The sequence below is a fragment of the Atractosteus spatula genome, chromosome 15 (genome assembly GCF_055471065.1).
Source record: "Atractosteus spatula isolate fAtrSpa1 chromosome 15, fAtrSpa1.hap1, whole genome shotgun sequence".
Taxonomy (NCBI): domain Eukaryota; kingdom Metazoa; phylum Chordata; class Actinopteri; order Semionotiformes; family Lepisosteidae; genus Atractosteus; species Atractosteus spatula.
The window spans coordinates 4,781,738-4,923,308 of NC_142720.1; the positions used below are offsets into that span (position 1 = coordinate 4,781,738).

The 141,571-nt window shown below is 45.0% G+C and overlaps 7 protein-coding genes across 7 annotated transcripts; 5 read left to right on the top strand and 2 right to left on the bottom strand.

Annotated features, from left to right (window-relative positions):
- Positions 1-12,953: 12,953 nt before the first annotated feature.
- On the bottom strand, positions 12,954-30,670 carry urb2 (URB2 ribosome biogenesis homolog). Its single transcript, XM_088933556.1, has 11 exons — positions 30,621-30,670; positions 30,027-30,122; positions 29,354-29,544; positions 28,120-28,296; positions 24,402-27,750; positions 23,488-23,648; positions 22,063-22,173; positions 19,144-19,386; positions 16,804-16,900; positions 14,156-14,295; positions 12,954-13,283 (listed from the first exon to the last, which is right to left on the bottom strand). Exons 3-11 carry the CDS (start codon positions 29,477-29,479, stop codon positions 13,086-13,088), a joined length of 4,602 nt encoding a protein of 1,533 aa, XP_088789682.1. The 5' UTR covers positions 29,480-29,544; positions 30,027-30,122; positions 30,621-30,670; the 3' UTR covers positions 12,954-13,085.
- An 82-nt stretch (positions 30,671-30,752) lies between these two features.
- taf5l (TAF5-like RNA polymerase II, p300/CBP-associated factor (PCAF)-associated factor) lies at positions 30,753-36,102 on the top strand. Its single transcript, XM_088934088.1, has 5 exons — positions 30,753-30,885; positions 31,966-32,107; positions 32,802-32,906; positions 33,944-34,677; positions 35,129-36,102. The coding sequence occupies exons 2-5, from the start codon at positions 31,969-31,971 to the stop codon at positions 35,924-35,926; spliced, it is 1,776 nt and encodes a 591-aa protein (XP_088790214.1). The 5' UTR covers positions 30,753-30,885; positions 31,966-31,968; the 3' UTR covers positions 35,927-36,102.
- A 6,157-nt stretch (positions 36,103-42,259) lies between these two features.
- Positions 42,260-69,362, top strand: abcb10 (ATP binding cassette subfamily B member 10). The gene is made up of 27 exons (XM_088934181.1): positions 42,260-43,162; positions 43,775-43,975; positions 45,296-45,498; positions 46,320-46,454; positions 47,783-47,929; positions 48,356-48,491; positions 49,003-49,098; positions 49,951-50,160; positions 50,809-50,888; positions 51,853-52,033; positions 52,719-52,762; positions 53,188-53,222; positions 53,719-53,964; positions 55,519-55,531; positions 57,158-57,659; positions 60,145-60,345; positions 60,843-61,045; positions 62,661-62,795; positions 63,859-64,005; positions 64,302-64,437; positions 65,354-65,449; positions 66,523-66,732; positions 66,836-66,915; positions 67,665-67,845; positions 68,404-68,447; positions 68,592-68,626; positions 68,927-69,362. Exons 1-27 carry the CDS (start codon positions 42,649-42,651, stop codon positions 69,180-69,182), a joined length of 4,467 nt encoding a protein of 1,488 aa, XP_088790307.1. The 5' UTR covers positions 42,260-42,648; the 3' UTR covers positions 69,183-69,362.
- Positions 69,363-71,237: 1,875 nt separating this feature from the next.
- On the top strand, positions 71,238-94,519 carry nup133 (nucleoporin 133). Its single transcript, XM_088934148.1, has 26 exons — positions 71,238-71,510; positions 72,595-72,704; positions 73,138-73,241; positions 73,930-74,034; positions 74,130-74,261; positions 75,549-75,719; positions 77,058-77,213; positions 78,660-78,730; positions 79,566-79,713; positions 80,132-80,282; positions 81,418-81,575; positions 82,800-82,891; positions 84,824-84,987; positions 85,542-85,636; positions 86,075-86,299; positions 86,419-86,541; positions 87,018-87,117; positions 87,773-88,024; positions 88,176-88,309; positions 88,763-88,921; positions 90,165-90,300; positions 91,417-91,535; positions 91,933-92,013; positions 92,835-92,899; positions 93,394-93,482; positions 94,080-94,519. Exons 1-26 carry the CDS (start codon positions 71,383-71,385, stop codon positions 94,214-94,216), a joined length of 3,405 nt encoding a protein of 1,134 aa, XP_088790274.1. The 5' UTR covers positions 71,238-71,382; the 3' UTR covers positions 94,217-94,519.
- Positions 94,520-97,821: 3,302 nt separating this feature from the next.
- Positions 97,822-102,589, top strand: LOC148819886 (actin, alpha cardiac muscle). The gene is made up of 7 exons (XM_088934149.1): positions 97,822-98,063; positions 99,443-99,582; positions 99,910-100,234; positions 100,664-100,825; positions 101,276-101,467; positions 101,572-101,753; positions 102,057-102,589. Exons 2-7 carry the CDS (start codon positions 99,454-99,456, stop codon positions 102,198-102,200), a joined length of 1,134 nt encoding a protein of 377 aa, XP_088790275.1. The 5' UTR covers positions 97,822-98,063; positions 99,443-99,453; the 3' UTR covers positions 102,201-102,589.
- A 2,793-nt stretch (positions 102,590-105,382) lies between these two features.
- ccsapb (centriole, cilia and spindle associated protein b) lies at positions 105,383-112,113 on the top strand. Its single transcript, XM_088934150.1, has 4 exons — positions 105,383-105,430; positions 106,166-106,602; positions 107,449-107,744; positions 108,485-112,113. Exons 2-4 carry the CDS (start codon positions 106,221-106,223, stop codon positions 108,662-108,664), a joined length of 858 nt encoding a protein of 285 aa, XP_088790276.1. The 5' UTR covers positions 105,383-105,430; positions 106,166-106,220; the 3' UTR covers positions 108,665-112,113.
- Positions 112,114-116,137: 4,024 nt separating this feature from the next.
- Positions 116,138-126,315, bottom strand: rab4a (RAB4a, member RAS oncogene family). Its single transcript, XM_088934151.1, has 8 exons — positions 125,880-126,315; positions 123,961-124,041; positions 123,426-123,540; positions 122,172-122,234; positions 121,481-121,635; positions 120,497-120,592; positions 118,499-118,643; positions 116,138-116,729 (listed from the first exon to the last, which is right to left on the bottom strand). Exons 1-7 carry the CDS (start codon positions 125,893-125,895, stop codon positions 118,528-118,530), a joined length of 642 nt encoding a protein of 213 aa, XP_088790277.1. The 5' UTR covers positions 125,896-126,315; the 3' UTR covers positions 116,138-116,729; positions 118,499-118,527.
- Between the last annotated feature and the right edge of the window lie 15,256 nt (positions 126,316-141,571).

A 141,571-nucleotide genomic window follows, 5' to 3' on the forward strand; every position in this document is an offset into this window, starting at 1 on the left:
CTTCAAGGCGTCTGTTAATCTATAAAGTGTGCCGAGGCTATTGTTTGAGACAGTAACAGACAAACGTTATGTAGCGAGAGAAAAATATAGCTTTATTGTTTCTTATTATAGCCTTTGGATCTTGACTGGTTGATGTTGTGAATCGCTTCGGATAAAAGCTTCTGCCAAATGAATAGATGTAATCACAAAATCGAAAGCGTCGTGTTTAGTGAAATATTGCATCTACTCTAGCCTTGCAGGTTTATAGTACGTTTAAAAACTGACATACTTAATAGGCTGGCTATTTCACGGTGGGGTATTTGTTTGCATAATGTAGGACCTCTACAACATGGTATGCTAATTGCTTGATTTGTCTACCGGAGGTTTCCTCCAGTTCTTCTGATGAAGGGATATTTTACCAGGAGCTGTCACTGCGTGCATTTGTCAGCTTAATGTTGTTCTGTATATCAGTCATTTATTTTAGGCTTTAAATGGTTAAAGGTCTCTTTCTGTTCTGTTCTTACTATATTTGGGGTCTTCCTTGCTGTTTTTTTTTCTAAATTCTGCTTCACATTAAGAAAAAACAAACAATGAAGAGTGATCCCAAATAAAACATTTATTGGCGCGCACGATGTCTGTAGGCCAGACTGCAGCAATGAAATGAGGCCGTACTTCAATACTGTACCCAAGCCAGAGCCTGGTTTCTCACTAATGGGCTTCAGAATATGGTGCAACACTGAACTAGTTCCCATCGATCTCCAGTCAGCTCTGGGATGTCCATAAATGTTTTGTTTTGGGTTTTGTTTCTGAAATGGGTGATTTATGTAGGAACATACACAAGACAGCAGAGAGAACCCTGCAGAAAACGCAAAGTATTATGGACATGTAAGAGATGAACCATAACACAGATAAACGTTATTAAACAAAATAGCTTTACAGTTGTGCCCTGTGCAACGGTCTGTTCCCCACATCATCGCTGTAGGCAAAGTCTCCACAGGCGAGTTAACTTCCCACTTAGTGAAGAACTGGTGTCATAGCTTTTTTAAAATACAGAAAGAAATTTTCAGTAAATAGCGTGGAACTCCTTTAATTATGTATGCCTTTATAAAAATAATTGTAAGAGTAAGCATGGTGTTGCTGACACTCAATAAAAATCTGTTCAGTTTTTCTTTTACCAAAATGAAAAAAACTCAGTTTCTGTTTATAAACATATTGGTGTTAAAAGCTAACAATTCAATAGATATATCATTTTAACTGGTGTGACTGAACTCAACTAGTAATTATGTCTGATACATCAACCTGAACTAATTTATTGTGCTTTAAGGGCTTCTCAGGAGCATCAGTAATATTGGGAAATGTGAAGAGTACAATGTGATAATGTGTGTATTACTGAATAACAAAATAACTGAGTATTACAAGAGACTCATTATTAACTTGTAAAGGATATGCATCAATGATACTTAAAAATATTATACAGAATGGTAACTGGCTTTTGTTTTTCTTGTTAATTAGGAACATTGAACTTCCACACTAATATGAGAGCACCAATTAATTATATTTAATTTGCAGATACATTGTCTTTGTGCACAGAGTATTGGACTGTAATGTTACCTGGGCATACAGAGGGAGTTCAAACAGATTTTATTTCTTGATCAGACAATCTTGACATAGTCTTCATACAATAACCTTGACAGAGTTCCATTGATTATGCTTTTAAAGTGTTGCTTTCAACTTCGGAAGCATCCCCGTATGTCCTTCTTCATTTACAAATGGGGCAGCTAAGGTGAATCCAGATCTGATTAGAACAGAAAACTGGGTACAAATTCATCACTGTTGATAAAAGCCGACGCTTGTGTCTTTTAATGGTTTTTGAAGAAACTCTTCAGCAGCCTTAGAACTCGGCACTGTGTGGCTGCTGTTCAGCCACACGTCCAGAGCAAGATCTCAGCCTTGGACTGTTGGGGATAATATATGACTGAATACATGTGTCACATACCTTGTGCTCATTCACTGGGATCCACTGGGCAGAAGGTCATGGGGAATAATTCGGTATGGCACCAAGCCCTTGTGCAGTCTTCTCTCAGACCCACACATTTCGGATCCAGTGTTAAAGACTGAAAGAGCTTGCAGATGTGCCCTCCATTCTGTATATTCAGCTCCAACTCTCCGTGAGCGCAGATGGCAGTCAGCTAATGAGCAGTGATTCCCTGCGAGGTTTCCCCCAGAGGGAACACCTCTAGAGCCAGGTGCATTATTATGGTGAGGCACTGTAGTGCCTCTTCGATTCATTCGTTCGTTCATTTCTCAATAGAAAATGACAAGCAAAAACCGATAGCGAGTAATCAGTGATATGTTTATTCTGCAGCAAGTGGAGTAGTTCATTGACAGGTAGCTGTTCAGGATTGCTCATGTAGTCCCACGTTTTTGGTTGAAATTGTTTGACCTCTGTGGTGGGGAGAATTCATTGCTGCTGTCTCCTCATTTGAAAATAAAGGCTCCCTTGCCTCCCCAGTGCAAGGCAGGGATCAAGAGACCAGGACTCTGCAGAGGGGTCTCTCACATGGTGATGTATGGGGGGTAAAATTACTCGCGTGTTTCCTGCTCATATTGACTCACGTTCTGATTTGAAAATGATCAGTGACTTTCCATCCCGGTTTTGACAGTTGTTCAATTCGAAGCCAGCATCAAAGCCAGCCTAAAAGGAGTGTAATTAACTATTAATGGAGATAAAAATGTAAATACATTTGCTCATGTTCATCATAAAAACTGAAATAAAATCACATAAGAAGTTAAAGGAGAGCAGCAGAACTAAAATAAATGACCCCGATAACATAATGGGTAAATATTTGAGAAATTGGCTTAAAAACTGGTCTTCTGTGACTTTGTTGTAAATATGCTTTATAAAGTATAATCTGACAATCTGTACAAAAGGAAAAAATGTAGCAGTTCTTAAATGTTTCTTTCTAGTGTTGTATAGAAAAATGAAAGGTTATAATGGTGATATAATGGTAATAATGGCAATTATGTTAATTCCATTGTAAGCAGAGGCACATCATAGACAATACAATCTGAAGACAATATTTTAAAAAGTATATCCCCGCAGGTAGCAGCAGCCTGCCTCCAAACTACTGCAGTCCAGATCTCAGCAGGAAAAGCTTCGCAAGCAGATTGTCTGATTTGAGTACATATTTGTCTTCATTTAACCCCAGAATGATGATTCTTCTCAGTAGGCTACCTCTCAAAGTATGCTATGTTGTGAAAAATATAGTGTACCACCAAAATAAAGAATCTTCTACCCTGCTGATTAAAACTATAAACAAATGGTCTGAAAACATGCACTAAATCATGATTATTAATAGTCCGCAAAATGTATGCTGTAGTACAGATCTCTCTGCTATTGCTTTTGAACAGTTTTATGTCTGTTTTAATAGCTTATTTTAGAAACTTGTCTGCCTTACTGTATTCCACACACACATTGCCAATCTGCGTATGTGAGGTGAAAGAACTGAGGGGTAATTTAGTAATTCTCGCTTCTTTCACGGTATAATAAAAAGATCAATGGTATTTTTATTGTCTTTCAAATGATCTTGTCAATTGAGCTTAGCATACATACTGCCTAATGAGTCCGGTAACTATGATACTGCTCAGTAATAGAGACCCTGGTGTCCAGTTTGGATGAAGGGAACTCTAGAAGGATCTAAAGAAGTCTGGATTATCCAAGGACAGGTTAAACAGAAGCCTACACCCTTTTGCAGGTGGTTATGATTGGCACTGGTACATGCAAACGAACCAAGTTTTTCCAGAATTTCTTTGCTGGTCTGTTTCTTGTGCTGTTAAATGGAGCCTGGTACTGACACCACCAGGATCCAGAGTTTGGCCACAGTCCAGACCCGTTAAGTAAGGCAGATGGACACCCACTTTATTCTCCAGCCCCAACAGGAGTGGTCCTGACCTTTACAAGGAGACCTGGCTTGGGGACAGCAGCCTGTGCGCCTTTAAAGCTCATCTTATAGTCAGGATTGTACCTTGTGACGATTAATCTATTTCAGTCTTTGGTCTGTTGTTTGCCATACTTAGTTTATGGCTTCGTTTTTGACTGTTGCTGTAGACTGAATTGACTGTTAATGTTGCTGTGACCTTAGCTGAAAACTATATATGTGCAAATACAAAAAGAAACACTTCAATCAACTGAATATGAATCAGTCGCCTGTTGGAATATTATCTTACTGTACCTAGAACCTTTCATAGCTGGCCACGGGATTCCTAGAGGGAAGAAAGAAATGATTAAAATATTTTCATTGTTGATCTGTCCAATTGTGATTCATGAGTACTCACATATACAGGACAGCATCAGTTCTTTATCAATGCCAAACTGAGCATGTTGCCTTTCTCTCAGTAATTATTGAAGGCGTACTGTTTGTACTTTCTACTAGCCTGTAGGATTATTTTATTTTCCATACCCTTTCCCATGACACTGTGTTGATTATCATTAATAGTAACAGGAGTAGCACTAGTAGTAATAGTAGTGATTATAATGTCGTTGGTTGTGCCTGTGAAATGTTTGTGATGAGGCACATGCACAAATTAACACTGGGTCACTGGGTGAGAAACCCCCCGCTAGGTCAGGAGAAATTCGGAGGCTGTTGATCTCCAGTGTTTCTGCTTCATTTCAGTCCTATGAACTACAGAGTTCTGCGTGATTAAAGGACTCATCACAGTTTGATGATTAAGTTGTCGCAGTAAATTGTTCCGACCAACTGCCCAGTTACTGACACCTTCACTGTAGCAACAGTAAAATGTTTCCCACAGAAGAGTAAAAATCGCTGACGCAGAAAATGCGATCAGCCTGACACAACCGAGCCGCACGCTCTTTCAAAACCACTGAAAGGCAAGACGATAAAAGGCTTTCTAAATCAACAACAACAGGGCCCTTCATCACCGAGACAAAAGAAAGAAATGAAATAAAACAGAGTGGGCTGTAATCTGTCAGTCTGGAAATGCGATATTTCCAGACCCCACAGAGAGAGGCAGACTGACAAATGAGAAGCGCTTACCTGCAGCCTCGCACTTCCAGATTCTACTGCAGTGTGTCATTTAAAAGGAAATTATGGTATATGCCTATCAGCAAACACCCAACAAACAGATCCTCTATTTATCACCCTGTAGACTTCATAACAGACATCACATTTGTCTTTGTTTAAGAACTGGTTTTGGAAATAATTTCAAACATGTCCGCAGCGTATTATGACAAGGTCTGTTTATGGATTGAAAAAGCACAAACCTGATTCCTACCTGACTTGGAAATAAGGGGCTACAAGTAAAGCGAAGAAGGCAGTGCCTTATTTTGAAAAAACACCTGTTTCATCCTGCTGTCACATACAGCATGAATTGAGAACATATTCCTGGCACAAAATCTGTATTCAAGAGACCCAGTGTGCTGTGATCACACTATATAGCTGAAGCTCAGATCTTCCCTATGTAGTGAGTTTTCTTTGCATCAAGTTTTATTCTTTTTTCCAGGGGTGCTTTCACAGGAGTCCATGGAGGTGAGCAGCACATGGACTGTGAGGTCATAGCTCTTTGAAGCTGCCGCCAGTCCTGTAGGTTCTGGGCATGAGCACTCTGCCTCAGCTTGGAAAGGCCTGAGCATCCGCAGGTCTTTCTCTGAGTAATCTCTCTCAAAGCACCCCAGGAAAACACACTCCTCACAGTCCTGCAATACAGATCCTGCTCCAGAAACAGGCTGCAATCCCACTGACCAGAAGTGCTTATTTTAACCTCACAAAGTATCAGAGCATGTCTGCTTTACTTAGGTCAAAGGCCTGAGCTGCCTAGTGTCAGCCTTGTCTGTTGAGTTGACAGGGGCACATGTACAGTGTGGTTCCAAAATTAACACCTGTTTTCAGACACGAGCTTTGATTTTGTTATGTTTCTCTCTCTATGTATAAAACATTTATTAACGTTAAGGGCATTAACAGAGGGTTTTTATTTTGATAAAAAAGGTTATTTAAACAAATATGTCTCTTGCAAAAGTGATTTTTTTGGCCATATAATGCATTTGTAGTAGCATTTGGCTTCTTTACACACTGAACTGCGTGTCACTGCTGTAGGGCATTAGAAATAATAATAATAATAAAAATAAAAATAAATAGTGATTTCTCATTCAGTTCCTGTGTGTGGATGACTGTTCATTAAAAGCACAATTGCTCCCAGTACAGCCCGTGTAGTGATTATGAGCCTGCATTATTCTGTGGGTTATTGCTTGGGAGCACATCAAATAGACTTCAGAGGGCTGGAGGAAATAATAGCAGGTCCGCAGCAAATTGTATCTGGGCTAATTAAATTTTCAATAAAAAAAATAATGAAGGTTTTTCCTGCTATCCTTCTAAATAGAGTGTTTAGAAATTTCCATTTGAGAAGTTGTTTTATTTTTTTATCAGATGTTAATAGATCTTGCTGGGTGGGGTCTGCATTAATGTGTGTTCCTGCAATTCTGTATTCCCTGCTTTTTCATTAGTTCTTAAAAATAATTACTAAATTAAAATTAATAAAAAATACTTAATACCGCTAGGATCCATTGCATGTGTTTCAACTACATGCACGTTTTTTGGATCCCTAAAATGTTAATTACCAACACGACGTTTTGTTATGGAGGTGTGCTGGTCTGCCTTACAAGACGTCATATCTCTCTGCATTTCCTGAAGATGTTGCTTTAAGCTCCGTTGTGTTACAGTATGTCATAGTGGAACATTCCTGTAAATGTATCATGTTGTTCTTCTCTCCACATATTCCATATGTATTTTGTATTGTGGTGATCCTGACTATACACAAGATTCACAACAATGTCCAATTTGTACACAGCATTCCTTACACGCAGATTTCACTGAATTAAAGCCAGGAGCTCTTATGTTGCTCTGACCAACCGCATAATCCACTGACTAACGGTGTTTTCACGGCTGTGATCATTAATACATTTAATTCCATTTCCATGTGGAAGAGTAGTAGTCCAGGGATGTGGCAGAGTGGCGGAAAGACTGTGGAAAACCACCCAGGAAGTATTTCAGTCAACAGCGAGAAAAGACCCCGTCCCCTGTCTAGGACACAGGAGGCACATTCCAGTTACTCCGTGTGAATCAGGAGTATCCAGAGCTTCCTGCTCCCTTAGTAAATGACATCTGACTGCAAGAACATAAGAAGGGTGGTAAATGAGAGGAGGCCATTCGCCCCATCTAGTTCATTTGGCTGCTAGTTGCTCATTGACCTTAGGATCTCATCTAGCCATTTGTTGAAAGGAACCAAGGTATCTTTTGCAACATCTGTTCCACACTCCCACCACCCTCAGGGTAAAGAAGTACCTTCAGCTCTCAGGTTTGAATGCACGTCTGTGTAGTTTCATTTATGTCCTCTGCTATGTGAAAAGCGGTTTATATTTTACAACTAACAGCTCCCTAAACCTGTCAACAGTTTTGACGGTGCCCAAGATACACCCTAATCTAGTCATTATTGTAACTGTAGGAATGCAAGAAGTAATAGTGGGGTTAAGTGCAGTTTTGAAATACGTTTATTATGGAGTTATTATGGTTCCTAGAGAGGTAAGGAGAGAGAGAGACACCAGCGAATCTTGCGTTTTATAAGCCAGGCACAGCCCAGGTCAACATCTTGTGCTACCATAAATGTCACATTTAGGACAAGGAGACACAGAATGTAAAAGTGCATAAATCGTCTAGGAATATTTTAAACACCGGCAGAGAATGTAAATTATGATGTTCAGTTTTTCAAGACACTTACTTTCTACTCAGCTAAATAGCACAGGTGGGGTGTTGTCTAGTCTCCACACAAGGGACAAATTCAAATCAGACAACACAGACCATCCATTCATTCATCTTCTCACTACTGTGTCCAATTCAGGGTCACAGGAGAGCTGGACATCACACACACAGGCGCAGAGAGGCATTGTGGGAACTTTTTTTCAGGTTAATTATCCAGGCCAGCGTGTCTCCAGAACGTGCCTGGAGTTATCAAAAGAAAAAGAAACCTTAACAGTATTCTTCTCAGCGTCTGCCTGGTTTAAAAAAATTAATGAATCCTGCCTCCAGCAGTGATTCTGACAAGTTGTAATAAAATAATGGCATGTACACTTTAATAATTATTGTAGCTTAGTGGCTGTATAATCCATTATATGAGCTCTGAATCATCCAGTCACTTTTTATTGTAAAGCACCATGGGAGGCCTTGCTCGCAGCTAAGGTATATAAGCCTGAGAGTATTGTTCAGCTTTGCAAGGAGCTTTCCCTCAATTGCTATTTTACTTCTGTATTAATTCTCTGTTTTTGTGGAGTTTAGCATGAACATGCTGCTCACTCAAGTGAAAGGCCTCCCTGATTCATCGCCCGTGTGTATCCTCTGCCGGATAAGACGCCCCTTAGTCAGACAGGTTAGAAGACTGGGAGCTGGGAAATAGAGCGAATGGGGAAGGTTCTGTGTAAATATGTGCAGACCTGCTGTGACACTGTGAATATTGACTGGACGAATGCACGCTGGAAACAGAACTGTTACCTACCCTGGGCAGGGCTCCTGTACTGCTTCACTCCCGTTTGGTCCCTGCTGCCCGCTAAGAGGACAGAGGACACGAGCTGACACTGCTGCTCACCTGCTCCGTCAACACCCACCCCAAAGGCCTTCAAGTTTCATCCGGTTCATCCTTCAGGGTGGTGGTTGAGCCAGAGCCTATCCTGGCAAGCAGTAGATGCAAGTCAGGATCCACCCTCGACTGGATTCCAGCTCATCGCATAAAGCGACTAATGTAACAATTATTTCTAGGAGCATTTTCTAAACTGCAAGTGTATAAAACGGCTGTATAGAGAAACAGGAAGAAGTGTGGTATACCAAACTGTGGGACACATACAATGCAATAAGGTACACAGTGAAGCACAAATGTAGTGCACAACAGTGATCTGGCAGACTCCCCTAAGAGGCGGCTCTGATAGTGATAGCAGTGATAGTGGGGTGGGGTTAGGATTCTTCAGCCTGAGCGCTTCCAGCTTTCCAGCCAACAGCAGACCCTGTTGCGGGAGCTGCAGGAGGCCTGCAGTTCCATCAGTCAGATGTGAGAGAGGTGCTACTCCTCTAATTGGTGCCGAGTATCCAGTTGTGGCGCCTCGCAGCTCGCAGAGCATTAGATAACGAACGTCTCTGGAGGTGGGCGTGTCTGCTGCCTCGAAGTGAGTGGGAATAGAACACAAAAAGTAACATTACTGGTAATTCTGGTACATGAGATGCAACACTACAATACAATCGAGAGCTCTCACTGGATTTGTTCACTTGCGTTACACACATGTAAGAGGATCTCTCACTGCTAAAACTAATCCATCCATTAACGGGAAGCGGCATATTCCTGGGAGGAGTCATGTCAGAGCCCACCCTGGCAGAACAGGGCTCATGGCAAGACTCCCAGACATGGACCAGGGCTGGGCTACCTCCCCGCCTAAGGCTAACCTATGCCTGATCTGCACAAAAGGAGCCACTGGAAAAGCTCCCATGAGTTTGAAAGATCCATATGGATGAGCACCAGTCCTGCCAGCGCTCCAGTGATTCGGAGACAGACTGGTGTGAGCCTCCTGAATTTATTCTTACCAACTGCACTCAAGTCATCAGAAAGGAGAAATTCAGCACCCACTCCCCAGTCTTACAGTGCTGGCTCAATGGCAGCATTACTCATAGTGTCACCCCAGCCTAAACAAACAGTCATCGCCACAAGCCTTTCCCATCAGTGTCAGCATTCTCTTCTGTGAGAATATTTCACTCAAGTGTATGGAAAATGGCTACATTTCACAGCTACAATTGCTTTAAAACTGATGACTTAAAGTACAGTACTACAGAAGCGCTGTTTTGACATATTTACGTGGAATCAGTATTAAATTAGTCATCACGGAATGAAGTGCTCAATATCACATTTAACATCCATTTTTATTGTGACAGAGCAAATGTTTCCAGAGAAAATAAACTACTCCTCTCACGAAGGCAGTTGTAGAGCCAAAACACACAGCAAGAAGAAATTAAGACAGACCTTTCATACTGATAGCCCGACTTATTTTTTCATTTGAATGACAGTTAGGATATGATGTATTGAGAAAGTCACTCCCAGGCGGTGACAGCTGAACAAAACAGCGCTGTAAAATTAAACAAAGCAAAGCTTGAACATAGTAAACATTACGAAACAATGAAAGGAACATTAAGAAATAACACTTGGCAGTCTGTCAGAACGAAACCAAGACTGAAAAATCATGAGATCAAAACAGCGGTCTAGATATTAAAAAAAGAGTTGAGTGTCTTACAGTGGAGCATTGAGACAAATATCGCATTTGCCAGTGCATTCCAGTGGGATATTCAACAGGGGGGAAAAAAGATGAACATTTTCAACAGCAATTTTTCTTCTTGGAGCTCTGAAGCAGGACATGTGAGCAGTTACTAAAATCACGCACCATGCAAAATTAAAAGAAAAAATCCATAAATCACAATGCTGTGAATACATCTACTGCACCTGTTTTGACATCACTTAAATAATTCATTGCCGCTATTTAAATATTGGCTGATTCTGCAAGATTTCCTATAAAGACTTAAATTAGCTTTACAAAAACTACATTGTACAAGACAATACTGACTGAACAGTGAGCAACAGCTAGGCAGTGTACATCAATACAACTTGTTTACTTCAGAGAATGATTTTAAAGATTTGTCTTGCATAAGCAGCCTCCATTTAATCACTGTCCTGATCTGCCGTAGGGTTTACAATACCCTGATGTTAATCAAAGTGCTGCTTCAGAATGTGTAACTCCCTGTGTCACTTCCATTAAACAAACATTTGCACACCCATTGCAGTAACAAAACAAACAAAAGATTGTCAACTTCTTAAAATAAATTGCAGACATTAATTCAATATTTAACAGGCAAGGCTTACAAACACACCTTTTTATTCATCCCAGCGGTGTGTTTCCAGCATTAAAATCTAAAGAACATGCCATATTAGTGTAAACATCATGTTACCGGCTCTTCCCTGGGATAAGCCACGAGATTTTGTCAAAGAAAATATATTTTAATAAATACTGCACATGATCATTTCACCCTCTGACAGAACAAGGTTTCATTATACCCTTATTTCCTACAGTATGACCATGGCAGATATAGGAGTACAAGCTAATTTGTAGTCTCTAAAGAAGCATCACATAAACTGTCTAAATAAATCTCCTTTTTTAGACATATAGAAACATTTTCTTTTTGGGGTCATTTTTATTATTGTTGTTATTATTTGTGCAAGTCTGCCTGTAACTGTTTTTTTTTGCTATGGCAAAAATATAGAATTCCTTGCATATGTCCATGTGAAGAGTTGTAAAAGGTATTACCATTGCTTGACATTTGAAAGGAAAGGAAAGATAACCACATTGACGACTGGATTTAAACCTTTCGAAGACTTGTATAATAGGAGTTTCACTGTCAACCTGGAATGAGGCACTAAGAGAACGCTGAAATGAAATGTTTTCGGAGAATTCTGATGTTGCTGCCAACTGGAGGGAAGTATCAGAACTTTTCTGTTAAAAAAGCAGTAAAAACTGACACTGTCTTGAGTTTGGGAGTGCATTTATTGTGCAGAGATATCTGAAGGTCTTCATCGGTATTCTTATTCAGTGTTGTTGCCATCCTAGGGTCAAAGAGGAATGCCAACTATAAATTAAACATTAGCCTAATGCACTCAAACCACAGAAACACACATTTGTTATTGCCCTGCCCATCAGCTCGGACTTTCCAGTTTTCAAAATCTGGCACCCTGAGAAATGGAAAATGGGAAAAAAAACAAATATTTACTTAAGTAAATCAACACTTCCAAAAATGATCTGTCAATGAAAACAGACCCGAAGGAGTCTTAGGCAACTATGTATTGACAAATTACATTACAGCTTTGTCATGTCTATTAGCTGGTTCCTCAGGAAAAATAGAGCCTCTTAGATGTAAACAGATCATATTTGGCATTTTCAGGTAGTATATCAAACTTTATGCCAACATCCTCAAACGAAATTAAAAAGGTAATGGCATCTTTTCATTGGCCAGAAGCAAGAGGCATCTGGCCCGAAAAATCCTCCATCCTAAGACCTGGATCTGGGGTTTGTACTGTAATAGAAGGACAAAGGCTTAGATATGATCAGGCCTGTCTTCTCGCGATTAATTCGCAATTAATCTTCTCAGGAGCATTACATAGCCAAACGTCTGAAAAATGTCTTCATGTCTTGGTTTCAGTAAAATTGACAGAAGCGACACATAATTCCCCAAATAATTTCAAAAGTACGCACCCGTCTTTGTACAGTTGTGCTGCATTTCTTGAGTCCTCCACACATTTTGTTCTGTTTTGATGATCAGAAAGTAAGGTCGCACATGAAAGTAATGTAATATTCACTGATGCATTAGACTTAAGCAGGGGACTCTTTCAGCTTTTCTTCACAGAAAAGAGACAGAGACAGAAGGCACCAACCTGGCAGTCACCCATGGGGACACATTTTGCCATCAGGAATGATTGGTCACTTCCATTTGCTAGACCTGGACACACCAGTATTCAAAGCATAGTGACAGATTGATAGGAGACCTAAGTATGACCTCGTCTGTATGAGCCTCACAGACTCCTGTGTTTTCATTAAAGCCTGGTGGCCACGACAGACCACTAACAGGGCGATCTCCAGTTTTTCACCGCAAAATCAACTCAGGATTCTTTGAACCATAAGAGAAAAATGCAAGAACAAAATGAGAAGATAAATATTTTTGTTTCTCCAAAATGTAAAGCTTTATATCCTGTACTGTGTCAAACCTTAACCTGATAGTTGCTGCGTTTGCCAGAACCCAAGGAAAAAGTGTTTTTTTTTCTTTGGAGTGTAAATGTTTTTCTTTCCAAAAATTGTACATTTTACCTCACAAACAAAAAACCAACCAAAATGGCTTTTTGCCGAAACACCTTTGGTAAAACACAGTTTAATTTCAGTATAAAAACCAAAGTTTAGTATGACTTTTCTGAGTGACACAGCAGCTGTAGAGGTCAGTCACGTCCTCGTGTGACAGGCGAGATCTTCAGGCGGTGTACTTCTCCTCCCCCTGTCTCTGCGTCTTGTGGTAGCGTGTGTAACTGCTATACAGCTCGTTCAGCACTTCCTTAACACCTGCTTGCAGGGCTGTGTTCAGGAACTTGATGTCCTGCTCGATGCACAAGTCCAGGATCTTGTACACCCCCTCTGTCAGGTGGCTCTTTATCTTGGGGTGCAGCGTCACCTTGGGGAGGAGTCAGAGATCTGAGGTCAGTGTGGGGAAATGTTGCTGCCACACAGCACAAACCACAGTGCCTTCACACTAAGCATGGGCTTCTTTCGCCCTTCTAATGGCACTGGACAACGATCTGGGTTTCGTTCTGCTGTGATAGAGGAGTTGTAAGCTCTTAAAAGGAGAAAAGAGTTGAAATCATTTACTTAAATGCTGGTGTAGGTTACGTCAGGACTATGGCACTGTAGTAAGAATCCCATTATCTCCAGTCAAGCTATAATATAATCCACATGTTCCAAGGATACCTCCAGGTGGGTAAATTAGAAATGAAAACACATGGGCTGTTATTTCTTCCATTTCCCTTCAAGTTATAAAACCGCAAGCTATTCAACTAGCAAGTATGAGATAGTCAAGTCAAGTCCAGTCAGTCCTGACAATTTCAGATATCTTTATTTTTCATATTTATTTTCATACCCACACCTCATTTGCACAGGTCTTGTGGTCTGCAATTCGCTTTAAAATCATTTTCAAGTTCAGATGTGTCGGCCTCAAGAACATACTACGTGTCGAGAGGCCGGCCTACTCAGTCATGTCCGCTCTGGCCCACAGCAGCCATTCTGCACCAGCAGCTCAGGGGGAGAAGCAAAACTCAAAGTGGAATAAACAACAGTGCCTTGGGATCTTCAATAATCAAGCGGTCAGGACCCCAGATTAACCTCACACTAAATGAGGACACCTCCTACAGCATGTGTCCCCAGAGAGGAAGTCCAGTTGGAAGAGCGCCACCTACTGGTCTACACCACCACTTCCCGCTCAAGACTGACCAGGTCCAGCCTTGCCTTGGCTTCTGATCTCAGACCTGGAGCGGGGCTTGCAGGGCTCACCTTTTGCAGCTCGCTGACATACTGAGCAATGATGAAAGAGCAGAGGACGGTGAACTGTTCCGCTACAGTGGCGATGTGCGAGCACATCCTCTCCACCAGCTGTGCGCACTTCAGCAGAAGTTCAAACTCCGCCTCAGAACCTGTGGGGCAACAGGAGAACCGCGGTAAATCCAGCCTCAGTCTCCAAAGACATTTGCTTTTGATTCTCTGCTACATTTTATGCGAGAAGAAAAAGAAAACTCAAATACAGCGCTGGTCCAGTGCATCTTGGAGACTGGGGCGGGGAGTTCTGGGACTGCAAAACAGGTCTTTTGTTGCTTTTCTGCCTTGAAAATAAGCAGATGTGTTTGTTTCCCTTTTTTGGAAAAAAGAAATGCTGGCATGGCAGCATAGCAAAATGGTTTCCTAAATACTTTTTTGATTATGAAGTCTCCAGGATTGGAAATCAACTCAGCCAGGGGAACACAGAACAAAACGCAGCACTGTGAGATTCAAGGAAGCCCAAACACCTTGGCTTCCAATCTCAGGACGTTCATCTCAACTCTCCTGCTAAAAAAACTGAAAAACAAATGAACAAATTCTGTTGGAGGCTAATTGTCATATTCCTAAATCGGTTTATTGTAGTTTATTTGATCTTCATTTCATCTAGAGATAAGGATTCATAAAGTCTGGAACCTTCATTATGTTTCATTTCATTCCAGAACCATTAACTGTATATTGAAAATGACTGAGAAAAAAAAGAACTTTTCCTCAGAAAAGTGGGACATGTTTTAGAGGGATTGGAGGATCAATCGCTTATTTGTTGCGCATTTTGATTTTTGTACTTCTGGTCACAAATTGAAAACAATACAAAGTAATTCAAAAGCTTAACTGAACAACAAGGAGGACTGAATTGCACAACGATACATTTGACATATAAATAAAGACCGAGACAGAGAACAGTGAACTGAAGAGGTCATATACACTAACCCAGCCAAGACAGTAGTGAAAGGAAACTTGTTGTCTGTTGATAGACAAGTATAAAAATGCCTCATCTGCCAAATGCTTTGTGAATTGGAAAATACACCAGTAAATCTTTGTGACACTGAAGCATCTTAATGTCGCATTTCTTTGCATCAAAGGGAAAACTACTATTACATTTACTTAAAAGCACCCTTTCTTCTTTAAAAGAGAATAAAATTCTTTATGGATGTAGCTGACTTAAAAGGTCTCCTCCCTTAGGGTTGAAACGACACAAGCTCATACTATTTCACAGGCAATTCTACATTTCCCGATTGGAATTTTTCTCATTATCCCTGCTTTTTTCCCCTGTTTGGGGAATCATTTGGGATTGATTATCCCTGGCACCGCAGTGCACACCCAGTTCTCTCCAAATGTCCATCCCTAAAGACGAGGAAGAAGAGGCGTCCTGATTGGACAGCTGCCGTGGGGGGCGGGAACAACAGCGGAACTGCAGCTAGGAGCTCCTCCTGGTTTCTGGAGCTCAACCCCAGCTCTGCCCTCTCATTTCACAGCCACAGAGAATCGGCAGGCTCCCCGACGCACCAACCCCGATACTTCTGCTCACTGGACAGAGAAAAAACTCTTCATCTGCATTTCGCTGTGGTCACTTCTGCACACAACCCTGTGGGGCAAGTCTTAGGAATGTACAGTACAAGAATTTGTTCCTTTGTGTGGGACATTCATACTCGACAAGAAAAAAGAACAGAAATGTTGATATTTCTGCATTTGGGCAAAATGGTGTCATGGAGTTTAGCGCTGCCGTCTCACGGTTCTTGGATTCACTTCTGGAGTGGAGTCCTTCTGACTTTTCCACCCACCTTCCTAAGACATGCAGGCTGAGCCATCTGGTGTCTCCTACGTGCTTTTCCACTGTGTAATCCTGGGATACGTTTTGGATTGCCAATGCATACCAAAAATAATTATTGATAATGGACGGATGAATTTTTGCTCTTTCTCCTAAGCATAGATTTCACAAGCCACTCAATAATGAGTTGGTCTGCTTACATTCACTCCTAGAAACAAACAGCACTCTGTTCCTTCCCCTAATGCTACATTCACATACTTAATAAAGAAGCTGCTTGATCCCTGCTTCAGCAAAGTGACCAGTGTGTCCACTACTCATGCCTCATGGAGACAGGTGACCCCACAGGGAAGGGTACTCTACACAGGGTTTTCTCCCCCCAGTCTGGGGGAATCCCAGGGTCAACACTGTTCTTGGCAGGGGACCAGCTGACACTATAACATCAACCTGTAAAACGCCAAATCCAAATCTACACGACGGGTGAATCACAACAGTCCTTGTTTTTCATTGATACTTTTAAATCATCACTGTCCACCCAATCTCCTGCTGTTCATGAACTCGATGACAAGGCTATGACCCCACGTGTGTGGAAAGGCACGCCCAGCTGTGAGAGCCCACTTGTGACATGCTGCACACTCCACAGGGCCCGGCAGGAGACTTACTGCCCACAGGAGGAGCCGTGTGTCTCTCAGTGACATCACTCCAGATAGCCCAGGAGTCACTGCTGCACACAGTCAGCAGAGATTGGAGGCAATCAGCCAGCTGTGTGCTGGAGCATGGGGGATCCCCTGCTTGAGCCAGCGAGCCTCACAGTTCCGCCCGCAACCCCTCTAACGAGCCCTACCCTTCTCGTCCTCAGCTTTCTGCCGGCCCTCGTGCATGATGGAGGCGATCAGGCGGAAGAAACAGTTCAGGAAGCAAGGGGTCGCCTTCAGCACCACCTGGGCAGGATTCACAAAAAGAAAGAAACAGCAGTAGAGCAGCAGGACAATTCTGCATCCAGGCCTTTTTTTCCCCCCAACAAACATTAACGCCTGGGTATATCTTAGAGCAATAGAAAAATAACTAAACCAAACACTAAGTCTGCAAGAAACTAGGTTTCGAATGAATTAACAGCTCCAGGTGCTATGTAGATACTTCCTTGCATCCCACAACTGTCTATATGAGGAAAACCTTCCGTCGTAAATTCATCTCAACTTCAATTCTGAATCTTAATGTGAATGGGGAGAAAAACAGCTCAACTGATCTGGCCTTGTTGGTAGAGCATGAGACTCTGTTCTCAGGGTAGTGGGTTCGTGTCCCACGTCGGGTGCCAGGTCCTCCATGTTGGAGGTACAAGGCACAAGGCTAACAACCCTGTCCCGTAAAAAACTAATGTTACAGTAATGGCAACAGGATGTTGCTGCCCCGACATGCTGGAAGGCATGACGGGCAAACATCCATCCATAATCTTGTACTCTACAACCAGGTACATTCCTGTCTAACCCTAGATTACCAATAGCTGAACTCTGTTGGGATGTCCCATGAGATGTTCTGTGACTTGTGGAAGGGTTTACCTAACAGATCCATTAATGGTTTCCATCTAACATCAAAATTGCAGACCACCCATCTGGGATATTATCTCATCCCAAGGAAAAAAAACTAGTGCATACTCAGCCAATTACAGTATTTTAAAAATGGGCTGCTGCACCACTTTTTTGACAGGTCTGATTCATTACTATTTAAAATTCAAGTGAAGAGCCAAACATAGGAATAGTGACAACACAGAATTTAACGGTGTAAGACTTTAGCTTTAAATTGCTTCCTTTTTTAGTGCTTTTTAATTGGAACAGGATTAAAAGCCTCATTATTTCTAATTACGCTTCATTAATTTTTAGAATCCATGGCACATGCAGTTTAATATCTGTGTTTCTCTCTATCATCTACAGTGGGTGCATGAACACTCTTTGAAGCCATAGTTTTTCTCTGAGAGAACCAGGAAGACTAATGACAACAGGCTTTGATATGATTTATTACTGATTCGTCTTAGTTTCATACAGATGTTTACATCTGTTTGAAGTTAGAGACGTGGCCTTCAATGTGTTGCTTTGCAAAGGCTGCTGATTATATTCAGTACTCCATTTTTTCCACTAACACAAGCTTTTACTATAGTACTGATTTTGGTGTCTTTCTCATGTAATACATGTTACAAAGTGTTTTGACATACATATACATAACAACCATACTATAGTTTACGGGTTACAAAATGATACTTTATAAATGGATAATAAGCCAGCTGTTACATTTATAAATGATTATAAATGGAATATGATACCTTCTGTTAATATACCAAACCAGGGGCTAGGTTAAGGGATTCACGCTATGATCCGAATTAGGATTTGTTTTGAAAATGTAACTGGTCCACAGCATTGGTGGTTATTATCACATTTGTCACATTACTGATGCTGCAATAATATATCCAGTTTGTAAAATATTCAGATATGACATTTGCAACATTTTATGTAAGATGATATCCAAATAGCTATACATAACTATGTATCGCTAACATATCTTCTAACAGGGCCAATTAAGGCACACGTGTACTGTATGATTAAAAGCTAAAATACACAGGAACAATGGATATTCTAGCCTGATCAGAAATGATACTACAAAATAGATGGGATAAAAATGTATCAAGAACTTATGTAAGACTTTGTTGCTTGAAGCTGATCACAGAATCCCAGTATTGATCTGCACCTTGTTCCTTGAAGAATCTCTAAGAATCAACTTGAAAACTATGGCTGTTGTTATTTTCAGACAGTCTTTGTATAAAGAAACACCTTCTGTTGTCCTTCATACATGCACGACCTGTTAATGTCTACTTGTGGCTGGAAGGTTGCCGGTTCAAATCCCGCAGCCGGCAGAGGAATCCTACTCCGTTGGGCTCCTGAGCAAGGCCCTTAACCCCAGCTGCTCCAGGGGCGCCATATAAATGGCTGACCCTGCACTCTGACCCCAAGCTTCTCTCCCTGTCTGTGTGTCTCATGGAGAGCAAGCTGGGGCATGCAAAAAAAGACAAATTCCTAATACAAGAAATGGTATATGGCTAATAAAGGGATCTTATATCTCTTATTTTTAGAGGAAGCAAGCAAAGTCAAGTCCCAGAAGGGAAAAGGTGCCCGGACACAGAGGAGAAAATTCTCACCTGGGGGTGACACTGTATAACAGTGAAGAGAACCTCATGAACGGCCAGGAACACAGCGTAGTAGTCTTCCACCGTGAGGTGGTCAAGCGGCACGGACTGCAGGGCACCGAACACAACCGTCACGTGATGGGGGTTGGTGATGAGCCCCTCCCCTTGGCGAAGCAGAGCTCTGACTGCCTCCAGGGCAGGCACAGCCAGCCCAGGGGTGAGTGCCACCTCTTTACTGGCCTCCTTCAGTACAGACTGAGAACCAGGGAAGACAGAAAAACAACTGAGCAGCGCAGTGAGAGCAAACTTCAGCAGCATTCTTTGTGGAAGAGGAGCATCAGAACATAAGAGAGGTGATGAATGAGAGGAGGCCAGACGGTCTATCTCTCCAGATCTCATCCAGGTGTTTCCTGAAGGAGGCCAGGGTATTGGCTTTAACTGCATGGGCAGCTTAATCCATATATCCACAATCCCTTGGGTAAACAAATGCCTCCTATTCTCTGGCTTAAATATGCAACCAGGCATCTCCACTTGTGTCCTCTGGTTCATGTTTCACCGCTCATTCTGAAGAAGTCCTCTGGGTTGACTTTGTTAGTCCCTTTGAGGATTCTGAGTACTTGAATCAGAACCCCTCGTAGTCTTCTCTGTTCAAGACTAAAAAGGTTTAGTTCCTTTAGCCTGTCAGTGGAGGATAATTTCCCTTAAACCCTGGAATGTATGGAGCTGTAAGAGAGCAGCACTGTTGAGAATGCAACCCAAACTGGCAGGGCTCAACATCAACAGCTCTTCATAGACCAAAGGGACCTCATGGAAGTCAGGGGCAAAGCAGAGAGAGAGCTGGAACGCAATTAGGTTTTGTTGACGACAGATAAGGTGTTTCTAATTTCAGAGCTCTTTCTATTCTAGCCTCAAGGCCCTCATTTGCAAAGAAAACATGTTGCTTTGCAACGTTTATACAACAGTGAAACGGATCCAAAGTAAACACACGAAGGGGTAGAAAACATATCCAAAAAGAGTGTGCGAGGGAATAGCAGATGCTGCTTTTAAAATTGAAAGCATTTTTTGCACACAAACGCCACGACTTCAAACCCTGTCGGTACGCCCCCCAAATCAGGAACAAATGATTCAAGGTAGGCCTGGAGGAATCTGTGCGCTCAGAAGGTACAATGTTCCCGCTAACAAAGCGTTCTGAATTAGATATTATTTTGAGAGGTAGACTTTGTTCAAAGTGGTGAATGCTGTAATTCTTTCTTCCCATAAAAAAACAATGAATGTCTTAAGAGAAAACAACTGAAAAGAACTGTTATTCCCTCCAGGGTGTCTGAAGAACCACAATGACAGCAGCACTGGTAGTATGGAAGACGGGCTACAAGGCACAAGCTGAAATACAACACTAAAACACTAAAATACGACCTGCTGTAATAAACATGTCCCTCAAGTGCTTTCATGTCTTTTCCAGAGGAAAGCCATCAAAACCACTGACATAGGTTCCTTCTTTAAAACAGACATGGTCTGTCTTTGACCCAACAAAAGACTTCCTTTGTTTTTAAACAAAAGCTTTCTCTGGAAAGCACATTTAAACAACCTGAAAATACCCAAAGCAAAATATGCCTTGACAAAAGTTGGTCATAGACTACATTTGCATACACAGTACTACATCCAGAACTTTTTTTTCTAAGCAAAGGTTTACAATGTTTTTTTATCCCGGAATAAATTTTAGTTAAATTGCCCAGACTGTGTTTAACTGACAAATGCTTTCATTTTACTGTTGAAAAAAATTCCATCCAACAAGTGCAAATTTACAAGCGGGCCTACAGAACAGTATACAAAGTCTCCTGAAGAAATTTCAACATCACCAAGATAACAGGTGACAAAACCCAAAGCAATCTCTGAAATATCCCACTCAATGCTTTTCTGTTAAATCTTCTTTCAATCAAGTGGCTGTAGAAATGCATTTATATCAAAAGCATCTCTCACTGCTGGTTAGGGTTCCAACAGTCAAAAGCAAAATTATTTACTTGCAGTTTTTACATCACTCATACCCTTGCCCAGTGTGAAGAGCAGCACAAATTAACACTCTGGTACTCTGGTCTATTAATACTTAATAATAAGCATGCACCGCTTGCCCAAAGAAACTCATACGCTTCATCGCAGCCCTCTCAGTCCTTTCAGTAGCACAGACACTTTTTTGCTGACAATAGCAACCCAAACTTTCCCCCTCCGTTTCAGAGAAGCTCAAACTGAAGAACCAGGTTGGCGCAGTGTGAGAGCGAAACGTTCACCTGTCACTTTTGGGGTCTCTCTGTCCACCTCTGCGACACGTGTGTTTGCCACTTTGGCCTGCGGGAGAGGGCACAATCACTAGCATGGACCGGAGGTGGACAGCGTGGACCACGGTCTGAAGACATGGGTGCTCGGGGCTTCAACAGAGCAGGACAGCAGCTCTGGTGATTTATACAAAACACAGCTCTGTCTGACTGCAGTTCCTGGAGCTGCCTGCACTCCACAATCCTAGACACACGGGCAGGCAGGCGGTTTGGGTTCAGCGCAGTATTACTCACTAGGTCGGAGGTGCAATCAGGCCCCCTTCTTTGTAAAAGGCTTGGGGGTTTGCCATAACACAGTCGTGCATCCAGAGGCTTCATATTGTATTTTATGCACTGCTTCACACTTCAAACACGCAAAATGTGTGGAGTTACGAGCTATTTATAGGGAGATGATTCACCACTGGCTCTTCCGTCATGAAAGTAGTTTTCAAATTCAAAATAAGCAAGAGGCAGTTTGAGTTCTGAGCTGAAACACAAAATTAACACTGATGATGGTGATTACGATCATCGATGTAAGTCAGTATAAGAGATACTACTTGGACCATACCTGCTGTTCGGCTGAAGATATTAAGTAGCAAGGACAAATGACCAACAAAATACTGACCACTAGGGTACTGATGAGCTGGGGAGCCAGGAACCAGAAGACCTTAGCACAATCTTCCTCCATAGGGCAGCTCACGAGTAATTTGGTTAACATCACTGATGAAAAGACTTCCTGAAAAAGACACAGCAAGCTTCAGTAAGTGGTTTGCAGACGCTGGCCTCCAAAGGTTTTAAGAAGGAATTTCAGGAATCTAAAAACCCCTACTGCACTTCTTCAACATCATAATTTTAATTTACAGGTACTTCAAAGGGATTTACTGCACATGTACAAAAGATTGGACTGTTCTGAAGTGCTATACAATATACACATGGAAAAAAGGGTGTTGGGTGGTGGCTCCTGATATTACAGATGGATTTTTAAACTCGATAACAACCTATTTTAATCACAGTTATATTAAATGCAACATCAATTTCTGTGAAAGCAAAGACAGGGTTTACCTAAAAATGCACACATTTTTAAAAGTTACTTCTCAGTCTTAGATGAACCTGGCAGGAATGACTCTAAGTAATATTATTAAAAGCCTTTTACAATTAAGGGTGTAATAGTACTCATAAATCACACTGTGACACATTCTGTGATATAGCGCTGGCAATACAATATGCATTTCAGCAGGGTCACTGCATGGCAAATCAGGGCACCTCAAGCACAGCACCGTCTCAGATTTTAATGAAACTTATTTCCTACGGTATGTTTTAATAGAAAACATCAAATCTGAACATTGCAACTCCACTGAACCAGCTGTCAGGAAATTAGTCTGTTTTAGGCTCTGAGCCGATGATCTGACATTCAGTTCTCTGCACCTCAAAAATGGTTTGTGATATTGACACGGCTTTAATTAATGTAAGTAAGCAAGAATAATTTATTCTATTTAACACTTCCACAGTGATTATACTTTAAAATAATGGCCTTGAGCTTAGACCTGGATCTCTAAGAAGCTCTGAATATCTTGTTGAAATTGAAATCGTACATGTACGGCACAAAATCGTACAAAATATGAGAATATGAGAAAATATGAGAAACATATGAGAAATGTACAAAAGAGAAAATGTGTTAAATCAATTTTGGAATGAAAGCCTCATTCAGATCAAACGTTCCTTAACAGTTTATCTTACCTACATAACCATTCTTTGCATGAGTCAAAAATATTAGTTTAATGAAATATTTGTATTATACAGGGTCCTGCCATGTTAAAAAGGAACAGCTTTAGTATCTACAACAGCTGTGACAAAACACCCAGCACAAAAAGGCAGAGCCACCAACACGTCAGTATCTGGCATCGTGACCTTTTGAATAAGACAGATCCGTATACAACCAGGAAGCAGGCACGCTCCCAGATGAACCGGGCTGCGTAGAGGGAGAACAGGGTAAGAGAATATTCCGGGAAGATGCCGGGCGCTGCAGTAGACAACGTCGACCGCGACTCACCCCAGTGCGGCCACTCCGAAGCCATGAAGCCCCCATTCCGTCTCTCAGCGCAAGCAGGGTGCAGCAGAACTGCTCCTGGGTGCTGCTGGACACCAGCTGCTCCAGAAGCTCCTGCAGGGGGGTTTCTAGTTTCCTGACCTCAGCCAGTGAAAGCCAGGGAGCTAAACAACAGTGAAAGACGATGTCATATCCATTCAATCCCATTCTAGAGAGGGACTGGCTAAGTCAGTTACTGCACGATGACTATTATATGACATAACATTTATAGAATACAAGATTTATTTTAATGTTAACCTTTATAGTGAACAGGTATTGCAATGTAATAATTGGGGCCAGTAATTACACAACTTAGTGCACTGATGCAGAATCACATGTTTCACACTGAATGTGCATGGAAGCTGTTAATAACACTTCTGCATATGCTACATTATCAGAAAACTGGTGAACAATTCACAGGCGTGCTCATTACCATGTTATCGAGATAATCCAGTCCTCCTGGATCACACCACAGAGGTGAAGCATTAGTAAGACTTCTTTCTTGGATTAACATAATCTTGAGCCATTTCAAATGCTTTCTAAAGCAGCTTCTTTTGCCAAACTGACTGTCACCAAGGCACAAAGCAGTTTAATTTTTGATTCTTCAAATTCAGCATCTTTTTGTGATCGCATAGATAAACATGCCATGCTTAATATTTTGACAAATGTAAATAATTATTTTCCCCATCATTGTTAAAGGCCTCTCTTTAGAGGAGGGATGAGGAACTCCAATCCTCAAGGTCACGTAGCATCCTGCAGTTTTCATTCCATCTCAGATATCAATATTCTTTCTGTTTTAGCTTGTACTCAGGAAGCCTGCAGCTTGCAGGACTGGAGTTGCCTATCCCTGCTTTACAGCTCCGGGTTAGGGTCATTACCTGTGAGCAGGTTTTTTAAGTTTTGCACAGTGGACATGTAAAAGCTGTCTAGTCCTGGCTCCTTGGTTCTCTCTGCTGCTGGACAGAAGGCTTTGAGGAACTGGAGTGCTGAGTTGAGGAAGTCGAGGGGCCTGGGAGAGGAAGACAGCTCCCGCAGGATCTGCTGGGCGAAGCCCCAGTAAAGTTCGGAATAGCGCAGACACTGCCTCTCCTGGCACTCTCCCTCTGGGGACTCTGACGAGCCACGGGCCAGCTCCGCCTCCAGGAGGACCGTCACCACGGCGACGGAGAAGGACTGCCCCAGCATGCTGCAGGACTGGCTCTTCAGGCAGGTCTGGATCACAGGTCCCAGAGTGTCCGTCACCCTCTCCAGAAGGCCTGACAGGGTTTCTTCCAGTGGCTTGCTCTTGTCAAGATGTGAAATCATGACCTTGCACAGAGTGGCCAGGGACGCCAACAGAAGTTGGACACAGCCAGGCCTGTGAGCTCCCACCTGCTGTTTGGACAAAATAGTGGTTGCCACGTCACCGCTGACGACAACAGACACAAACTTTTCCAGATTAAGACGGACACTCTTCCTTCTCTCTATTATTACCTCAATGAAGCACTGAAGGAAGTTCTGAATTATGTGAAGGAAGGCCACCCAGGCCGAATTCTCCACAGCTCCAAACAAGTCCTTCTTGCTCAATGAAAACAGGAAGACCATCACTGCTTCTAAAAAGTCACTGCCATGCACCACTCTTAGGATAGACCCCATATTTCTTCCAGACTGCAAAGAGGCCAGGAGAAGATAGACTTCCTGCAGCAACCCTACAGTTTTTGCACTCTCAGTGTCACACCTGGCGTAGATGTTCGTAGCCATGAAGAACAAAAGTAGAGCAAACTCTGTGTGGACTTCAGGAGACAGACCATCAGGGTTCAGGGTTCTGGCAACTTGAAGCAATTCCAGAAGGCTTTCTAGCTGTGATTCCGACAAAACGATCGGGTCACAAGTCTTGGAGGAGCGCAGGATCTCTTGGGCTGCAGTCTCTAGTCTTGTCCAAACAGCAGCAGGATCACGATTGTGGCTGATCGCTTCTGAGATAGTACCTCCTTTCTCATCTCCTGCCACAGAACTGTCCATTGTAGCTAACTGCTGGAGGCCTTCATTCTGGGGACCTTGTTCAGAAGCACAGAGGATTCTGATGATCTTTCGGGACACGCACCTGACAAAAGCTGAATACACAGATGGTAACTCAACAAGTATCATGCTGTTAAGCAAGTGCTTGGAAATGAGAGAAACGGAGAGCCAGGTTCCTTGTTCTTCTTCTCCACCTGACTCATCCCTGTGAAGGACAGAGCTCAGAAGAGCATTAGCTAGGTGAGAAAGATCTTCATCCGAAAGGTATGGAGTAATCAAAGCTAAGTTTGAAGTAACAAGAAACCAATGAGCCGCAGGATATGTGTTGCCATCTACACTGCTGATCTGACCATCCCACAGCTCTGAGTCCAGCTGGGTTAGGGAGCTGTTCCCTGAACGCAAAATAAACTCAGCAGACTTACAAAGCGAGTCCTGGATGTGGGGATCCGGTGCAAGATCCATCCTCAGGGAAAGTTTTTTAATTTTCTGGAGAGCCAGGAGCTCCAGCAGCAGCTGACTGACAGGACTACACTGATGATCCTTTGGTGCAAGCACGTTCCAGCCCTCTGTTGACGTACCAGGTAGAAGGGCTGTGCCCTCGTCCGTGACAAGGCTGTCGGATGGGTCAGCTAGGGAGACATACTTGCTACAGTGAATCTGACAGAGGGCGTCCACCTCCACCCAGGTGTAACTGAGAAGCAGAGCAGCTTCCCTCACCTTTTCAATCCACGGAGCTCCTGGCAAGTGCTCCTGGAGAAGCCGAATCAAAGGTCTTAAAATCCCAAGCATTTCACCCAGAAGACTTTGTGAGCGCTTCACAATGGGAGCTGGAGTACTATTATCCAGGCACTTTACATTGAAGAGCACGAAATGCAGAACCAAGCTCAGTGAGAACAGTTTCAAGGCCATGTCATCCTTCCCCTGCAGGTCGGGGAGCAGGTAAGTGTGGCACTTCTCAAGAATCATGCTACAGATCTCCAAGCTCTGGCCAGGAGGAACGTCCAAGAGACACTTGCTAAGGTTCCCACAGACGCCAGCAGACAAGACTGGCTGCCTCAGATCATCAGCAGCTGGGCGGCAGATTATGTCCAGGACCTCATCAAAGAGCCTGGGAAGCTGACGCAGTTTCGCATAGATCTGAAGCAAATCACCAAGCAAAGCTTCTCGGGCTTTTTGTACGCGTGGCTCACTGCAGTCAGCGTCGATCCAGGCTGAGGACACAAGTTCATCTAGATCGGGCTCCACTATCAAGTGGTTGAGCAACAGGAGAGCCTTCAGGCACCTGTACCAGGCTGGAATTGTGGGCTGCACATTGTGAAACAAAAACTGGGCCACTTTTCTGTAGAACAGAAACTGTGCCTCACCATGGTGGATTCGGTCCGCAGCTACGTTATACAGGTCTGCACTCAAGCTCAAATTCAGGAGGTTCTCCAAAGAAAGCAAAGCAACATTCCAGTTCCCAGCACTGGACAGCTCCTCCACTGACCTTTCTTCAAAAAGGCCCAAAGCAGCAACAAAGCGTGCAAGCAAGTGGAAGCCGACCAGCTGGTTCTGTCCTCCTTTGCAGAAGGCATCCAAGGAAAACTTAAAGAGCAAAGGAAGTGAATTCGCTCGAACGGTAAAACCCACAGAGGGATCACAAAATCCAGCATCGCCGAGCTTTTCGAGTATCATGCGAACCGGGGACAGCAGGCCCTTCGAGACGGCTGCCTTCTTGGCTCCGGCCGCTTCCTTTCCTCGAAGAAGTTCCTCCGAGTACGACGGGAGGTGATCCGGCAGGAAAAGAGCAGACTGCAGCACTGCTTCCAGTCTGCCGCGGGTGTCCCTGCCCAGGTGCTGCCGGACGGCGACGCCGTCCTCGGCCGTCCCCGTCCTGGACATCAGGAGGTGCCTCAGGAAGAGGAAGGGTGGGAGGAGGTGGCTCGTGACCTGGGCAAACACGCGGTTCGCGTTGCCCTGCTGCTTCTGCACCACCAGGTAGCTGCTCAAGGCCACGAGCAGAACTTCAAAGACCCGAGGTCTCAGTGGCTCCTCAGATGCCCGTGACTGCAGCAGGGAACAGGCGAGCGCACAGAGACGACTGAGCAGCTCGATCATCAGCTCGTATTTGGCGGTGTAAGTGACTGACAGCGCAGCGGAAGACAGAATGCCCTGGCAGCAGCTCAGCACCGGGGAGACATTCAAAGGTGACGTCAACCCTGCAGATTCCGAAATCCTCTCGTTTATGACCTGCAACGAGTACAAAGGACACAAGGTGCTCTGTGAACCAAACAACTGGCCTCGTGCATTTTTGGTAGAGCAATTCTGATACACATTTTAAACATCTGTCCTATGTTATATTCATAGACACCGAGCTCTGTTTTATTAATAAAAGTGGCATTCAGAGGCAGATCATTGTCATCAGGCATAATTAAGCTTCTCAGAGATGACAGCCATTAGGAGCTGTGCAAAGATCTGGCACTTACTGGTTTATGGATTACTGGCCTACGCAACATTACAAATTCATTATTTGTCTGAATAGCTTTATATAAAGCTTCCACTGCCTACTGGGCAAGATATTTCACACCAGAAAAAAAATAGTTGGAGTGATCCACTTACCTGCGCCATCGCAAAACGTAAGCTGATGGTTTTGCCTTTGTTGAGCAGACTCTGAAGCTTCTTGCTGTGCAGAATGTCATCCAGGTAGGCCCACAAACCATCCACTAAGTGTTGCTGCAATTCAAACTTCTTGCCATAATAGCCAATCAAAGCATGGCTCACCCAATCAAGTAATACCTAACAATCAATGAAGAAAAAGTAGATTAACATTAGAGGGGAGCTGCGCCGCTATTTTTATATTTTGGGGTTAGGAAGAATCAGAATTGATGAGTGCATTTCAAACCACAGTACATGTAAAATGTACACAGTAATTTGTAAAACCTCCGATTCACATCACAAAATAGACTATATTTCCAGGTATGCGCAGTGGCATATTTTGAAATTCAGAATGAACCAATAAAACAGGTGAAGTGACCCTATTACACTCTAAACAAGCAGTGTTTACAGCTCTTATAATCCAAAACAAATAATGCTCTTGATTTTGAGATGCTTTTGCAGCCTAATACTACTTACGTGCTAACTCTGCTTGCAGGTCACACTGGAACATTCCTGTGATGAAATGTCTGCTGCACAACCTGTACTTATTCACTCCTCATCACAGTACATTAGTCATTACAGTGACTAGTGAGCAGGAAGAGGTACCTCACGTCACAATTTTCACAAACTCTCTCTCTCGCCTGTGGTAAGACCAGCGGTTTGCGACAACATGGGAACTATACAGTACTTTCCCAAAGTCCACAATTTTGTGCTAAATTCAAAACTATTAACTACTTTTTTCAGCTCTTTTATGCTTGGACAGATTTAACATTTATCTCATGTTGAGTGGTGGAGCGGTGACTCTGTGGCTCAGGATCTGCGCCTGTGGCTGGAAGGTTCCCGGTTCAAATCCCGCGGCCGGCAAAGGAATCCTACTCCGATGGGCCCCTGAGCAAGGCCCTAAACACCAACTGCTCCAGGGACACTGTACAATGGCTGACCCTGCGCTCTGAGCCCAAGCTTCTCTCCCTGTCTGTGTGTACCGTGTATGTCCAGAGAGATCAGTGCGATTAACAATTCCAATGTACATGTACATATAGCAATAAACGCCTCTACTACTCTGCTCCTGCAGCTGACACAGCTGGTCCCTATAACCATTAATGCTGTGACTCTCCAGTGTGACCACAGACCTCGAGTGCAGTACAAGAGAGACGCTGTTGGGACTAGCTCACTGTGAGTGCGCCCGGGGAGACCTTGCCTGTTCTTTGTTGGGTAGGAAGCACTGTGGGGAGACCCAGGCGAAGCGGGCTAACTTCAGCTTGTCCTCCCAGGGGGTCCGGGGGCTTCTCAGCTTCAGGTGAACACCAGAGTAGATCGCAGCCATGGCGACGACCCCGAGCCGGGACAGGAAACCTTCGGCAACACTGGACACTACAGCACAACCGACCCCTTGTGAGAGAAGGGGCAAGAAGCATGGCATACTCAAGATCTCTTCCCAAAGGCCTGACGCCTCACTTTTCAAATAATATATCAGAAGTTACAATAAATTAAATGTCTGTACAGCTTATCCTGACTCTCTATTTTTCACAGTTCCTCATTCTATTTTCCTGCGGTGATATCGATCCTACAATGATGAAAGCATCTATTAGTCTTGGAGATTGTTGCACTGTAAGCATCTATAAATATTTTAATTAGTATTAATAGTATTGCTAGGAAAATCGAGGCAGGACTGTACTTTGAAATACCGGCAATTATTGAACTAAAGAATTCATTTCTATATTATGTCACTAGGGGGAGAAGAAGACACATCATTTGTCACGTTTTGCTGATCGGGTTTATTCATCTTATAAAAGTACATTAATTGTCCAATGATGTTGTCTGGGTTCAACAAATAAAAATGAATTTTAATTATTTTATCACAAACGTCATACCGTTTCACTAAAGGCGCTGCTGTTTTTCACATGGTCCTATTTCGCTCCCTTCTCCAGTGGTCATTCGTCTCCAGGAACAGACTCCGAGTACCAGATCTGATGAAGGACAGTGAGAATTTCAGCCGAGAACCGCTGGTCGTTACAGAATAAGGACCTAACTGATTTCCGTGGGCACTTACTATCATCTTTCATGTCACTGCAATACTGAAAGGCTGACGTTATATTGACAGGATTGGATATTGAGCGCCAACAAATTTCCAAGTGCAATTCTTGAACAGTTCATAAGTCAAAAAGAAGTAAAGGTTTAAAACAGTTTTTCATCGGTAATAAAACAATATGCAGACCTTATTACACATTCATAACTATAAACTAGTATAATAAATAAGAATACTTTCAGTAGATACCAATTACCTGTGTATAAATATATGACCATTTAATGTATTTTTACACATACAACAGAAACTGTATTTACAGATCGTCAAAACACAGCAATCTAACAATTCGAAAGAACGATTGACATTTCATCTATAAACAGTGCGTTTAAAAACAAAATAAATGTTAAAACTTATACATAAAAGACATTTTTTTTCGTACTCAGTTGCTGATTGCCTTCGCACGTGTTATACCAGTCTGTTGCTTGAAAATTGACCTTTCACATCTTGCCCTTCAACCCCAGACAGAACTAATCGACCGCGGGCGCTGATTGGCTAATCCGAGAGAAGAGGTCATATAATGGAGTCGGAGTGATGGAGTTGGCGATGAAGTGGGAGAGACGAATCGCAAAAAGCAACGTTTTTGGTTTGATCCTGCTTGTGTTTTGAACCCGATCTCACAGAGGAAGTAGACAGAACGATATGCAGTAAGTGGGGGAGGCCCAGAAATGTCCATTCGCGAGATTTAGGAAGAGGTACTGAAGGAAAAGATCAATGATGGATAGAGCGGCAAAAGCTCAAGATAGGCCGAGGGAGACATCAATTGAAAACGCCGGCGGTTTGGAATATGCTGAGAGTGTGTCCCTTCCACAGGCAATCTGCGTGAAGTGTTTTCATGCTTTGTAAAATTCTGACTATATTTAGGGAAGGGGTCAGGTATACTTTAGTTTAGAGATTGAGCAACGGTACAACGTAATACTAGTTGTGGAGGCTGATCGGACATACAAGTGTATAGATGCCCCCGCCCATTTCCCATCACACTCCAAGGAGAAATTAAAGTACCGCTAATGAATTAACATACCTATCCGCACATCCATTCGGTGGTTAAAGTCAATTATTCCACAATACGTCACACCGAGTGCGCACTCAGTGGTGCTTTCCGCGTGTTGTTAAAGCAAGTCTTGTCTGAACGACAAGTAAGTCATAGATGATGTGCATAACTTCTGTTCCTTTTCATTTCATCTGGGATATCCGATGTTTTGTGAATTACGCCTTTGAATCAATCTGTTTGTTTGTTTTGCTGTTCGGTTATTGAAAAGGCAAACGTTTATTAGCTATAGTTTACTATTTATTAACTATACTTTTTGGATTGTTTTCTGTGAAAGTTACTTCCTCAAGATCTTTTGACACAGAATTCTATAGAGGACACCGTATTTATCTCTTGCAAATGGAAACCAAGTTGCCCCATCGTATAATCTCATTTTTTCCCAGGCCTTCTCTCACTCAAATGTGATTTAGTGAACCAGTAGAGTAAAAAATGAATCCAAATCTATTCTGTGGCCATTCAGTGCGGCTGCTTCCAGGAATGATAAATCTGTTCCTGCTTTTCAATTTCTTTTCCTCCACTTTCATGCCAATTATGAGTCCCAGTTCCTTTTTGATATTCGGGGAATTGGTTTGGAGCTGAGCCCCAGCCCCCTTTCCCCCACACTCTGGTTACTTCTGAAAACCATCAGCCCATCTTAGACTGAGCCCTGCTTGCCCCTGACGGCCGTGGTCTTCCTCAGGTGATGAAGAGGGTGCGGGCGGAGCAGATCCAGTACACCGTGGCTCAGTACCTCAAGCGGCGGCAGTATGTGGATGTTGAAAGTTCCCTGAAGGGCGCCAAGCTCTCTCAGACTGCGGAGGAGATGGCAGCTAACCTCACAGGTAGATTGACTGAAGGAGGGGGGGCACGCTTGCCCTGGGGGGGGTCAAAGGTATTTTCTGTGTTGTTTTTTTCAGTCCTTGCCTTTTTTAAAAGCAGCCCCTTGCAAATGAAATTGTTTGACAGTTTGCAGGAATAGCATGTTTTTAGTTAGCAAATAAGTCGGTGTGGGAAAAGGGGTAAGGGTGCTGGACACTTAACTGGAAGGTTGAGGGGTCAAATCCCAGGTGGAACAGTGTTTTAGTCCACTTAAGTGAGGTATTGTACCCAGCTTCTTTTAAATTTACTAATGGATGAACATGTAAATCACTGTGGATAAAAGCATCAGTCAAATTTATGATAAGTATGAACTAACGGTGAGAATTGGTTCATTTGTAGCGATGATCTGGAGAGTGCTTTCATATACAGATTTGAACACTAGAGCCCTATTAACTCCAAACTGCTCAATATTGACCCAAGTCACAGTGATCATATACTGAAATATAAACCGTGATATTTTGTGCTTTTCAAATCAGATTTAATGTTGCATACTTTACAACACCAGACTGGTAAGAGTTGTGCTCTGGGGGGGTTATTAAATGTCTAATAAACTCAGTCTTCTCCAAGTCAAATATGGTATTTTATAGTATGGGTAGAGGTGTTATTAGGAATCAAAATGATTTCCTTTTCAAATCTTTCTTCTCTTCATCCCTGCAGTTCAGACAGAGTCTGGCTGTGCCAACGTTGTCTCGGCAGCTCCTTGTCAAGCTGACCCTCAGCAGTATGAGCTGCAGTTTGGTCAGCTACACAGCTTTCTCTCTGGTAAGTTGAGTGTCATCTCTGAGCTAGGTCCTCGTGCTGACTCACTGAAGGGCTCAGTCTCTTTATAACTGGTGTCAAAGAACTTGGCCGTTTTCTTTTCGACAGCTCCTGAAAGATGGTAAAAATAAATTGTCATCAAAGCCGATTAAAATATACTGATGGAAAAAAGAAACGCAACATTTTCTGGAATGCAGATACTATAGTTATAGCTTATGTACGTTCACAGAAAGTTGTCAATTTGTTTTAAGCCCTCTGACCAGCAATACAGCTGGTGCAGTGAGGCATTGCAACTTGCCAATCACACGAAAGCTCGTTAGGTGGACTTTGACCCAACAAGGTCCAGGTGGAACAATGCCTGATCAGGTCCCCTTTAAAAAGGCCTTAATTCAAAGCTTCTCTCACTGCAAGAACAAGGCCACGCTTAGTCCATTTTCTTTGCATTCCTTAATGCCTCGAATGACACCAGAAGCAAGGGAGAGGGCCATTGGCATGCTGCAGGCATGCCATGTGCCAGACACTATGGAGTAAGCTGCTCCACTGTGTCCCGACTGCAGAGAAGATTTCAGCAGACTGGCAGGATTCAGTTGCCCTCGAGTGACCACACCAGACTGGTCCATCTGAGAGACTGTTTCAGATCTGCCACCCATACTGCTGCTGAAACTGCTGGCAGACACAATGCCCGCATCAGTGACAGGACAGTGAGGCTCCATCCTGCTGGCCTTAGAGCAAGGCGACCTGTCAGAGGCCCTCTGCTCACACCTCCTAGACAGGAGCCACTCTTCAGCCTGTTCCACGCAGACGGGAGGGTCAGAGTGTGGAGGAGGAGGTGTTGTTTTTCTTTTTTCCATCAGTACATACAAATATAAATTTATAATCAATTCATTTGTATCAGTAAATGAAAGTGTGAGTGCAGTTTATAACACATCTCTTTTCCTATGTTCCCCAATTAACACTCATTCATAAGCTCCTGAAAATCTGCAGCTCCAGCTCCGTCTCTCCCGGGCCTGACCTAGATTCCCGCTGTTCTCTGTTCCCAGAAGCGGACGTGCCGTGGGGCCGGGAGGTGTCTGCCGTGCTGTACCCTCTCTTCGTCTACCTCCACCTGGACATGGTGCGCTGCGGGCTGAAGGGCGCGGTCGACAGCTTCTACAGCCGCTTCCACGGCCTGTTCCTGCAGGACGGGGAGCAGAAGGACATCGTGGAGCAGCTCCGCAACACCCTGGCCGTCCAGGACGTCTCCTCCAATCCCAAGCTCTGCGCCTTCCTGCACAACAAGTACGTCGTGCACCTGTCGGACGGCGCCTACGGCTACCTCCTGCGCTACCTGCAGAGCGCCGACCACGCGGCTCTGTGCAGGGCGCTCGGCTCCCACATCCAGGTGGAGGTCACGGCCGGCCTGCCCCTGGACTACCAGCTGCACGGCGGGGGCGCGGCGGGCGGGGGCGTGTCCCGGGCGGGCGAGGGGCTGGAGCCGGCCGACGTGCGGGCCGCCATCCTCCAAAACGAGGCGGCCCTGGAGTCGCTGCAGGACTGCATCAAGCGCGTGAAGGAGGGGCCCCCCTCGCTCACCACCGTCTGCTTCTACGCCTTCCACCACACCGAGCAGCTGCTCAACACGGCCGAGATCTCCGGCGACAGCAAGCTGCTGGCCGCCGGCTTCGACTCGTCCTGCGTGAAGCTGTGGAGCCTGCGGGCGCGCCGGCTGAAGGCCCAGCCCCACGTGGTGGACGTGTCCCGGGTGCACCTGGCCTGCGACGTCCTGGACGAGGAGGTGAGGCGCGGGCCGGCTCAGTATCGCAGACGTGGCAGCTGACAGATATTATTGACCCTCCACCTTATTTATTTACAGGCAAATGAAAGGACCTTGTACTTCTCTGACATCTGCTTGATTACTGCACTTATTACTGACATCACATTGAGCGACTTGTGGATGTCCTTCTGAAGAACTGGGTCTCCCTAGTGCCGTTGATAGTAATAGTTCTAGATCTTGTAACTCTAGGTCTCGTTCCACCCGAAAAATCTCTTTTCAGATGTTCCTCTAATAATCAGTCAATATTCAGGGCTTATAGGGCTGCAGCTGCAGAGCTAACTTCAGCAAGGCCTCTTGAGCCTCTTAAGCTCCTGAAAATCTGCAGCTCCAGCCCTGTCTCTCCTGGGCCCCGCTGATAAGATCTTCACACTGTAAGAGAAGGAGCCTACTGAGGTGTCTGTTGTGCCTGCAGGCCGATGACGAGGACAGCGCGGGCAGCGAGATGAAGATCCTGCGGGGCCACTGCGGCCCGGTGTACCGCACGGCCTTCCTGACCGACAGCTCCGGGCTCATCTCCTGCTCCGAAGACGCCACCATCCGCTACTGGGACCTGGGCAGCTTCACCAACACCGCCCTTTACCACGGGCACGCCTACCCCGTGTGGGACGTGGACATCAGCCCCTGCAGCCTGTACTTCGCCAGCAGCTCCCACGACCGGACTGCGCGGCTCTGGACGTTCGGCCGCACCTACCCGCTGCGCCTGTACGCCGGCCACCTGGCCGACGTGGACTGCGTCAAGTTCCACCCCAACTCCAGCTACCTGGCCACCGGCTCCACCGACAAGACGGTGCGGCTGTGGAGCCTGCAGCAGGGCAACTCGGTCCGCCTCTTCACCGGCCACCGCGGGCCCGTGCTGGCGCTGGCCTTTTCTCCCAACGGCAAGTACCTGGCCTCCGCCGGGGAGGACCAGCGGCTGAAGCTGTGGGACCTGGCGTCGGGCACCCTCTTCAAGGACCTGCGGGGCCACACCGACACCATCACCAGCCTGTCCTTCAGCCCCGACAGCAGCCTGGTGGCCTCCTCCTCCATGGACAACTCGGTCCGGGTCTGGGACATCCGCAACGCCTACTGCAGCGCGCCGGCCGACGGCTCCTCCAGCGAGCTGGTGGGCTTGTACACGGGCAACACCAGCAACGTGCTGAGCGTGCAGTTCATGGCCTGCAACCTGCTGCTGGTGACCGGCACGGCGCAGGAGAGCCAGGAGCATTAGCAGAGAGACCGCCCTGTGACTGCTCTGCGGAGCCTCGCTCCAGACCTCCTCCTTCAAACCCGGGAGGGCTGGCGGGGAAATTTCTTAGGGGTGCGCTCGTGCTCTGAGGGAGGCTGATCTGTGCCAAAATGTATTTGCTATTTTTTTAGCAGAAGAAGAATTAAATCTATTGACCCTAAAGGTTTTCGCTTTCCCTGCTGCTTCATTTCCTGCTTGGGGTGTGACTTGCGCTCGGGGCGGTTGTTCTCTTCCGGATGGAGGATTGTTTTGTGGGATGATTTAACGGCTCAGCGAGTACCCCAGGAATATCGGCAGATCGCGTCCATTCCTGTTGGACGTGTTCCTGTTTGTGTGGCTTCATTTATGTTGTGTAGACATTCGCGTACATGAGGTCATAGATCATCTAGGAGTGGAGATGAGATCAGGTCGCCCGTGATTTTGTAGCTTGGGTGCCATCATAGCTTCGTGTCCTAGCTAGTCTGCCACGTGACCCCCACGTGGGAGTGCAGTAATGGGCCAAGACAGCCTGTACCCATGTCATCACAGTGTCATGGCAACACACATTGAAGTTACAGTATCATCCTTGTGATTGTCATTCTGGTTCCTAAGTCACAGTGGAAATTGTGCATGGTTTTATTCTCCCTGTTTGATTAATGAGTAAAACCGCTTTAAGAAGCACGTAGTGTTCTTTTGGAGAATAACAGAGCATGGCAGGCACATGTCTGTTGGCGACATAATGGAGAGGGCACTCTGGGATGAATACAGTGAAAAATAACTTATTCTGAAGATTCCTCGAGCACTTTAGCCTGCATGTACAAAAAAAATGAACTATTTCTGATCCTACAGAAAAAACAAACCTCTTCTGACATTTTTGTCTAGGTACCTAATGCCATTCTGCACAGTCAAACTTCCATTCACTGTAAAACTCTCACTCCTGAGCAGTAAAACGTGTGAGATTGTTTAAAAGCCCTGTCAGGGCTGTGAGACATCAGGTTTTTCAGGAAGCAGGATCAAATCGGGCGCTTTAGGCCAGTTCGCAGTGTCTACATTCCTGTCTACATTTTAAAATAGCTTGAGGTCTCATACTTAATACTGTGCATACCTGACTGATTTTACAGGTAGTATATGAAGTCAGAACTTCTGCTTAAGTGTATTTGCCAGAATCATGAATGTGAACCTAAAATACACTTTCAGAAAGGTGTTTTGAGGAGCAGGTTATCCTCAAGATGTTTTATTGCTGTATTTCCTCTTTGGAAGATTAGTTTCTGGCTTTCTGATTTCCAGCGGTTCTTCAGTTGAACACGTGAGTTGAAATGCACTTAAGGTGAAAATCTCCTGTGTTTTACACCTAGAGTTAAGTTCTGACCTTAAAAAAGGAACATTCGGATGTTTTAAAAGAACACTTGGCCTTAACCGACATTAGAAGAGAATGATCTTACGTCAAGTGTAAGAGCCCAGCTGCAGATGTAACTGGATGCAGTCGGTTTCTAAACTGAACAGGGGACGTCAGATTGACTCTCAGAGCCCCCGGACATTTTACACTTTCAAAACTAGTTCGGTTTGGAGAATAAAAATGTCATCATTTGAAGTTCTTGGAATGATTTTTGTACAAGCCTTTTTTTGTAGTGATGTATCCTTTTAAAGGCTTAGGAAAGTGGGCAGCTTTATTTAAAAAAATGGCTCTGTCTGCTATGAAGAAGGACTGTACCTTCATGGCAGCTACACAGAAAGTCCCTTCAATTACACTTTTTAATAATAATAACATCACTTTATTAACCCTTTACAATTTCTTGCATTAGGAATTATCTTTTCGCATACCCCAGCTTGCTCTCCATGAGACACATTTCCTGCTAGGAGGTGTGCATTCTCTGTGCAAAGGAAGAGGATTAAAGTACATGAGAACTTTATTCAATCACTTGTGTAGAAATGTACCCAGATTGCCATTTTAGAAGAGGGAGGGTAGAAATGAATTTCCTCCCTGTCACAGGGGTTAATTGATATTAAATTTGCTTCACAAGATGGTCTGATGAAAACCCCCCATTGTGCCAGTGCCCTTGAAACCACTAGTAAGTCATGATGGCTCAGCACTGAGCTCTGAGGTGGGGTGTGTCTGCTTCAGGAAACGCTCACCCTCTGTGGGTGGAGATAAGTGTCCTTCTCGTCTCTGTGGTATGTAAGAACCTGTTCCAGGGTGCTGAGCCCAAGCCAGCCTGACTGGTTCAGTTTCTGGTTTGCTTCAGTCTTCATCACTGGGATACTTCAAGGGAAAGAGTTCCTTGTTCTTCCTGTCATCAGTCTGTGTAATTTATATTATGTCTGATCTGGGAATGAGAACAAAAACTAAACTTCTGCTCACGCAAGGAGGTTTCAGGTTGCCATCCACACAGTTTGAATTCTAGGTGTATCTTAGGTGTGTAAGAATAATTCTAGTTTCTTAACATGATTCCGTATGAAAACGGTTTAAAATTGCACTCTTATTGTCCCTATTAATATTTAATGGGTCATTACAAGTAATCAAAGACATGTAAATGTTGGTTTACTGATTCACATTTATATCCAGATGATTTACATTTGTTACATTCATGTAGTGTATGTCCAGACCAGTGAAGAGGTTGTTTCAATTACTCCAGAGGGCACAGTTAATTCCCAACATTGGAATTAACAGCAGGTTTTATAACTGAGCATCCATGAATTATTCAAGGTTGAAAGTATATAAGACTTTTGCAAAATGGGTATTTCTTGTTTGGAGTCAGTTGGGAGGAATTCTTTGTCTTCAGGAGGATCTTCATTGTTGGTCTGGGTGATCCTGTCTGCCCTAAAACTACAGGAAAGAGAAAAGAAAGTAATATCCCTTTGCACAATAAGTAAACTCTTACAGCAGCTTGCTGGCTTTCTAGTTATTAGAGTCAGTGGAGAAAGGGGGCAGGAGAGGAAGTAGCACTGCTGTGGTCTGACAAAGTCTGAACTCTTCCCTGATACAGCAGACCATGTTGAAGAACCACCCTGCTCATCTCTGTCATCAGCTGTACTTCTCAGTGTCTACAGCGCCGCTGGGTTACCAGGTGTCTGTACACCTGGGCAGAGAGCTACATGGGTCCAGTTGGTTGAATAGTGGGCTCATGGTGCCTTATGCTGAGTGCAGCCAGGAGCAGAACCAGCAGAGCTGAAGACCAGTGCTTGAGAGAAGAGGATTCTGAAGTGCAAACCGTCTTTATTGAATGCTGTTTGCAAAAATGATTTTGTCTCTCTCAGTGGAGAAAATACCGCATCATACATCCTAAACATTTCCCCAGCAGTCAAAGTTAGAACAACAGGAAATGGCCAGCTTCAAATGACAAATTTTCTTCTGTTTTTTATTCCCTCTTGCCATATTTGTAGCCCTTGCCTGCTGCCCTGCTGGCCTGTTTCCCCTAGGACAGAAAGGAAGGAGCCTCCAAACATAGTGGATTTGCTTCTTGTTTCTGTTTGGCTGTGCGTCCGGAAACCTTTTTCTGCCAGGAAATGTCTCAGTGTGTTTAGTGACTGTGTGTCTGAGCTCGAAGGCGAATTTAAACCATCACTATCATCCCTTTCCTTTTGCATGTCTCCTGAATTAAAAATAGCAGGGCTGTTTCTTCAATGAAGATGCAAACTTTCCATAACACTAAGGTGGTGAAAGGAGTGGAGCTCTCCGGGCTGTGCTTGGTGCTCTGCTTTATACCCAACGCCTGGGGGCTTCTTCACCTGCAGCAGGACTTGATAGAATAGAATAAAATCTAGAAATAGTCCTATTTAAAAGCTATTTTTTATGCATCTGACCAATTTGACAGATGGGCCTCAAATTTATGATCAGGAGATTAAATTCCCTCAGACAAGCTTTTTTAGTGTACTCTTTGAGATGATGATTACATATGAATCAAAATGGAAAGCCATAGGTCACTTGAGCTCAGAAATCCTGCACAAGGGTCAAAGGTTTGCTTGTTTTGTTTCCTTTGAAAACACGGAAGCATACATACAGGGAAGAAGCATATTAACACCTACTTTATATCTCCTATAGGAGGCGTTCTTGTTTTTGCTTAATAAGAATGTTCAAACCTTTCTCTTCCTGTACATATGATTTTATTGAACAGCAAAAGAAGAAAAATGCTCTCTTATTATAATAAGAGACTTTCTCGTAAGAAACATTTGAGGCGTCTCTGTGTTTTTTAAGATTACAGTTATGAATATCAGATACCTATTTATTGAGGTATTCCCATTATCAAAGGTAACTAACAAAGGATACAGTAATACATTAAGTGCTCAGTGCAAGAGAAAAGTGTTGTATGATTAAAACTGCCTTTTGTATGTCAATTTTAGGTAATGTCCTTGTTTTCTTTAACAAGTGGGAATCACATGATTTCACAAGGAATATCAAGGAATCGTTGAATTAGTTTTAAAGTGAAGATTTTTTTCACATTGTGCTTAAACCTTGAACTGTACATCCTAACTGGAATATTGGAAATCACACATGCAGTCAAAACCAATTTAAAAAACTTATTGGGATCATTTTGGCATTCTCATTTGTTTTCACTATGCCTTTGTTCCATAGCTTGTATTCTCATTCGACGTGGGCGCCAGACATCACTTTTAGTGTACAGAATAATGTTTTATTTGGAATTGTTTCAACTCTGTTTTCTGAAATGAAGTCAGTAAAGCTGGCCTGTAAATATTTTGGAAGCTCTACGTTGCAGAAAGTTTTGTTTTGTATCAGAATTTGTATTAAAATATCTTTTTTTTACAAGAAAACAGTATATGGCTTTGATTTGGGTAGGGGGTGGAGAATGTGGACACGGTCCATCTCAATGTTTATGTTACAGCACATGCATTGCTATAGTAGGATTCTAATTATTTGATTAATCTGAGTAATTAAATGTACCTTGTGCTATATGGTTACATGTTTATATCCCTTTCTCTAAAAGAGATGGTGACAGAAACATACAGTTGATATGTATGCAACATGGCTGTACCCTATGGCTGTAACTGTACAGTATATAGCTCAGATTAGTCTGTAGGCATGTCACATATCTGTGGGGGCTGAACAGGGTACATTGATCTTGCAGCTGACCTTTATGCAATAAATGTTACAAAATTCAAACTGACAAGGGAGATTCGGGGGGGTCAGAGGTGTTGTTGGTTAATCTGGTATTAGCCCACTTCCCTTTGAAAGGAGCACATTCCGTTGAATTTGTAATTCAGGGCAAATAATCCTTTTCCAAGCACAGTTAAAGAACTTGGTGAAAAGTCAAGGAATTGCTGTACTACAACGATGGGTGGGGGACTTTTCAAAGCTCAGCAGCAACTTTGAACGCTTGTGCTTTTGCTTTTAAAACCACACACACACACACATTTTTAGATTTACTACTGTAGATGCGCTGCAGTGTGTCTGACCTACTGATTTTTTCCCCATTTATCAAATAGCGTTGGCATGTTAGCTGTTGTTGGTCAAGGATGACAATGGTTTCTGTAGGTGTACTGTCGCCACACCAATGGTAGAATCCTCATCTTGGCCACCCACAGTGGTCTGTATTTTCGTCAAAGTCAGCCTGTTATATGTTATATGGGAGCACATGCTAGTCACAAACTACAAAAACCCATGAGGTTAAATGAATCAAGACTAGTTCACATTATGCATCATGCAAAAATGATGAGTGTGATTGCTTTGAAGCATTTTGTATGATATGTGTATACAATTTCCTATTTTTAATCCAATTATCAAATGTGGCTCTAGCTACATCTGCTGAAAGTTGGTCCAAAGCGTGATTATATTTCAGGCCTGATCATTTCTGTTTGAAACAAGATTGAGTGGAAGTGCTGATCGGTTTTATTTGTTTGCTCACCTCCAGAGAAGCTAAGTTGGATAAAATATTTGCCAGCTAAACTAATTTAAATGTTAATTTCAGATGTTTTAATGCCTCATTTTCAGTTACTGAACAATGAGTCTGAGGCAGACAGACTAATGTGAAGTTTTCAGGACAACGTGAGATAGTGGTCATTTTTCATCCTGTTTACTGTTTTTTTATCACTTGAACGTCAGGGTAGGTGTCCACCAGTTTATGCTGAAAATAACTGAATGTTTTTTTATAGTTATTCAGGCAGTCAGAAAAAAAGACATTGGATTAAGACCGTTCTCGACAAAAGTCTAACAAATATTGCATAAAGAAATCGCGCACCCCAAAATAAACTAAATGCGCTTGTGTGCGTTCATTTACGGTAACAATGGTGCGCCATCGATGTGTGGAGTTTGTTTGATCATGACTTTTTGTTATTTTTGTTTCGGCCAGTGGTAAGAAGTAGCGATCAAACGCCTCATGTATGCGAGAGGCAGTCAGGTGGTAGTAGGGGTGACCTTTAACTTTAAGAAGCTCTGTGTAAAGGCGTACTCTGTCGTAGGGAGGTATCGCCCCTTGTGCGCATCCATGTGTTTTAAGGCGATTGTAATGCAGACGCTGTCGATATCGAGGAGCACAGGACGGTGAGGCGAGGAGCTGCAGCGATCGTGATAAGAGTCGGGCTGTGACACCGCGACAGATAGGCGCTGGAGCAACTGACAAAAAGTTACAATGAAACGTAACTTCACAGCCGCGGAGAGAAGGGGGAACTGAAGCCAGGGCAATTTCTTTCTCGTAGCATGAAGGTGTGCCGTATGCGCGTTGGATGATCGCTGTTTTTAATGAAATCCATTCGCAGTCCGTAAAAAAATAAATATGAGCGCCCGGATTTTGACTCGGGGATATAAACGTGGTGTAATGGACCTGGCGATCAGAACCCGAGTGATGTTGCCAGGGACGAGGTACATCGCTGCCGCCCCATTTAGGTGTTCGGCTACCGACGGCACATGGCGGCTGGGCTGGTGTCAAGCCCGAGGAAGCGCAGGACATGCGGCCAGCGGACGCCTGGGCAGGCTCGTCGGCGGCGGATCAGCGCTCCCTGGACCCGCAGCCCGGCCGCTGTCCTCCCTGATCAGCCGCGCCGCCTCCCCTCCTCTGTGCGGTCACCTGTGGGGGGCCTCCCCCCGGAGCCCCTGGAGAAATCCCGGGAGGTCAAAGAGCTACAGCGGCTCGCCTGCTCCCAAGCCGGAGGCGGCTGCCCCCGTAGTGCACACGGACGGGAAGGCCGATGTGGCGGCCGCGGTGCCCGACGAGAAGCGCGACCGGCAGCTTGCAGAGGACGGGAGACGGCTGTTACAGCTGGCTTACCCAGAGCGATGGCGCCTGGCTGGTATGGGGGTCCTAGTGCCCGATTCGCCGTTGACCGTGTTGGGGTTAATCGCCGGGGTGCTTTAGCCCTACTTCCCATGTCCGCTGGGATACTGCCGTGAGCTGCGGTTCACCTAGCGTGGCGGACTTTTCAAATGAAGTGGTTGGTCAGCGTTCTGTACTGTATGTACAGTATGTGAATGAACTCGAGAGGGTATATTAGAAAACCCACTGCTGGGTGTTAATTCATCTAGGGAGCAGAAATGGATAAATGACGTCCCCGGGCGACGAGGTAAAAACGTCTCTAGACTAAATAGTCCTAGTCTCTGAAAATAATGACGTGACAAAAATGCCTTCACCTTATTTTTATAGAAAATGCAAAGGTTTTATTTTTTTTTCTTTTCCTGTCTCGACATTTCTCACAGAGGGGCGACCATAGTTTGCCCAGCAGGGAAGATAAGGCAGTAATGGGGGGCAGGGGAAGGGTTAACAATTGAATGGTAGTTAAAATAGTTAATAATGCCCCGGTGCTGTGAGATTACTTGGCTTGAGGTGCCCTGTCGGAACAGCTGGACAGGCAGCTGGAAGAGGGTTTGGAACCGTCCTGATAGTCTCTCTCTCTCCCCCCCTTCAGCGGCCATGGGGTTCCTGGCGGTTTCCAGCACGGTGACCATGTCGGCTCCCTTCTTCCTGGGCAGAGTGATCGACACGATCTACGCCAGCCCGGCCCAGGAGCTGGGCGCGTCTCTGACCGCCCTGTGCGCCGTGCTCTCCGGGGTGTTCCTCTGCGGGGCCGCGGCCAATGCGGCTCGGGTCTACCTCATGCAAACCTCAGGTACCGGCCCGGGCAGGGCGTTCCGCTCTGCACGTACCTCGATCCTGTCGGGGGTCTTGGTTTGTGAGCGTATTCCTAAACCTTTTTGTCGTGTTCATTCTTCTCCTCCCATTTTTTTTGGGAAGACACAAACCCCAAATGTTTTCTAACTCCAAATGTTACAAAATATATGAGTAAAAAAGAACACCTGTTTTTTTTTGCTAACCCTTAAATTTAAATCCTTGAAGACTGGTGTCAGTTCCCAACTTTTTGTGTTGATTTACTGTAATGCAGGAAAAGGTGTTAACTCTGGGTATGTCCCATTCTGGTTAAAAGAAGGTACTCAGAAGTACAGCAGATTGAGCTGGTATACAGAAAACATACAGATGACATTACACATCTGTTAAGAAAACCAATGTAGTGAGTTAATCTCAGTATAGCCTAAGGATTTTGAATAAATCCTCACATGAATTCTCTTTTGACTTTTGAAGGCTTTATTTCATGTGTAACCTACGTTCCCAGTAGAACAAAATAGAGCCTTTATTGCACACTGAGTCAAGATGTCTGCTAACAGTACAAGCTTCTTGCACATGGATGCCAAGTCCAATGTATTTATGTCTTAAGCCCAGAAATGTGAAGTTTTATGTTTTGGATCGGTCACTTCAGAAGCTTTTTTGGGCTGGGGGAGTTGCTTTGCAAAACTGATCAGCCCCAATCCTGCAGCTTTTATAAGTCATCTTGCGTGTCTAAATCACCCAACAAGTATGTAAACCTAATCACGTCTAAAGATTGGAAACGCTTCTAAGTTATTGATTAAGCAAGGAATTTGTTTGATTAAGAGCAGTGTAGGCCTGAAGGTTTGTCTTCCTAATGATCTGAAAATTGGTGTGTTAAATGAGTCTCCTGCAGTTTTTTCCATGCCTTTAAATCACTAATATTTACTCCCGGTCCTGGGAGAGATTTTCATGTCTAGAAGATCTCATTCCACTGTGGACACTTCATGACTGTTTTTGAATCAATTGCTCATTTAATTGGTTCACACTGCCATTGTCTTCAGATCTTTGTGAGTTATCTACAAAACCTGGAGGTGAAGATCGCTGCTTTAGATTAGAAAATGGTGACCAATTGTATAAAACATGCTGGACTGGGGCGATGGAGATGTCTAAATCTGCATTATCTCTTGCAGATTAGGGCTCTGCAACGATTTTCTGAACCATTTTGTGCAAATTTCTCTCTCACCCAGTTGTTGTTGTTGGGCTTTTGTTGCAATAAGTGTGTGTTTGCCCTTTGCAGTGACAAAAAGATGAAAGTGAAATATTTTGTCTGTGATAATTCTTTCAGGACAGCAGATTGTGAGAAATTTACGAGAATCCCTTTTTTCCTCAATTTTGAGGCAGGAGGTGGGCTTCTTCGACAAGACGCGCACCGGCGAGCTCATTAACCGCCTCTCTGCGGACACCGCCCTCATCGGGCGGGCCGTCACCGACAACCTCTCGGACGGCCTCCGCGCTGTGGCTCAGGCCACAGCCGGGGTCGGCATGATGGTAAAGTGCTGACCAGGCCTGCGTGATAGGCGGCTTTCTCTAAAACTGCTCGCCTGAGTGCAAGTCTCTGTTGGGGTGCAGACTCTAGATTTGAAAGTCAGTAATCTGCACGATTAGATGCAGACTCTAGATTTGAGAGTCAGTAATCTGCACGATTAGATGCAGACTCTAGATTTGAGAGTCAGTAATCTGCACGATTGCATGCAGACTCTAGATTTGAGAGTCGGTAAACTGCACGATTAGATGCAGACTCTAGATTTGATAGTCAGTAATCTGCACGATTAGATGCAGACTCTAGATTTGAGAGTCAGTAATCTGCACGATTAGATGCAGACTCTAGATTTGAGAGTCAGTAATCTGCACGATTGCATGCAGACTCTAGATTTAAGAGTCAGTAAACTGCACGATTATATGCAGTCTCTAGATCTGAGAGCCACTAATCTGCAAGATTACATACAGACTCAAAATCCGAGAGTCAGTAATCCACAAGATTGCAAGCAGACGTTAGATTTGAGAATCGGTAATCTGCAGAGGTCTTAACTCTGACTCAAAAGAGAGTTCATTTAATTCTCTAGGGAGTAAGTGTTGGAGGATCCTGTTCATGACCATGGATAATGCATGTCTGTTTGATATTTTACACCTCAGAGCATAATTGATCATTTCACATTTTTCAAAATTGTAATTATTTCACATGATTTCCAAATATACGAACATTTGATTACTGATGACTCTTGAAATGTAACGGTTTGTTTATATGCAGTAGTAATTTCTCACGGGCTGTTCTTCAATATTTTCTTTATTCTTTTTCTCTCCTGCATCAGTTCTTTGTGTCGCCCAGCCTGGCAGCATTTGTGCTGATGATCATACCCCCGCTGGCTGCGCTGGCCGTCGTCTACGGGCGGTACCTGCGCTCTCTGTCGCAGCGCACGCAGGACTCGCTTGCTGATGCCACTCAGGTAACGGCGGCACATTGGGTACATCTCACCCGCCTGATCGGGCTCTGTTCACAGCGTTGCACCAGTCCTGTGCTGTATTGTGAACCCCCTTGTTCAGGTAGAGGGAAGAAATCCACAGGCTGTTTTAACAGGCGAGATGAGTCTTTGGTCAATCCCCAGAGACACTGTGCATCTCCCAGCTACCCTGTCCTAACGGTCTGCTGTCCTCCTGCTCTGTGAGGCTAAGGAGGTCACAAGATGTGCATCAGTTGCACAGGCGTCGTTGTTTGGTCATTCTCTAGCTCATGAGAAAGGCTTTCCCTCTCCTCCCCAAGGAGTCCTGACCAGAGTACGGTATTGTGAGTTCAGGAGATGAGTAATGTTTCTCCAAGTCGGTAGCTCTTTGTGCCTGATTCTTGAATACCACCTTGGAAATCCAGAAATACTTTAATATCCTAGGGGAGGAAACTTTGTCTCAGTTCTCAGGCTTTCACTGGAGCTGTTTCAGTAGGGCCCTCGTGCCTTTGGACGAGCACACGTGCCAGGGGTCAGGGGAGGAAAACTGGCCTCCCAGCGCGTTGCCACGGCCCTTCGATCAGGATGAAATGCTTGAGGTTTTCAAGAACAGTATGAGCAGTGTTCCACGTTTTTGCGGTTTAACATCGATGTACTTCCCTTTAAAAGGCCATAAACACTTCTTGTTCCTGCACTACATCTCAATGTAGTGAATAATAATAATTGCTTATACTTATATAGCGGTTTTTATGGACACTCCACTCAAAGCGCTTTACAGGTAATGGGGATCCCCTCCACCACCACCAGTGTTGCAGCCCCACCTGGATGATGCGACGGCAGCCATAGTGCATCAGTACACTCCCTACACATCGGCTCTCAGTGGGGAGGAGAGCAGAGTGATGAAGCCAATTCATAGATGGGGATTATAAGGAGGCCATGACTGGAGAAGTGAAACTTACTGATTGCTCTCTGAGAGTGAAGATGTATTTGTATCATCATTAATGTGAATTATTTAAATAGCTCAGTTGTCGAACAGAACGCTGTCAGATAATTGTTTTTGAGGGACGAATGAGGTGAAACCTAGGTTGGGATGTTCAGTGAAAAGGTGCACAGGCCTTGTTTCCTAATGAGCCGCTTAAGCGTTTTTAACTGGGGGATAAAATCGGACAAACGCAGGTTTTAAAGGGACGTCATGAGACAAAAATAAACGCCAAAAACGCGTAGCACTGTGTATCTGTTGCAAGATCCATCTCCTGAATAACAGGAGAGTTGAAATGGCCGCTCTGGCGAGAGCCTGTTTTTCCAATAAACCCTTCGTCGCCCTGTCTCTGCAGCTCGCCGAAGAGCGGATCGGCAATTTAAGAACGGTGCGAGCGTTTGGGAAAGAGTTTGTGGAAGTGGACAAATACGTGGAAAAAATCAACTATGTCCTCCAGCTGGCCAGGAAGGAGGCCGTGGTCCGGGCTGGCTTCTTCGGGGCTGTGAGTATGAACGCCGGCGGCCGTGAGATGCTGATCCGAGAAGGAGGGCGTGCCCAGTCGGCTAAGCGTTGCCCGTTGCTCGCAGGAGAGTCAGTGTTGAGAATGAATTAATCCGAGCTGTGGCCAGGACTCGGGAGGGTGTCGTCTCTCACTCCGGGCCACTCGCTGTCTGTCTGATGTCACGTGCAGCTGCTGGAGAAATTCTGACTTGGCTCGCGTCGGGCTCTGGAGGAAGACTTTCCTCTAGCAGCTGTGAGTGGCATCTAGCAGGGAGCGGCCTCGGAGGCTTCTGTACAAATCACACTGACCTGCTGAGTGTCAGTGCTCTCGTCAGCCCCTGGTTGGCCTGTACCTCTATATCTTTCAAACCTCTCTCCAAAACGCCAACTTCACCGGAGATCTGAGTGCCGCTCGTGTTCCTTGCAGACGGGGCTGAGTGGGAACCTGATCGTGCTCTCTGTGCTCTACAAGGGGGGCTTGCTGATGGCCAGTGAGCACATGACTGTTGGAGAGCTCTCCTCCTTCCTCATGTATGCCTTCTGGGTAGGGGTGAGCATTTCAGGTAGGAGCCTTGGATTTGACTTGCCTGTACAGATTATCCCCTCCAGCGAATCAGAGTCCCATTCTCTGCTCGGTGATCATGTCCTTCCTATTTTAATCAGGACAAACAAAAAAACGTGACAGGTTGATGGTTTTGCGTCTTTGAGCCAAGCGTAGCAGGCCTTTCAAACTAAAGCCGACTGTGCACTTTTTGGTGTTTGCTGGCAGCCTCCACCCAAGTAGACACAGAAAACAAAGTCCCGAACCTCAGTGATGTTGTTAATGTGTCTTCTGCTTGGCAAATTTGTGAAGAGGATTTTCTGTTTGTCCCAGACAAAATTTCTCTCTTTTCCTTTTAACAGTCATTTTGCATAAATTGTCAAAATTATGTTGAAAGCTCTGAGCTTGTTGTGTGAAGCAGAACCTTAAACGTGCATTGCTATTGGGGGAGGTGGATCAAGCAGGGACATCTCGGGATGGATAACCAGCGACTGGCGCGGTTCGTCGCTGAAAGGATGCTCTTGGTTTCACAGGTCTAAGCTCCTTTTACTCCGAGCTGATGAAGGGCTTTGGAGCTGGGGTGCGACTGTGGGAGCTGTTGGACAGGAAGCCTGAGTTTCCTCTCAATGGTGAGCCCCCGAGTCTGTCAGGCACCTGTTCTTCATTCTTAATTGTGTAGCTCAATATAGAGAGCATCCCGTTCTGACATGAAGTCTAAAGAAAAGAATGACACATGCACACTTGGTTGGAAGGGTGTCGTCTGGGTGAGGTCCTTTCCATGTTGGGGAATTATTGCATGGCTGCTTTCAGCCCCTGACATCATTCGGTGGTTATCAGATATCGTAGTTCCGTCTTTTTGACTGGTTACCGACTCGTGATTCTCATGTATAGCCCTTCGGATGTAAATGTAAAGCCTCATATTGGACACAACAGCCCCTGTTCACTAAATTACCTCGGTTCACCTTCTTTTTAACCCACTGCTTTTCATTTCTGTGCCGAGTTCTCAATAATTAAAAAGAAAGAGTGCAACACGTTATGTTTCCAGCAGCCCTGGGATGGGAGACCTCCGAGGGAAACTGGGTCGCTGCTGCAAGTGGTGATGGTGAACCAATAGGGGGCGCTCTTCCCCTGGGCTATATTCCCAATCCACTGCATTAGTACAGTGACTGGAGATATGTGGTCCTTGAAGATCCCAGGGTGCTGTTGTAACATTAGAGGTGTTACCCCAGAGTCCTGGCTCTATTCAGATCTGGGTCTGGCCTTCCTGAGGTTCCCCTGTAAATCAGTTGGTGGCTCAGTCTGTCAGTTCTCTCCCTGATCGATCGGCTGTGCAGAGGGGCTGCTGTGTATCGCCCAGCTGGGTGCTGTACTTCGCTGCTGGGCGAAGCCATTCCCTTGATTTATGTAAAGCTATAATCCCTCGAGATTAAATTGTGTAAATTCAGGGAATTATGGGTTATTTCTTTCTTTTTCAACCGCAGAAGGAATGGCGCTGAGGCCGGAGCAGCTGAAGGGGGAGCTGGAGTTCCGCGACGTGACGTTCTCGTACCCGACCCGCAAGGACGCGCCCATCTTCCGCGGCCTCAGCCTGTCTGTGCCCGCCGGCTCGGTGATGGCGGTCGTGGGCCCCAGCGGCTCGGGGAAATCGACTCTGGTGTCGCTGCTGTTAAGACTCTACGATCCGGATTCCGGTGAGCCCTAGGCCCAGGAAATTGAGCAGGCCTCTTTCCTTCTTGGTTTTTTTTTAATTGGAATTATTATTTGGTGATTTTTGTCAGTGATCTGTTTGTTGTTTAATTTCACATACTCGTACCAACTCGTACCCAATCAGACAACATTGACGTGTGAATTGAAACCAAGTTTGGATGCATGCAGGGAGACATGGCATTGTGGCTGTTATTGCAACTGCCTCAAAGCCTCAGAGTCCTCGGTTCGATTCTGATCTCACACGCCTGTGTGTCTGGAGCCTCGTACACTCTTGTTTGCACGGGTTATCTCTGGGTCTGGATCTGCTCTGAACTGTCCCTTCCCCTGTCGACTGCTGACCCCTCCTGTCTGAGCATGGTCGCCTGCAATATCTCCCAGAGCTTCTATTCATCACGACCCTCGACTGGAGAAGTGGCGTCCTCACAACGGATGGACAAATTGCATATTCTTAATTGCAATTAAGAAAGTAGATTGAGTATTATGTCGTTCGCGAAATTCCAAAGCTGAAGAATTTAGAATTGGAATTCAATTTTTATCAAAAATGACTTGCTGCTGTACTGTACATGGAGCAGTATCGTTTTACCGTGCTCGCAGATCTGATAGGAAATCTGATGGATCCGTCTGTCCTACAGGTGTAATTGCTGTCGATGGTTATGATATTCGGGATCTGAATCCATACTGCCTACGGAGCAACATTGGGACTGTGAGCCAGGTGAGTCCCCAGTAAAGCATCAGCTACAGATCCATCTTTTTTTTTATTCCAAGGTTCTTTTTGTTGGTTGCATGAGCACGTTATTGTGATTACGCCATCTCCACCATGAAGATTGAAAGTAGCACTGCTAATAATAATAATAATTAATAATAATTGCTTACACTTATATAGCGCTTTTCTGGACACTCCACTCAAAGCGCTTTACAGGTAATGGGGACTCCCCTCCACCACCACCAATGTGCAGCCCCACCTGGGTGATGTGACGGCAGCCATAGTGCGCCAGTATACTCCCCACACACCAGCTATCAGTATGGAGGAGAGCAGAGTAATGAAGCCAGTTCAGAGATGGGGATTATTAGGAGGCCATGATTGGTAAGGGCCAAAGGGAAATTTGGCCAGGACACTGGGGTTACACCTCTACTCTTTTCGAGAAACGCCCTGGGATTTTTAATGACCACAGAGAGTCAGGACCTCGGTTTTACGTCTCATCTGAAGGACAGCGCCTGTTTACAGTATAGTGTCCCCGTTATTATACTGGGGCATCAGGACCCACATAGACCGCAGGGTGAGCGCCCCCTGCTGGCCCCACTAACACCTCTTCCAGCAGCAACCTTAGTTTTTCCCAGAAGGTCTCTCATCCAGGTACTGACCAGGCTCACACCTGCCGAGCTTCAGTGGGCTGCCACTTGTGAGTTGCAGGGTGATATGGCTGCTGGAAAGTAGCACTGTTACTTGCGATCAGCTGGCTGACAGTGGTGTGTGTGCTATGATAGACGTGTGGCCATCTTGACATGTCTCCTTCTGCTCCCCTTTCCTCACTGCTGTGCGTTATGTATACGCTGCTTCTCACACGTGGATCTTCTTAAAGACTCAGAAGGACTTTAGTCCCGTGTTGCGCCGGTGCCTTTGCTCTCTGGTTCGGGCTTCCTCGCGATCTTGTCCCGTGTGTCCTCCCTGTGTCCAGGAGCCCGTGCTCTTCTCCGGCTCCATCGCGGAGAACATCGCGTACGGAGCGCCGGACCCCTCCCGGGTCTCCGCCCAGGACATCCACAGGGCCGCCCAGATCGCCAACGCCCACGGCTTCGTGCAGCACTTCCCCAGGGGCTACGACACCGTGGTGGGGGAGAAGGGGGTCCTTCTGTCAGGTGAGGGTGGCCTCCAGGGAGAGCTTTTGTCAACAGAGAACGACGAGCAGCTTTCACACATATGTCCATTCGTGCCTCCCAAGCCTATTCAAGAACATCTGTTAATAACAGCAATAAAAGAAAAAGTACAGCAGAGTCCGGCCTTTTCTTTATAATGTTTATGCACTGAACACATTTGCTAGAGTGTCTGACCACATGAAAATCAGTGGCTGTTCTATATAATCTGTTTAAAAATCCAGTTCAATTCAAAATACTTTATTCATCCCCAGGGGGAGAGTTTAAGACAGATCTTTAAAAAGACCTGGGCTGTCACTTTTTTTTGAATCGCAAACAAAACGTAGCCACTAGGGGGAGGTTTGGCACAATTTTACTCTTTCGCTAGAGCTGAAGTGCAAAAAGTAGCCACCAGCGAGATTCATGCGTTTTAATTGGCCTCTACGAATAACGGTGTGACCCAAGACACGTCGGATAAGAATTGGCATCACCCTCACAAGTCTGTATTAATGTATGACTCTTAATCTTTGACTGTATTAAAAGACTGTATTCATCTTTGAAAGCTGCCTTCATATCCCATTTATCAGAGAGTGCTGATGTTCAGTGCAAATCAATTGAGAAAGCACAGGATCTGTTTGGGAAAGCATGTCATCAGATCTAATTGAATGTGTTTTTTTTTAACTTGAAACAGGTGGTCAGAAACAAAGAATTGCAATTGCCCGAGCTGTGCTCAAGGTATTGTTTTAATACTAAACTGTTTTGTTTTTCCATAACCATGAAGTCTCCAGTTTAGCGAGAGTGAATGTTACGTCCATAGTACCTTTCTCTGAATATGTTAATAACGTCTGATTTTTGTCGATTAGTTTTTATTATTTTGCACCTCACCATATGTCTAATTGCACAATAGCTCATATCACCAGCACGTTTACATAGAGATGAAATATATACTGTTTTGATAACATATTTTAGCTTCAGTATATATTTGGAGCTTTCCCTAAACTGCATATTGTCCTTCTTTTTATCCAGTTACCACAGAGAAAAAAGCAAAACTAGCCTATATATGGTGTCAGAGTTATTTAAAAAAATACAAAAATGATTGTTTTGTGAATAACTCTGGGAAGGGGCATCTCATTTATTTATCTAATTTTTTCATTCCCCAGAACCCCAAGATACTTCTACTTGATGAAGCCACCAGGTACGATTTTAAAGATTTGATTTGATTGTGCTATTTAATAAAAGATTTGTTTTCCTCGATGATATATTGCGATATATTGCAATGCGAGGTCTGTGAGCTCAGTTCCTTAGTCATTCTATACCTGTTTTATCTATAAGAAGAGGATTTCATTAATTTATTCATCTGACACTTCTGTAGAATGTACCTCGCTCAGGGGAAAAACAGCAGTGTTTTACCCTGGATTTGAGCCCACAACCTTCACATTACGAGACCTGAACCCTGCCCCTTGAAGAATTGAAGTTTTACAGTGTTTCTGTAATCAGTGTTTCAGTGATCTTTCAGAATGATCATTTAAGAGTCCCAGCGGGCACCGCAGACGATGCCCTGTGTGTTGTAGAAGTGCTGTAAAGAGTGTACAATCCTTAGTGAGTGGGGATCTTTGCCTGCCATTATCATGCTTCAAACCCTTGGCTGTACTGACTTTCCCGGTGTGCGCCCTGTATTCCTGTCCCCCCAGCGCTCTGGACGCAGAGAATGAGTTCCTCGTGCAGGAGGCCCTGGACCGGCTGATGCAGGGGCGCACGGTGCTGATCATCGCCCACAGGCTGTCCACCATCCAGAACGCCGACGCGGTGGCCGTCCTGGACCAGCAGCGCGTGGTGGAGTGCGGGAGGCACGAGGAGCTGCTGGCGAACAGGCAGGGCCTCTTCAGGAAGCTCGTGGAGAAGCAGGCGTTCCTGCAGAACAGCCAGAAGCACGTGCAGTGCGAGTAGTGCATTACCAGACTCAGGGCGCCCAGTGACCTGCGCCAGCAAAACTCACAGGGACTCTGGCTGGTGCCTTTGTCACTGTGGTTCACATTTTTAACTGCTCTGCTCTGCTCTTCTGTAAACTAAACCCCCATACCAGGTCAGCCATTCGTCCTGGACAGTTGAGAGATTAAAACCAACTTCACTATCTACAAAACTACTATCACTACAAAACTAGCCTTGGCAGAATGACAGAGCTCTCAAGACAGCACAGTGGTTACACCCTGTGACCAAACATTAACCTTATTCTGCCCTGGAGTGGGTGTCTGCTCCAGTGGACATCATTTGGTCTCTTATACCAAATTATTTTGGACTCGGGAAGATCATGCATTTTCACAAAATGTTGCAGGAATGTTTCACTTGTTGGGTGTCGTTTTATAGCAATGCCATCTTAAAATTGTGAGGTGCTTTTCAACAGAAACAGTCGTTTCAAAGAGCTAAATAATAAAGTGTGGGCGGCAACTTGGTGTGTATCAAGTCAAAATGTCAGCCAGCACAGGGGTGGTTTTCCGTTGGGTGGAATAACCAGTCCTCTTGCACCCAAAATGCCACCTTAAACTACTGGGATTGTAGTTTGTGATTGGGGGGGGGTAGATTTGAAGTTTTGATTTGTAACTTGACACGCTACTCAAAAGCAGGGGATTTTATCTGTAACAGCTTGGTCTTTTTTTTTACTTTCAATTTTGGGAAAATGTTGTGCAAAATATTTTTTTACACAAAGTGAATAATAATGACAATGCACTGTGTTTTATGTTCGTACAGTGGAGGCTTGTAATGCAGGATTTCAAAGTTAGGGATGGCCAGTAAGGTTAAAACTCTCAATCACAAAAGTCATGTAAAACAACAGTGATTATTTGTTTGTAAAGGTACACGTTTCCTGAGCATTGTTTTTTAAAGGTATTTTTGTAATGTTGTGGACGGAAATAATAGAGCAATCGCCTATACACTTGATATCTTATTATAATAATGTGAAAATAACTCTCAGAAAGCATAGAAACGAGATTTTAATACATTGTAGCTGGCTACCATCTAATTACAGTGCTGATAAATATGTTTTGGGCATAAAGTTCTTGAGTTGTGATATTACTGTACATGTACAGTATGTTCAAGTCCGTTGTTTTTACTGGAAAAAAAAAACAGGTAAGTGTATTTTGAAAACTGAAAAAGAGCCTCTCCAGGACCAGGAGGGTGGATCACTGGGTTAAAGAGACCCACGTTCGGGCACACATTTCTCACGGGGAAAAGTTTCTGTTTCTCATGTGGAGAAGCATTTCAAACCTTCCCTTAAGAGGCTGCAGGACTCCCTGGTGTGCTGTAGGAGTCATTTCCCAGCTGCTAGATAAAGGCAGATGGACCTAAAGGGTGTAAAGCAAGAAATGATGAAAAGGGAACGTGCACGGACGTCATTTGCTCAAGTCCGAAGCTGCTTTTGCGAAGGAGATGGCTTATAGCTGTTTCTATCGGGTGTTATAGCAGTTTAACTGTAACACTTGTTTACTCTTAAGCAGAGCCGAGGAGGACGTTGCACGTCATAAGCAGAGGCTGATGAGCTGATCTGTGCAGGGCTTGAGAGGTCTAAAATGTGTATACAGACATCGTCGAGCACTTGTCCGAGTTACATAAAAGCTTCTGGGAGTATGCAGCAAGCCACCCAGCCATGTTATTGAAGGCAAAACAGAGTCTTGTTTCCAGAAATGGCTGGATGAGTCAAATTCAATGTGTACAAAATATCCCTTCCTAGATGTTCTTTCTATCTACAGCATCACTATCATCCCAGTAACTTTCTTTCTGTAAACCATAGGGATTGCCTCTTAATTCTGTCCAGGGGTCTCGCTGTATTCTACTGAGGCAGACGGAGTCTCATTTGTTGTGCCTTTTTTGAATGTTGCAGACCGTGAATAGCATTTCTTTATCATTTTTCATCTAGAAAAATGTGAATTGTGTTTTAGACTTAAAATCTTAAATCTTTTTATTTTAATCATGGTAATTTGGATTTGTTGTCAGATCTTTCTTACTTTCATTTTTGGGTCCGTTACATCATAATTTAAAATATTGCGGAATCTCAACTGTGTAATTTCTGCTGTCTGACAGAAAGTTGTCTACCAGTCCTGTTATATGGAACCACTATGCTAAATCTCCCACCACATGTGTTTTTCTGTATTCTTCTGGGTATAAATGCAGCTATTATCTTTCATTTAATGTCACATAAGTACAGTGTACTGTACATTTGGAGAACATTTTGTTACCTGGATTAGTTTATCAAACGTATTTTATTTTAAAAATAACAGCAAAAGACTCTCCATGAGACAAGTAAAATCAAGCACCCGGGTAGCTCAACATAATAGCTTGCTGCCGGTGTGAAGCGCGTATCCCAGAAGTATTTCTTTCTGGGAAATGTCGCTTTTCCCCTGATTGTATAGAAGAAGGTCGATAGTGAGTGACGCACTGGAAATTGACAGGGCAGAGTACGAACACGGATAGAGATCAGTGATTTATGATGCAAGTGGGTACAGATCTTTGGAAGCCTAGGAGGTCCTCAGCGTGACCAATAGTACTGTACCATAGTAAAATTTGAGATAATTGAAGTTCTAACATAAGTACCGACTGGTGTTGAGTAATTTCGTGACATATATACCACGTCTTACGTAAAAATGTATGCTGTTATGTTTATACATCGTGTTCTTAATCGCACCCGGATATTTGAAATATATATATATATTTCCTACAATTTTCAATTTTGAAAGTCAATGGAATCGATCCATACTATATTTTACCAGGCTAGGGTACCTAATGAGGCGGTGTTCCGTCAGTATAACATAACCACTAAGAGACAAAAAAAAAACGATAATAAAAGTGTTGTTATGGTTTCATTTTTGACACTAGTGAGGGAGCGCGTAGCCGAGTGTGGACCACAAGGACACGCACTGAAAACTAGATACAGACAGCAGTGCAGGGGATTATCCGGGGTGGGGAAGGTTTGTAAATCTTACGATACTGTACTGGGTTTAGTCTTTAAAAATAAGTCTACAATGAGCTCAACAGCTGTCTTCATCCCTGTGAAAATCTAGATGCTCTCGGAGAACTCTCGCTTTCGGAATTTGGAGATTTTATCTTTGTGATCGTTTGAATTCATCTTTTTATTATTAGTCCCAGAGGTTCGTAACAATGAACTCCTGGATTCTTGCGTGCGGTTTCAGACCCAGGACGACAAGCCTGCCAGTGCAGGCGCTGCAGCGGACGAGGTGTCTGGGCGCTGGACAGAGTGCGACCTTGGAGAAGACTCGGGGATTGTCCCGGTTCGGAGGCCATGGGAGCAGAAGGCTAAGCGATGCGAAAACCTTTTTCCTTTTGAAGGCAATAAGACATAGACTCATGGCTCCCGTGGACCCACCGCCCTCAAAACGCTTCAATAGACCGAGCGCTTCTGTTGCATCCAGCAACGGGTCCTTCACCTCGCCGACAGCTCCGGGAAGAAATCCCCTCGCCTCCTCAGGCGGGTTTCACAGTTACAGCACTTCTCCTCCGAGGGAAGAAGCGAGTGAGCACGGCTTGGACAGCGAGGGAAAAGGGCACAAGTCCAGCCGGTATCTGTTTGATGACGCAAAAAGGCTTCTTCAGCTGGCTCACCCAGAGCGCTGGCGTCTGACAGGTGGGTCACCTGTCATTAATAGGATAGTGCTACAGAAACGTGTCCGGAAAGTGCTCTCTCTCACCTTAACTTTCATTAGGACCTTATTTAGGAAGAAAGAACTGTCCTGGGTTAAAGAGTTTAGGGGAGCCTTCACAATACACACCACAGAAAACACAGAATGTACTGTTTATGATATGTGTGTATTTGAGTCAACTTAGGAGGAGCGGTGTTAGCAAACAAGTGAAATTATGAGCTAGGAAAACACTTTTCCTAGATTTATCATTCTAAAAATGAGCCTGACAGTTATGATGTTTTTAGACCCCTGGTTTGTAGAAAAACGTTTTAGAAAGTGAAAACCCCCTAATGACGTCTAAATAAGGAAACACAACAGCGCTTCCCTTTTTTTCCTGACTAGTTGTTGTAAATAGAGCTCCAGCTGCTCTTTGTTTTACCGTTTCTGCTGTTTTGGCAAAATAATACTCTTCTTCAGTGTTTGTTTTCACATTGTATTACTCATCACACTCAGTCTGCTCATATGTGAAGCTGCATGAACCCCAGAAAGGACTGTTATTTCTACAAGTTGCCCTGCATTCATCTAAAATGTATTTCAGCTTTACAGCTCTCATCAGTCTCAGATACAGTGAGGCCAGATACAGGCTGTTTTTAAAGACCTGTTTCACAGCCTTGGTGAACCACATCTGAATCCTCCGGAAATGTTTTTTTCCACATCGCTTCTTGATATATTTTCTGGCAAAGCCCACAGCAATGTACCTGGATTATCTTCCATGGAGATGTACAGTTTGCTTTAGCCGCAGTTTGCAGCCAGGCTGGTATCACAGAAAGTATTAGATCTGGAGGGTTATGCCTCCTTGAGGGTGTGGGAGTGGCTGGCTTAACACTGAAAAGAGCAGCAAAGGATTTAGCCAAGGAAAAAATAATAATATAATAAACTTTATTTTATAAAGGTGGCTCTTAAAGGTGGCTTCTCAAAGCGCTTTACAGGATGACAACAACAATAAATAAAAAGAATACACAAGATAAAACACAATTACAATACACAGAGGAGACTGTGGATGGTGGTACTAAGTAAAATAGGAGCAGAGGGGTAAAGAATGGAATTAGTTCAGTAAAGGCTCTTCTAAAGAAGAGGGTTTTGAGTCTGGATGTGAAGGAGTTTAGAGAGGGTGACTCTCTGATATCCTTAGGGATAGAGTTCTAGAGCTTAGGGGCATAACAGGAGAAGGCCCTGCCACCCATACAATGTAGACGGACTTGAGGGAGAGTTAGGAGAGCAGAATTAGAAGAGCAAAGGTTGTGAGGAGGGGTGTAGGATGATAACAGTTCAGACAGCTACTGAGGTGTCAAGCCATGCAGAGCCTTATAGGTGAGCATGAGGATTTTAAAGTCCACATGGAAAAAAAGAAGCTTCTGCCGAAGGCTGAGGAGAAGAGATGGGAACTGGTGGCCAAAAACCCCTAATTAGAAAGAGGCCAGCTGCGGGGGTGGCAGGGAGATGTACTGGCGTACTGGGAGCGAATCATCGACGAATGGTGTTCCCCCTGCTGAAGACCCTGCAGCTGGTCTCCAGGCAGTGACGGAGGTGTGGCAGGCTGGATCCACGCAGGTTAACATCCACCTGTCTGGATGATGAACACTGAGGTCTGTTCGAATGTTTCAGAGCAGAAAGAGCTGTCATGAGCTCCAGGATGGGTTTAGCAGGGAACGTGGCTGTCGAGATCTGCAAAAACATGCTTTTGCTAAACCAAGCTGTTCCCCATCCATATGATCAGTTTTAACACCTGTTTTTAACACCTCTTCCCTTATAAACTGTGCCGTGGAAACTTAAGTGATCAAATCGTCCATTGGTTTTTATTTGTGATTGCAATAATAAAAATGTAATAAGCTTCAAAGGAGAACTGCAGTCCCAATTTCTCTAAAAAGTTTAGGTAGCAAAAGAAATTAATTGATGGCATCGCAAAATTTACTTGCATCCAGGGTGTTGTAGGTTTCAATTTCAATTATTTTATCCTAATAATTCTCTATTTGTTTTTCTCTTAAATTTTGTTGGTTGCAAGGTCACATTAAAGATGGAAAAATGTCTGACATGATTTACCTTGATTTCTGGCTTTACATCACAAAAACCTACAATTTCAATAAGGGTGTGTAGACGTTTTATATCCCCTGTAAGTATTAAAGAGATATATTCACAAGCCTGCTTGTTTACAATGCATTAGGGCCCTTTCACCTCACTGGAAGTTTTGTTGCCTCATTCTGAAGTGCAGATTATGACACTGCGCATACCTGGAAAGTTAATCTATTCTCTGATGTAAATTGGAGGTTTTACACCTTACTGTGTACATTTTACTTTCACCGTGGTTTGAAATACACCCATCAATGCTGATTCTTTCTAACCCCCGAAAAAATAAAAACAGCCTTGCAGTTCCCCTTTAAAAAGTCCTGGTTTGCCCTTCCGGAGTTGTAGATTGTATCCATCTCTCCTCAGCGGCCCTGGGCTTCCTGGTGATTTCCAGCACGGTGACCATGTCGGCTCCCTTCTTCCTGGGCAGAGTGGTTGACACCATCAATTCCAGTCCTGCTCAGGAGCTGGGCGCGTCTCTGACGGGTCTGTGCGCCGTGCTCTCAGGCGTGTTCCTCTGCGGCGCCGCGGCCAATACTGCCCGTCTCTACCTCATCGACCGCGCAGGTACGCTCTTTTCATGAGAGGCTGCAGAGTGCAACCGTTTTCCTGCTCTGTCTTTGGGTTGAGTGACCTTTAGCGATCCTTAAAAGTGGTGGAAATAACTGTCGTATGTAAGCTACTAATTCTAAATGATCATGTAGATAATAATTCATTGCATTTACATTTATATTCACCCTAAGGGATCCCAAAGTGCTTCATACACAGGAGGGACCCAATTCACATACAGTACCACTCTGCAGTACAGCCCCACCTATGTGACACACAGCAGCCATTCTGCACCTGCAGACCCCTTACACAGCAGATCAGACGGAGTAGAGAGGGCAGATTGTGCAAATGCAGAATTTAGTCTGGACACCAGGTTGAACATCCCTTTCTATATGAACTGTGCAGTGGAAACTGAAATGATCGAATAGCCCTAGGTTTAAAATTCGTCTCTCGCTGCTTTTTGTTTGCTGTTGCAATGATAAAAACTTGGAACTCTTTGGTCATAATTCTTTCAGGGCAACAGATTGTGCGAAACCTACGAGGATCCCTTTTTAACTCCATCCTGAGGCAGGAGGTGGGCTTCTTCGACAAGACGCGCACCGGCGAGCTCATCAACCGGCTCTCCGCGGACACCGTGGTCATCGGGCACTCGATCACAGACAACCTCTCGGACGGGCTCCGTGCTGTGGCTCAGGCCACAGCTGGAGTCGGGATGATGGTAAAGTGCTGACCAGGCCTGCTGTATGGCTATGCCTTTCTTTGAATCATCTATTGAAATGACCCATTGCTGCTTGTAAATCCATTTCAGTTGTTTCTCCTCTATACTTTGAATTAGCCTTTTAATGCCACGGACATATTACCCATGTTGCTTCAATACCGTTGTTAGTGCATTCTTGTTTTTCATCCTATACACCTTATCAAAGGGAATTCCTGAGGATGTTCTTTTTGACACAATGTCTGCATCCTTCACACCAAAAACTAAATCCTACAGTACAGGCGTTAAAGCAAACTACAGTAGGAAACTACAGTATAGAAGTGATTCCTAATTTTGGTTTTAGAGGAACCGATGAGCAGTTTTTCCTTCTGCACAGCTCCAGTTGGTTATGTTTCAGGAATGAGGGCCTGAAAGAAGGCCGTTCTAAAACTAAGAAATTTATAGAGAATTGATAACGATTACAAATCCCAATTCACCTTACAAGAGAATTTTACAAATATACTTCAAATAGCAAACTGAAGTCAATTAGTGATTGATGCTTAGCAAAAACCAGAAGACATTTTCCCTCCAAGTCTAGGGTGGGGATCTGCTGCTGCACGGTAAGTTAACTTTCACACGATGCGTATTTTCTTAGTCGTACTCTATTCAGCATGTTTTGGCTTCTAAATATTTTGCCCTTTCCTAATAGCTGATGCTCTAATTGCACTAAAAACAACAACTGTGGCCTCTCAGAATTAGGGACAGCCATTGTCAAGAGCGTTTTCATACAGTATCTGAAGCAGGAAATCAACTCAAATCTGACAAGGAGATTTTAGCTTTTAGTGATAATAGGTGACTGCGCAGAGGCAGACTAATGAAAGTCTCAACAGATCAGGAATGATATAATACATCTTATAAATATTTAAAAATATCTCAAACAAAAGCGTGTCGGGTATTTATTTTATTTAAGGAAGAAGGACAATCAAAGATCACGCACAAGGTGACCAAAACCAGCCTTGTTTCTGCTCTGCTGCCTCCCTGCCTTGTTTGTTTTGTAACATCTCCAGCACGAAAGTGAAAGAGCTTGACCAGGGGAAGTCTGGGGCATTCCCAAGGCTGCCCTATGGCGAGATTTTCTATTGTCTCACCAGAGTCCAAACGCACGTACTTTCAGGCATTTTGTTTTGTAGTTGTGCTGTGGCAATTGCATGTTGAGGAATTTACAGGTGTGGCTTACCTGATGCCACTTGAGAAGAAACAAAGCAAAGCACATTTAAACAGGAGAAGAGCAGGCGTTCCTTTACCCAAAGGAATGTGGGAGTATAGAAGAAGCTACCCAGCCATGCTGTTAAAGCTGTGACCTAAAGCTGTTCGGTTTCTTTCAAGAAACAGCTGAATAAGAACTTCTGATGGTTTAGCTACTAACTGCCAAACAAGCCCACTGGCCTCCACTGTTTGTAATCCTTCTTATATTTCTCCCTTATATTTCTTATCTTACACAACACGTAACATCATGTTCACGTTTCAATAGTGTACAGTACATGCAAATCAATGTGTAGTATATGCAGTATTTTTTTGTGATGGAGGGTTGTGCGGGTTGATGGTTGTTTTGTATCTTCTGTTTCCCTCTCCTCATTAGTTCTATATGTCACCGAAACTGGCAGCGTTTGTCTTAATGATTGTACCACCGCTGGCTGTCCTGGCTGTGGTCTATGGGCGGTACCTGCGCTCTCTGTCCAAGCGCACACAGGACGCACTGGCTGAGTCCACTCAGGTGACTGAGGCTCATCAGAATGTAGCACCGCTACTACTTCACTAGCGGCTTTGTTAAAAAAAAATAGTTGCATCTACAACTACAAACTGTCTTGTGAATTAATATTGTATTTATCAGAAATCAATAAGATTCTGATTTTATTTCAATAAATAAAAATTGATGAGTGATCTACAATGAAAGGTGAGATTGTGGAATAACCTGAAAGCTGCATACAGTAAGTAACTCGACCACTAGCTCAAGCCTTGCAACTCTAGTGTAAGAACCTGGCTATTCAGCTAGCAGCCATATCACCCTGCAACTCACAACTGGCAGCCCACTTCCCCCCATCCAGTACCTGGATGGGAGACCTCCTGGGAAAAACTAAGGTTGCTGCTGGAAGGGGTTAGTGGAGCCAGCAGGGGGCGCTCACCCTGCAGTCTATGTGGGTCCTAATGCCCCAGTATAGTGACGGGGACACTATACTGTAAAAAGGCGCTGTCCTTTGGATGAGATGTAAAACCGACGTCCTGACTCTCTGTGGTCATTAAAAATCCCAGGGTGTTTCTCGAAAAGAGTAGGGGTGTAACCCTGGTGTCCTGGCCAAATTTCCCATTGGCCCTTACCAATCATGGCCTCCTAATAATCCCCATCTCTGAACTGGCTTCATCACTCTGCTCTCCTCCCCACTGAGAGCTGGTGTGTGGGGAGCGTTCTGGCGCACTATGGCTGCCGTCGCATCATCCAGGTGGGGCTGCACACTGGTGGTGGTGGTGGGGATCCCTATTACCTGTAAAGCGCTTTGAGTGGAGTGTCAAGAAAAGCGCTATATAAGTGTAAGCAATTATTATAAATTATTATTATTATTAGCCCATAAAGTTCATACCTTTTGCCTCTTTGCTTCCAGGAATTGAAAAGAAGAGATCAATAGGTGCCCATGGCAACACTCCCACCCTGCTGGGGTGAGCTTTCAATCTGCAGAGAAGGCTTACATGTTCAAATATGAACCCAATGAATACTGACAGTATTAAAATGACTCATCTGAGTGCTCTCTTTGAAACAATCTCCCATTCTCTCTGGTCTGCAGCTGGCTGAAGAGCGGATTGGCAATGTCAGAACAGTGCGCGCATTTGGGAAAGAGTCGATGGAGGTGGAGAAATATGTGAAGAAAGTGGACTACATCCTCCAGCTGGCCAAGAGGGAGGCGTTGCTTGAAGCTGGCTTCTTTGGAACAGTGAGTTATTAAGTGCAGGGGAACCATGAACACATAATGTGCAGTGACAACAGAGAAAGCAGTTGGTCGATGCCCTGTTGCGGACACGATTTAGAGGCCTTGCAAACTGTCAGGAGTGGAGCAGGGCTTGGGTCATGTGCTTTGATGTTTATCTTTTCTGGGAAGTGGTTTCTTAAACCTCAAGCTCTCAAAAAGACTCCTCCTTCCTGCATGCGCTAGCGACATAGAATCGGACAGAAATGAAGGAAACAGGCTCAATGAGAAAGGCTGCTCAGTGCTGCCCTTCTTTCTTGCAGGTAGGCCTGAGCATGAATCTTTCCATGCTTGCTGTGCTCTACAAGGGCGGGTTGCTGATGGGCAGTGAGGACATGACCATTGGACAGATCTCGTCCTTCCTTCTGTACACCTTCTGGGTTGGTGTGAGCATCTCTGGTACGAGACCAAGGGATCATAAGACCGTGGAATTGCATCCTCAGGAAAAAGAGTCAGCCAGTTAGTTGGCAAAGAGCGTCCTCTCTTCTCTCAGGAGTCCCACTGGGGAATGACATTCTCTATGTACTTCATGGTGGGCACGTACATCTCCAGGTTTTGTAGATCGTCCTCTCTTTTCAAGGAGCTCTCTGCCCAGTGGCAACTGTTTTTGGGCCTGTGATGTCCTTCTGTGGATCCATGCCAACAACAAGTAATTCCTGCTTGTCCACGTAGATATCCAGTGCCCTGTTGTCTTTTGTCAGCTCTTGAATTCTTGACACTCTTTGAATTGTAGACAGGCACTCTTACCCAACAGAGAATGTCCTTCCATTTGGAACACTAAGGAGCACTTAGGATACGAACTGGATTCCCTGTCCTTTCAGACAACGCCTAGAATGTGTTCTGTGCTCCAAGGCCTTTTATGGTTCGGCCTCTATTCCTGCTCTCAAGATAATGTCTATGATTTGCAACGGTATCACAGAAGAAAATAGGGGAAGCAAGCAGGAGCCTGTTGTTGTCCTGTCTTGCACTTGTCAGGTCAGACTCCAGCTTGCTGTGGTGCTCTAAGGATAACCCAGTTACTGAAAGAGGATGGAACTGCTATTGTATGTAATAATATTAATACCATTAATTCAAAATGACTATTTTGAGTTTTATTCCAAAATTCTTTGAGCTTGTACAGCATGTGAAATAGTAATAGCTCGTAAGAGCTCAGTTTTATCTGTCATCTTTGACATATCATTTATTTACTTGCACGGCTTTCATCCAAGGCAGCTTACAAATGCAATACATTTCATTGCAGTACAGTTATGAAGGACCATTCTAACTTGTGGCTGAGTTATGCAGTACAGTAACTTGGTTTCCCCTGTTTGCACAGGTTTTAGCTCCTTTTACTCTGGCTTGATGAAGGGCTTTGGAGCTGGGGTGCGACTGTGGGAGCTGTTGGACAGGAAGCCTGAGTTTCCTCTCAGTGGTCAGTCTGGTTTTCTATTGACATTGATGCCCACTTTGTATGTAATTACATGCCTCTTCATAGGCAGACATTGTTGCGAAAGTAGTGCATTACAGCTGTAAGCTGCTTGTTTGAGGGATTACATTCTGAATGAACAAACTGGAGAAAACCTTTTAAAAAGGAATCACATACTGCCATCCACATTCTGCATATAATTACTATATGAAGTAAAACTTTACCTCTTAAAAGTATTTTCCCTAATTTCTTCTCATTACATGAGAAGAACCCCTTACATTAGAAATGTGTGCCCTTACTGTATAATAATAATTATTATTATTCCTTACACTTATATAGTGCTTTTCTGGACACTCCACTCAAAGTGCTTTACAGGTAAAGGGCAGCCCCACCTGGATGATGCTCCAGTATACTCCCCACACACCAGCTCTCAGTGGGGAGAAGAATAGAGTAATGAAGCCAGTTCAGAGATGGGGATTATTAGGAGGCCATGACTGGTAAAGGCCAGGGGGAAATTTGGCCAGGACGCCGGGGTTACACCCCTACTCTTTTCAAGAAACGCCCTGGGATTTTTAATGACCACAGAGAGTCAGGATCGGTTTTATGTCTCATCCGAAGGACGGCGCCTGTTTACAGTATAGTGTCCCCGTCACTATACTGGGGCATTAGGACCCACACGGACTGCAGGGTCAGCGCCTCCTGCTGGCCCCACTAACACCTCTTCCAGGAGCAACCTTAGTTTTTCACAGGTGTCTTCCATCCAGGTACTGACCGGGCTCACACCTGCTGAGCTTCAGTGTGTTCCCGGTTGTGAATTGCAGGGTGACATGGCTGCTTGCATTAGGTTTTAAAAGTAACATTGCCCATCAACATGTATAACTATATTGGAGAAGAGCACACTTTCTACAAAGTTTTCCCACCAGCTCTGAGCTGACCACATGTCAACCCAGAATCTGACCCACTCTGACACAGAGTCACTGCGCTGAGCTGTGCGGAAGGAGATACAGTGTTTCTGCCTTAAAAAAGCCCAAAATATTTTGTTTCTCTGTTCTGTTGCTGCCTCTTCCTGTGAACCGCAGAAGGAATGGCGCTGAGGCCGGAGCAGCTGAAGGGGGAGCTGGAGTTCCGCGACGTGACGTTCTCGTACCCGACCCGCAGGGACGCGCCCATCTTCCGCGGCCTCAGCCTGTCTGTGCCCGCCGGCTCGGTGATGGCGGTCGTGGGCCCCAGCGGCTCGGGGAAATCGACTCTGGTGTCGCTGCTGTTAAGACTCTACGATCCGGATTCCGGTGAGCCCTAGGCCCAGGAATAGTCCACCGTTTGGTTACCTTTGCTAGACAGCGACGGAAAGCAGGTTGATGCTTCATTTTAAGAGCCTTTCCCATGCTGCAGGTTCGCTTGCTGTGGATGGGTATGACTTACGTGACCTGAACCCCCAGTGGCTGAGGAGCTTTATTGGGACTGTCAGCCAGGTATGACAGCAGCATTCCCTGCACACCTTGGATTGGGTGCTTTCTTTATGAATTCTAGATTCAGATCAATCACAGGTCTGGAAAAGTATGCCTGTCGCAGGCATGCAAATGAACAGGCGAAGGTTTATTCTGTGCTGAAAGGAAAAGAAAACGAACACAACGTTTCGGCCGTGGAGTCTTCTTCAGGTCTTCTTCACATGAAAAAAATAATGAAAAACGTTTTCCAGGCGCTCTTCTCCTATTTTTAATTGTTATTAACATGGCCCCGAGTTGTATTTTGTACAACATAGCCTGATGCCGGTCTTGACGCGTCGGCGCCTTTGCTCTCTGGTTCGGGCTTCTGATCAGCTGACCAACCAGGAGGACGAACCCAGTGTGGTACCACAGTGGTCAGGAGTCACAGGGAGAGGACCCAGAAGCTTCCGATCCAGGAGAGGGCTAGGCGAGAGACGTGGTCAAGGGCGACTTCCGTAGTTCGTATCCAACAGGGCGCAGAAGATTTAGTCAAACCGGCGAGGTAGGAGCTCCAAGGGGGCGACCAATACAAAGATGCAGAGGGTTTAAATACTGTGAGAGCAGGAAGGTATGTGGATAGGTGGAGTGTCACGGTTTATTGATAGGAACGGTGTGAAGAAGAGCTCGGGGCTGGAGTGTAATTAGCATGAGTGTCCTTCTGTGTGGGGATCTGGTTGGGTGAGGGCGTGACAGCTTCCTCGCGATCTTGTCCTGTGTGTCCTCCCTGTGTCCAGGAGCCCGTGCTTTTCTCCGGCTCCATCGCGGAGAACATCGCGTACGGAGCGCCGGACCCCTCCCGGGTCTCCGCCCAGGACATCCGCAGGGCCGCTCAGATCGCCAACGCCCACGGCTTCGTGCAGCACTTCCCCAGGGGCTACGACACCATGGTGGGGGAGAAGGGGGTCCTTCTGTCAGGCAAGAGGGTCGAACTGATCCACCACAGCCTGGTCCTTCTTCTATAAGAACACTTTATTAGCCATATACAATTTTATTTAGGAATTTGTCTTTTCGCGTATCCCAGAGAGAAGCTTGCTCAGGGGCCCAAAGGAGTAGGATTCCTTTGCCGACTGCGGGATTTGAACCGGCAACCTTCCAGGCGCAGATCCTTAGCCACAGAGCCAGCGATTCACCCTAGTTAGTTTGCTTTAATTACACTGCTTCACATCTGGAACTCACACATCACTGGCAGTGATTGCAGGGGCAAAGGGACTGCAGTGCTCTCCTGGCTGCTGCTTTTAAGATGAATTTTGGAGGGCAACATCCGAGAAGTCTCTGAGTATTCAGCATCACTGCTTCATTAAAGGAGGGAAATATTTCATTAGTGTGATAACTCCTACATTTGAAATCTATGAAATGTAAGAAATAGAATCAAAATCTGCTTTCAGATTATGTTTATTAAACTGTAAATATTGGAACATAACAGACTCCATTCCAGAATAACATGCAAGTAATTTAATTTCTCTCTACCAACAGGTGGTCAGAAACAGAGAATTGCTATTGCACGGGCTCTGCTAAAGGTATCTAATAGCATATTATGCTTCAATATCCTTGTTCATGACTGCACAGACTTAGACAAAGTACATACTAAACCTTATGCATTAAAAATGTATTTAAACTGGAAAATATTTGTTTCAATAAATAACTTTGTTTTTATTCTCCAGAACCCAAAGATACTTCTTCTGGATGAAGCCACCAGGTACACAGTTTGATGCTGTTTCCTATTATTTTATATTTCATGATGCCCTATTAAGCATTTATCTGATGATAAATGCTTGAAATTAAAGCACTGGCATCATAAGTGTCACAAGAATCTTTCTGAAGGTGTTTAACTTTAAATCCCAGCAGGCACTGCAGACGATGCCCTGTGTGTTGTAGAAGTGCTGTAAAGAGTGTACAATCCTTAGTGAGTGGGGATCTTTGCCTGCCATTATCATGCTTCAAACCCTTGGCTGTACTGACTTTCCCGGTGTGCGCCCTGTATTCCTGTCCCCCCCAGCGCTCTGGACACAGAGAATGAGTTCCTGGTGCAGGAGGCCCTGGACCGGCTGATGCAGGGGCGCACGGTGCTGATCATCGCCCACAGGCTGTCCACCATCCAGAACGCCGACGCGGTGGCCGTCCTGGACCAGCAGCGCGTGGTGGAGTGCGGGCGGCACGAGGAGCTGCTGGCGAACAGGCAGGGCCTCTTCAGGAAGCTCGTGGAGAAGCAAGCGTTCCTGCAGAACAGCCAGAAGCACGTGGTGGTGGAGTAGCGTCAGTGCAGGAGCAGGAGAGCTTCTGTGGCCAGTGTGGTCAAAGCTCTCATCACAGGGAACCCAGATTGCAGCTCTTTTACTTAATTAATTGTTTTTTTATCTGTTCTGCAGTCCCTTCAACTTTGAAAATGCCATATTGTGTTCTGAAGAATATTGTCAATTAAAAATATACTGAACCCATTTTTACATCAAATAATAATTTTCCCTGTGAAACATTCAAGAATTTTAGTGTTTTGGCAGGCAAACATTCCTGTTTAGCAGGCTGAATTTCAGTACACCAACATGAAGTTCTTCTATCAAGGATTGGTTGTAATTTTAGATATATTGCATGGTAAGACAATAAATTAAATTAAAAAAACTGGTGTGGGCTTTTAAAAATAACCGCCACACATAATGCACAAGATGTATTGGAGTGTTATTGTGTTTCTTAATGTGTCACAATCTTTACTACTGCGAAGGCATGCGATAAGATACTACATAGCTCATGTTCTGAAACTGTGAGGTTTATCATTTAATATGTGCATGTGTATTTTGATTTTCTAAATTAAAGATAAGCAAACTGTAAATGAAACAAACATGATATCATGGTATATATAGGGTTTTGTCCTGATTAGGGAATGATATTTGTTTACAGCTTTTGTGTATTTATTGCCATTTGTACCATAGTTATGGTTCTGTAATGATATTGTTCATTTTTATTTTTGGAACGTTTTGTACTTTATGTGTAGTTTTTCGTTTTTTTAAATATTTCAGAAGACACTTGATATTCATGATGTAAGTACCATACACTTCAATGGAGAACGAACCCAGACTTGTTGTATTTGGTCATGTGAGTGACTGACGGGAGGTCCTGAGCTCTTCTGGATCCTGACTCAAGCTTATAAACAGCAGAGGCGCAGGCTGGGGCAACACTGCATCACTAGCAGAATCAAGTCAAACCAGGACTGCAAACTTTCCCTTCTGCCAAAGAGCAAAACCAGAAATTAGATCCCGAAGGGATTGTTAGCAGTTTCTTTCATTTTGTTGTTGTTTATTCTCTTTTAAGGCTGTTTCAATAACATTAAATTGTTTCTCTCATTTCTTTCGTCAGTTCCTTTTGTCAGGCTTTAAGGCTGCATTGTTTTATCAAAAATTACGTTTGCTGACTAATACAAAGATATCAACCCTGAAACAGTCTATGAGGTTGAAATGTTTTTACTTTCTGCTGTTTCTGCTGCAGCGTGAAGCTAACCTCTACTTGTTTCTTTGCAGAACCCACACTGATATGGCTTACTCCAACCTCTTCATTTATATTGTGCTTTATTCAGCCATTTGTTTTTAAAAGTTTTTGTGTTATTAAAAAATGTATATTTGTAACATAATCGGGTGTCTCTGGGAGGAAACCACAGAGTGAGGCAGCAGCACAAACATCCACTCTGTTCTGTGAAAGACCGCACACTTGTACGTTTCCTCAACATGTCTACTTAATCAAGTTAAACTAAAAACCATTTTCAATTAAAATGAAGATGCTGTTTTCAGTAAACAGCTGAAAACATTGGGAGAGAGTGTCCACCACGTAGAATGTCCGGTATAAAGGCATCAAGAACACAAAGTTGGTTGTTGCTTGTTCTTTTTTAGACAGTACACCGTATTTTACTTTTATCAATAAACGGAACAATTTCGTTCTCCTTCTGAATTTCTTGATGTATTTTTGTGGAAAGATAAACACAGAATTGCATTATGCTCAAATAAATTTAAACACCCTTTTGCAACTGACAGGAATATGTTTTTTCAAATAAGGAATTTGTTGTATAAGTTCAATATCAGAAATAATTTCATTTCACGAGCCTTCAACGGTACTTTAAAGCTTTCAATGAGAAACTATTAAAACGTACTACTTCCGAAACTAAACACACCAGAGCTGCGCTCTCACTTCCTTCCTTTTTAATTTTTTTACTTCCCTTTTTATACAGTGTTCTTTCATCATGTAGTCTGGTCCGCTTTCTTCTCTATAAAAAAACTACAATCCCCACAACCAGCCCACGACAAATGACGTTTATGTTATGCGCCAGCACTTGTCGCATGTTGCGAGTCAGTGTGCGAGCGTTTTTTGAGGGAATCTTCGAACGAGGAACTGGTTGTCTCATGGTTTGACTTTATAGAGAACCTGTGTGAAAGGAGTCGAAAATCGTACTCGGATACAGCGAACAAATAAAAGATGTTTTCTCCCCGGGCGTCTGCTGGATCGGCTCGCAGGCCGACCTCCAGAGCGGCCGGTAGAATGAGCCTAGCTGGTACCCCGACGGGACTGTTCTCGCCGGTCCGGAGAGCGTCTCTGCCGGCGAGGTAAGTATTTTATCGAAAAAACGAAGCGAAAATTGACGTTAGGATGATCTAACAGTTGCTTCACTTTGATCAGAACTGATCCAAAAATAAAATAATGTGAAATGAAGCAGGATCTTCATTAACAAGCACTAAAATAGTGAAGTTAGCAGAGCTGTACGAACAATCCTTAACACGAAATGATTAGTTTTAAAAGAGCAAAGCGCGGCTTGTTTAAACCCGTATCACTTAGCAAGTCTGCGTGGCTTAGCGTTACTAGTTGTTTTTTAAAAAACGTTTATCCTCTATTATTTAATATAAAAGTCATAGAATTTACATAAAACAATTGCGAATGTGAAAACCTGGCACCTGTTTAAAACTCGCTCGCTAACCAAGTTCGTCGATTTTAAATGTATGCATTTTCGTCAGGTCAGGTATTTTGCTGATATCCTGAATATACAGTATAAGCAAACGATATTATTTGTGAACCTCGTGTCGGAGGCACATTTTAATAGTGAAGACTACTCTGCGTGAGAAATTAATTGTTCGTTCATTCATTCATTGAAATTCATTCATTTGTCCGCTTCCGTCATATTCAGGGCATTGGAGAAAGAAGTAAAATTCCAATCTGAATTTTGAACAGGTCCAAGAGTATTGTCGGCATGGCTGCTGTTTTTAATTGTGACAGCGCGCTGTCAGGTGCTGGGTTAACCAGTCACAGGACTTCACAGACCAGTGCGTGTGCTGCTGGTTCCGATCCAGCCGCACGAACGTGAGCGCGACGGCACGAATGGACCCGGTTTGTTAGCGTGCCGCTAACCTCTGCAGAACCCGCACTGAGGCAGCTTCGTACTCCATCCTCTCCATTTATCTTGTGCTTTATTCAGTCTTACTGAAGATCAGCCATTTGTTTCCAAGAGGTTTTTTTGTTCCATTAACGATGTATATTTCTAACATGATCGAGTGGAGGAAACCACAGTACCCAGAATGCACCCCACAGTGAGCAGGCAGGCTCCACACGGACAGGTGTCCTTTTCCAGAATCCAACCCAGACCTGGAGCTGTGAGTGTGAGGCAGCAGCACAAACATCCCCTCTGTTCTGTTCCAGAGCGACTCCCACGCGGGCCCAGTACACAGCCACCGCCGAGAACTTCGACCTGCAGAGCTTCGGCTCTTCGTTGCCCGTGAAAGTGATGGAGGCCCTGACAATGGCCGAAGGTGAGCTTTCCTGTGCCCCTGCCGCCGTGGATATACTGCCTCCCTCCGGGCTTTTGCGTATAGACGCACTGTACATGATTGTACAGTCCAGCTGTCTCAGTACAGACTGTGCAGCTTCTCTAAAGCCTTCGTCTTCATTCGAATAGCAAAGACCCGGTCTCCAAAAGGCCGGCTTCGACTTGCTGAAAAACGCATATGTCGCCAGAATCAAAAGCTTTCTGACGTTGCCATGTGTGCGGAAATTATTTTTCATTTATCTTCCAAGCTTTTTAAAATCAAGCCTTCAGTGGCTAGGGGTTTCAGTAGCGTGTCCGGACGGCTATAGATGTTTGTACCCCACAGGACGGGAGGTGTTGCTCGTTAGCGCAGGCCAGGCCCTGCTGTATCTCCTGCCCTTGGCCTGGGCCTGACCCGGGTGTCCTGTCTGTTGCAGAGGAGGAGGAGATCAGCGCGCGGGTGGACCAGAGTGGCTGGGCCTGGCTGGTGTGCGGAGAGAGTCTTATTATCTGGAAGATCGGGCAGACTGCTGTGGCAAAGGTGGCATTTCCTTGTCTTTTTTTTAATCCCTAGAAAACGTTTGTGGGTGGAAAAACAGAAGTCTGTGTACAGGGAAATACTGTGGGAAATGCATTGAGCATTAAATTGAACTTTGACTGGTCTTTTCCTATCAACTTGTTTGAAGATCTCATCTCTCTGTGACTGTCCTGTACGTCCATACAGGCGAAGGTCTGTCTGCCGATACCCCAGGGACTTGGACACGTGCTGACGATGCAATCAGATACAGTTGTATGCAAAAGTTTGGGCACCCCTGGTCAAATTGCACGTTTCACTGAGTCTCTAAGTGAAAAATAGTTAACACAGCCTCTGGAGGGTACAAACGTAAACATGGCAGAATTCTACACATTTTAATGCATAATTACCATTTACTTGACAGATTGAAAAAAATAAAACCAGGGGTGCCCCAACTTTGCATGCAGCTGTACAACGTGGTGGTTTTTGAGATCGATACCCGATGTTCCTCCCCCTTCTGGACGAAATCAAGCAATGCCAACTTCACCTTGATTAGTGAAAGGGAAGGGTGTGTGGCCGTTCACATTACGAGCTGTGAGTTATGGTTAGGAAAACCGTTAGCTAGCATCCATTGGCGAAAATGTGAAACGTTGCGGCTACAGGTGGTGTTGATTTGGAGGCCTGCTGTCTGATTCTGTTCTGTTCTGAACCCTAGTTGTCGGTCTGCAAGGAGCTGCAGCTGCCGCCCAGTGACTTTGCCGGCTCTGCAGACCTGGTCGCCCTGTCGTGCCAGGGCTCTGGCGAGGGGGCTCCTGTACAGGTGGGTTTGTGCGTCAAAGCAGCCCGTCGGGCGTCCTGGTGCGAGCTGAGGTGGGGGGGTGCTGGCTGAGCTCACGGCTGTTCTTGACCTTGCAGGCGATTGCAGTGATGGCTGTGACCCGGGAGGGGACGGTACGCTACTGGCCCAGCCTGGTCCACGAAGGCACCTATACCGAGACTGTCGCAGACCTGGGTGGAAACCTCTGTAGCTTCCTGACAGCAGTCAAGGTAGCGTCACACCTGACTGCAACACTCCAGATCTTTCCTACATCGCACTGGAGTCTGTAAAAACCACCTTGGAATGAATTGCATTGATGTATGTTAAAGGGGAACTGCATTCCCAATTTCTCAGACCGTTTATTAAGATGAGATCACTTTATTGGCCCTATACAATTTCTTGCATTAGGAATTTGTCTTTTCACATACCCCAGCTTGCGCTCCATGAGACGCACAGACAGGGAGAGAGAAGCTTGCAGTCAGAGCGCAGGTTCAGCCATTTAAACAACCCCTGGAGCAGCTGGGGTTAAGGGCCTTGCTCAGGTGCCCAACGGAGTAGGATTCCTCTGCCGGCCGCGGGATTTGAACCGGCAACCTTCCAGCCACAGGCGCAGATCCTTAGCCACAGAGCCACCGCACCACCCATTAAATCTCAGTAACAAAATAAATTCATTGACGGCATAGAACATTTTGACAATATGACGCTGTGTTGTGACAAACCCCTGGTCTCGCCACGGGCAAGAGCAAGAGTTCCCATGATTTGCGAAGTGAAGCGGCCCTTCCTGCTCACTAGTCTCCGGAAGGACTAATGAAATGTGATGTACGAGAGAATAACTGCAGGTTGTGCAAAAAACATTGCACTGCAGAAATTTTCCAACATGGTCTGCATGCAGACTAAGTAACTAAGTATTTTTCGGGTAAACCATCTCGAAGTCGAGGGCAATATTTCTATTGGAATAAAAGAGATGTATTCACAAGCCTGCTTGTTTACAGTGTAATAGTTTGCAGGCTTCACCGGAAGCTTTGGTGTCTTGTTCCGAATCGTAGAACATTGCGCTGGGCATATAGTACCTGGAAATTTAGTTTATTTTGTGATGTAAATTGGAGGTTTTACTAGTTACTGTGTACATTTGACTTTCATTGTGGGTTGAAATGCACTCAACAATGCAGATTCTTTCTAACTCTTCATGGAGAGCAAGCTGGGGTATGCGGAAGATAAAATCCTAATGCAAGAAATTGTATATGGCTAATAAAGTGATCTTATCTTATCTCTCTGTCTCTTAACCCTGGAATATAAAGATAGTGTGGCAGTTCCCCTTCAGCATCAGATCCTAATCACTGGTGGTGTCACTGAGATTAAAGGTCAGCCTCAGAAACCCGTTTTGAGAAAATCCCTTTTTTTTTTACACACGGGCGTTTTTTTGTAGTGTTAAACTTGAGTAATGCTGGGAGTTTGTTAATCGCGCTCATTTGTCCTGTTTCTTTCTGCCTCTGCCTGCTCTCCTGGTCTCTCGGCAGGGCGGTGGCTTCGTGCTCTCCTCCGACAGGGAGCAGCTCCTGCGCCTGGGCGCGGACGCCCCGGGGAGGCTGCAGCAGCGGGCGCTGCAGCAGGGCCAGGGCGTGCTGTCCGGCCTCGGCCGCCGCGTCTCCAGCCTCTTCGGCATGCTGGCGCAGCCCCCTGACGTCGCGGTAGGTGTCCGGCGGCGGCGCCTCCGGGCTCGGCCTGCTGGCGGCCTGTGGTGCAGCAGCTCCAGCTTCCTCCTCCTGGCACACAGGGGGTTTCTGTCCCATGCAGTTCAGATCAGATGTGTTCTGTTGTGTTGTGCTCTGCTCTGTTCTGTTTGTATAACGCTTTTTACAATGGACATTGTCACAGAGCAGCTTTACAGATTCCCGGGCCTGAACCCCCAGTGAGCAAGCCTAAGGCGACGGTGGCGAAGTAGGAAGAAACCTTGAGAGGAGTCAAGGCTCAAAAGCCTGTCCTCCTCTGGCCGGCAACGGGTTAAATTAGAATGAACGCATACGAGAGTCGTCTGTGTTCTGTTACATGGTGGGAAAAGCACAATCATGTATGGAAATGTCCAACAGTGTCCGGAATGGTCAGGTGGTTTCCTTCAGTGGAGATTTCTCTGGGAAGGGCTTTGTAGAGGATCGGCTGTTGATTTTCCAACCGGTAAAAGGAGCTGGATTCCGGGCCTTCAAACAGTCTACCTCAGGATGGCCTTTCCCAGCATTCTGCGTTTGGCACTGCCTAGCTTTATAATTAAAAATTAATAATTCCTTACACTAATAATTCCTAGTGCTTTTCTGGACAGTCCACTCAAAGCGCTTTACAGGTAATGGGGATCCCCTCCACCACCACCTGTGTACAGCCCCACCTGGATGATGCAACAGCAGCCATAGTGCGTCAGTGCGCTCACCACACATCAGCTCTCAGTGAGGAGGAGAGCAGAGTGATGAAGCCAGTTCATAGATGGGGATTATTAGGAGGCCATGATTGATAAGGGCCAATGGGAAATTTGGCCAGGACGCCAGGGTTACACCCCTACTCTTTTCGAGAAACGCCCTGGGTTTTTTAATGACCACAGAGAGTCAGGACCTCGGTTTTACGTCTCATCTGAAGGACAGTGCTTGTTTTACAGTACAGTGTCCCCGTCACTGTACTGGGGCATTAGGACCCACATGGACCGCAGGGTGAGCGCACCCTGCTGGCCCCACTAACACCTCTTCCAGCAGCAGCCTTAGTTTTTCCCAGCAGGTCTCCCATCCAGGTACTGACCAGGCTCACACCTGCTGAGCTTCAGTGTGTTGCCAGCTGTGAGTTGCAGAGTGATGGCTGCTGGCGATGCCCTTTATGTTGACAAAGAGTAAAAATAAGTCGGCAATTTTGGATTTCGGTGAACGTATCGGTGGAAAATTGATCGGGTCAGCTGGGTCCGGAAAATGTTGTCCGAGGTCTGTCCCTCGGCTCTGCTGCCGGTTTTCTTTCCCCTGGGTGTCGACTCTCCGCCTCTTGTCTCTCGGCAGCTCCGCAGCCTGCTGTGGGTCAGGGAGACCGCCTGCCTGTACACTCTGACCAGCTGCAGCCTCAGCAAATGGGAGGTGGAGGAGAGCTCGGAGCACCAGGTGCTCAGCTGGGACATCAACAGGAACTTCCGGGAGAGCATTACTGATGCCATCTGGGTGAGGGCACAAGTTCAAGTCAAGTTCAAGTTTATTGTCATTATACTCATATACAGGTATATGGTATAATGAAATGCTATTTAGCTAGCTCTCAGACGATAAGTAGTACAAAAACACAACAATACAATTGTATAATAAAAGAAAGACAGAGACAACAGGCAATGTGCAAAAACAACAAAAAGGTAACAGGTAATGTGCAAAACAGCATCAGATGTGCAAAAACATACATTAACAGAATGAAATAAAGGATAGAAACTATGGGGAGTGAGCTTTTTGACATGTGAGGTAGAGGTAGATTTCAATGTGTGTTTGAGTTTTGGTAAGAAAGAAGGCACTGTGAGGTTCAGATCATAGGTGAGAGAGGCTGGGAGTTTAATAGTTTGATAGTGCGGGGGTAAAAACTGTCTCTGAGTCTGGTAGTCCGGGCCCGAATGCTCCGGTACCGTTTTCCAGATGGTAGAGGGTCAAACAGTCTGTAGCTGGGGTGTGTGGGGTCTTTGATGATGCTTAGAGCTTTCCTCAAGCACCGTCTGTCATAAATGTCCTATATATATACAAGACGTCGCCTGCCCTGCTGTGGCAGTTTGAGCCCTGTCTTCTGCCCTCTTGATGAACACTGTGGTTTGTTAGCCCGCCCAAGACAGGCTTTGCTGTATGATTGTTTTAAAGTGCATGTCAAGTTCAGATCCCAGGTAGGCCACCACCCCTGGGTCTTTCAGCAGTGTTCTTCACTCACATTACTCCAGTAAAATGCCAGCTGTATAAGTGGGCACAAATATAAGTAACTCAAGGGCGCTGCAGAACATAATAAACAACAGCACAATGTATCTAGTTTTGGTTTAGTCATTGATTTTTTGTTACTGCTTTTATTTATACAAAAATTGGTGGCCTTCTTGGTTTCATCTTCTCTAGTTTTCCAGCATATGAAATCCCACGTGTTAGTGGCCTACCTGTGATCTGAACTTTACATGCACATTAAAACAAGAATACAGCAAAGCCTTTCTTAGGGCTCATTGTATCCCTTTACACCTTTATTGTTTCAGTGAGTGTGACAGGGAGATACAAAGAAGTGTGTAGCCTTTGCAAATCAATCTAGTGTTGGAAAATAATCATTAGGAATGAGGAATTGTAACTGGGCGGGGGGGGATACTTTTGAAAAACAAAAATGAAATGGGTTGACAGACTACTATGGGCAAATCGAGAAACACAAACTTTATTAATTCTGTTGACGTTACATTGCAGTAGAGTGTTTGTAGTTTATATTGGGATGGCAGAGGACAGTTAATTCAAGAAACATCTGTTTTCCCACAACATATAGCACATGTTACTACTCAGTGAAAACAGCAGGACCTTTAAGTGAGTTTTTCACATTTTCTTGTGTTGGTGAAGCCCCCTCACTGAGGTCATACCTTCCGAATCTTGATCCTTTTCGTTCTGATGTTTCAGGGGTCTGAAAGCAACTATGAAGAAATTAAGGAAGGTGTGAATGTGATGTACATAGATCTGCAGCTCAACCAGTGAGTATTGTCTTCACTTGCTCCTGTGTGGAAGTGTTTTTCACTGCCTACTCATCAAGGATCTCTGTTAAAGGGGCACTGCTATACTTTTTCTGTATTTCAGATTTAGAAAGAATCACCATTGATCAGTATATTTCATACCACAATGAAAGCAAAATGTACTACCCAGTAATGTGTAAAACCTCCAATTTATGTCACAAAATAGACAAAATTTCCAGGTTTTCACTGCACCATATTGCTGTTATTATCAGCGATTCAGAACAAGGCAACAAAACTTCCAGTGAGGAGAAGCGGCATCTCTTTTAATCCAATAGATATTGTTCTCAACTTTGAGATGGTTTTGCGGACAAATAGTACTTGTTTACCCTGCATGCAAATCACTTTGGAACATTTCTGCATTGAAATGTCTGCTGCACAACCTGTACTTATTCACTTGTACATCACATCACATTAATCATCACGGTGACTAGTGAGTAGGAAGGGCAGGTTTAAGTCACAATTCTCGCAAACTCTTGCTATCGCCTGTGGCAAGATCAGAGCTGGGCACCAACATGGAGACTTACAGTACTTTCACAAAGTTCACAGTTTTGTGTTTTATTCAGAATTTGTAACGTTTTGCGATACCGTCAATTCATTTATTTTGTTAGCGAGATTTGGGACTGCAGTTCCCCTTTATGAAGGATAAGAACGGAAAGTTTACACACAAGAGGAGGCAGTTTGGCACATCTGGCCTGTTTGAAATTGAGTAGCAAGGAATCGTGGTATTTATTTTTTCTGGGATTTACTGGGATGGCGAATACGCCTAAGAAATGTAATTTGTGTTTTGTGTTTTAAGGGATGGGTTAGTTGTCCTGGCAGCTGCCTGGCACCCTGCTGATGCACCCTGCTTGGCGTACTACTGCCTGGTCACACTGCAGGAGCAGGGACTGCAGACCTCGCAGGAGATCTCGGTGGAGGTCACAAAATACAACCCCCCCTTTCAGGTAGGGTCCACGGTGCACGGATTTCAGCTGCACAGCTTCCATGTCGAAAGATATACGTAATGTAGGGCAGAGGTTTAAATGCAACTGCTGGCAAAAAATATGGTCAGATTTTCCTTGGCTCCGTTATTTTTTAATTTTTGATTTGGAAAATAGAGTTTAGTGCTGATGTGCAATATTTTATTGCCAGGCATTTGCCCTTACAGTTTGCCATACAGTAAGCAAAAAGCGAATTGCAGCCCAGTGTAAATGAATTTTGTCTTCAGGAACATCGCATGGCTTTGCATTTTTGTAGTTCTGTTTTTGGGAAACGAAGGGGGCCGGAGTTTGTGTTTGTGTGTTTGTGTGTTTGTGTGTTTGTGTGTTTGTGTGTTTGTGTGTTTGTGTGTCGCACACATCCTGACTTGTGTCCGGCCTGCAGAGCGAAGAGAACCTGCTGGACATGAGGTTTCTGTTGCCCGACCCCTCCAGTCAGGCGGCCTACCTGTACAACAAGGAGCTGATCTTTGCTTGTTCCACGGGCACTGGCAGAGGAGACCTGCCTGAAGAAAAGATCTCCTTCAGCTTCCCTGGTAAGGGCACCACCTTGCGCCGCTCCCAACGACAAAATGATAATGTCCTTCTGGCTTCAGTCACTCGGTCACCTCTTGCAGGTGCTGAGAATTAGTAGAATCTGTTTGAATCAAAATGCAGGCGTGGAGGCTTGGGGGCCTGACAGTGGAAGAATTAGATGACCCTTTCATTGGCTTTCTGCCTGTGGCAGTCAACCGACTTCACTGAATCTAATACCTAGTAATAATAATTGCTTACACTTATATAGCGCTTTTCTGGAGACTCCACTCAAAGCGCTTTACAGGTAATGGGGTTCCCCTCCACCACCACCAGTGTGCAGCCCCACCTGCAACGGCAGCCAGAGTGCACCAGTACGCTCCCCACACATCAGCAGTGGAGAGGAGACTAGAGTGATGAAGCCAGTTCAGAGATGGGGATTATTAGGAGGCCATAATTGTTATGGGCCAATGGGAAATTTGGCCAGGACGCTGGGGTTACACCCCTACTCTTTTGGAGAAACGCCCTGGTTTTTAATGACCACAGAGAGTCAGGACCTCGGTTTTACGTCTCTTCCGAAGGACGGCGCCTTTTTTTTTTACAGTATAGTGTCCCCGTCATTATACTGGGCCATTAGGACCCACACAGACTGCAGGGTGAGCGCCCCCTGCTGGCCCCACTTACACCTTTTCCAGCAGAAGTCTTAGTTTTTCCCAGGAGGTCTCCCATTCAGGTACTGACCAGACTAACACCTGCTGAGCTTCAGTGGGCTGCCAGTTGTGAGTTGCAGGGTGATATGGCTGCTGGCTAATACCAACATGCCTTAAGCAGTGTTCTTTAGAAAGGGCAGCCCTTACCAGGAACGAGCAGCCTTGTGGTAGGCTCATTCAGAAGAGCAGTACTAAGACTGCAGCTCTAATGTCACCTGTTCTGTTTAACCTTTACTCCTCCTTGTTGACGTACTCTGATCTCGTAATGTTATTGCAAGAGAAGGCCATTGTCTCCAGCAAGCAAGCAGCTTTGGTTTTTAGAAGTTGAGGGTCCTGTCCAGCTGTTTAAGAAAGAGCTCTTAAGAACCAAAGCTGGCGTTTTGTCTCAGAGTAAAGAGCTATGTACAAAGGAGAGCCGCTCAGGGCTGATTCTGGGGTGTCGTTCCAGGTGACAGGCTCCTGGGAGGCGGCTGCTGTGCCGATTTGCCCATTTTCTTCTCCCAGAGCAGCGGGCTGGTGGCAGTGGTGGCCAGGGAGGGCGTGTCTGTGCTGCCAGAGACAGTGGAAGACTCGCTGTGTTCCTCACTGGCTGAAGCGGCGCAGGAGGTAAGAGAGGGAAGTTACTGTCTTAGCTGCTGCCTGCCCGACTAAAAATTCCTTTTTCATTAAGGAACTATGTTTTTATTCAGAGACTGCCTAATGGAAACCTGTATCAGATGCTTGAAGTATTTTGTCCCATGTTGCTTTTTTTAAAGTATTAATGATAATTCTTTGCAATGGTACAGCGCCTTTCACCATGTTAAACAAGAGTGGCAGCCCACCTCCTTCTCCTGCACCGCCCTCATGGGTGACATGCTGAGCCGTTCTGCACCGGCTGCCCCACTGCACTGCAGATCAGCTGGAGGAGTGAGAAGATTCCCCCAGTTGCACGGAGGGGAGAACTTGGAAGGAGCACGGATCAGACAGGAATCCGTCGGGAGTTAAAGCCCTTACTGTTACGAACGGTGCCATGGGCTCCTTAATGACCAAACAGTCGGGATCTTTGTTTCACATCTTATTCCAGGGATGACCCCTCCAGCAGGTCCACATCCCTGCAGCACTAGTTTCAAAATTATGTACCTGAACAGAAGAGGGCCACCTCTTGGTACCACAATACAACTTCTGGTACCAGCCTGCCTTTTCTTAAAGATCTCTCATCATATTGTGTTCTAGGTTAAAAACCTCCCCATGAAAAAGACTTGACGTCTGTCTGCAGGAGTTGTACTGGTCTCTGCCACAAGGAGGCCCTATATGTGTTCACAGAAACATGGCTAGTTCATGTAATATAATCCCTAAACTATGCACAAGCTAGAGTCAGCTATATTAAGAACGTCTAAATCTGCTTGTAAGCATCAGATCTTGTCTTGTTAATGCACAAAATTCCCTGATGGACGTTAACTTGTTTTGTGAATATTCTAAAAGGAAAAGGGAGCAACTTATTTACATTTTACTTTTCGTTTTGAAAAGTGAAATATTTTCAAGGTGCAGAGTCTTGTGTGGATCGGTGTAAATGGTACTGGCATCCTGGAAAGCATTTTTTTTCTCAGAAAAGTCCCTGTGTTGCCAGGATGGCAGGGTGCCCTTTTTGCTTGGGCACATGGGCAGGCCTAACTCATGCCTACCAAGAGCATCCCTTCATTTTTGGGTGTTGGTGGGCTCTTCCATGTGAAGTATGAATATCTAAATCTATTCCTTTAAATTAAGTTGACGTTTTATTTAATATGAAATCATCGAAATATGATGCAGTATGTGATCAGTAAAAATGGGTTCCCCCCTTTTTTTTTTGTTAAGGCTTCTGCCACAGAGGGCCCGTCCAAGATGGAGACAATAGCACAGGAAGACAAAACCAAGCTTCTGAAAACAGCTTTTCTGCATTTCTGCCGGTAAGCTAACAGCAGACGCTTGTGCACGTTGTCCTCTTCCCTACCCTGAAGTGCACTGAAGTGAACTCCGTCCCTGTCACTTAGCTTTTGCTTGTCCACAAGCACCTCTAGTAAAGTGAGGGAGCTGCAGCCCCTATGTGTGGAGTGAGGCAAGGGGCTGCAGCCATCAGGGAGACAGGAGGACAGGACAGGCCAGCAGTCCCTGCTGAGGACGGGCCAGTGGTAGCTGTTTGTACCTGTCCAGGGAGGTAGCTGAGTGCTGTCCCATTTAGTGTTCATGAGCTTTTCCCTTTTCTTCCCTCAAACAGCGGCCCTCTTAGTGGAGCCTGATCCTGGTAGAACGTCAGTAAGGTTATAAAAGACCATCCAGCTCCTTCAGCCACTAGAGGCTAATAGATCTGAGGGTCTCTCGCAGTTGGTTTTAGGAAGAAACCAGAGTGTCAGCTTTTACAGCATGGCTAGGCAGCTTGTTCCACACCCCCACCACCCTTTGTGTGAAGAAGGGCCTCCTGTTCTCCTGCTCTCTCCGGGTAATTTCCACTTGAGTCCTCTGGTCCGCTGTGTTGACTTTGTTAGTGCCTTGGAGGATCCTGAACACGTGAATCAGGTCTTGATAATTCAGAGTCAGGGGTTTTCTTCAGGGAGAGAAATTGACTCACAGGTCCTGTTGTGTAGCCTGTGAGAGTGTTTGCATCTGGAGAGCCAGTTTCTTGAAGGGTGGTGGACAGCTGTAGCGCACATCAGCCGTCATAGACGCCGATATGCCCCCAGACACTGGACACTGCTGCCCTACCCCCACCCTCAAGCACACATCAATCGCTGTGTGGAATGTCAGCTAATTATAGCGCTTGCTGGGTGCTGAAGCCAACTGCAAACTTTCAGCGCTGCTGAAAATCTACACCTTGCTCTTTTCCATGTATTTCAATCATTTATCCTCCTCTCCCTGCTTGAGATGCTCATTAAATAAGCCCTTGATTTCTTTCGCTCAAAGAAATGACTTCCTAATGATGAATTCATTTTTTAAAGAGTCCAATTGGCTCTAGTTGCGAGTTGCATGGAATCAATGCAGTCAGCCGATCGTAAGAGAGCAGTATGATGCTCCCCTCTGCAGCTAAGCGGAGTAGTTGTCTACAAGACCTAAGGGAATGAGCGACAGCACTATGTGGCAAGCTTCAGAGCCAGGCACATGGTAGGGCGTCCTTTGCTTGGAAGTGTTTTGGAATTGCAGCTGGGGCAGTGTGGTGGCCTGGCACTGAGGTCTGCTCCCTCACAGCCCTTGGTCCATGGGTCCCGAACTGGAGAGCCCTCTTTGTGGTATTTGTGCGTTTTTCCTGTGGTTGTGCAGGTCTTCACCGGGTACCCCAGTTTCATCCCGTCTTCCTGCGAAAGATATGTCGAGTCGGCTGACTGTTTGCTTCCGAGTTGTCCCCGTGCCTGGTCTCTTCGACGGGCGTACCCCTGCCCTCTGACCCGTACCTTCCAAAACGAACACACAGCCAACCCCAGAAAGAAGCAGCTTTCTGGGGGTGGGATTTGCAGCTGAAGCTGTTTGCTCGATGAGTCCAGCAAAAAAAAAACCATCTAACTAAGAACAGGGCTGTCAGGAGAAGGGCTCATTGACAGTCAGTGTGAAGCTCATCAGGTGACAGTATCCACTGGTGAGCAAGGGAGAGGGTGATCAGTGCTGTACTGGCAGCTGCAATCAAGAGGGAAACCCTAGTGCCTCTTCCATCCAAGAACATGACCCTCGTTCATTCGCTTGTTTTTTTAAAACGTGAATCGGGTCTTGATCATTCAGAGTCAGGGGTGTGACCATATAAATGATGAATTTATATTTTAAAAACATGAAAATAAATCCTCACAAATGGCAAGGCTTGTCTGGTTGTGAGCTGGTCCTCGTTCTGTGCGACGTGCTGCGCTTCACCTCAACAGGAAGGACCTGATGCAGGCGCAGAACATGGTGGATGAAATCTTTCCTCCCGATGGTGATCCAGACTCGAACACTGAGCTGGACCAGGTAGTGACCCAGATTGACCTCGACCTTATTGATGATTACCCTGCGATGGACCCACGATGGGCAGAGTCTGTGCCTGACGGTGAGTTTGCTCTACAGAGCCAACAGGGGCTTCATACAGGATTCTGGTCTTGGGACACAAGACTGAGACTAAGCCCAACAGGAGCAGGTAGCACACTCTGGCTACGCAGTCCCATGCTGACACATGGACATGCTGATACTTATGCCCAGGATTTTGAAGAATTATGTGTGTGTAATATGAATTCAACATGTATAGCCATTACTTGTTGGTTTGTAACTCGCCAAATGCAATTTAATTTTAGTATCCGCTTTTTAAAAGATTTGCAAAACTTAGATGAAAGCGAGGTGTACTGAAAATGTAGAGCATTCTTCTCTAATGATCGTGTGAGGGCAAGTAGGTTTTGCAACAAAGTATTTGCCTTTTTTTCTGCCACTTGATTAAGAACTCGATGAATATGAAGTATTTCCATGATGATTACTGAAAAGTAAACATTGATGTTGAGCGTCTGCTGGATAAGACCCTCACCTTCAGGTTTTCCAGGTGTTGGGGGTTTTAACTTCGAGGTTTTTCCGCACCTTAACATGCTTTTTGAAATGTTTCTTTTTCTGCTGCAGAGACGAGTGGGTTCAGTCTCACATCCTTGATCCTTCTCCACCAGCTGGAGGACAAAATGAAAGCTCACTGTTTTTTCATGAACTTCCTCCTTGAAGTGAGTTGCATTTCTTTCTTCCTGGTTGTGGGCAGCGAGGGGTGTGTGACACAGAGGGCTGCTACCTCACAGCTCTAGCTAGGGTCTGGAGCTCCTGTGTGGAGTGTCCATGTTCTCCCCTGTGTTTGCAGGGGTATTCTCCAGGGGCTGCAGTTTGCCTGTCTTCCAGAGGCGTGCTGGTTGGGGTCATTGGCCCTCAGTGGGTGTGTGTTCCTCCCAGGTTGGGTTTGCAGTCTCATTATAGAGATAAAGCACAATCTTCTGTTCAGTGGCTTCTCTGACAGTGACTGGCGTAGTACACTCCTGTGAAATTCCCTGGCTCTCAGAGCAACCCTGCGCTCTTCTCCGTCTTGGGTTTGGGTCTGTAAACCAGGCTGAAGGAGAGCAGCCGCTGGTGTCCGGGCTCTGAACACTGCCGCCCCTCCCTCTGTCCCCCAGGTCGGGCTGCTCCAGAGGCTGAGCACGGTGAAGGTGCGGGGCGCCTCCATGGCCACCCGGCTGCAGCTGTGCGAACACGCGGAAAAGCTGACCGCTGCCACTGTCCTCAAGAACTACCACTCCAAACTGCCCGAGCTGGTCAACGGGGCCATCCTCATCGCACTGAGGAAGAGCAACGCCGAGGTGCCCCCCAACCTCACGGCCGCCGACGTGTTCTTCAGAGAGGTAGGCCAGCTGGCGTGCCGGGGTTACGGCAAGACCGAAACCCTTCCTGCTCCACACCCTCTTCCCAGTGCACTCTACGTTTGCCGCCTCTGACAGGTGACTGAGTCTCTGCCTTCCAGGTGTCTCAGGTTTCATGCATTTTTGAGTGCCTTCTGGAGGAGGAGGAGAGGGCTCTGAGAGAAGCACACATGGAGTCGGTGGAATGGGCTCAGGTCGTCGTCAACGTCAACAACATAATCAAGGTGCTGACCTCTCGTGCTGTGCCTCTTGCTGTTCCAAAGATCAGAAGCCGATGGGACTGCAGCTGCCTATAGTAGTTTGGTCCATTCTGGGTTTTATGGGAGGAAAGCTCTTGTTTTTATTTTTTGTCATTAAGATAAGGAAAAAGACACTGAAGGACTGAATTTTTTGTGTAACCACAAGAAGCAAAATGCTGAAAATCTAATGTAATTTAATGTCCTTAAACACCTGTATTCCAGGATCCTGGAGGACTTATAAAGGTGCAGGTCGCATGTTGAGAATCGTGTGAGCATTTGACATTATCCTGTTAAGGTGTTAAATATCACCTGGGCTACTGTTAAGGTATTTTTAGCTCTGACACGTTTGTGCTTTGTGATTCTCTAATGAAACGGCATAGCAATAACTGTTAGATTTAGAGGGGGGGTTTTGTTCCTGTTCAGTCAGTGATAACCCTTCTTTTCATTTTTTGTTCCGGTAGGACATGCTGCTGGCTGCTGGCCAGTACAGAGAAACCAAAGATTCTCTGTACAAGCCTCCTGCTTACGAGACGATTGAGCCAGAGTACATCCCCTGGACAGGTATGGTCCTAAGCTCCCAATTCTGTATTACAGGTGTACAGGTTTCACTTCTGGCTTTCTGTTACCCAAAGCATGTCCAGCTGTGGGTTACACAGTTCCCAGCAACAGGTTCTGAAATGTAGACCACCACGTTGTGGTTGGTACCCCTTTAGCTGGACAGATTCTGCCTTGAGGGCCACAGTAGGCCCCTAGGCAAGGCAGCGCCTGGCACCAGTGTTTAGGCTGCTCAGCATGTGCTACCTCCAGGAACGAGCACATGGGTGCCCATGAGATCTACTGCACTCCCAGTCACCAGCTCTTCCTTCTAGAACTGGAAAGCATCAGTGTTGATTATTCAGAAGAGTCAAAAATGCACCTCATGCAGTCGGGCAACCAGGTTCCGTCAGCCTTTCGAACTGTTAGATTGGAGATCTGGTCGTGCACAGATTTGATTTTGACAGAGTCGGTTTTAAATTCTGTTTCAGACTGTTCATTAGGAGCCGTGTTATTTCGGTACAAAACCAGCCCTAAACCTGGATCAGTTACAGATCCATGCATGTTTATAAAATAACGGCGTGGAGAATGTAGCAGAAACCGGGAGATTGCAGCGTTCCCACTGCCAGCTGGGAAGGGTGTGCTCTGGTGGGCCCTGACGGTGTTGATCGCTCTCCCGTAGCTTCCAGCGCCCCCGGTGGGGTGCGAGCCGTCATCGTTCGCCAGCACGAGGTCATCCTGAAGACGGTCTACCCCCAGGCTGACACCGAGCTGCGCAACACCCTCAATGAGCAGCTGGTGGCGCTGCTGGACTCCTACCTGGATGGATACGTGACCCAGCTCAAGTCTTTAAATCGGCCCAGCGACCCGGAGCGATACAACAACCTGGAGATGGAGTACACCCAGCGGCGCTCCGAGCTGCTGTCTCCGCTCTGTGAGTCAGCTCGTGAACGGCAACATGACATGTCCCAATCTAATCTCCAAGCACTTCTCTGACTTATGGCCCATTATGGACTGCTGCTGAAGCAGCACCTGGCTGTATTTGTTGCCTCTCAACAAAGGTTTCCCTATCTCCTGAATTGCAGTGGACCTGGGCCAGTACCAGTGGGTGGCTGCTCTTGCTGAAAAGTACTGTGACTTTGACATCTTGGTTCAGATGTGTGAGCAGACTGACAACCAGAGCAGACTGCAGCGGTATATGACAAAATTTGCTGATCAGGTAATAAACGACCACGGGCAGTGGTACTTGTTTTAAGATTGTGTGCCAGCTTTTTTATGTGTGGCTACAGGGATATTATCACAGTTATAGTGTTTGTGTACTTGTCTTCCTTACGGCTGCACAGGGGCCTGTTCAGATGAATGTGTTTGATCATGACCCTGCAGGAAACATGTATTTTTCATGTATTGAGTAACTAGGAAAAATACAGAGAATTGTTTAGTTTTTATAACACCTTTGCAGCCAAAATCCATCTAAAATTGATTGTAGTGGATAACTGGCCTTGCTCTTTAACAGCCACCTTTTTCGTTTTCATTGATGGCTCCAGGCTGGTGAAAGCTGTACTTTTTGCATATGTGAAGTACTGAGCCATCTGGATGTCGAACCTGTGCAGCTCCGGCTCTCGGCCTGGCTGAGGATCAGCCGGTGTCCTCAGTGGCTCCTTCTCTCCTCTAGAACTTTGCCGACTTCCTGTTCCGCTGGTACATGGAGAAGGGCAAGAGGGGGAAGCTGCTGTCTCAGCCGGTCACTCAGCACCAGCAGCTCGCCAGCTTCCTGCAGGACCACGAGCACCTCAGCTGGCTGCACGAAATTCACACGCAGGACTTCCGCAAGGTAGGCAAACCAGAAGGGGCCCAACCTGTCCTCAGTCTGCCTCCAAAGCAGGGACTTCAACAGGCGTCAGCTCTTGGTAATTTAAGGAGACCTTGAAAACCTACTGAGTCACAGCCCTTGAGCACTGGAAGATAAGATCACTTTATTGGCAATTTCTTGCATTAGGAATTTGTCTTTTCGCATACCCCAGCTTGCTCTCCATGAAACACACAGACAGGGAGAGAAGCTTGAGGTCAGAGCGCAGGGTCAGCCATTAACATGGCGCCTCTGGAGCAGTTGGGGTGAAGGGCCTTGCTCAGGGGCCAAACTGAGTAGGATTCCTCTGCTGGCCGCGGGATTTGAACCGGCAACCTTCCAGCCACAGGCGCAGATCCTGAGCCACAGAGCCACTGCTCCGCAGTGTGGGAGACGACTGGACTTAAACCTAATTTTTGCTGGAATAGGTAGCTGACCTAGAAAATAATGGCAGCATACGTCAACACAGAGTGGGTGTATTGTACACACAGCTTCTGCCAGCAGTCATGTCACCCTGCAACTCACAGCTGGCAGCCCACTGAAGCCCAGCAGGTGTGAGCCTGGTCAGTACCTGGATGGGAGACCTCCTGGGAAAAACTAAGGTTGCTGCTGGAAGAGGTTATAGTGGGGCCAGCAGGGGGCGCTCACCCTGTGGTCTATGTGGGTCCTAATGCCCCAGTATAGTGACGGGAACACTATACTGTAAAAAGGCACCATTCTTCAGATGAGACGTAAAACCGAGGTCCTGACTCTCTGTGGTCATTAAAAATCCCAGGGCGTTTCTCGAAAAGAGTAGGGGTGTAACCCCGGTGTCCTGGCCAAATTTCCTATTGGCCTTTACCAATCATGGCCTCCTAATAATCCCCATCTATGAACTGGCTTCATCACTCTGCTCTCCTCCCCACTGAGAGCTGGTGTGTGGGAAGCATTCTGGCGCACTATGGCTGCCGTCACATCATCCAGGTGGGGCTGCACATGGTGGTGCATGGTGGTGCATGGTGGTGCATGGTGGTGCATGGTGGTGGTGGAGGGGAACCCCATTACCTGTAAAGCATTTGAGTGGAGTGTCCAGAAAAGCGCTATATAAGTGTAAGGAATTATTAATTATTAGCTTTAGGCTGTGTGATAATCCCATTATCTTTGTCCAGCACTTTTGTTGCCATTCAGTGCTGGACAGATCCTTCTCCTGACAATCCCAGTTTTTGTGCCTTACACTTTATTTTTACAGGCTCATCAGACCTTGTATGAGCTGGCTAATGCAGAGACCCGATACTTTGCTAAAAAGAAGACCATGCTTGCCCTCAGCAAACTGACGGCGTTGGCGTCAGACCTGTCAGATGATGTAATGCAGAGAAAGCTCAATGGTAAGACAGTTTCTTACAGCCGGTAACAAATGGTTTGCCTTTTATATTTAATAGACATCCTCAGTCTTTATTCCCATGTAAGGTATCTTTTGTTGTTTCGTTCATCAGGAGTTGTTGAAGGTCTTAGAACACAGTCCAGAATTAGTTGTTCCTAACTGCATGTATATTGATGGGGAAAAAAGAAACGCAACATTTTCTGGAATGAGAATACTATAGTTATAGCTTATGTCCTTTCACAAAAAGTTGTCAATTTGTTTTAAGCCCTCTGACCAGCAATACAGCTTGTGCAGGGAGGCATTGCAACTTGCCAATCACACGAAAGCTTGTTAGGTGCACTTTTACCCAACGAGGTCCAGGTGGAACAATGCCTGATCAGGTCCCCTTTAAAAAGGTTTTAATTGAAAGCTTAGGTCATTGCAAGAAAAAGGCCACACTTAGTCAGTTTTCTGTGCATTCCATAATGCCTCCAATGTCACCAGAAGCAAGGGAGAGGGCCATTGGCATGCTGCAGGCAGGCATGTCATGTGCCAGCGGTGTCAGACATTACAGAGCAAGCCGCTCCACTGTGTCCCAACTGCAGAGAAGGTTTCAGCACACCAGCAAGACAGATGACTGTCCAAGATCCGGTCGCCCTCGAGTGACCACACCAGACCAGGACCGACACATCAGACTGGTCCCTCTGAGAGATCGTTTCAGATCTGCCAATCCATACTGCTGCTGAAACTGCCGGCAGACACAATGCCCGCATCAGTGACAGGGTCAGTGAGGCTTCATGCTGCTGGCCTTAGAGCAAGGTGACCTGTCAGAGGCCCTCTGCTCACACCTCCTAGACTGGCTTGGGCCAGACAGAGGCTGCGATGAGTCACTCTTCAGCCTGTTCCACACAGACGGGAGGGCCAGAGAGTGGAGGAGGAGGTGTTGCGTGTCTTTTTTCCATCAGTATATTTGTTTCACACTGGAGAACATAACCATAGGAAAATGACTCCTGCATTTTGACAATTTTGGAGTCGGTTGTTCCACAACAAGCACAAGGCGAACACGCTGAAAAGGATAGGGGCCACAGCTTTCTTGCGGTTCCTCAAGCAGACCTGTTGTTTCTCTCCCCACGTCCATTAGACATTATGGAGCAGGAGCGCTTCCTGCTGCACCAGGAGACCCTGCCCAGGCAGCTGCTGGAGGAGAAGCAGCTGAACCCGGACACCATGCCACTGCTGACCGCCCACAGCCTCGTCAATGTGAGTGCCCGGCACGGCCGCCCCCTTCCTCAAGCCCACGCAGGGGACAGCTGGCGCTGCCCGTAGCAGCAAGGCCCGTCCCACCGAGAGAGAGGCCAGTCCAGCAGAACGTCCCTAAGGATATCAGAGAGTCACCTTCCCTGAGCTCTTTCACGTCCAGACCCAAAACCTTCTTCTTTAGAAGAGCCTGTACTTAACTGGTTCCGTTCTTTACCCCTCTGCTCCTGCTGTACTCAGTACCCCCATCTGCCGTCTCCTCTCATTGAGCATTTTCATTGTGTATATCTTGTGTATTAATAATAATAATACTAAAGGACGAAGCAGCGCAGTTCAGTCCCACATGGGAGCACTGACAGGGATTGGTTGCACAGCCTCTCATATCCGGTTTGTTCCGTAGCTGTACATCTGCGACGATAACAGAAACGCCAACGAGTACGACTTCAAGAAAGCGCTGGACCTCCTGGAGTACATGGATAAGGTACGGAGATTCCGGGGCGGAAGAAGCCTCTAAACCGAAAGAACGACGGCGAGTGCGGGCTCTGCGTGCTGTCCCGCTACTTAACTGTCCTCTTCCGTCAGCGACAGGCCGGCTTTTGTTTAATGAGCTGATTCATGGCCTGCCAGTTGTCCCCCCCCCCCCCTCACCAGCTGATAGCTTTTCAAACACCAGTGCTTACTGTCCACCTGCTGCGAGAACAGAGAGCAGCTGTGAGTTGGGCCCCTGGCCCTCTGACCTTCATACCACAGCCCTCCCTCTCGCAGGGAGCCCCTGACTACAAATGGGCTACTAACTATATTAAGATCCTTGTGCGGTTTTGTTGTGGCTGCCCGTTTTCTTTTACAGTTTAATTTGTTCAGTCGTGAATTATTTCCTCAAATCCGCCCACTTTCCTGTCTCAGTTTGAGGTAACGGTGAAGGTTATTCACTGCCCTTAGACTCTTCTCCTGATGTTTTCAATGCTAGTGTGCAGGCCCTGCTCCAGCTAACGCCTTCACGCACTTGCTCTTTGGTTCGGCTTGACGTTGTCGGGAGGTGCTGACTCATGAGCGAGTCATGTATTTTGTTAAATGATGACGGTAAAAAACAGCATGGAAATGCATGAGCAAATTCTGTAAAACACTTTTTTTTCCCCATTTAGTTGAGCCATTTTTACATGTTTTCACAATACAGTGGGGATCTGCAAGATGTCTTTTTTTTTGCAGGTTTAAGGACAACTTGAAATATTTTGAGAGAAACTGCAGACATGTTTTGATTGTGTTCTTTTTTTGGAGTCTGACTTGCATCTTTTCTGTTTCAAGGATGGTGCCGTTGACATTGAAGGGCTCAAATGTGAAATCCTTTGCAAGGCTCTCCAGAGAGACGAGTAAGATTTTTCGAAACATATTTGTCCTTTTATGCCCTCGTGCACAATAGTCTTCAGTTTTGTTCCCATTTTCAGTGGGAGTAGCAGTGGGAATTAAAGATGGAGACAATACAGAAATGACTTTTTTCTAGTCAGGAGAGATTTAAATGTTATTAGACTTGAGGGCAAACATGGTCAAGTTTAAGAGCTTGCAAATTACACTGATCTTTGCCTTTGGTAACTAAAAAAACAATATTGTAGTTTACTTCAGGCTGTGTGAGGGCATAGCTGCTTCTTGCTCTTCTTAAAAGCACAAATGTGTGACTATCTTATTATTTAGCCAGGCAGGCAGCCTCCTTGCATCTGTTAGCTTTCTTTTCAGGCGAAAGATTGACTCAGGGTATTTTGGAAGCAAAAGTTCAGTCTCGAATTCTGAGTTAGGGAGACAGGTGTGGGGACAGGTCAGGGACAAAACCAGACTCGCAACATCCTGACTGTAGCCCTGTGCCCTCCAGCTGGTCCTCTGTGGATGGGAGCGACGACCCAGTCGAAGCAGCAAAGGACAGCATCTTTGTCAAGATCTTGCAGAAGCTCATTAAAGAAGGTAAGCGCACGCGCCATTGAAGCCTGTTGTAACAGTTCCAGTAGCAAGAAGCAAATAACAACAACACAGATGCAAAGTGGTAAAGGTATACTTTAAAACAAAATGGCTTGAGGGACCAACTGACAGTACATTCTGCAAGCCCTACACAAACACGTGCAGATACAGAGCTCGAGGGAACTTAAAAAGAGGGCTTGTAATAACTCTTGATACAAAAATACATATAGGAATTCAGATCCTATACGTCTAAGTGCGTCCTGGTAGAGGAAAAGGTTTAATATTAAGAGCACATAGGTATTGCAATAGGTCCTGATGTATAAAGAGTTGGTAAAGAGCTCCCGATGGTAGACTTCTACCTTCAGGCTGGAAGGTGCAATGAGGTGACTGGCAGATTCACTGTTCTCTTTTGAAGACTGTGTGAAGCTGCTCCTGCCGTGATCTCATTTTTATTAAAGTCCGCTTGCGTTTTGCGGTTGCTCCCAGCTTTTCCGTTCGCCGGCCTTTTCACGTCGCATGATCGCCGAGGCCTTTCCTTCCTGGTGTGAGCGATGAGTTATCTGTGTGTCCGTGACGCGTGGCGGCGGTCTTGCTCTCTTGCAGGGGTTAGTCTGCAGACTTACTTACCCGACGTCGATGCCCTGCTTCAGTCGGAAGAGCTGGAGAGGCAGCGGTCCAAGACCTACTTTGAGTTTGCTCTGCGGGCCAACTATGAACACTACCTGCAAGCCCAGACGTGAGCTGACCGAGCGCCTCTCCCAGTCGTGACTTCACTCAGCTCGCGGCCTCCCGGGCCCTTCGTTTTTATTCTTCTAGAAACTGATTTCCCATTTTGTAATAAACTTTGCCGAATTTCTGTTCTCTCCCGTCTTCTTCGTCGTCATACGAAAGTCCCAGCACAAAGCTGAATGGAGTTGAAGCACGGGCAGGGTTTGTTTATCTGTTTATTATTAAAAGATTTTCAATGTTCTGTATAAAGCAACTGTTTGTAGTTTACAGTTACTATGAATAGTAATGGAGACTTACTAAAGTATTGTTACACATGTCTGTTTAGTATCTGTTGTTTTTGTAAGCTTGAGTGCAAAGAAACTACAGGATCTTTTCTCTTATTACCTTAATGAGCCTGAAAAATGGTCAGCTACCCTCCTGATATAATGAGATTAGTTTATTACCGTCATTAATTTCCACTGTGTTTAGCTTCTTATGCCTTAATGGCATAACGAAATATTTAGAGAAAAGGCTTCTGTTTCTTAAAAGTCCATGCCTTGTAAAAAAAAATGGCTTTGCAACCTTCAGAATGAACATACACCCCTTCTAACACAGGAATGAATGCTGCTGGAATATAGTGCTGTAGGAAAAACCTGACTGTACAGGCACCGATTTCCATTGATCCTGAAGAGCTTCATGGATCAATAAGCACCCGTGAAGCTGCTTGGAAGAAATAATGCAGAGCTCTGTCTAACCTCTGAGCTGTAAGGCAAGGCAAGCCACCAGCTTCATGTGGCAGGAGCTGAGCTGAAAGCAGCAATGCTCCAAACAGATGTCGCCGTGTCTTCAAGTTGCTAAAATAGGAAAGGAGAGTTAAATAAGGGACATCTGCAATAAATTAAATTCTGGGTTTGACAGATTTCCCTGTCGCTCAATATGGAAGTTCTGTGCAGAATTGTAGTGTTGCATAGCTTTGTGGTAGGTTGCAAATAATTTTACTTCTGCTTCCTTAAAGGCTCTTAATCATTCCAAGTAGCGTTTTCCATGTCATCACTTGACAAAACGTGTGTAATTCAAGGAGTCCAAAGTGTTTCTTTTTCAAATAAAAATACATGTATGTAACCTAATGCTTAAACTATTCTAAATTTAAAATTATTAGAGTGATGCATGTATGGTGCTTTTCAGACGTCTCTGCCTCTTGATAAAGATCTCCCTTTGAATACGGGCTCTTTCCAGACTAAATTTCAGGGGTTGTCAGATTTAGAGATGTGTCCCTCAGACAGCTAGGTTGAAAAACAGAAATAAAATAGATTGTGACTCCTTTTTATGCAGAAGTGTGTAAAATGAACTTTGGGGGCAGATCGAGGCCGGGAGCCGTGTCCAGTCGCTGTCCAGCTTTGCTGTCCTGCCCTTTGCTTCTCGGATACATGGTCAGCAGAGGATCAGTCCTCCACTGGAACAAGTAAAGGTTTTTTCCAAGCTGAAAAGAGAAGAAAAACGCAACGTTTCGGCTGGGGAGCCGCCTTCGGCTGTCAATTCAGTTGTCAACCTGAAGATGGCTCCACAGCTAAAACGCTGTGTTTCTTTCCTTCTCTTTCCAGCCTCGAAGAAACATGTACTTGTCCCTGTGCAGCCTAGGCATGCTGACGCAGCTCCCTTCTTGGACTTCTTCAGTCCTCTGTTGATCGCTTTACTCGGGTTGCTTGACATCTGGTCTTCTAACTCAGGGCCATGAAGACGCTGGTCCACTTTACAACCAAGCACAGCCGATGGCCCCCAGCTGGTCAGGCAACGCATACAGCTGGAAAGCCCGAAGGAAGTATTCAGCCCTTTATTTCTCTAGAGATCCTAAGGGCTATTTTTGTATAAGTACTGATATAGTATTAATCCTGTCAAATTAAAACCAATTTCGAAACCACTATCGAATTATCTGTTCGTTTCACTTAATGAATTGGGTTAATGAAGTCATTATCTGAGACGGGTTGCCATCAGTCACTGTGCGGAGAGTTGGTTTGTGAACAGCTGATGTGTTACCATACAACATTCATCTGACGAAAAAATGTAACCCCCCCCCCCCCCATCATGTTTAATGATACCTTTAGCGTTGGTGTAGCCAGTCCGCTAGTACGAGCGGACGCCGCTGTCGAAGCTGCAGCGCAAGCTAGTTGTTGACCTACAAAACCTGCAACTTCGCACGAGTGTCAGAAAACTGGATCCTTTCGCTTTAACGCAGCGGTGTGCAGACGGCTCTGGGGGGAGCGAGTTGGGGTTTCTCTGGTTATTGCTACAGCTGCTCGCACACGTCTGCGGTTAGAGCCATGTGTGGCGCCCGCACCTTATCCCAGCGACAGCCACCTCCCCCCACGCTCGCCCCTGCGTGGACCTGCTCAGCTATGGCAAACTCGGAAGTCCCCAGTCCACGGGACCCCCCCCCCCATCTGTTTGAGGCGCTCCGCCCCCTTCAATCCCGCAGGATAAGTGCACTGCTACTCGGAAACAAACGCGTAAAAAAAGTATTTTATTACTATAAATTCAAGTCGCCAATCACCCACCGCGTACATGTGTACAAATCACCTCAAAACAACAACAACAACAAAACCAAACTGTCATAAAATATTATATATTCTTGTTTGGGATACCCAGAGGTAGTTTTCAAACCTGGTTCTGTTCCGGCTTAATGAAAAGGACGGGCAATAGTGACGGTACTGGTTTTTACAGCGTGAAAGGCGCTATACAAGCTATTTGTGCCAGCGGTTACCTTTATGTGAATCGCCGTGTCAAGTAAATATTGCTCTGGTTTTATGTTCACGGAGTATCTTGCTTGTGTCGCATAATAAGAATTAAAAGCCAAACGATATTAGATTAATGATATTATTGCTATAAATAAAAAAACAGATAACGGACAACATCGTGTTTTCTTCAGTTTCCGTCGCCAATCATTCCGAAATTCTAAATTGATCCGTACAACCGCAGTTTATCAGCCGCATGTTTACTCGTAACCCGTTAATTACAGTACAGCCGCAAGTTTCAATGGTGTCGTTTTTTGTCCGAAACTCTTTAACCTCGGACCTCGGACGTCCCGTTGCGCTTTCCTGGGCACCAGTTCACTGCGTTTCCACTCCCTGCCCTGCTCTCGTACAGAGCGACAGCTACCCCTGGATTCCCATCTCAGCTCTGTACCCCCGGAGTAAAACAGAGAACCGTTCCAGTCCCAGATTCATAAATGCACGTTCCTACTTTATCTCCGTAACCCGCTGTTACCGCTTGAGGGAAAAGAAGTGATAAAATTGTTGGCTGAACAAGTCCATTCATTCGCCGTCCTTGCATTCATCCAAACGCTCATTCATTCATTACAGCCCCCTCTTTCCCCTGCAGCTGAAATAGTGACTTTTTTGGAAGTTAAAGGGAGAAAACAGGTGTAGAGCCCACTCGCAGCGTGAACTTCGTACTCCTCTGATATTGTAAGAACTGTGTGTGTGTGTTGGGGGGGGCGATACATACAGTTGCTGTCGTGCTAGATGGGCCGAGGAGGAGGAAGACAGGAACGGATCTCCTGCTCTCCATATACGGACCGAGCTCTGCGGCTTGGATTCGGAACGAGCGCGCCTTATATGGACAGCCCTGCGCGCCTCGAACCGGGACTCGGCGCAACCTGCCCGCGGAGCGCCCCGCGCTCGCCCTCCGAGAGCCAAATATGGAGAAAGCCCCGAAAAAAATTCCAGTGGAATACATAGACATCCTGAATGCTCGGAGGGGGGGGAAAAAAAGAGGCGAGGGGCGAGTATAAAAGGTTCCCGGAGTGAGCGGGGCATCGTAGCTGGAACCAGCAGCGGTGATCTACTGCACTCTGAGCTTCTCCTTAGAAAGGCACCACCGAAGGTAAGGTCGAGGGAGAGCGAAGCCGCGGTCCTGCGCTCGGCTCTGGACTTCAAATACGCGCAAATTCAAGGACTGGATTGCATTTTGGGGGGGGGGAAGTGACTCCCGTTGGTTCACGAAAGCTGAACGAAGAAGGGGCAGGTTGCGGCGATAGCGCACGGCGGCAGACCCGATGAAAGGGCTCGAATGTGAAGAGGAGGATGAAGAAGCGGATAGTGGTTTTCCGCCACCCCGAAATTCAGAGAATCTGACAAGTCCCCGGCAAGGAGATTCACGCCTCTTCGCTTTAAAACAATAAGGAGGAAACGGGCTGTTAGAAAGGCCTTACGTGTGTGAGCATGGTGTCCGAAAACGGAAACAACGGAATGGTTTAATGGTTTCAGAATTTAAAAAGAAAGATTAATGACTACAAATGGATAGCAACATCAAACCATTCTACAGGATTAGTAGTAGTAGTAGTAGTAGTAGTAGTAGTCGTATTACGGTAATAAAAGCAACCGATGATAGTGTTTCCAAAACTAATTTGGTGCGCTTTCCATGCCTCTGAATATAGACAGTAGTACTGGTAAAAAACATTGAGGAAAAACGAAAAATAAGAAGGGCGCTTTTTTTCAAGTTCTGCAACTAAAGGAAGTTCTCTTCCTTGGAGAGTCCTGGCTTCGAGTCAGCGCGCAGCTCATTCATGAAGTATCGGCTACCTTTGCAATAAGCGTCTCTTCTCATTTTCTGCTCCGAAGATGACATTTGCTGCTGTGCACGAATTTATTTAGACAATACTCAGGGACAGGCGACTTTAAAATGAGATATTTAAACGAAAATAAATATTTTTCGGAAACAGCCCTGTGTTGTTTAAGGTAATGGGAGAGGGAGGAGAGGACAGCGCGCATTCCAGTTTAGCCTCTTTATAATTCGTGTAGCTTGTGGATTTTAAAACCTTTTGACTTCAAGTTGAATTAATATGCACAGCTGGGCACGAAACAGTTTGAAGCTGTTCAGGTCGGAAAAGCTTTGAGTGAGTAACTCTTCAAATTGACAAGAGACAATTCCTGGCGGGTCGACAGCTCCTTTAACAGGGGGGCAACTTTCGCGACCTGTTTTGCTAAATTACGGTCAATCCCCATTCAAGATGCCTGTTTCCTTATCGGGTACTTAGCACGTCATTCTCGAAACCATTGAAGCTCTCAAAGAACACGAGTGAAAAGGGGGGGGGGGGGGGTAATACAGCGCAGCCAACCTGACCGTGGGGGCAATTTAGACCGAAGCTGCGTGGATCTGATTATTGCGTTCAGGGGTACCAGACCCCCGGGACCGGATCCCCGTGACTGTGGGCGGCGCTGCCGCTGTGGATCAGTCACCACCGTTTCTGTGCTTGCTTTCAGAACCCGCCAAGATGTGCGACGATGACGAGACTACCGCCTTGGTGTGCGACAACGGTTCGGGACTGGTGAAGGCTGGCTTCGCCGGCGATGACGCTCCCAGAGCCGTCTTCCCCTCCATTGTCGGTCGCCCTCGTCACCAGGTATGATCCTGACCCTCACTTACAGCCGCTCTTCACCGCGAAGGCGTGGAAGAACAGGGGTTGCTCTTGTAAAGGGTTCACGCCTATCCCAGCATAGTCAACAGTGGGCGTAATTCTCATCGAAACGTTAGTAAGAGCATTTCATTTTTGCCTTCACCTGACGCGGTGGGCGTCGGCTGAAAATGCATTCTTCTTCTGAGATGTCTGATCGCCAGCTACAGCGATCCCTGGCGTTACCTGCACAGGCTTAGCACCGTAGAACTGCAGTTCTGCCGAACACAAACCCCGGAGTGGTCTCTGAACGTCTCTGAACGTGTCTTCCCCCAGGGTGTGATGGTGGGTATGGGTCAGAAGGACTCCTACGTAGGGGATGAAGCTCAGAGCAAGAGGGGTATCCTGACCCTGAAGTACCCCATTGAGCACGGCATCATCACCAACTGGGACGACATGGAGAAGATCTGGCACCACACCTTCTACAACGAGCTGCGCGTGGCCCCCGAGGAGCACCCCACCCTGCTCACAGAGGCCCCCCTGAACCCCAAGGCCAACCGCGAGAAGATGACCCAGATCATGTTTGAGACCTTCAACGTGCCCGCCATGTATGTGGCCATCCAGGCCGTACTGTCCCTGTACGCCTCCGGCCGTACCACCGGTGAGACCGCTCTTCCCTTACACCCTCTTTCCGCTCGGCGGCTGAAGTCCTACAGAGTTACAGCATCTTGTACTGTTACACCTAGCAGGATGCTCTTAAAACACATTGGTGTCTAAAATAAGTTAGGTAGGTAACTGCGTCAGCCTGCAAAGGAACAAGGCTTATTGCACGCTGGGAAAAAAAAGAAGAGACACAGCGTTTCGGCTGTGGAGCCTTCTTCAGGTGTGAAGATGTTCCGTCGCCGAAAAGTCGTGCGTCTTTTCTTTTAAGCACGGGATTAACGCTTACTTGTTGCTTAAAATACGTTAGTTCTATCAAACAGAACAAGGTATCTGAAATATTGACTGTAGCTGAGATGCCTCTGTCGCCTTTGCCCCGCCGTGTTTCGGCGGTGTCGGTCGAGTGAATGCCGGCCTTTCTCGCCCGCAGGTATCGTGCTGGACTCCGGTGACGGTGTTACCCACAATGTCCCCATCTATGAGGGTTACGCCCTGCCCCACGCCATCATGCGTCTGGACCTGGCTGGTCGCGATCTGACTGACTACCTCATGAAGATCCTGACCGAGCGCGGCTACTCCTTCGTCACAACCGGTGAGACTTCGTTGTGGGAAAGGAGGGATAGGTTATTTTTTATGTCATGCATTTCCCGAGACGCAATTACAAATGCATATATATATAACCTTAAATGCGAATTCAATCAGATTAAAAATAACTCTAAAGTTTAAACTTTCCTAGTGACACTATTTAAAAATACTGCATATTCAATAAAAAGCAGTCTATATAGATTTAGCAAATGCAGTTGCAGGTATATGTTGGAGGTCCATTAGACAGCTTTATGGGTTTAATATCTATTATATTTACAAATAATGCCATTTAAGCTGCGACAGAGGACTGGTCTTTACAGAAAGACCTCTTGTTGCCGAATACTTCATCCTACCGCCACGCTATTTGGTAACTAGTTGGAGTTTTGAGCGGCTCGTTGTGTAGCGTGTCTCGACTTTGCGCAGTTTAGCCTGACGGTCGGAACTCGTCTGTTTGCAGCTGAGCGCGAGATCGTGCGCGACATCAAGGAGAAGCTGTGCTACGTGGCTCTGGACTTCGAGAACGAGATGGCCACCGCCGCCTCCTCCTCCTCCCTGGAGAAGAGCTACGAGCTGCCCGACGGCCAGGTCATCACCATCGGCAACGAGCGTTTCCGCTGCCCCGAGACCCTCTTCCAGCCTTCCTTCATCGGTACGTGCGGAGCCCAGACAGCAGGGCGGGACGCTTTTTGAATCGCCAGTGCGCCAGGCGACGCGCGGTGATCTTAACGCACTCCCTTCTGTGTTCGTGGACAGGCATGGAGTCCGCGGGTATCCACGAGACCGCCTACAACAGCATCATGAAGTGCGACATCGACATCAGGAAGGACCTGTACGCCAACAACGTGCTGTCTGGTGGTACCACCATGTACCCTGGTATTGCTGACCGTATGCAGAAGGAGATTACTGCTCTGGCTCCTAGCACAATGAAAATCAAGGTAACCTAATATTGCTAATTTTATCACCTAGAATAATCCATGTGCTGATTCCTGAAGTTGCAATTGGAAGCGTTTAAGGAATTGAATAAGATGGAGCTTGGATGAAGGACTTCGTATCAAAACAAATGAATAGATAATCTTAGCACTGCACTGCTTATAGGAAAGAGCAGACCTTCGAAATAGATTAGCGCACTTAAAAACAATTAAACGGCAAGATTTCAAATTGCGCAGGGATGGTGGGATCATGTGTTTTTGACCTTTGCGACTTACGGCTAATCCTGCTCTCTCTCTCTCCCCCGCTAGATCATTGCCCCACCTGAGCGTAAGTACTCTGTCTGGATCGGTGGCTCCATCCTGGCTTCCCTGTCCACCTTCCAGCAGATGTGGATCAGCAAACAGGAGTACGACGAAGCCGGCCCCTCCATCGTCCACCGCAAATGCTTCTAAGAGCATTTCCATCTCCTGCGTCCGCTACATGCTCAGGATCACTTTGTAGCAGAACGCATAGCTGTCGTGGGACGGCTGTGCACCAATGTGATTTTGTAACAATTTGTTACTTAGGGCGAAATGCTGCAAAACCGAAAACAACAAGACTAACAACGAAATGCCATGTTATCCAACATGTGAATGTAAAATGTACATAAATATTAATTTATTAAAGTCCATCGTTTGGTATTTTTGTGCACACTGCCTGTTGAAAGGACTCGGAGGCTAATACCCGTCCTGGCTCTCCAGGGAAACGTGTCACCCCTGCAGTGTTGTAAGAAAAGCCCACATGAGACAAACAGAGGCAAACAGGAAGAAAACTAAGGAAATAAATTTTTTAACATCTGTGAGCATGACTGTCAGTACTTATTTGAACATTTATTACATATATCATTACTCCGTTTGAGAAAAATGGTAGCACACAGAATGTCTGGAATCCGAGGTGTTCGCTCAAATTGAGAATAATTGGTCGTTTTTAATATTCCCACAAGGAAACAGCTAAAAAGGATGAAGGAATCCTGAAGGATGAAGGATGAATGGCAGAGCAGATTTAGGGCTGATTGTGAAATTGAACATTCTGGGTATCATTAACCCAAATACTAAAGCCCATGATTCCACAACCACTTATAAATATAATTCAATTAATTTAATATGGATTTTCATTATACCAATTTAGTTTTTAAAAGAAGTGTCTTTTTTACACACTTAATCTTGTACATTTGCAGCTCAGTACTGTATCAGGCACAGGTAATGCTTAGAATCCGTCAGAAGGTCTGACCCTACTTAAGCTGATTGACAATAGCCAGCTGACGCCCCAGTGTCATCTCCTGGTCCAGCCCGTGGGGCTGCACTGCTGTGGTAGATGAAGTCAGGCCCCTGCCGTGTGTAGAACGCTTAGAGATTGTTTTGGGGCGCAGAGCACAATATAATTGCAAGTTTTTAACGTCACGATGAATGTACACGTAAAGTGAGTTATCGCAGAGCCACTTTATTTCCATTTTCTCGGAGCACACTCTCACATTTCAGAGGCACTTATAGTCATTCGTCATAGAACGTTGTCGCAGTTCATGACGAATAAAGGCTGCCTTCTGTTTGAACTACTATGCGGTGACCACTCAGAAATACAACATAAATCCAACAGCATAAAAACAAAAGGGGAAAGCCATGAATCAAGTTAATTCAATTCTGCTGCCACCATACAAGTACATCACCACGACTATTTAAATACCTTAATTGATTGCATTAATTCAATGTACACTGACACTAATACAGCCAGAAGACTAAAACCCAACAGGCAATATGTCAAACGGGAATGTGAAAACCTTTTCTCACTAATCTGCACACCTAGCGTTGGACAAATATTTATGCAAATTACTGCAATTACTGCGTTTTTCCAGGAGCTGGTTAGGAACACGTCTGTCCCCGCCAGACCTCCCGGGGGCATGCTGTCTTCATTACAGAGCACGCCAATTTTAGACCTGCTGCCAACATGATATGAGACCGCATTCCCGCAACCAGGCAGAGTTCCATGTCACAGCAGTCATCCCTATCTTCAACCTTAAAAATGCACCTTGCTCCCCAGCTATATTTAAACAGAATCAGCGTCTGGTATGCCGAGCCCCTGAGCCCCCCTGACGTGTGAAAGCTGCACAGCTGGCAGGAGTGGATTTGAAGGTCTTCTCACCAGCACCTTGCCTGACGCAGGTCACTGGGAGTATTGCAAAGTCGCCGAGCAGCCGAAGTGGGTGAGATAAACGAAGACCGCCCGAGACTTCACAACAGATTGCAATTAGTCCCAGACTAATGTTGTTAACATACGTATGTGACGATGCTTGTCCTATTTAAATTTGTACTGTATGTGTTGTATGTATGTCTCATTTGTGTTCTTTGCTGTACCGAAAGCGAATTCAGAAAGCAAATGTGTGGCAATAAAGATATCTACAGATATCTACTATAGCCATAGACACCGTGGCTGCAGACCTACTGTACTACAGGCTGAACATCTCTAGTTCAGAATATGGACTCATCCCCACCACCTCCACCACTTCATACATTCAAACCTGGCATTTCCTGGACTTCTGCTGAGACATTGGCAGGCATTGTTATGAGCCACGTTTCCTTTTTACCGACAGTCGTCATGAGAAAACGCTGTGCCAAAACTCTGTGATCTCACTATGGGCTCAAGGGGACACTCCGCTGAATGGGAGTCATGACCGTTTTTCTTAAGGTGCTTTATTTGGCGGAGTGGAGTAATTGCAGTGCTCATAGGCACAATAACAAACACTGTCGATCATTAAAAACTGAGTGCCTCACCTGTTCAAAAATTACAGTTTTGAGGTGCACTGCCCTCCCATTGTGACCGAAACCTGCTTCCAGAACTATCTATAAGTGAAATGTGTACAGGGCACTGCTAACCTGGTAGACACATTAGAAATATTAACATAATGTTGGAATACCAGCTGTTCAGGTTAATGGTCTGTGTGCTCCAGCTACAGTCACATATGGAAAATGAAAGATCTCACTGCTTTGGAATCAGTCCAGAGAAATGCAGGAATGTCCTAGCAGGACAGGCTAAGGAACTGAATCTTTCTAGTCTTGGACAGAGCATTGCAACGGCACCAATTCAAGTATTAATTGAATTCCTTCAATTCCTCAAAGGCACCAAGTCAACAAAATGTATTTTTTTAATCATAAGTGAATCACACAGCAGAGAACACACGTCATTTCTTTACCCGAAGAGTTGTGGGAGTCTGGCACAGGTTACCCAACCATGTTGTGGAAACTGACACCCTCACTTCTTTCAGAAACAGGATAAGGTCCTCAGCTCACTCAACTACTAACTATCAAAGGACCTGGATGGAGATGATCTTGTTTGTACACCTTTCTCGTGTACAGTAACAAACTTTAGTATGAAAGTCCTGAGTTTGCTACATTCCCGTTTCACGAACCACGTACCTAGTCTTTCAAGTGAGCTTAATGTTGATACACATCGCGATATAATGCAACTATTGTAGCTGCGCAGCATTTTGATATCACTTCTCCAGGTGGAAGGGAGCGATTGCGACGTTTCGTCTGCAGCATCAGCTCCACCGCCGAGCCTAGAGCCCTGGGCGGGGTCACAGGGACTGAGATGCCTCGCGTCACGCCGCCATCTGCTCCGAATGTTTTCCTTCCGCGTGCGCTGCGATCATGTAAGTAAAGCTTAGCCTCCTGTTTTATTTTGAATTAAGAAACAGACACGTGCGACAGTGAAACATTGATATTTAGAGATGAGATGTTTTTGTAATAAAATGTTTGCTGGTTAATGGACGCCTCCGTAATGCAGAATAAATCACGGTTTCGCTGCTTGTCTTGGGGATTGCTGTGAAATACAGCATGTTTAAAACGCTTCTTTGCTGTTGTGCGCGTCCTATTACATAACAGCTAAATAATGTATAAGTTTCAGCTCGTATTCGTCGTTGTCAGATGCTCATTGGTGTATTTGAAAAAAGAATGAAACAAGCGGTTTAAATTGCCGTGGATTATACCCTTTAGGTTAAATATGCAGTTATTAGTTGGTCTAGTATTTCCCCCACCACTGCCCGGTTCACACTTCTACGTGATAAAACGGCTTTGCTACGCCGTATTCTCTGCCGGCGCCATGTCGGTGGTGGGCGGAGAGCATGAGTAGGAATTGTCAACAGCGCTTCAGCGCGCTGCTGCGTAGCGATTGGTCTCTGCGGGGAAGGAGGTATTGCCTCGTCTTTTGTGTTTTGGTTTAAATGTCTGGCGGGGTGCGGAGCGCCACAGCGGCACAGCCCGAAATTCAACGCCTGCTTGGCGACTGAGAATCGCTGCGGTGTCGGCTTGGGTTTGCGCTGTTGCTTAGTTATACTGGAACCGCAACAGGAGCGTATTTGCGATGCTTTTTGTCGGCGCTCTTTCAGATCTCGGGAACCTACGAGGGGGACAAGTGACACTGGGAAAGGAAAACTAAGGAACATGGTAGCAAAGAAGATCAGAACGGAGTACATGAAAAAATTTAAGGACCCCAAATGGGAGACGTACAGCAAGTGTTACGAGGACATGCTGAAGTACAGGGTGACCCGGCGGCTGCTGGAGCACACGCACAACCCTTGGTTTTGGGAAGGGTGGGACAGTGGCTCGGACTCGAGTGGCAGCTCCACTCCTCAGAATAACAAGAGAGGGGAAGCTCAGAAACCGAGCGAGGAGGCGCCGAAAGTGTCGGAGAAGGAACAGCCCAAGCCGCCCGTGCAGCCCAAGAGCGCGTCTGCAGACCCCGCCGAGCCGAGGGTCTCTGCTGGGGCTCAGAGATCCGGAGCGCCGACAGAGCGCAGAGGCTCGCCAGCATCGCCTGCCACAGGTTTGTACTGTCCTGAGCACCAGCGGCTTCATACGTTTACATTATCGCTTCCTTTCCTTCTCTCACTCATCTTAAAGAGAAAGCCGCACTGTTAGTCTGATTCAGGGAGTTATTACGGAGATATTTCCAAGCAAGCTGAACTATTTCTGCTTGCGGATGATGTAGGGTCGATGAAGTGCCTGGAGAAACAATTATACTGTAGTTTCCTTCTAGGACAAATTGGTGCTTTATCTAGGTGCATTGGTAAAAATGCAAACCTGACCCAGAGTAAAGTGATATTGGAGGAATTAGGCAGTATTGCACTCATGTTTCTGAGGGAGGTTAAGAGTTAGGATCACCATCTGATAGTATGAACGTACAGATGCTCTCCCAGTTAAAGCCCTGACACAGGCCCGGGTGGAAATGGGAGGGGTGGTGGCTCTGTGGCTAAGGATCTGTGCCTGTGACTGGAAGGTTGCTGGTTCAAATCCTGCAGCCGGTAGAGGAATCCTACTCTGTTGGGACCACTGAGCAAGACCCTTAACCCCAACTGCTCCAGGGGCACCCTATAAATGGCTGACCCTGCTCTCTGACCCCAGGCTTCTCTCCCTGTCTGTGTCTCATGGAGAGCAAGCTGGGGTATGCGAAAAGATGAATTCCTAATGCAAGAAATTGTATTGGGCTCATAAAGCAACATTATCATTATCATTATTATAAATGACCAGGCAGGAGGCTGATATCTGGATCATGAGCATAATTTGGGGTCTGTTTTCTGATGCGGTCGGGCTGGTCCTAGTGTTTCAGGGCTCATACAGCTGGAGTGATCCAGTGCAACTGCACAGAAAGGAAACGTTGTTGTCGCGACAGGCCAGGTTCCTGAGGGCGCGGGGCAGGAAGAAGAGGGCAAGTCTCCCGGAGGAGAACCGAAGAGCAAGGACACATCCCCCGGTGCCCCTGCGGAGCCGGACCACGGGGGTCGGCGGCCCACCGACCCCCGCGCGTCTGGCAGGCCGGCCCGGAGCAGGAGCCAGACACGGCAGCCTGATGCAGAGCCTGACAAGGAGAACCGGCACCCGTTCGCTCTGTACGGCTGGGCGGAGAGGTGCGCGGAGACCGGCCTCAAGAAGACCCACAACGTCCGGCCTTCTGCGTCCACTAAGGAGGTGGGTGTGAGGACGACTGTGTCTGAGGGTGAGATGAGGATAACCTTGAAGTGTGCCTTGTTTTAAGTCACATTAATTAATTCCTTGCACATATATAGCACTTTTCTGGACACTCCACTCAAAGCGCTTTACAGCCCCACCTGGATGATGTGACGGCAGCCATAGTGCGCCAGTACGCTCCCCACACACCAGCTCAGAGATGGGGATTATTAGGAGGCCACGATTGGTAAGGGCCAATGGGAAATTTGACCAGGACACTGGGGTTACACCCCTACTCTTTTCGAGAAATGCCCTGGGATTTTTAATGACCACAGAGAGTCAGGAACTCGGTTTTATGTCTCATCCGAAGGACGGCACCTGTTTACAGTACAGTTTCCCCGTTACTATACTGGGGCATTAGGACCCACATGGACTGCAGGGTGAGCGCCCCCTGCTGGCCACACTAACACCTCTTCCAGCAGCAACCTTAGTTTTCCCCAGGAGGTCTCCATCCAGGGACTGACCAGGCTCACACCTGCTGAGCTTCAGTGGGCTGCCCGTTGTGAATTGCAGGGTGACATGACTGCTGGCAGTAGTAAGAAACAATGGGAATACACACTTCCAGAGCTTATATCTAGTTGCTTATATCCCTGTGTCTGTGAAGTGGAATTGCTCCTGCAGCTGTGGCCCATGCACATGCGCAGGGGTCCTGCAGAACTCCGCAGTAAACACCCCCCTGACGGACCCTCTCCTCTTCCCAGATCCACACCTCCGCCCTACGAGCCAAGACCAGGCGCGAGGTGGAGAAGAGGGTCAGGACACTGGAGCGCCGGCGGGCGCGGTCCGCGGAGCTGGACCGGCTCCACAAGGCCAAGCAGCCCCCTGTGGACAACCCCTGGATGACCGAGTACATGAGGTGCTTCTCCGCTCGGTCCCGATAAAACAGACACCCAGGCCTCAGTAGGCCTCAGTAGGCCTCAGGCTTTCTGACACGGGCTCCTGACTGATGTCTGGGGGCCCGACTGGTTTGTCCAGTGTTTTTCCAACTTGGTGCTTCTGGGAAAGTGTGTGATTGCTGTTGCTGTTCTAAGAAAATGTGGAGTTTTCACCCCCTAAGGTGATCATGGTTTAATAGGAGACTTATCAGTGTATTGGTTTTAAACCGTGTCTTAATGTTTACATTGTTTTGAAATGATAGATATCTTTGTTTAATCTGATTTTGAATACGGAAGAGTTTCCTTGTAAATCAGGGCTGAACACAAGGAAATCTTTTTTTAAATTGTAAATTTAAAAACACTTTATTGCACTTTTTTTCTGGAGGTTGCATTCTGCTTTACTATTTTATACAGTGTATTGTAACAGCAGAACGGTATTTAAAGGATCATTTGACTTGGTATTTTTTTCTATATTTTCATTAGGAATACCTGTTCAGGACTTTGCTCTGTGTCAGCTTGCATTAATTGCAATTGTTATGAAGTGTCTGATTCTAGAAAATGACCGACCTAATATTTTTATATAGGACATTCCTGATACACGTTTATATCTTTTGGCAAAAATTTCTAGTGACATATTCTTTCCATCACATTGGTAAAAGAGCAGTTTATTGAATACAAAACCTTGACTGGTACCGTACAGTACAAATACTGAAGTTCTCTTACATTGCAATCTGTTCAAGTCAGGAATGCACAAAAAAAGAATATATACCTCTAGAATTAATTGATTTTAAATATTGTGTTATTGTGGATGAGTTTTAATTATGTGTAATCTTAAGTGAATGTATTTGCTAAGAGGGATGAAGTAAAAATCCTACCTCTTACCATGGATTTGCTTGTACTTGTAGGCAGTGAAGGAGCTGAGTGGAGTAGAGACAATGGATGTGTTCAGTTTCACAGTAACATTTTCTGTTTTTTAGCTGTGCAGCTTTCTCAAGCCACCTGAAGTGTTTTCATTTAGCTGAGAGCTTTTTCACTAAATTAAAATAGAATTGGCCATACGTTATGACAGTATGAAGGTAAAGATACCTGAGTTCAGTTGGTTGTCGCTTACAGACTGTGGCACATGCTGTATGTTAGCTGAATTTGTCTTCTCTATGGGTGTGTGCGTACCAAACAGACTTCCAAAGTCAGTAGACTTGGCAATGAGGAGGGCTGGAGGTTACCTTTGTAGGCATCTCCCCAGACAAACTGACACACCTGACAGCTCTTTTTTATAAGAGACAGAAAGCTCAGACATGAATGAAATACATTTAGTGTTGGTGGTTCCTCTTGTGTCAAGATTTGTGAACTTGGGGGCATGCATAATTACATACTGGCTGTTCTAAGTACTTGTATAAAGGTGCACTAATATCTGTGTACACATAGGAGATTTATGTTCAGTCTTTGTGAGCTTGCGTTTCTGGATCTTGAATTGCACCATGACTCATTCCCTGTGCTTGATGTTATTAGATGGATAAAAAAGCTCACTGGGTGACCTATCAAAGTGTTGGACTAGATTTTCACATTGAGGTCACCTTAATGTCTGGGAATGCGTTTTTGAACTTTTTTTCTGATTTTGTGTTGTGAAAATATGATCCATTGTAGTTTATGTTTGTGCTGCACTGTCATAATAATAATTGCTTACACTTATATAGTGCTTTTCTGGACACTCCACTCAAAGCGCTTTACAGGTAATGGGGATCCCCTCCACCACCACCAGTGTGCAGCCCCACCTGGATGATGCGACGGCAGCCATAGTGCGCCAGAACGCTCACCACACATCAGCTATTAGTGGGGAGGAGAACAGGGTAATGAAGCCAGTTCATAGATGGGGATTATTAGGAGGCCATGATTGGTAAGGGCCAATGGGAAATTTGGCCAGGACGCCAGGGTTACACCCCTACTCTTTTTGAGAAACACCCTGGGATTTTTAATTACCACAGAGAGTCAGGACTTCGGTTTTACGTCTCATCCAAAGGACGGCGGCAGTTTACAGTATAGTGTCCCCATCACTATACTGGGGCATTAGGACCCAGGTGGACTGCAGGGTGAGCACCCCCTACAGGCCCCACTAACACCTCTTCCAGCAGCAACCTTAGCTTTCCCAGGAGGTCTCCCATCCAGGTACTGACCAGGCTCACACCTGCTGAGCTTCAGTGGGCTGCCAGTTGTGAGTTGCAGGGTGACATGGCTGCTGGCTGGCTATATATGGTTTGTGAAAACCCAACTTTGTGGCACATAAAGGCTTGATTTAATAGATCGGGGGCACATTCAGTACTAATAAAAAGCAAACATCTGGGGCTTTCCATTGGTCCGACACCACAAGTCTGCAGTGTTTTTTTACTATACACTTTTTTTTTTGCAAAACTGTCACAATAGTCCTGTGAAGGACTGTATAATACATTCTTGGTCTCAGCCAGAGGGAAATTTGGTAACTGATTGTGGTTATTCTTAAATCACCAAAGTGTCAAGTCCCGGCCAGCTCCTTCCATCTCATAACCCCTGTCCACACTACGAACCAAAACAAATTAAAGGCAGGAAAAGAGTTGGGTCAGATGGTGTCTATGATAGACATCATCTGTTTTTAGTTTCAGCATGTGAATCCTTTACTAGCAACACAATTAAAGAAGGTGTGATAACACAGTGGATTCATTTCCTCAGAGCTTCCAGTGCTAGCTTTGACTGCTGAATTGGATAAGTATCAGGCTGTTTAATCACCCTCACTCATTTCATTAACATTTTGTTGCAAGGAGTGTTTCATGGGGAAGAACGTGGAACATGTGCCTGTATTTGGGCTGTGCAGTGAACTCCAGTCTTGCTTCAAGCACAGGCTCTGTTCCAGCCTGGGTGGGGTTACTAGTCAACCATAACCAGCCTTTCTTACAGCCTGTGGGTCTGAGGTTAGGGCCAATGAGCCAGGACACTCTCGGCTCCCGGTGACATCAGCAAGGGCCCTGTCTGTCCCCCAGTCAGAGCTGTCTCCCCTGTGTGTCCCTGCAGAGGTTCTAGCATGTGAAAAGATGGGTGGCAGAGCGTGTCGGGTCCAGTGTGGGTCCAGGGGCTGTTGCTGTGAGCCATACTGTGAAAGGCAACACTGGTCATTCCAAACTGGGCCAGAATAGAATTGAAAAAAGTAATGACCCAGTTAAAAAAAAAAAGATGCATTTACAGTGTTTTAATCCCAGTTCATTGCATTTACAAAGCTCTAGAGTGTGATTTCTATTGCATTGTCTTTTTTTGCACAAAATGAGGATCACTGCACTGTTAAATTGTAATAATGATTGTTTAAAAACTTTACATTTTATAATAATTGTATTTGTACTTAAATTGAACACTAGTGTATATTTTTTGTGCAACTGTTTGTAGTTTTCACCTGTATGTATCATTTGGAATAAAGCTCTTTTTAATGTTTTTAATATTTGTGGTTTGAAATTGTTGAAAATGGTAGTACAGTATTCCACTAGGGGTTTGCACTAATCCAGGATTTTCAGATACTTGGTAGGTAACATATATATGATATGAAGAAGTTCAAGCAGGCAGCAGCATCAGCATGCATAGGCTGTGAAAGAACAGGTCAAGAGTTATTCCAGACTGGAAAGAAGAGAGACCCAATGTTTCAGCTGTGAAGCTGTCACACCTGAAGAAAGCTTCATAGCCGAACCGTTGTCTCTTTTTTTTTTCCCTCACCTTTATCTGTTCATATATATGATATGTAAGATATGATACTGCAGTTTTAGCTATATTCCTCACTGTGGCTGTTGGGGACGTGCAGTATTCACTCTACAGAGCTTTTAATCGCTTCATGGAGTCAGTTACTGACAGTTAGACAGGAGTGGGGGTCTCTCGACTGAAGATACACATCGCATGGGACCAAGGCCGATATGTGATTGAATAATGACGAGCTGAAGCTGGTGAGCTAGTCCGGGTGTTGTCAACCTTAAAAATTTGATTGCAGAACTCTGAGGCATCAAATATATTAATTCCTGAATTGATTAGTTAATCATTATTTGATCATTAATGACTAGGTGGAGCAAAGACCTGCAGTGGAATGGAAGTACGATGTGTCAGTCTCCTGCGCTAAGCCGTCTTTCTTAGGGATTCCTGCACCTTGAAGGAAAAACAAAACGTTGTTAAGTCACCATTTTACCCAGCAACTGAGAGCAAAACCAAAAATAGAATAGCATGATGTTGTGGGATGTGCTGCCTGGTGGTGCAACGGTTAGCATTGCTACCCTGCAGGGCTGGAGCCCTGGGTTCGGTTTTCAGTGCTGTTTGTATGTTCTCCCTGTGATCGCGTGAGTTTCGGCCACCAACTGTAGTGTCTTCCCATAGACAAAAGGCATACTGGTAGGTTAACTGGCTTGTGGGAAACGTGGCCCTGGTGTGTGTGTGTGTGCGTGCCCAGCGGTGGACTGACAGCCTGTCCAGAGTGGATCCTACCTTGTGCACGTTGCTTGCCAGGACAGGCTGGCTCAACCCTCAATTCCAGATAGTGCTTTTGGAAATCGACAGATGGCAGGACCTCCTGCTTCTTCTATCGCCTCTTCAGCTCCAATGACATGAGTGTTGTCGTAGGGCAGCAGGAAAGACAGACCTCAGATTTAACAGGGCTAATAAAGCTCTTCTGTACAATTCTGAAACATCTCTCCCCAGTTATTTTTTCCACCCCTGGCAAACTGCCCACTATCCAGTAACTGAATTAGCTGGAGTGACTGCCCACTGTGCCCAGCACGTCACAATACAAACATTCTATGGCAGGAATAGGTATAGAACTCTCCCATTTACACTGTAAATGCATGTGGAAAGGGACTGTACCGCAGTTTCGGGATTCAGGTCTACTTACTTGACAGTGGAAAACTGTTCTCAGTACATGCTGGGCTTCAGGCTGGTTCCTTTTAGTAGGTTTCTGAACACCGACAGCTATACGTAACTTTATGTCCAAATAAAAAAAATAGAAAAGCACACTGTACAATTGCATTAGGGACCGTCTGAAATGCCCCGTGCACTGAGAAAAAAGTCACATTTCCTCAAGCAGCGAGCGACTGCTGGCTGAAAGTCAGCTGGAAAAGAATTCAGGCCACAGCGTGATGGCCGCGGCCGTCTCCCGCGCTGGCTGTGTGTGTCCCCCTGGGCAATGACACCATCCCGGACGGCAGCTGGACCTGGGGCCGCAGATCACTCCGCTCAGTAGCGGGCAGGATTTTGGGAACCTGATCCTTAGCTGCCAGGTTCATTAGCTGGGGGGGGTGGAAACGGCCACAGAAGTCCTTGGCAACAGCCAGTTATTTTCCACTCCTGAAAAGTCTTCTAATCTGCAGTTGGAAATGCCTGTCGTTAATCAAACTATTTGACCTTGAAAGTGCAGAAAGGGAACCTCACAGCATCTCCTCCCCGCCCCAGCGGACTCAGAGAGTGACGCATCACACACGTCACTCATTTTCCTTCCCCCCCTCCAACAAAAAGCTGCTGAACACCGGTTCAGATTTTTGGGAAATGAGTTGCATTTGTTGTTTGAGTGTGCTGGGGGTAATGTGGCCTGTCTTGAGTCTAAGATAGATTTTTTTTTTTCCCTCTGGATTTTCAAGAGAACGAATGTCACCCCTTTTTGCAGGGTGTCCAACACAATGCAGCTTGTGATGAGCATCACTTACAGTACACAGGTCTCACCGCAGCCACCCGGGGGTGTGAGACAATGAAAAACAAATGTTCACCTTGACTAAAAGAAAATCAAATTAAAAGTACAACAATCACAAAAATCAAAGGACCAAGCATTAACACCATCAAAGGAAGAAAACTCATCAGCGATTAGCGGTGTTAAGGAAATACAACCACATTGGTCAAGACAGCAACTCTGTTACATAATGCATCTCTGGGTACATGTTGTGAAGAAAGCCCTACTGTCCCTCCCTTGTTAAGTGCTATAACTACCTGCAGGTCAAGCTCCCAGGGGAGAGTTCTCTCTGCTCCAGCAGCTGTGCAATGTGTTAGTCCAAGAGTGATATCGGAGTGGGGCTGACGTCTCAGCAGGCAGGGACAGCGCAGCCAGACCGCCTGCAGCCCCCCGGAGAGACGCTGGGGGGGAAAGAACAGCGTCTCCCCCAAGCCACCGGTTTAAAACTGACAGGCGCTCATCGCCATGCCCGTGTAACCAACACCACTCATCCTCCCGGAGCCACACATGCCCAGGTCCGTTTTCAAGCCTACCATTCGCCTCCGGACAACGTCTTCCAGGGAAACCTCTGGCCTGTACAAGGTCCTCTCCGTCACACTCATCATCCCCCTCCGCAGTCAGACGTGTAGATCTATGATGCACAGCTCTGCTCCTGGATCGCCGCGGCATCCATGGGTTTAAGTTGATCAGCAGCAGAAGTGGTTGAATACCATGTGAGGTGAAAGGTCTTCACCTTTGGACAAATCAAATAGGCCAAAAATATCTGCTGGAGGCTGGCTCTCATCTGACTGACTAGAGGTGCACCTACACTATAACGTATGATCTCAACACGAGAAATAGACCTTGTTTCTGCGAGAGCAGGTGTGACTGCTGCTATGCTACAGAGTAATGCATCTCAACCAATGCAAGCCAGGTACTCTCTCAAGTGGGGGCAAGTCAAGGTCTCGGCTTTAGTCCATCAACACACATCAACTGAGGAAGCCACCAATAAGGGCTTTATAAATCACCTTGAAATAAATGGAACCACTCATTTCTACAGGGAAAGCAATACTGAGGCCTTTAACAATATGAGGAACAAATCCTCACATACCAGCAATGAGCATTTTGAAGGTAGTCAAGTCAGGTTGCAGAAACTGGGTATGATTACCGTCTTGAGTCCTTCAAATGTCCATTAATCCTTTGAAGGTCCTTGGATTTAATTGCCCTTTGCCTGGACTAAGGGAATTGTCTCCTTTAGAAATGTCCTGCGGCAATAACTGCTGTCCCTTATTTAAAAAAAAAGTTTACATCCTTTGCCAATGTAAAATTAAATTATTTTGTTCTTATTACTTGGATTCCACGAAAAAGTATCAGCAGCAGTTACCAGTAAACTGCATTCAACACAGACAGGATTCTATTTACAAAGAAACGTCACAAAACCTAAGACTATCACAAAATCTGCTGCTCGATAAATGTGAACTATTTTAAACTTTCATCAATTATTAGAGGTAATAGCTCAAAGGCTACTTGCTCCTTGTGGGCAAACAGAAAATTATTTAATTGGGTAGTCTGTCAAAACATTCCTAATTTCCAGAAATCCCCTTTCTAGTTGCTACTCTGCAGAAAACTTTTATACAGCTTCAGAAACTACCAAAAATGGATTGTAATTTATTTGTATCCACCTGTTTTTAAAAATGCATTCAAAGGAGCCCAGGCACTTATATTCTGGTTAAGATATTTCTTAAGAATGAGGTAAAACCCTCCACAGATTCAGTCACAGCTACACTGATAAAAAAAAATCTTATAATCATTTATTTAAAAAAAACTTGTTACGGACATAAATTAACAATGGATGAGTGATGTCATCATAAAATAATCTAGTAGATACAACAGTCACAGAAATCAGCAGAAACGACAGTTCAATACAACAAGCCAGTGTGACAGATCATGACTGATGAAAAGCTCATTTAGGAATCTGACAGTCGTTAATAGGATATGGTCAAACTGAGTCACTGGTGCCATAACCTAATGATTAATACTCTACAGCTCAGTCAATAAAACATGCTTTTAAAGATAACAGTGTAATTAATACTTTATACATGAAGCACTTGGGCAAGATGTAACAGCGGGCGAACGGGGAGAGGAAGGTGCTCATGAGTGGGCAGGTTAGGGCACGGACATCAGGAAGAGTCTGCGACCACGCCGGCCACATCAGGTTAGGTCTCTTCTGCTAGACACTCCAGAGCAGGCCGAGCCCCAGGGGACACCCCGAGTCTCTCCGACAGCACCTCGATATGTACCGCAAGGAAGGTCAGGGAATCGCTTAGCCCCCTGAGCCCGATCCGAGGTTTCCCTGCCTCTCTCCTCCTCTTCTCATCAGACCTGCGGGGGAGGGCGCACAGAGTCAAGAGCACCGCAGAGGCTGGGTGAAAAGAAGATGCCAACACATGGACATGCAGACAGAGCTGCCACCCACGGGCTTTTGGAGCTCCAAAGCCAGGGGTCCCAATCCTAGAGGATCGCAGTTGCACAATCCAACCCTTTAACTGACTTACTAACAGGAGTATTCAAACTGTTGGGCTGCTTGCAGCTCTTCCACATGCTGGAGGCTGCATTTTAACTACCGCATTTGATCAGTAAAATAAAATCCAAAACTTGTGAGTCGGAAAAAAAAAAGACTTGCAGATGTTCCATTTGAGCAAACTTAGTTTTAATTAAGGCTTCAATTAGGCGATTAAGGGTGTGGGCCTCCAGGGCCAAAATTGGCAACTCCTGCTCTAATGGATTATATAGGAATTAGGTGCTGGAGTGACAAAAACAACTTTTCCAGGTTTGTACTAATTAGCTACAACATCTGATGGCAGCAGACTAAAGTGTTAGCACCAGCCCCTGGCACTCATTAGTCTGCTTTAGAACATCAAATTAGGGACAGAAGTTTACTTGCCCAGAATGTGCAAATAATTGTTTGCATGCCTTTGAGCTCATCAGAGAATGCAAACTGGGATGTTACAGTGGTTTAACATACAAAAATGTAATTATATTCCTCAGTGATTGTTTTGCATCAACCAGATGATTGACCCCCAAAATGTGCATACTTACACACTGGCTCCTGATTGGGAATCTATGTTGTGCACCTTGTGGGACAACAACTGTTTAGTTCCTAAAATGTCTTTACTTTCTATTTAAGTCACCAGGATTTTACATTTCAGGGGAACCCAAATACGGTTATTTAAAAATACCAGAACAACTGGACAGGAGCCAAACTCATGTCAGATATAACCACCTTAATTTATTTACAGCACTGGGAGCTCAGAGGATTCCTCGTAACCCTGGGCACATAACTTAACTGGAACTGTACAGATGCAGTCATCTGGTAGGGTGAGTGGGGGACTGCTCCCCCATCTGCAGCTGGAAATTCAGGAGCTGGCTTGCACAGGGCTGAGGGATCAGAAATAGCAGGAGTCCAAGATAGATCTTGGAGAAGCTCCCACGATCTGGGGCCCAGCAGCTCCCAAATGCCTAATACAGAGAAGGGCTGGGAGGCGGCCTTATCTGCAGCAGACAAAGGCGTAATTGCCCTTAAGACCTCATCTTGGCACAGTGCCTTAATCACATCAGCAGTGGTTTGTACAAGGAAACCGCTGATCTTCAGTTCATGGGTTTATTTGTAAAGGATGGTTACATGGAGCAATAGAAATATTTGTACTGGACAGAGGAATTCTGATTTTCTTTTCAGCGAAAAAAAGGTAAACTGTAATTCACTTAAGTAATTCTACAGGGTAACTGCGACCTAAACCAACATTTCTAAATATACCGGAGAGATCCACAATGCAAATGAATCTAATTTCACTCCTCGGGTATGTAAAGGTCAAGTAAAACACAGTCAAGAAACTGTGGAAAAATGAAAAGCAATTTTAAAATAATTTGGATCGCACTATTTTACTTTACAGCACGTCACGCAAACAGCCTGAACATATGCTGGAATCATATTAAGTTAACTCAGTGAGGCAGGATTATCAGTCCGTTTTTGTTCGTGCACAGAGAATCGACAGCTGGATGTGAATTGAGGCACGCTGCTCTTGAACTGCTCTGGGTTCACACGAGTGCAGGCGAGACCAGGGTCACTCTCCTGGCCTCCTGCTCACACTCACCTTGTTTCCAGTAGGGTGTCTTTCTGTCACTAACAGCCACATTCCTGGGTGCTCTGGGCCTGTGCTCTGCGGGGCGACCTCAGCTGTCTCAAAGCGGCATCTCCGTACTGAATCCCTGATCCCATTCTCTCTGGATCCAATTCCCCTGGTACAGCAGCGTGTATAAAGAACAGTTAACGCCCTGAGGAATGTCATTCAATATTCCACATTTAACCCACAAGCTATCCAGACAGCACCCCTTTAAGGACCAGGACTGGGTGCTCTGATCCCTAACTATGCTTGTGCTCAGATGCTGTTTGTGGACTTCAGCTCTGCATTTAATTCGCTGCAGCCCCATCTATTGATAAGTAAGTTTGAAGCAAATGTCCGTTAACCATAAAATTATAATTATGGTACCATTCATTTTTAACAAATCGCACACAGTATGTCAGGGTTAACAAAACTCTTTCCGAGTCAGGATCTATTAGCACAGGTGCCCCTCAGGGCTGTGTGAGCTCTCCACTTCTGTTCACACTTTATACAAGTGATTGTACAAGCAGTAGTCAAAGCAACTTCATTTTCAAATTCTCAGATGATACAGCTGTTCTTGGCTTAATGCATAGAGGTAGCAGCTCATCTGTATACATGTCAGAAATCCAAAGGTTTGTGCAATGATGTGACAACAAAGCCTAATTCTCAATGTTAAAAAACTAAAGAAATAGTTTTCGATCCCAGAGCAGTTGGTGATCACTCACAGGTAGTAATCCACAACGAACTTATCACTCAGGTTGATTCATATAAGTACTTAGGTGGACACATAGACCGTAACCTGTGCTGGTCTACTCATGTTGAGAGTGTTTGCTACAAAGTTCAGCAGCGCTTATATTTCCTGTGAAGACTAAGAGTGTTTGGGGTTCGACAGGAAGTAATGCTACTCTTTTACAGTGCTGTAATCGAGAGCATTATCAGGTATGGTATTTCAGTGTGGTTTGGCAATCTATCAGTTCATTTTAAATCGCAAATTACCCGCCTCATCCAGACAGCTTTGAAGGTCATGGGAGTGAAACAGCACCCCTCCCTGCAGACAGTCTTTGAAAAATCCATAATCAAACAGGCAGGGAAAATTACATCAGATCCTTCCCACATCCTCAACCCTGAATATCAACTTCTTTCTTCTGGCAAACGTTTTAGGGTTCCCAAATATAAGTCAAACAGATACAAACATTCCTGTGTTCCACTATCCATTAGAGCTGTCAACGCAAATGTCAAGGATAAACACAATTTTGATTCTTACAACCCACTTGAGTGCAATATGTTTTGTGATGTGTTATAAATGTTACATGTTGTTATGTGTTATACTGTACATGTGCAATAGAGTGATGTGCAATGTTTTTCTTATTTTTTGTAATAGTATGATGTGCAATGTTTTTCTTCTCTCTTTTTTGCATTCTATTTAAATGTACAGGCGTGCTGGGTGTCCATAAAACATTTCCCTCAGGGGACAATAAAATCTTATCTGAAATGTACCCTGTAATATCAGACTGCTTTTCTCTACACAGTGCTGGAGGTTTTTTTTATTTCTAAATACCAAGTGCAAATACTCACACCTTCAGTACCCACTAAAATAAATATACAAGTACAAGGAAAGGTGTACTTTTTAAAATCTCAATGTGATCAATAAACAACTAGCACTGGTTCAGTTCAAACCCTCCATTGTCTCGATTCTCTCATCAATCGAAAGCATAAAGCACATCAAACCCTAATCTGTCCTGCCCACTTGTCTGATCTAGCCAGTGCCTGGTCATTTCTTCAGAAACCTACATTGCTGACAACTGCACTCATCACACGCACCACAGAAAACCCAAAGCAACAGAACTATTATGATATTGATGAGATGCCGGCTCAACCAGTGCAGGGGAAAGGCGGAATTGGTTTAGGGAACACTGCATAAATAAGAGTGTTACATAAGCAAATCTGTGATTGTGCAGCTTCACTGAGGCAGACAAAGGAAACAGATACCCGATTCAATCTTGTTCAGGATTTTCCTGGCACACTGCACAAAGGCCTCCTCCACATTCTCCCCCGTTAGTGCGCTCGTCTCCAGGAACATGAGCTCTGAAAGACAGGATGTAGGAATGCGTAAGACTGTTAACTTTCAGTGAATGTCAGACGTTAAGGCTTAAGAGGCAGGTGATTTGTACAATAAACATAGATGTGTGATAATTAACCGCACTACTGTAGCTTTTTAGGCCCAGTCTAAAGGAAGGCAGGGAAAGAGAGGAGCAAGGAAAAAGAAAACCACAACCAATATGAAAGTACCATGACCTCTAGTGGCACTCCATGGGAACTACACTCTGACACACCACAACAACTCATTCCAGGAACGTTTTTTACTTGATCATGAAAGAACACCAAGCTGATTAAAAAATAGAAGTTACTAAAGCGACAAGAGGAAACCCGGACCATACTTTTTTGAATTGACAGAACATATCTCCTGGGGGGACAGGTTTGCTACCCAACGCCCCGGGCTCTGAGACACAAGAGGCCTGTAGCCCACCAGCACAGAAATGGAAGGGAAACTCTCTTGGCTGCATTTAGTTTTTAAGACTGTCAGATCTTTGTGAAAAGCAATATAAAACCTCCAGGGTAAATGAAGCACTGTGGGGCTTATTGATTTATAGTTGTTTTATATTGCACTTCATGAAGCCTCTATGTTTAATGTGAATATTTACAGAAATATCAAAGCCCCAAACCATCAATATATCACCAAAATATCAACCTACTGTTTAACAATACATCAGCCTGCACCTTGTAAAACCTGAAATGGGTGAAACCGCTTGGCAACAGGATTTTATAAACCTGGTCTAGAACGAGGCGTGAAAAAGAGGCAACACTTCCTTCGATGCTAAATAAATAAATACCACACCAACTAATTGCCCACCACGGCTCCATAAGAATGTTCCTTCACGCGATTCAGGCTCAGAAAGAGCTAGGGGCACTTACCGTTTTCTTGAGCAAACCTCGAAGCCTCCAGGAATGTCACCTCCCTGTCTGCATCCAAATCCTTCTTATTGCCACACAGGATGATGACGATGTTCTGGCTGGCCAGCATCCTGGCGTCCGTCAGCCAGTTGGTGAGTGCGTTGTAGGTTTCTCGGCTGTGTCCAAGCAGAACATTACAGGTGGCTTTAAATGAAGGACGCATTCAATCAAAAGACACACACCTACATTTGCCATGCGGTTTACAAACGTGAAACGCCCTTTTAAGCTTCACAGAAGCACGGACATCACATTAACGTCGTATGAGCACTTTTATTTCTGTCCAGCAAATCTACTGGGCTTTTCTTGCGACGAAGTAAAGGAGTACAAAAGCATAAACTCCAGCCTTCACTTTGCAACAGCTCTCCTTCATATCAGCACTGCAGAGGAACAGCTACCCTAACAGTACTTCACTTTCCCATACAAAAAGTAAAAATAATGCTTAAGGCTCTAAAGCCTAAAGTGATGTTTTTTTTTAAGTATACTTTGGTTACTAAGTAACCTTCCACTGCGTTTCTTCTAGAAAAATTATAGTATTCTATTGGAAAGCTTTAGCAGTCCCAGGGAAAAAAAAGACACCGTGTTTTAATGTGATTATTTTCATCAAGGCAGTGTGACTGAGCATCAAGCAGGTTCTACTGTATGAGTCTCTTACCTGGTGATGTCATAGACCAGCAGAGCCCCTGCAGCCCCTCTGTAGTAGCTCCTGGTGACTGACCTGCCAGGAGATGACACTGAAGAGTTAACCAGGAATCAGCGATTTCTCCACGTTTTCCCCTCTTCAGCCACATGGTCAGTGTTCTATAGAAGTAATCAACAGCTGGATCTGGTTCAGGCTACTGTGCATACGGTGCAGGCTTTTACTGAAACCATGCACAGGTGATGGATATTTCAGGCTTGTCACCTTACAGTTAACCTGCTTAGACAGGCACATAGAGCAAAGAGAGTATCAAGCTTGATGCGCTCCTGGTTCACTGGTGCAAACAGTACGAGAACCAGCAGCTTGTGAAACTTCAAACAGGTCAGACAACTGCTCCCTGGGAGTCATAATTGTTTCTCTGGAATAAGCAGAACTGTTGAACCTCTAAAAAAAAAAAAAAATAACTGAGAAAGACCAGAAGCACATTTCACACATCAAAGATCAACAGCCATCCAATGCAGAATTTGAAGTTGTGATGTAAAGTTATGACAATACAGATATGTCCCATCACTTTTGTCACAGATCTGTGAAGAGATGTTCAGACACCAGCTGGGAGCCGCAGTGGACTTAAACAGATCCCACTTTAGTGTTTATGCACTAAGTAATTGCACAGTTCCTTACAAAATTAATTTAAGATTATTTGGCTTTGGTGTTCAAGTGACCATAGAGACACACTCATAATTCTGCACAAATGGAAGCACATTAATATACTAGAGCTTCGATACCCCTGAGCTTCTGAAGCTGCACTCTTCAGTGAATCTGAAGGACAGCCTAAAACAACACTGCTCACAAAGCATGCAGGAGGGTGCAGCTGCAGTCTTGCCACCAGCACAGACCTGTACTGCATAGAACAAACTGTGCTATTCTGGGGTGGAAAGACAATGTAGACAGTGAAGTCCAGAAAAAAAGGAAGAAAAGCTCACTTATTACCTGCTACCTGACATTAGAGCACAAACTGCAATACTACTTCACATTTACCTCTCGACACTGTAATGAAAACTACTTTATCTCTATTTAAACATAAACATGTGAAGAAACCTCATTTAATGATCATAACATACATAGCTGCTTTTTGGCATGGATCAGAATAAAAAACGCACTTGGTGATCACACAACCAAATGCTCCAGGACTAGACTTCAGCAGGAGCACTAACACAGCAGTGACTTGTCAAGTCCGGGGAACATCGGCTGAAAATATTACCACCATACCTGAATCGCTCTTGCCCTGCAGTGTCCCAGATCTGCAGCTTGACAAATTTATTCACCACGTTTATAATCTTCGAGCCAAACTCCACTCCAATGGTGTGATTCGAGTCCTCTTTGACTAGACAAACAAAAAAAAAAAAGTCACTTTCACAGACCTGGAGACACAGCTCAAAGATCCTGGGGCATGCTCTGAATACTTTGAGAAAACGTTTTGAAAAACCTAAGAAAGATTCAACAGGGGAGGAGGTCCATCAGCCCAGTTTTGCTCATCTAGACTCATCACTTAATTAAGGATCCTCATTACGAAATTTTCTTGTAAATGAGCTGTGACGTGCTGCTCACAGAGCTACCTGGCCACATTCTCCAAGACAAACAGCTGGAATCCTTCCAAAACAGCTAGATGGGCTGATGGATCAAGCATCAATAAACTATAGTGGACCATCCCTGTCAAATTGCCTTTCTCAAACACCTACGCTTACTAAAAAACACAACATAAAAAGAACTGTACGCAAGCTCTGCAGAATTTGACAGCACTTACATTTTTTCTCGATGAACTGGTGGAGGAGACATGACTTGCCTGTACCTGCGTTCCCAATCACCAAAAACTTGAACAGGAAGTCTGTGGAAACAAACCAGAAACAAACTGGGTTACAGTAGTCCTGACCGGATCATAGCCAAAGAACTCCTCCATCTAATAATAATTGCTTACATTTATATAGTGCTTTTCTGGAGACTCCACTCAAAGCGCTTTACAGGTAATGGGGATCCCCTCCACCACCACCAGTGTGCAGCCCCACCTGGAGCCAGAGTGCTCCAGTATGCTCCCCAGTGGGGAGGAGAACAGAGTGATGAAGCCAGTTCAGAAATGGGGACTACTAGGAGGCCATGACTGGTAAAGGCCAGGGGGAAATTTGGCCCGGATGCCAGGGTAACACCTCTACTCTTTCAAGAAACGCCCTGGGATTTTTAATGACCACAGAGAGCCAGGACCTCGGTTTTACATCTCATCCAAAGGACAATGACTTCTTACAGTATAGTGTCCCCCTCGCTATACTGGGGCAAGACCCACACAGACCGCAGGGTGAGCGCCCCCTGCTGGCCCCACTAACACCTCTTCCAGCAGCAACCTTAGTTTTTCCCAGGAGGTCTCGCATCCAGGTACTGACCAGGCTCACACCTGCTGAGCTTCAGTGGGCTGCCAGCTGTGAGTTGCAGAGTGATATAGCTGCTGGCGATCTAAGGCAGAGTATCCCAACTCCAGTGTCAGGGATCCCAAATCCAGAGGTGTTCCAGTTCTCCTTAAGTGCTAAGCAGCTCCTCACCCGGGAGAAGTCCTGAACTCTTCCCTTGCTTTAACCTGACCACATTATCCCCTTACTACAACCCACAGCTGTTGGCAATTTAAAAGAGACACAGAAAACCTCCTGGGTCCGGCACCCGCAGACTCTGGTGCGTCAAGCTGAACTGCGTCCTGTCAGGCAAAACAGCAGTCCACAGAAAGAAAAAAAAAACATCTCCTGCACAGCTTCCAGTCCTAAATCAGCCCCCCTCGCACGCTGACAGCAGACGCTAACACAGGCCCTCCTAATTGAATTAACGCAGCGATCTGTCAGCACAGCAGTCTGGGATGAATTACAGCGGACAAGTCTCGTCCTCCTCCGTCCCAGTCCAGGCCGCCGGCGCCTTCTCTCTCCTCTCCCTGGCAGCGCCAAGTACTTCCCGCAACAGCCCCTTCCAGCTCTGAGCTCGGCATGGGCACCCCAGGGTGGCACGCGGTTAATATGCGCTGTAAAAGACCGTGTTGAGTCACTAAGTCAAATCGCCAGCTCTAGCAATACGACTGCGACCTGCCTGTATTTCTGCCTGCCCCCTTCGCAGGAAACGCACCTGGCTCCTGACAGCGCCTGCGACGGTATTTACCAGATAGTTTCATCTGTAAAAACACAATGACGCGTAGATGGCCACATGCATTTGAGGAACTGGGCAAAAAGGACTTGCATCTTCTTGTTACGGGAACTTGCCTGTTTTTTTTTAAAGAGCCAGGAGAAAGAAAGCTATTATGTGAGAAGACAGCGAAAGGGTTTTTAAAATCCGCATCTCCAAAACAGCCTTTGACAAGTGATCACACCGCTAGATATGAAGAGGGTTTCGCCTGCCTTTACGGTACGCTTGTTGAAACACCATTTACGTTACAAATAGTACCAGCGAGCTCACTTTTCTGGAAGCACGAATTCAGCCCGGCGGCTCAGATCTCGTCATTTTTACAATCCACACAGTACGCGTCTCCCCACGGCCGGTGGAGAGTAACGGGAAGCAAAGCGCTTCTCAGGCCCGCCTGGACGCTGCTCCGACCGCGGCAGGTCCGTCCCGGAAAGACCCGGCTCTCCCCGGACACCTGCCGCTCTCCCGTTACCGGGCGCAGACACGTTCAATCACCGTTACACCAGCGGTGCCTACCGTAAGTCTCGGACATGGCTGCCTGGGACGCGGGCTCTTGTGTGGGTGTGATTTTTTTTTAATCGTGGCTCGGAAAGCGGGGCAGAGATGAAGAAAAGGAGAGAGAGAGATTCCCGCAGGGAGCTCTCCGTGAATCCCGGTCCTTTCCCTTTACTTCCTGTAGAGCCCTCTTCAAAATAAAAGCCTTCCCCTGCCCAGTGAGCTGTGCGCCGCCGCCGTGAGCGGCCGCGAGTCCCGGCCGTGTGCGCGCACGGCCAAAACCTCTGTCCGGGCCGGCGTCCTCTGCGTCCGTCCGCCGAGGGTGAAAAACCATTCCTCAAAGCTCTGTGTATTTACAGAGCTGAAAACGGTTTGGATGGTAGTACTCAAATGGGGAGGAGTGGTGTCACTGTGGCTAAGGATCTGTGCCTGTGGCTGGATGTGGATTTGCCGGTTCGAATCCTACTCCGTTTGGCCCCTGAGCAAGGCAATTAACCTCAACTGCTCCAGGGACGCTGTACAATGGCTGACCCTGCATTCTGACCCCAAGCTTCTCTCCCTATCTGTGTCTCATGGAGAGCAAGCTGGGGTATATGAAAAGACAAATTCCTAATGCAAGAAATTGTATATGGCTAATAAAGTGATCTTATCTTATGACTTCGCCTGATTCTACACGACTGGTGGAGGGACGTTTCAGGGGAAGGTCACGACAAGGGTTTATTTATTCCTTACGATGCCCCTGTCAGGACAGTCAACCACAACTCCACGTTCATTGAAACTGCAGTTGCAGACTTTGATCTGACAGGGGCTTCTAAATGTTAGATACACGGACAGGAAGGTTCCAGGTGCGTCCTACAATCACGTGGTAAGAACAGATTATGTGGGTGTACCCTGTATTATCATAGCTCGCCACAATGCAAGGATGTTATATAGTAATAATTCCTTACACGTATATAGCGTTTTTCTGGACACTCCACTCAAAGCGCTTTACAGATAATGGGGATCCCCTCCACCACCACCAGTGTGCAGCCCCACCTGGGTGATGCGACGGCAGCCACAGTGCACCAGTATACTCTCTACACACCAGCTATTAGTGGGGAGGAGAGCAGAGTGATGAAGCCAGTTCAGAGATGGGGATAAAGGCCAGGGGGAAATTCGGCCCGGATGCCAGGTAACACCCCTACTCTCTTCAAGAAATGCCCTGGAATTTTTTTAATGACCATAGAGAATCAGGAACTCGATTTTATGTCTCATCCAAAGCATGGCACCTTTTTACAGTATAGTGTCCCCATCACTACACTGGGGCATTAGGATCCACACAGACCGCAGGGTGAGCACCCCCTACTGGCCCCACTAACACCTCTTCCAGCAGCAGCCTTAGTTTTTCCCAGGAGGTCTCCCATCCAGGGACTGACCAGCCTCACACCTGCTGGGCTTCACTGGGCTGCCAGTTGTGAGCTGAGCTGCAGGGTGATATGGCTGCTGCCATAAATAAATATGTTTGTATTGAGGACAAAGTGATTCCAGGGATCTCATCTATCAGTTGTTCCTGACGTATACCAGGGAAATCTGTTTCAACATCCTGAGTGGGTTATTAGTTCCATACCTCCACAAAGACATGGCTCCTCTTTTCAGTCCGAAATATCCTCTTCTTACTTTACTTTAAACATGTTTTCTCTGGCCCTTGTTTCAGTGTTGGTAGTGAACCTCCCAAGATTTAAATACTTGTAGCAGACCCACTCACAGCTTTCTCTCTTCAGTCCGTCCTCCCTTCAGCACAGTTCGGTAAACCGAGAGATCAAGGTGGTGTGAAAATCCAAAAGCTGTTGTGACACTTTACTTTTGCCTAGAAGGGGCTTTAATTTATTAACGAATGTGTTAGAATTGTGCTAGGGCTTTAGTAAACATTTAGAAAAGCCTTTGGAAATAATTGCTATTTAAATCTCTTAAGTGATTTAAAAGTACCGTAACTTGTACCTAAAGCGTATATAAAATCATCACAAATGTTCGGTCTGCCTGCGGTGGATCTTGTGACTTTTAGAGAGGCAAACTTGTTTTTAATAGTTTTTATTCTATAGATGCATTGTTGGAAAACGCAGAGCTGTCAGTTTGACCTCACCTTTCCAATGGAAGCGTGATTGAATTCTCTCATATCCACGAAAGTCCTAACCCTCTTTCGCCTGTGTGGTACTAAACACGGCCACCAGGAGGCAGTATTACGTCACGGTGTTTTCAGTGTGAATTGGGAAGCAGCCCCAGTTGCAGAAGTCTGGAACAAGAAAGTTCTGGAAACAGCAAGGTTTTTATTTCCGTGCTACAAACCAAAACATTTCACGAGTGAATAAATGAACAAATATGCAAAGAAACACACCAGTAACAACAGCACAAATACATACACAATTAAAAATACAAAACAAATAAAAAGTTCAAATAAAACTTCTATACTTTACTTGGAATTTACCAAGACAAAACTGTGTGTAGGAAGGATAAATAAATGAAAGTAAATAAACACCAGAATGTGCCCTGTGATCTGGTCAATGTAAGAAGGGACTGCACTCCCTCTGTAAAAGTTGCTGGCAGTTTTCCAAGGGTGATTTCATTGTTTGTATTAGCAGCACTCAGAAATATAGAAAACAGATTGTGCAAATTGCCCAGGATCAGCGTTTAGCTGCACCAGTGTTTCACTGTAGATTAGAGGTTTTCTAGACCTTAAGGTGAAAGGTCTTAGGAACTCATGTCAACCCATTTTGAAATGAATCACCTGGTTTGAGCACAATGCAGCTCAAGGAAAACACTGAAGGGAGTTATTCAAGTTGGGCAGCAAGGACAAATGCAGTCGAAAAGATCACCAGAATTATGTCAGATTCAGTCAGTAAAGTTTGTCAATGGTTTCAATGTCCATTCCTTTGTTGAAAATCCTTAGTTCTCTAACAGTATCTTCCACAAAATGTTCTGTGCATATAAAGCAGGACATTTTTTTCAGAGATTGCAACTGTAGGGCTGTGGAGCAAAAGTGTTTAGAGAGTGGGTCTCATTTCATGCGGTTTAGCTCTATTTAAGCACAAAAACACACATTGCAAAACGAGCAAACATTAATGAACTACAGCCTTTGTTAACCCTTTTGATTAAGGCTTTCTTTCTAGTGCCAACCATCATATATAAGTTTTCAGAAAACTCAAAGAGGCAAAGGTCAAGCACAACTTTTAAATGACATCAGATGTTGCACATACTGATTGTTTGAGAAGGTCTGGCTCACAGATTATTTCTACTGGTGATTTGTTCAGTCTGATTTGAAAAATCAGCTGTAACTTGTTGTAACTTGGGCTGGAGATGGCTGTGAAATGCATACATTTTTGCTACAGCTTAGAAGCCCTACAGCTTTTTATGTGTGCGTCTTTCCTGAACCTGCTGTAAGAAGACGGAAAGAAGGAATTAAGACAATTTATGCCTGTGGGATGCATTTCAAACATACCAGAACCCAAATCTATCAAGTCGTTCGGCTTGGATGGGAAGATATTGGACTTAACTGAGAAATAGGCACAGTGTGTTGTCTATGCACAACATTGCTAATGCTTGGCTTTTTAAGGCTGTTTCATTTCCATCTCTTCTTGAACAAATAGTCAATCAGGTGTGGTATATGAGCCTTTAAACTGCAGATCATATACAGCACATACAACTGTTTTGGGGGTGGGAGTGGTGTAAATCAGATTCCTTGTCATGTATGGGGACTGATCACTGATGTTATATTAAAGAGGGGGTCAGTTCATTTCTCGAATGCTGCATGACTGTTACAAGCAAAGCTGGCATCAATTGATCCTCATGATTCAATCTCCTTTTCCTTCATTATTTAAACCGTCTGTTCACTCCTAGTCCTCGCTTTTAGGGATTATTAGGGAATCTATCCGCCTCCTGAGCTTGCGGCATCCTCAAACCTCAAACCTCAAACCTCAGACCTCAGACCTCACGCCTCACGCCTCACGCCTCACACCTCACACCTCAGAGCTCAGACCTCAGACCTCAGACCTCAGACCTCAGACCTCACGCCTCACGCCTCACGCCTCACGCCTCAAACCTTCAAACTTCAAACTTCAAACTTCAAACTTCAAACCTCAAGCCTCACACCTCACACCTCACACCTCACACCTCAAACCACTGACCACTGACCACTGACATGAAGACCCTTCTAGCTGTGGACCCTTCGACTACCCTCTCGTCTCGCCTCTTTCGGATTTGTGTGCCTCGCTGCCTTCTCTCCTCGGGTTCGACCTCGCCTGGAACTACTCGCTCTTCTCGGACTCGTAAACCCTCGGGCTCTCTCTGAGACCTGCACGGGGTTCATAGCTCATTCGTAATGATGACAGCACGAGGACATACAGCGATATGACCCAAGCCCAGGTCTGCACTGAAATCCGTGAGAGAGCAGTGCCATAGCAATGGGCTGTTTCCTCCTCATCTTGGAGAAGCACATGACGAGTTCAGTGCGTTTCGATTGTTCAGGAACATCAAAACCGAAATAAGACTGACGAGCTGTGTTCACAGTGCAGCACGCATCAAGTAAAATACACACCTGGCCTGGCTATTGAGAATTTGTCCATGGTTTCCACAGCAACCCCATAAAAAAGAGACTTGATTTTCAAAAACCTAGAAAAATTGTCAATAATGAATAAAACCAGTTATGATCGTCTCTCCTGTTCTATACAGTATGTATCTTTATTTGTACATTTTCTAAAGGATATAATGCATGCCTTTTGTGTTTGGAGCCTTTTTGTAAGTCTGGTGGAATTCCTGGTGGAATTCACACCTCTGGACTTTAATTTTTAACTTGAAGGTCTTTACTAAGGTCTTACCGACTTTGAAAAATCAGGTCAAAGATACATATGGTTTTGCCTAGGCTATGCAATTCTTGCAGCTTTTTTTAGTTTTGGGGCACTGCCATCTCCAAATCCTCTTTGTCCCCAGTTCATTTGGAGGGCAGAGATAACAGCAGAATTAGGAAACTTCACTCCAGAGGCACAATAGAGAGTGGGCTCCTCCGATGATGTAACCTCTGCGTTGACAAGTTATCTCGGACATTGCCAGATAATGTGTCGTAGATATATGTGGCTCCTGTCTTGACAGAATTTCTTCCTCCCATTACAAACCACCAATCTTTTGTCAATGTTTCTAATGTTTTATGTTAATATTGACGACTCTGATTCCAGTCACTCTGTTAAGACTCTCTTAACTGTGTGTGTTATATACATTTTGGAAAGTAATTTTCTGGGCTTTAGTTAGGTTTTCCAATCTGTGATTTTTGCAAGTTATTATCGTGACCATGAGGGCAGTCGGTTTGTGATGTGTTTTTTTTGTTTATTTGATCAATGTAGAATAATTGTAAAACAATTATTTTAATATATTCGTTACTTATTCATGATAAAAGCCTTAGTTGGTTTATATGAATTTTTAAAAATCTCTAGAAATTTTTCCTTGCAATTCATTCTGTTAAAAATGCCCTTTTCCACTATAAATCCCTCATTAGCAGATATTTTTGAAAAAAATAACAGATAGTTCTTCATTCTGGTTCCTGGAAATCTGCACACCTCCCTCACACTGGGAATACATACAGTACATGCCAAACAATAGGAATCAGGAAAGGGAAAGGGAACTGTCCTTGAGATCTAAAAATGTCATGAAGCTCACGATATGAAGCCAGGATGTTGTTCTGAAATGCTGAAGGTTTTCTTTGTACAAATTACTGATTAAAAGGGACTACATCTGTGCTCTCGGTCAAACCCAACACTCAGGGAGGCACGGTGACAGAAACAACACCGGTGTGCAATAAAAATAGGTGTAGCAAATATTTTTCATTTTCTGTTTTTAGATGTTATTTAAACAATAGTCTGTTAAACACAATAAACGTGCTGAACCTCACTGAGAGACAGTTTTATCCTTTTTTCAAACTATGTTAACTATATTGCCATGGAAAACAGACATTCCTACCAAAGAAAAATGTTCATTCAATCCACAATCCACATACATTTACAGTAAATACTTGTATGCGTACTATATACAGCCCGTCCAATGTCAATAAGTACTACTTGGAAGAGTGATAAGTATGAGACAGCGTTCCTTTCCTTATATAAATCAAGTACACTGAAAACTTTTCTTTACAACCCACAGACAATAATAAGAAACAAAACGTAGGAGTAGGCAAAACATTTCATTCTTGCCATGTGTTAGGCTGGTGTTAAACGTTTGTTGATCAAAGATATGAGTATTCATTTCATGATTTCAAAATCAAGCACTTTTTTTTTCCCTCACAAAAGCCCACCAGACCCTCAGCTTATAAAACCCTGAGCCCATGGTACCCAGACTTCTGCATTGTTATTCTGCCCCAGCTTGAAAAACACACGACTTGGGAGGCGGTGGAGGGGGTTGGAGAGTAGTGGGGTGAGTGGAGAGCCGGGGGGGTACACATCTTTGTGATCACCCCCAGCGTTCTCTAAACACAAAGAAAGCTGGGATCTCTCTGCGTGTCTGCTCTGGGTCACTGCAAGCATTCACTGCCTTGGTGGGAAACGCGGAGATCGTTAATCCGATCTCCTTGCTGTCTGACACCAAAAGCTTGACTGTAAAGACAAAAAAAACGTGGAGGCGCAGTCTCAACTTCTGCAGCTTCCCTTCCTCTGTGACGGACAATGCAGGGCATCGTGAAGGATTAACATAATACATTTAGCTTTACTGCCTTATTCACAGAGATTCCAGCTCTTAAGAGAAGTCCATCAACAGTCCAGTGCGAATCCATCTGCAATGAAAGAGGCTGTTGCTCGTGAGTTAATTATTTGTGGATCGCTGGACCCTGTTTTTCTGCGACATGGGCGATGTGGGCGAATGTTTGATCAATGCTGTGGAGAGCTCTGACATGATGATGAATCGCTCCTTGTTGGCAATGCATATCAGCAAGTGCAGGTCATCTTTGAAGCCGGGAGCTGATGTTTGGTAACACTGTCTCTGCCTTGCCTGCCCTAGAATACTAATGAGAGGGCTGCAGCTGTCAAGCTCCGAGATGCACAAATCAATTGTTTCATATTGTGGCCCCATTGAACCCCAGTGGGACTCTTTCATGGGAGTGATGTTAACATTGAAAAGACGTAATTCTTTCAGGCCTGTAGAAGGCACTTTGTCACCTCTTTATCTGAATTAATTCAGATTTTTACTATGTAAATTATGTATATATGAAATCTGATTTGTTCCATGTTATTTGAATAGATTATACAGTATGATAGGCCTTCTAAAAGCTGAAAGTTAAGAAATGGCCTCTTTGAGTGTGTCTTGTTGACTGGAAGAGAGAGAATGTTCAGCTCAGCCACGCAGAATTAAATACGGACCTAGAGCAAGAGGAAGAAAAAGAGGTGCTTAGCATTGAGCATGACTGCTCTAAAATAAGTGTCGTGATGTTGTTTCTCTTGGACTCTGCTTGCACCACTGCGCCTGAAAATCCAAAAGAAATGTATTCGTAAAAAGTGATACATTTGTGATACAAACCCAATGAGAAAAGCATGATGAATAAGTACCCACATAAATCAAGTAATAACTTACCATTTTCAATATTCTATTGATTACTTTCACCATAGAGAACGCACCGTCAAAAGACTTGAATTCTATTTAACATGTGTGAGCTACTCTTTGACATTCCTTATGAAAAACAGGAAATATAAAATAAGAAAAAACCCTTCCACATATCATTAGGTTGAGCTGTAACTGACGTATGAGCTTGGTACAAGAGATTTGCATACTCTACAATTTGCAGAGTATACACATAATAATAATAAGAATAATAGTAGTAAACAACAATAATAATAGTCAACGACAACAATACTACTACTACTACTACTACTACTAATAATAATAATATCAGAAATAGGCCCTGGTAAAAGGATGTGATGTTTCTTTTGCGTTAGGTTACAAAAAACATTTTACTCTGCTGGGAGTGTAAGCTTGGATCTTGAAATCCAGAGGCTGTAGTGTATCCTGAATCTGACAGGAATTCCCAAGGGAATTTCACAGCTGGCCAAATGCCTGCCAAGGCCAAGCAGAGTTCAAAGTTGGACAGTATTTCCAATCACAGCAGAGACACCAGTAACTTGCTTGGAGTTCTGGGGTTAACAGAGCCAGAAGCAGCAGATGCTTTTCCAGGCCAGGTATCGGAGGAAAGAGTCTCTCCGGGCCGGGGCACTGAACTGGACTATGAACTGGCAGTCCGAAGGAGGGAGGAGTGATATGCACTAATTCTCAATTTTGTAAATCAAACATTGTACTCACAGTACTTACTGATGCTCTATCATGGAAATAGTGCAGTGCTGGGCAGGTAGCAAAGGAAGGCACCATTGTATAAGCAACAAACAAATCTGATTTGGAGTAGGGCCGGTCTTCTATATCAGAATTAAAAGAAATATTGTTTTTAAGGACATAGTGCTTGTGGAAGGGAGAGGGTGTGCGCTATAGACTTTCCCTGAGAGACATGCTCTGGTGCACATTCCACAGTGAAAATTGCATTCCCAGCATCTCATTATCCCACTACTCCTCTCCTCCTGGTAACGCAGGGAGCAGGGAGCTGAACTAATTGGAATAAAAGCAGCCGGGCGAACTGACTCAGCTCTGCTCGGAGGCTCATTGTTCGCAGGAAAAGAATTAATGACCAGTCCTCCCCCTGGGCCCCTCCCTCGCCACACACACACAGAGATAGAGGAAACCTCACTGGGCCGGGCTGAGAGGTGCTGCAAACTGTAACTAAACCCGCTGAAAACCAGACAGGAGGACTCTGACACTGGGGCCCTTTGTGCAGATAAGGGGGAACAGTGGCCCATGTGCTTTCCGAAAGGCAGCGTTCAGCAGAAATTGACTCCAGCTCTTGTACTACTGATTTAACTGACATTTAGTCACATACGATACCGTATGATGCGACTTAATTGTCTGATTTCTCAGTATATTACACATCTGAAAAGGAGTTACAGTGCCCTGGGATGTTTTCCTTTTATTTCAATTCAATTTATTTTTCTATAGCGCCTTTCCCAACAAGGTTGCCCCAAGGCGCTTAACAAAGCAAGTGACCGTACATGTTGTGAATACAGAACAGAAAAGACCAGAAGACAACGGAGGAGAGGAACCAAAAACTCCTTAGTAAGGAGAAAAACAACCTCTCTAGGGGTACAAGGTCAACTGGCTGCCCACCCCTCTGGGCATGCTAACGTTATGCAATTGAAAAAAGGAATAAATGAGTAAGGGACTTTAACCTCATCTGCCAAAAAATCATCAATATTTTGAATTAGAATGAACAAAAGAAGGATTATAATGAGAGCAGGCTAGTCAGACAATCCATTTGGTAATTAATAGCTGATACCCCCATCTAGGGTGTACCTCACGTTGCACCCATCACTTGCTGGCATAGGCTCTGGCTCTGCCAGTTAGAAAAGCACTGGATGGATAAGAACATAAGAAAAGTTATAAATGAGAAGAGGCCAGCCAGCCAGTCTGTTTGGGAATTACTAGCTAATTGATTAAAGGATCTCTTCCAGCTGACTCTTGAAAGACACCAAGCCACTGGCTTCAACAGCAGGGCTGGGCAGCTTGTTCCACACTCCCGCCACCCTTTAGGTAAAAGAGTACTTCTTGTTGGCTTTAAATGCATGTTCACAAATAGGAGAAGCCGGTAGTGCAAACAGAAGGAAAAATATTTCATTTTCTGCCACTCTCTGCTGTGCATGTTCTGCCCATTTTAAAGGCAGAAATCAGAATGCTGCAACAGTAACTGTTCTGCATGTTTATAGCCACACGTGACTGTAGCTTTTGTTCACAGCTCTTTAAGTCTTGTTCACTATGGGTTTTGGGTGGTGAAAAAAAAAAGAATTTAACTGAACCAAATAATTATGATTCACAATTCCAGTACATAAATTCAGCATACAATGTTTTGATTTGAAAACTACATTTTCCTACTCAAATATGTATAGTATAATACAAATATAGTCTGTATAGTACACAAAAAGATCAATATGTACAATATAGACAGTACTCTATATAGTCAATGGAAGAAATATTCATAGAAAGGGGTGTTTTAAAGTGTGGGATGGATGGATCAAGTGCCTGTTATGGTACATTAGAGCCATGATAGGTATTAAAGGTTGAGTGAAGTCACAAACCTTAAATTTCATTTATCGGGATTTTATAAGCTCCAAATACATAAAAATATGATGAACTCCAATTTTTGGATGAAAAATATTGTCAAATGGCAGAAATCAAGAATAAATCAATACCATTAAAACAATGGAATGCATTTTACTTTTGATCACAAACACTGAACGTTGCAAAACCCAGTATTAGGTCTGGAGAAGAGTATTCACACACAGAAAGGACCGACTTCAATCCAGATTAATTTCCAATTCTGCATGTGACGCGTGTTGGTCAACCGAGACAAGAAAGCTCTGTCAAACAAAAACCTGCCATCAGCTGTATCTGCTCAGCTGGTAGCTGAACCAGGGTGTTTAGATTGACTCTCGTCTCAGGTCAGTCCACAGTGTAGCTTTCTTTGTAACTTCTTTGGCCATGGTTACAGAGTGCAAAATGGTTTTTTAAGTGCTGGATGCGTTGTGCACACCCGTCTTGGAAATCTCACATCCCCACTGAGTGTTTAGTTTGGTGATCTTCCCAGCAGCCACAGCCTTCTTCTCATCTACCCATAATGCTACAGGGTTGCAGGCCCATGCAGCGATGGAACACTTAATGTATGGTGAGTTTTTCTGTGTCAGCACATCATTCTCAGTTCCCCGAGAGAACTCTGATTAAATCGGACTGAGACAGGCAAGGCTTTCCCACAATGGAAAGGAACATTTTAGATTTGGGAAAATGTCAGCAACAAAATGATGAGAGAACATAATAACATGGCAAAAGTTTGATCTGGAACAAAACACTTTGCTAAACAATTTGTTGATGAAGGTTTATTAAAGGTAAACAGAATTTCCACACCCTCTAACCTTATCAGTAAAAAATAAAACAACTTTTAAAGATAACTACACTTACTTTATATTGAATACAGGCTTTTTCGTGGACTGCTTTGGAGCTAGGAGTAGGATTTGGTTACATATCACGCTAGAGGACTCGGGAACAGTTGCTTGGAAGACAGCAGATGGTCCTGTATGACGTTGGTGGTAATTGGTGCTAATTGAAGAGCAATGTCACCACAAAGGCTGTATCCCTGAGGTTTTATTGACCTTTCTGATTTCATTAAGCAGAAGTCTGAGTGAAAAAGAGAAAAAGAGAAAAAGATCTTGGTATAGGTCCTGGTTTGCTTGTTCTCTCAAACAAGCAGATTAAGCCACAATTTTGTTCCATAATGCTATCATCTTGGGTGTTTGTCATTCTTCGTGAACTATAGTTGAGAAACATGTCACCATGACCTTATCCTGGAATTAAAATGAAAATGTCAGACTGCTCTGCAGTCCAGCCCCTGAGATACAGAGTTCTGACAAACTGGAAAAAAGAACAACAAAAGACACTTTGACATAGGATAAGCTTGTATGTCAGTGCGAATGGGAGCAGACAGAAATACCAAAGTGTGTGGCAGATGAAGGTGCATAAGACAGTAGCGATACCTGTGGAACAGACGTTTTTCAAGGGAAGACTGGATTATACCACTTCAGATTAGAGGTGTTCACAGTACTAAGGCAGGGCTACATTCCTTTGACATGAGTCTGGAGTGAGAATATTTCAACTACCATTGTGCTTTTGGTGTTTTAGTCTTTTCTGGTCTGGTGAAAAAAACAAACATTTGAAACCTGCGTTTACTTACACAGGAGGGGTGTTTGTTTAAAAGTGCTCTTCCTTTCTTGTCAGCATTCAGTATTCTCTGAAGATCCACTATAGTCTACATTACAAGAAGCATCAATGTCAGTCAAGCAAACTTGAGAAAGGATCAGATCTTCCTTTCCTTGGCACCAGAGGCACGCACTGCTTATTATTCTCCATTTTAAATGATTTTTTTTCTTATAATTGTGATCCTGTGTGCTTGTTTGACTACTGAAGTAGTTCTCAGGGTTGGCTGTGTCTATGCCCCTTAACATTTTGTAGATGTAGATTAAATCTCTTAATCTCCTTTTTTCTAGACAGAAGAAAATTAGGATCTTTACCCAGTCCTCTAGTCTTTAACCTGGCTGTATATGACAATTTTCTGAGACCAGGAGTCATTCTTGCTGTGTTTTTTTGAACTAAGAATACAGTATCCTTTTGTGGTGTGGTGGCCAAAACCAAACACAGTATTAGATGAGGTCTTCCTAATGATTTGCAAAACTGAAACATTACTTCCCTGGATATAATTCACCACATTTTGCTACAAACCCTGGCTTTCAGTTTGCTTTGTTATTGCTTCCCCAAACTGTCTTAATGAGGATATAAAAGAATCTACATAAGCACCCAGATCGCTCTCATACTGTAAGTTGCTTCCTGCAACTCAGAAGCACTGTGTGATATGTGTAGTGTTCCTACTTCCTGTGTTTGATTGAGTTCAATTTTATTTGCCAGGTGTTTTCCCCAGTCCAAGGTTTTTACCAAGTCATTCCAAATAATTCTCTTGCCACTATTTTGGTGTTTCCACTTGCCCTGTTTGTAACGGCTTTACTACATCAGCTCTGTGGCTCAGGATCTGCGCCTGTGGCTGGAAGGTTGCCGGTTCAAATCCCACAGCCAGCAAAGGAATCCTACTCCTTTGGGCCCCTGAGCAAGGCCCTTAACCCCAACTGCTCCAGGGGCGCTGTACAATGGCTGACCCTGTGCTCTGACCCCAAGCTTCTCTCCCTGTCCGTGTGTCTCATGGAGAGCAAGCTGGGGTATGCGAAAAGACAAATTCCTAATGCAAGAAATTGTATAGGGCTAATAAAGTGATGTTATGTTATGTTAAATCATTGATACAGATGTGGAAGATCAATGCTCCTAAAATGGACCCGTGTGGGACATCGCTACTTACTGCTACTTAGACATTGTTTCCTGTTTCTAAACCATGTGGTAATCCTGCTTTCTGGTTACTTGTAATTGTTTCTAGAGAATCATAATGGGTTACCATTGTTTAAGGTTTGAGTTCTCAGTGTAGTAACCATACTAAAAAAAAAACAGAACTGGTCAATAAAGCCAAATGACACCTTATGGAGGTAAAATGGAAGATTTTAGGTGAGGTAAAATAATTGATTCATGGATAGCAATAATTTTATTTTATTTTAAAAAACAGAGTGTTTAAAATAAATAAACATATTTGTAAGTATTTTGTAACAAATGTCTCTTTCTGAAACAAACATAATTTAGAACATACATGGAACTTTTTCGAAATTTGAACATTTGAACCCATTTAATAATTACAGTATTACAAAATACTTTTATCTGATCTAACAAGCAATAATGTGTGACTTTCATGAAGAGCACATGCTTGTCCTGCTTTCTGCTATTTTTTCTGACCGGTTCAATTAGCAGAAACCCTTTGGGTTGCCACATGACCAGGGACAGAGCCAGCTTTATCAGAACTCACCCTTACCATAAACCTTAACTTGAGCTTGGTAAATGTCACATCAGCATGTTTTTTTTTCCATCTGCAAAAAAAAAGATAAGGAAAAAGTTTCCTGGGGAATGTACAGGATTGCCGCCGTGAGCAGAGAAGAGCTGTTGAAAGAGTGCCTGGCATTTTGAAGTGGGTCTTTGTTGTTTTTTCCATTTTAAATCAAACAAAACTCATGGAGAGAATGAGTCTCGGTTTGTTACGGAATGTCTTTATCACGTACGAGAATGATCTGGGGGGGTATTGAAGAGGTTGAGGGATGTGTGGGATTTTGTTGATAAGATATCTGGAAACAAAAATGGCAAAAGAAGGCGATTCAAATGTATACGTGTCTTAACTGTCTACATCACATTCAGAATTTTTTTTCTTAAACTAAGCTGCTTATCTATCAGATATACCGAGAGCTTCTTGGAAGGGGCAGAGCTTGCCTTGTTCTGTGTAAAAGAAATAACCTGCTGTTGAAGTTCATTTTAGCATGGCGGATTGCAAGGAGCTTCATTATTCTACGGCAGGGTTTAGGCCAAAAGACCTGCTCTCGTTTGCAGTCTTTCTTACTTTCCTATTAGTGAAGTATTGTAAGACAGCAGGGGAAGGGTTTCAAGGCAGACGTCTGATCCAGAAAACAGTTTCAAACCTGGATTGAAACTGGTTCTCTAGGCAGCACATCCCCAAATGCCTCCGATCTGCTGTAGCTGCCACATGTATCCCTGGAAATGTGCTGAAAAGGATGCAAAACAGGGTTTCCATTTACGTACCTTCAAATGGGCTATGCTGCACCAAGTGTCTCCCCAACACCTCAGCCATGCCAGTTACTGATATCAAGGAGCTGAACATCTTTCAGAAGGTTTCCACTTATATTTTTATCTTTTCACGTTATCCATTTGCAATCTTGCTGTTTAACTCTTGGGATCTCTTTTGCTCTGCTTTCCTCCATGCCAGACCTGTCAGTGTATACATATATAACTGGCCTGGCCATTCCCCAACCGCTTCTTTCAAATTCCTATGCTACACATGTTTCCTGAGAACTAGAGATGTGTTGCGACACATCCCACTTGTAACACCAATGTAACAGAACAGTGAGTCAGATAGCACTGTTGCCCAAATGTACGAAAATGGGCATGTTACTACTTTTCCAAAACAGAAAGAATGAGCCTCTGTGTTTTTTTGTCTTCTGCCATTGCTTAGGTGCACTTCCAGTGTTTCCATGACGAGGTCTTTTTCACCTAGGGTCAGTTTCTTGTTGTCACGCCCTCAGTAGCCAGAGGGCGCTCCTTTTCTGTCCTGTCTCTCATTTCCGGTTCTCTGCTTTCCTTCCGATGTTTCTCTCTCTCCGGGGCTATATATTTCCGGGTCTTTCAGTCTGCCTTCGCTCAGCATTGACGTTCGGATGTCCTGAGACCCGCCTAGCACCAGGTCACCCCACGTCCGCTACCAGAGGGCATAGGTTTCTACACGGCATTCCCTGAACAGCTGAGCCCGGGCTAACCCCCGGCTCGCCGCTACGCATAGGGTCTTTTCGCTCTCCTGCCATTCCACGGTTCGTCCCTTCCGACATCCGTGACACTTGCCAGAGGCATCACAATGTGAATGTCTAATATGGTTCCTTATTAGTGGCGTATTTCAGCATTCACTTATTAAAAGGACAAAACTGGTCTCCCTCCTAATGGGAGAAGACATGGGCTTTTTAGATAGCAGTTACAGGGGGCCTTAATATGTTTTTTTCATTTATACCTACTTAAATATCCTATCCCCTTGCTAAAGTAAGATAATGTTCAGATCTGTGTATACACTGTATGCAGTCTGAATAGAAATCCCAGGATAATCTGGTGTTAACTGTCCAATATCTGGGTTTATTGCAATGCCTTAATTTTTTTCCCCCTGCTGTTAATGTTGATCCTGTGGAGATTACCAGGAATAATGGGCTGTGAAAGAGAAGACCTGGAGAAGACCAAACGTCTGAAATTTTGATTTAGATCTGAAACACGTAACTTCTTTCTAAATACACATCATTATGTTTCATGTGATGAATATATTTCAATTTCACAAAACCTCCTTGCGGTCAAAAACCTGATTCACATTGGACTGGTGTGCTATGTAGAGGTATTAACTGATGATTTCTGTACAGTCCACATTTGTCCAAGAG

Coding starts and splice junctions, on each gene's coding strand:
- rab4a (XM_088934151.1), bottom strand. Junction 123,541..123,960: donor CCAGTTCATCGAGAAAAAAT/GTAAGTGCTGTC, acceptor TTGTTTGTCTAG/TCAAAGAGGACTCGAATCAC. Junction 118,644..120,496: donor CCTGAACAAGATTGAATCGG/GTATCTGTTTCC, acceptor CTGCTGTACCAG/GGGAATTGGATCCAGAGAGA.
- LOC148819886 (XM_088934149.1), top strand. CDS start 99,454: ATGTGCGACGATGACGAGACTACCGCCTTGGTGTGCGACAACGGTTCG. Junction 99,583..99,909: donor TCGGTCGCCCTCGTCACCAG/GTATGATCCTGA, acceptor GTCTTCCCCCAG/GGTGTGATGGTGGGTATGGG. Junction 101,754..102,056: donor CTAGCACAATGAAAATCAAG/GTAACCTAATAT, acceptor CTCCCCCGCTAG/ATCATTGCCCCACCTGAGCG.
- taf5l (XM_088934088.1), top strand. CDS start 31,969: ATGAAGAGGGTGCGGGCGGAGCAGATCCAGTACACCGTGGCTCAGTAC. Junction 32,108..32,801: donor GATGGCAGCTAACCTCACAG/GTAGATTGACTG, acceptor TCATCCCTGCAG/TTCAGACAGAGTCTGGCTGT. Junction 34,678..35,128: donor GCGACGTCCTGGACGAGGAG/GTGAGGCGCGGG, acceptor TTGTGCCTGCAG/GCCGATGACGAGGACAGCGC.
- ccsapb (XM_088934150.1), top strand. CDS start 106,221: ATGGTAGCAAAGAAGATCAGAACGGAGTACATGAAAAAATTTAAGGAC. Junction 106,603..107,448: donor GCCAGCATCGCCTGCCACAG/GTTTGTACTGTC, acceptor TTGTCGCGACAG/GCCAGGTTCCTGAGGGCGCG. Junction 107,745..108,484: donor CTTCTGCGTCCACTAAGGAG/GTGGGTGTGAGG, acceptor TCCTCTTCCCAG/ATCCACACCTCCGCCCTACG.
- nup133 (XM_088934148.1), top strand. CDS start 71,383: ATGTTTTCTCCCCGGGCGTCTGCTGGATCGGCTCGCAGGCCGACCTCC. Junction 79,714..80,131: donor AATACAACCCCCCCTTTCAG/GTAGGGTCCACG, acceptor TCCGGCCTGCAG/AGCGAAGAGAACCTGCTGGA. Junction 86,300..86,418: donor CCGACGTGTTCTTCAGAGAG/GTAGGCCAGCTG, acceptor TCTGCCTTCCAG/GTGTCTCAGGTTTCATGCAT.
- abcb10 (XM_088934181.1), top strand. CDS start 42,649: ATGAGCGCCCGGATTTTGACTCGGGGATATAAACGTGGTGTAATGGAC. Junction 47,930..48,355: donor GGGCTGGCTTCTTCGGGGCT/GTGAGTATGAAC, acceptor TGTTCCTTGCAG/ACGGGGCTGAGTGGGAACCT. Junction 68,627..68,926: donor CTTCTGGATGAAGCCACCAG/GTACACAGTTTG, acceptor TGTCCCCCCCAG/CGCTCTGGACACAGAGAATG.
- urb2 (XM_088933556.1), bottom strand. CDS start 29,479: ATGGCTGCGATCTACTCTGGTGTTCACCTGAAGCTGAGAAGCCCCCGG. Junction 22,174..23,487: donor TTCGGAGTGGCCGCACTGGG/GTGAGTCGCGGT, acceptor TGTCTTTTTCAG/GAAGTCTTTTCATCAGTGAT. Junction 13,284..14,155: donor ATGTCAGCGAGCTGCAAAAG/GTGAGCCCTGCA, acceptor CTCCTCCCCAAG/GTGACGCTGCACCCCAAGAT.